Raw genomic sequence first — 144,179 nt, 5'->3', positions numbered from 1 at the left:
GGGGTGTAAAAAGGTGATGAAATAAGGAACATTTTAAAATATTTTCGAAAAAAATCAAAGGGGGCATAAAGTTAAAAATTCAAAAAAAAAAAATATTTTTTCATTTTTTGCTATGAAATATTAATTTTAAAAATTTTTACGATATATATATATATATTTTAAAATCTGTTCATTAGTTTTTTAGTTATGGCGGTTCGCAGACCTATGTATATGTTTTATTTTAGCAGCATATGTTTTATTTTAGGTTTTACATATACTATAAGATATATAATTGCCAAAGAAAATAAAGAACTTTTTTTTCAAGTGGCTTTTTTCCAGAGAATGCCTCATATACAATATAAAGCCCACAGGATATTTGAAAAACCTATAATTAGGTTAAGTTATGATCCGATTTTAACCAGATTTGCCACAGAGACAAACTATTACAGAATTACATTAAAATATCTGAGAGATGTACCGATGTTTTGGGTGAAAAACCTGTAGGAACTGAGTTATTCATATTCGATATCCGGAGCCTTGAAAAGTTATAGTCCAATTTTGACAAATTTTCTGTAATTGATGGCATACCTCAAATACAGTAATTGTGTAAAGTTCCATTCCGCATTTGCATTGTTTCTTGATTTATAATATATAATATTCTAAAGTGAACAAATTAGAGGGAATTCAAAATAGTATTATATGGGAAGTAGGTGTGGATGTGAAACGCTTTTGCCCATTTTCCATCGGTAATATAACGATTTCTGAAAAATATTATTAACCGAAATTCATTGAAATCGGTACAGTAGTTCCTGAGATAACTTCTGTAAAATTTAGTGTTAGGCGGAGCCATCCCACTTCACCACAAAAATAAAATAAGAGTGATACTCAGTACCAAATATAGCTTTCAATATTTTATTTATGGTTTAGTTAATTTACAGTTTTTTGGCATTTGGTGGGCGTGGCAATGGTCCGATTTCGCCCACCTCAGGGTGCCAGAGAATACGCGTACTAAGCATCATTAAGATATCTAAATTTTTACTCAATTTAAATTTAAATAAAGCTTAATAACTGAGAGTATCAAAATTCAGCATAACAGATATCCCTACAGGGTCACTTCATTTTATATTCATTTGTATTTGCATTTGCTGCTGCAGACCGCCTGTTGTTTTAATATGTTTAGCATTTGAGACACTTAAAACGCTTCTGCCACTGCAACAGATACACTGGTAGCGAATTATGCTCCGGCTGTCAGGCAGGTGCATACTTTACATGACGCCGGCTTAACTTCCGTCCGTACAGGGGGTCCGTTTCCAAATACTCCAAGTGGAACTTTTCGTTTTATTTATTTGTTTACTCGTTGGGTCACGCAAATCGCTTGTTGGGGTTTCAGTAAATCCCTTCAGAAGTTACATATTTACATACTTATAATACAAACTGTTTATTTGTATGCAAATGTTTGTTGCTTAGAGTGGTCAATGGAATAAGTGAGCTTATGATATATACAAGTATATATTATATATATGCTTATATATATTTCGTTGAAGCGCCGAGCGGCACTTAGCACGTTTTACAGCAATAATTTTCATTACAAATCAAAACTAGAGACCTTTTTGTGGTTAGTGCAGGTTAGTACTTAAAGCTCATAATTTTTTTAAGCGAACAATTATGTGTTTTCTTTTCATTTTTATAATTACATGAAAGGAATTAACCTATATAGCCTAAAATACTATCTCATTGTTCAATGTATTTACCACTAATGTAGGGATCTGAGAAGGCGGTTAATTGCTTCTGGAACTTTATGTATCTTTACTAAGTACCTGCCATTCCTAGATATCTTTACCTCTTCTAAAAAGAAAAAAAGGAAAATCTACGCTATCAGAGGCGAAACTCAAGCAGAAGTCATAAATCTTTATATCAGATAATGACAATATTCAGTTACTTTCCTGAGAAAAACTGACACTAAAAGAGTTTAGAACGCAGACAATTTCTAGAAATAATGCAAGAGAGAGATAGACATACACAGTTAGAGGACAGAGAGATACAAAGTTAGAGATAGTCAGGGTGAGAGTTCGAGAGACACAGAGAAATAGATATAAAGATAAAGAGAGACACATTTGTTTGAGCTTTCAGAGATTTCTTAATATTTTTTTCAAATCTTTCAGCTACACTAAATCATAACTATACTGAAGTAAGTTTTATTGTTCCCCGTCTTTAATACAATAATAGGTAATTTCAACTCACACTCTAAATCTCTGATATTTTTATCTCACCCAACAGCTTCCCCAACACAAATTTATTTACTTTTTATTCTTTAGCTTAAGTGTCCACTGATTTGATTTGTAATACTTCCTAATGCATGAAATATATTTCATTATTCAACAACAGAATCGGAATCCTTCGTCTTGCTGCAAAGTCATTTCATTTAATATTTAAAGCACACACTAATGTAATTTGCTATAAATAAATAAGAGCCACGAGGAAAAAGAAAATATCCGAGGATTTTGTGCACATACTGATGAGTGTGTGTGAAGAAGTTGGGTGTTTATCCCTACTTATAGCAACGAAGATACATTGTGACTCGCACACACGGCATTTCATTGGTGCGCTATAAATTGCAGTGTCGATTTTAAAAATTCAGTAAGGTAGCTAGTTGGAGTTAACACGAAATGTATGAGTTGTGATTTTGTTTTTTTTTTTTGCCGTAAAAAGGGACATGAGAAATGCAGACAAAGGTGTGTGGATGAAAATGATAAAAATGAAATTTCGAATATGCAATAAGTTATATTAAAGGTAGCACAGATTTGAGTTTTAACCCATATCCTGATTTAGTTGTAAATAAAATTTGTGTATTCTTATTGAGGTAATTGGGTTGTGATTTTATTGGTTAATTTTTTTTCCGTTACTTTAAATTTTATGTGTGTGAATAAGAAATTTGGAAAAAAATGGCTTCGTATAAGTAGAAAAGTTGATGAAGGAGGATCCAGACTGAATCCACTATGTTGGAAAGTTCGCATTTGTCAGTCTTCAATTTTTATGAGTCTTTAAAAGGATAGACCTAACTACTACAAGATATATGGATATATATCTTTCTTTGAACGAGAAAACAAGTTTTTTTTTTTTTAAAGAAAGTAGTGGATCGAATGTTTCGAAGTTTTTTTTGGATATAATAAGGTGTATTTTAAGATTTACTTTTTACAAAAATATTGAAAAATAACGGTGTTATGTGCTGTCTTCGGAGGGGCCAAAAAAAGTTTCCCAACTGCTGCAAAAAAATTAAAAAAGGTTTTAATGTTGATGGTATCTCTTATACAGTGACCTACCATTGAAATCGTAGAATTGGAATTGGAGTATTTCTAAAACAAGTGTCGTTTTTTTAATTCCAAATTGACAATTTTCAACCAACCATATATTCCAGAATACTCAGTCCTGAGACCCTATATAATGAATTTCAATTGACTAATTTTAGAAACAAAAAGGTAAAAGCGAGGAAAGGCAACCCATTATAACTAAGATAGTGATCCAGTGATATGGCCCATTTTACAAAAAAATTGTTCGTTTGCTATACTTCGGAGGCATCTTTCAAAGTCTTTCGTGAGATATTCTTTGAATATAGCCTTCCAATTCCAATATTCAGTTCAGTACCAAATAACTCAAAGTTTGATGGCGTCAATTTAAATACAGTCTGACAAATCAGTTACTGAACGCCTGGAATTGGAACTTAGAAGTATAGGTCTCTTACTTCGGACAACCAGAGCAACTATTATTATGTCTCAGCTACATTTCAAAAGAAAGGCGTTCACATCGTTCGAAATACATAGAAAGGTTAAATAGGATAGTCCTTAGGATAAACCAAAGCATCCCCAAATATGAGTTTTTTATCAAACAACATGGAATATCGTACGGTAACGGTAATTTTAAACATTTTTTAATTCGTCTCGTTTTTGTGATAGCTTTTGGCTCTTTCAGGGATTTTTGCTTGTGAAAGGACGGCCTTTTCTGGTTCCACGTCTGCCGAATATCTGGTAACAATGCACCAGCAGTACTGTTGTTGGCCAAGAATTCACGAACGATCAACGAAGCGTGATCTTTTAACTAACAAACAAATCTCCAAGCTAATAAAAATCTAAGTGGCTGCTACAGAGAAAACATGGGCATGCGGCAAACGGCTAACTGCAACGTATCTATATATTATCTGACCTATGACAAATAATTGAGCTTTAACACATTTTAGCAGTTCCAGTTATTAATATAATTGTATTCAGAATATTCTCCGCGACATAAAAATACTTTTAAATACTTTTTAAAAATCTTATATACTACTTATATTTACATATGTAATAGATTCAGCAATATTTGACTAACTTTTAATAATTGGCGCCATTTTTCGTGTAAAATTATGGATCATAATATATTACAAAAATAAACATATATAAAATTCTACTTTCTTGCTCTTCTCTATCTATATATGCTTATAGTTTCCATCAAAGAAAATTCTCACCAGGGCGTATACGTAACCTGAACTCTTGAAGTCACCATCAAATATCACTCATACGTATTGCACAACACTGCTATTGCAATAAACGCAAGAATGAATCGAGAATAGTAGCAAGAGTGAAATGTAAGTATTAAATAAAAATAAATATGAAGTTATATATAACTTTATATGTAATATACACAAGGGAAGCGCACCCTTGCTCGCTTATTATTTTAAACTGCATTCATCTCAAACAACAAATTAAAACAATTAACTGTAATGCCAACAACTGATGTGTGAAATGTGCAATGCAATTCCCCTCATTATAAATGTATGCTCACATGGGGTGAGGGTTGGAATTACTTGGCTGGTTTTATACCTCACTCAACAAGCGCGCTTACACTCCACTGCGTCGGTTGGGGGCCACAGCAGAAAAAAATAATAATAACGTTAAATGAAATTTGAAGCAGCAACAATCGTACAGCAAGTAATGAAGCTAATTGAAAGCAGTGAAATGATATGGCACGCGCGTAAATGCCGTGCAGAGATTCTTTGCTAACAAAAATGCTTGCAGTTTTCATTGCGATTTCCAAGTAGAAAATTTAATTAATAAAGTTTAGTTGCAATTAAAAAGTGATGAGCGGTGGAGAAAAGTTTGTGAGTGTAGAGATCTAATGAAAAATGATGGAATTTATGTATTTTTTTTATTTTTTAAATTTATTATTAAAAAATAATTGATTATATAATTTAATTATGTACTTCTATTTGATTTTTGCTTCAAATAGGCTTCAATATCGTCGATTATCTCCTCCTGTCTTTACATATCTTTCCAGTGCGCAATTTATTGAAGACTGAAGACATGAAATGGTCTCTTCCAAAAAAGTTTATGAATAAAAATAATATTTTAATTAGCTTCTTAAAAAGCTACATTACTATACGCGAACGATACTAGAAATATGATATTCTTTGTACTACCGCCCGAAACAATAAAAATAATAATTTTTGAACCTACTCAACTCTGTCCCCTTCTTACGAGATTTGTTGCATAAAATATCATAGAATTGCAAAAAATTGTGTAGTATTATACATTCGAAGTTATATCCACGTCTTTTATCTTTGTTCAATCGTTTAATTTCAAATGGCTTGCCGAAGTTCACTCTAATTTGAACTGACTTTTGTATAGTTTTCAGTGGAGAATGGATAAGAGAGGTTATAGAAAGGTTTCTAAGTGATAAAATCTTAATTTTTTCATAAATGTCTGCTACTTCCAGAACCCTTACAAGAACCAAAAATATCTTCAAATCGAACTATCAACTTCAACCACTTGCATCTTTCTATATTTTTTTTATATTGGTGACTCGAAGACCGAATAATATTAAAAGCTGTTGAAGAGGCAGATTGGAAACTGATTTGAAATCAAAACCGACAATAAATACTGCACGGATATTCGTTAAGTGTAATATCTGAAAAATATACCCTGAAAATTTGAAGTTGATCTGATAATTACTTTTCGATTTATTCGTCAAATAACAAAGAATATTCGGGCACTCCACTCGGTAGAAACTTTAAATGCGTGTTTCTCAAAACAATTTTTTTTAAATAGTAACAACTATAACTCGAAAACTTTTAGAACATAAAAAACTCAGGCCTGATCGAATGATTTTTTATTTTAAAAAATTTCGGATTTTTAAAATCAATTAATTTTTTCCCGAAATTCTAGAAAAAAAATCCTGAGGCCGCCATTTTCTTAATTTTTTAAAACAAAAAAAGCTTCGATCAGGCACAAGATTATCTATTTATAAACTAATTGTTCTTATCCGATTGATTTTAGATGAATCTCTAAGGACTTAGGTTAGTCACCGCAAGGATATTTTCTTGGAACTTTGGAAATTATATTTTTTTTTCAATTTTCGTGACTTCAAGTCAAAATATTGTCTACTAATGCCATGTTATTACTTTTGTAAAATAACATGATTTAATAGCAAACAAATTACTGAATTTTGTAAGTTTCTCGTGTCTCTGACTACCTCTCACCCCATAGTTGGCGTTTGTAAAGTCATGTTTTTCAAGGAACCTTGATAAAGAATCATATATTTGTTTTAAGTTCGGCAACTATGAACCTAAATAGGTTTTTAGTTGAACATTATTCTGCTTAAGATGAAAAAGTGATTGACCTATCTAATCCTTCGAATAAAAGCACCTATTCCCGTATATGTTTAAAATATTAATTCAGAAGACCAGGATATACGCTTGAAAAATAAAACATAGAAAACATAGAATATTGCTAATGCCATCTATATACATTAAACAAGTAATCATAGCTCAATTATAAGCATCAGTTAATTAGCTTAAAGTTTTTCTGCAAAGCAGCCTTCTTGAAAGCAGAGATATGGGTTCGGGCAATAAAACACAGAAATCGTAGAATACTATAATATTATTTCATACTCACACGCGAAATAGCTTCTTTATACCACTAGTAAAAGGTTTTGCATGAATGGAAGTAATTATACACTCCACAAAGTCAATGGAAAGGTGCGAGATAAGCACAAGACAGATAGCTCATTAACAATTCACTTAACGTACTAATGAGTACTACGCATACTACTCGAATGGTAAATATGTACTCGTAAGCTGAGTTAGCATACTTTTTTCTATGTAGTAAATATACAATTTTTTTGTTGACTAGCTAACGGAATATTATATATATATAGAAGTGCATAAGTAGATATTCATAGCAATTGCTTTATTCACATTATCTGGCAGACATTATTTAGTCCTATATAAATGTATGTATATGTAATTCATAGAAAATGAGAGAATTTGCGTCCCTTAGCCACTACTAACACAAAAAACAAACAAAAAAAAACTTTACTAGAACTGACACAGCGGACAATCACTTAAACACATGCTTTTTTACTTATTCACTTATGTATGTTCTTAGATTTATATTTACATATGTAAATGCAATGTTAGACGTTGTTGAATTAACAATCGAATGCTGGAAAAAGAGTAAGAAAATTGCTTTGTTAGGCATTCTTGTGGCGTGTGCTTGTGTCTTTTACTTTGACCAGCAAAAGCCTTCTTTGCTAACAGAACTTTGAACCACTGATTCATTGTGAAGTCAAGACATTCATTTGGGCTTATATTATAACAAATGAATGCCTTTCACTGCAAGTGGCAGTAGGACAAAAGTAATGCTACATATCTATTACAATAGTATCTTTTTGCTTTAATGGCACTTTGCATGGCATTTGAGCCTTTAGTTTCGTTTATGCATTATCAGTGGCATGGTGAAACTGGATGAATATATTACTGCTGTACCTGAACTAGGAAACTAGCTTAGAAGATTTGCTTCAGTAGTACATTAGTAGTTATAAATATTATTTGTTTTTAGGTTTTTGAATATATACAACAAATATAATTGTTCGTTCTTCATATGAGAAAATATTTTTGAAAGACTACATATCCACCAGACTTATACTGTTTATTTTCAGAAACTTGTAGCCATAAAATCTAACAGTTTTCTCAATAAGATAATATGTATTTAAAATTTTGTTGGTTATAGTCTCTAGATTCTTTGAATATCGTACGAAGTCGTTTAGCTGGCAGAAAACATTGGATCTAACGACCTAAACACTAGTTTCTATATAGACTTCTTCTGATTTTTTGAAATTTTTTGAATGAGAAATCGTTCGAAAAAGATACCAAAATTGGCCTCAAAGAATTAACAGAAGTTGGTTATAAAAAAGTACATTATCTGAATTCTTTCGCAATGCAGAGGCTAATTAAGGGGCTATTCCAGTGTAACCCATGAGAAATAAGGTTGGTACGTTCATCAAGATATCTCAAGTTTTTACTCTAGTTACAGCTTGCACGGACGGACGGACAGACAGACATCCGGATTTAGACTTTACTCGTCACCCTGATCACTTTGGTATATATAACCCTATATCTAGCTCGTTTAGTTTTAGGACTTACAACCAACCGTTATGTGAACAAAACTATAATACTCTCTTTAGCAACATTTGTTGCGAGAGTATAATAACGGAGTTATGTGCTGTTTTTTGACAGAAAATGTCAAAAAGGTTATTGAAGGTATTTTCTAAACAATGAACAACGATTTTTTCAAAAATATCAAAAATTAACAAAATGGCGTAGTTCTGCAAAAAATTTCGTTTTTTAGATCGGTTAATTTCTCATTGAGTTTTAATGTCAGGAAATTTTAAAAATGTTGAGAAAAACTCGTTTAAAGTTTCGACTTTAGTGGCTTATACCTGCGACCGGTCGCTCTTTAGAACGCTGTCATTCAAAAAAATTTGAAGATACGACCGTGCCGATTTTGCGGGATATTTTTGAAAGTATAAACTATAGAATAAGCAAAAACAAAAAAATTTTTTTTGAAAGTGTCATACCAGTGTGATAGCCCTTAAGAGATAAGAAATCCTATGCCGGACTCTTTTGTTGGAGTGGGAATCCATCAATTTAACCTTGATCAGGTTGAGTAGGTGCTGGCTTTTTTGCATCAGTTTCTGGTTCCGTGGCAGTCAGCAAGAACGTAGAAACATTCTCACTCAGGGAAAAATTAAACCACCTTGACTAGGTCGACAGAGTCTCGTTGGCTAAAACAACAGGGAATGCAAAGTTCTAAATGTCAGTGGACAGAATTTGTTGGCATCATTTGTTTCCTTTTTTAAAGTATCTGTCTTTATAAGAGATTTTTGACTGGATCAGGAGTCCGCTACTAATTTGTATTGAAGATCCACAAATCCTAGTGTGAAAGCTAGATGAGATCAGTGAGACTTTCCAAACCAAACATATGCTATAACCTAACTACTCAAAGATTTCCATTTCAATTTCATTTCCCCCACTTTACCTTAGTTTCTTATAAAACATGGTGGAATAAGTATTCTAGAACCAAATTTTGCTTCTCTGACTTTTCAGATTCTTTGAAATACAATTAAAGCACATTTTTATAATGGAAATGACAGACTAAGAGTTCTTCGAATTATTATTAAAGTCACGTTTTCACTTAATTTTATTAAAATATACTACAGCTTACAATCGGCCAAAAATTCTGCAGCAGTTGACTTTTAAGTGTAAATTAAGTATTTCCGAAAGGTATAAATTTAATAAACACGCCGAAGTGGCTAAGTTTGTAGTCAACTTTTAGCTGCTAATTCTATTAACTAACTTTTCTCTCCACGCTACTGATATTTAGTTGATACACAGCCAAATTCCAGGCGGAAATTTCCAAATTGAGTTAAATACTGGCGCCTGTTGTAATGAGAATGTGTCACATATTGTGCGTCCAAAAATTACTGCGCCTACCAACTTTTGTCCAAATTAAATTTTCCACGAAATTTTAAAGTGTTCCTTTTGGCAAATAAGTTTTGATACTTTCTCCTGCCATATGCCTTTAGGACATTTCAAATATTACGCTACATTTCATTGCAAATATCACCTCCAAGCTGCTAATGTTAGCTACACTTTGTTGAGTGAAATTGTAATACTCACTACCCTGGGGACATTTTCGCACTTTTGTGTGCCGTTATGTGTGTGTGTATATATTGTGTTCTACTGTTCTATTGTTGTATGAAAATATACAGAGATATGAGAGTAATTTTAGAATGGATACCCTGTAGGATACGTAATAGATCACTATTGGCTCTTCAGAAGAAGAAAAATGGATATACTGTTTAGAGGGTTATGCCAAATAGTTCTTCTATTTTATTTGAGAGCCATTGATCGAAACATGTAAAATTAGAGACATTGACCTATAATGAAGAATTAGTTAAAATAAAATATAAGCTTTAATCTTTGATTTTGAAGAGACTTTACCAAAATTATGCATGGATCGAGGTACTACTTCCCAGTCTTCTTCGTTGCACCACATATCGAACATGGATCCAGGTACTACTTCCAAGTTTTCTTCAAATTGGTAGGTTATATAAAATGAACATATTGAAATATCCAAAGATAACTGGACTCAAGAAGTTAGGACTTCAGAATTCAGATGCAAATTGTCATTACTGCTAAAATTTAGGAAGCCGAACTTATTCGGTTCTTTAAGATTTTTATACTCTCGCAACAAATGTTGCTAAAGAGAGTATTATAGTTTTGTTCACATAACGGTTGTTTGTAACACCCAAAACTAAACGAGCTAGATATAGGGTTATATATACCAAAGTGATCAGGGTGAAGAGTGGAGTTCAAATCCGAATGTCTGTCTGTCCGTCCGTCCGTCCGTCTGTAACTTAAGTAAAAATTAAGATATGATGAAACTTGGCACACTTATTTCTTGGCACCATAGGAAGGTTGCTTTCAAAAATGAGCAAAATCGAACAACTGCCACGCCCACAAAATGGCGAAAACCGAAAACACATAAAGTGCCATAACTAATCCATAAATAAAGCTATGGAAATAAAATTTGGTATGAAGGATTGTACTATGAAGGGGCATATTTGGATGAAATTTTTTTGGGGAAGTGGGCGTGGCCCCCTACTAAGTTTTTTGTACATATCTCGCAAACCAATAGAGCTATATAAACCAAACTTTCTGCAGTCGCTTTTTTTAGCCACTTCCTAATACAGTCCAAAAATTAAAGAAATCGGATTATAACCACGCCCACCCCCATACAAAAGTTAGGTTGAAAATTACTAAAAGTGGGTTAACTCACTAACGAAAAACGTCAGAAACACTAAATTTCACATAAGAAATGGCAGAAGGAAGCTGCACTCAGATTTTTTTACAAAATGGAAAATGGGCGTGGCGTCGCCCACTTATGGGTCAAAAACCATATCTCAGGAACTTCTCGACCGATTTCAATGAAACTTGGTTTGTAATAGTTTCCTTACATCCCAATGATATGTTGTGAAAATAGGCCAAATCGCTTCACAACCACACCTACCTCCTATATACCAGAACTTTGAAGACGATCTGAATCGTTTACTTTACAATATATAAAGTAAGCACTAGTAAAGATATCGGTGCAGAACTTTGCACAAATACTACCTTTATAGTGTGGCAGCTTTATAGTGTGGCAGCAAAATCGCCAAAATCGGACCATAGGTTTTCAAGGCCCCTTATATCGAACATGAGGACCTCGGTGCTTCTAACCTAATATTAGGGTTTCCAACTTTCAATGGACTTTATACAATATATATGACGAATATGTGGGTCAAGTTGTGTATAATATAATATTAATAAAGTTAAATAAATAAATTGCGAGAGTATATAAGGTTCGGTTACACCCGAACTTAGCCCTTCCTTACTTGTTTCATATTCTCTTTGTTCATTAGATTAGTCGTTGTCCGAGTAAACGGTTCATTTTACTAACTCTGTTTATCAGCTTTTGAAAATCTCTTTTTGCGATGCCTAGTGAATTAATAATTTTTCAACGCGTTTTAACCAGGAAATAGCTAATGCTTTCTTTTTTCCGTCCTTTCCGGTATTTACCATATAAAGCGATGTTAAACTCTCGTAGAATCGTTTTTTTTTTAAGAGTATTTTCTGCGCAGAAAGGATAATCTTATTTCAATAGAATTCGACTTGTATAACCATGGTGGTATTTGTTGAATATCGTCTCTTTGGAAAAACGCCAATTCTTATTTTTATTTTTGCTTTGGAGTAATTAAACTTTGAGTAAGATAAGGCCCGTGTTAAGAAAAATCAGGGTAATGAAGTTGAAAACAGTTCTGTTGAGTATAGGTTTTATAGCTAATCCCTAAAATTTGGATTCTTCTTAGGTTAGGTTAGTTCTTTCCGATGTCAGAAAGCTCCTGAATTAGATGTCCACTATTGACAAAGCGCCTTAAACCCTTATCAGACCTTATTGATGGCTAAAAGTGTTAGATATAAGGTATTTTTTTCTTAAGGTCCGGATGAAATGCTGAGATGAATCTGTGTACAAACAGCTTCGACAACAATCGTCCCACAAATAGGGTAGAACGAAACTGGATTAGGGCAAGGAGCTCAGCAGAGCTCTTCAGATTTACGTCGTCATAGAAGGACCTTAAGACGATGCAAGTGTAGACAGTGGACCAACAAAACGTTTGTACTCAATAAAATTTTCCCTACCGGGCCACACTAGCCAAATAGCAGTTTGAATATGGCAAACAAAACAAGAAACTTTTCACATCGAGAATACAATTTGTGCCACAGGGAATTAGGCATTTTCAGTGTCTACAGCGTATACAACAAACTGCGTCTCTCAAAAAACTTACGCACTCAACCAACTGCCAATAGAATTTTTTAGTTAAAACATTTCAAAGTACAACAAAATTTCGTAATAGAAGCGTACATTTCGTTCACAACAATACCCAAATGAAGCGGCTCAAGTTCAGTGTAAAGAGTCTGCACTCATTACAACAAGCCTGTTTTCAGCATTCTCCAACTACTTTTCCTGCAATTGCCACTTCAGCGAGTGCCTTAACCTGTTAACACTCAACTCGTCGACTCGTCGTTGCCATCGATGGCAAATCCCAGTTGTTCATTTTCACTTCACTCAACAACGGCATTTCTTATTTACATGCATTCATTGCATTGTTGTTGCTTTTGTTTTCTTTTTTTTCTATTCTTGTAAAGTTTTCTTCAAATTCAAATGAGTTGTAAATTATTTGCTTGCCAACAATAGAGTTCCTTACTTACAACTCTCTGGTGCTTTACTCATTGACTCCTTTTGTGTAACTATTGTCTGCTTATTGTTGTAGTTGTACTGCGTGTATTTGTTAGTTTGTGGCCGTCAGTGTGGTAATTATTGTTGCTGACTTGTTGGTGATTTGTTTTGTTATTACTATTTGTGTTGTTGTCTGCTGCTGCATTGTGTTGTCATCAACAAATTGGTATTTTGTTGTGGTGTAAGTGACATTTGTTGAGGCAAGTTCAGTTTGAGAGCGAAGGATAATAAGTGAAGATGTCTTTCATTTATTCCTTAGTAAGTGGATCGTCTGGTGAAGCCGACGGTATGGTTGTTACTGAATTTTTTTATTGAATTAAACTAATATCAAACATAAAAAACAAATATTTTTGAAGTTGTTCTCTTAAGGCTTCGTCCTTTCACATAATTAACATTTCAATAGTCATCTCATATACCGATTTTTCACAGGAGTACCCTATTAATAACGTAAACATTCCAACCCGATAACACTAAGTGGATTTGTGGAAAATTTGTGATGACAAAAATTGTATCTTCAGGTTGCCGTCGTTCATCTCATTTGCGGTAACTATTAGTTCTTGGTCACGCCTAACCCGCATATAACAAATAAATCTTACACTACCCTTGTTATCAAGAGTTTTTGACTAAAAGTTAAAACTAAGATTCATACATATATGTATATTTAAAGAAAGTTTCGTTCATCCATTTTACCATATACTTATTTTGAACAAGCATACAAATACTAATGAGATCAAATCAGTTTAGGCAATTAAAATCTTATTGGCACAATAATTAACTATGCAAATTCGCAATTAACTAATTGCCAATTAAAAATATTAATTGATTGCAGAATTCTTCATACACATTCCCAGCAAAACATGCGAATAAAAATTTGATAAAAAGAAACCACTATGGTTTCCTTGATAATATGGGTATAAGATTGACTGGTTATCAGCCTATCTATCCGATTCTGGTATTGAGTTATGCAGTCTCCAGACCTGCTGCCAATGTATTTGGCTAGGTTTTTGCATTTATTCAATGCGGAATTGTTTGGCTCAATTGACGAGGAATATATTAAAAATTGTATTTTAAAATATGTCTGAAATTATCTAAAACTTTATCAGAACTATACATTTATCTCTCTTTGTCTATCTCAATCGACACTTATTTCTTATACTGACTTGAGCATTTAGTGATTGAAAGAATTCCTGTTTGCCCATTCATTAAATGAATCACTTATATAGATAATGCCTAATTTATTATTAGATGACTTGAAAGGAAGTACTGGTATCTTAAACCATTTTATAGAAGATGTAAACTTATTTCTAATGAAAAGAATATTTATAGGTATATATCATATCCAATAACTCAATTTAAGGCCTAATTGTCTCAGTTAATTAATTTGTTTGAATAAGTTAAAACTACACAAATCTTGAGCTAATAAATAGGGTTTCGCTGTTTAATGTATAATCTCTTATTTTTTGAAATTTTTTTATTTTAATTGAGTAACAAATGCCTCAGGTAATTTAATTAACCATTTAGATTTGATGAGTAGAAGATATGTATATTGAATCTCTCACAATTTCAGAGTCAGTTAAGGACCGTTTCCTTGGCTCGGCGTGAAGTGTAGTAGTCTCAGTGTGCATAAGGGTTTTTATACTCTCGCAACATGTTGCACAAAGTATTATAGTTTTGTTCACATAACGGTTGTTTGTGTCACCCAGAAATAAAAGAGTTAGATATGGGGTTTATATATTTATATATATATATATAAATATCCGTCCGTGTGTCCGTGCAAGCGACAACTTGAGTAAAAATTAAGATATCTTAGTGAAACTTGGCACACATATTCCTTGGCACCCTGAAGAGGTTGCTTTCGAAAATGGGCAAAATCGGTCCACAGCCACGCCCACAAAATGGCGGAAACCGAAAACCTATACAGTGTCATAACCTTGCCATAAATAAAATTATGAAAATAAAATTTGGAACATAGGATCGCATTGGGGAGGAGCACCTTTGCATGCAATTTTTTTTTTGAAAAGTGGGCATGACCCTGCCCTGAAATAGGTTTTTTGTATATATCTTGCAAACCAAAAAAACTGTATAAACCAAACTTTCTGCAGTCGTTTCTTTTAGCCATTTCCTTATACAGTCCAAAAATGAAAGAAATCAGATAATAACCACGCCCACCTCCCATACAAAGGTTAGGTTGGAAATGACTAAAAGTGCGTTAACTCATTAAAGAAAAACGTCAGAAACACAAAATTTTGCAGAAGAAATATCAGAAAGAAACTGCACTGAGATTTTTTTTACAAAATATGGCGAGGCGTCGCCCACTTATGGGTCAAAAACCATATCTCAAGAACTAATCTAGTATTTACTACTTATTAATGTTATCTGGAGATAGCTTCGCAATGCCGACTGAGTTGTTTCTATAATCTCATATTGTTCCAGATACTCATTAGAACTGGATTAACCAAATATACATATCTAGTAGATTAGATCATATCCAATCTTATGTAAACTTTTGAATTTCAATAGAAAAAATGTTATATGGAGAATTTTGGAACGACATATTGAGTAAGTTCTTCGCGAAGTAAGAAAGAATGCACAATTATCTTTTAGCTATCGCTAGCAAATCATTAACATAAATAGATCGGAAATTAGAGAGTGAGAACACAAATATTTTCTTAAGGAGTCAAACAATATTTTGTACACCGATAAAATAAATAAATTTCGCGCTGAAAGTGCCATTTTAAGGCTTTTCTACGTAGACTTGTTCGCCTATCGAACTGTAAAACAGACGCTTACAACAATCAGGGCCAGTCACAGATATGAATTATTGTGTGTAACAGTGACATAGTAAACAAGCACCCACATACATATGTGTTAGTACGTGTCATCCATGCCTGGGGGCATTGCAAAAGAGTCAGTGGCGTATATTCAACCAACGCCTTTGTTTAAAGGCGTCGAATAAAAATGTGCGAAGAGTCAAACGGCAAACAGATAGGCATAGAGATAAGTAAATATCAATAAGTCAGTTACTTGTGAGGCGCTGTCTTCCGCTGCATAGAACTTTTTGAAACGGCTGAGCGGATATGGAAAAGCCATTTTTCTTCATTTTATTTGCGAAGCGTGATTTTGTGTTATTGTTCTTTGTCGAATATACATTTTTTATTTTATTTTATTTTTTGCTTTTCCTTGCCCAACTCATTGAGGAAGCATAAATTATTGGAAACAGCCTGAAGGTGGGTTGTTTGACACAATTCTTGGTTGCCAGTACAGATGTGTATACATTTGGGGTGGAATATTTGTGTGTTTTGGTATAAAAGCTACTTAGTGGAAAGTAGGCCAATATTTGCAAGAATGCTATAAATAAATTATGAGATTTTATTGATTATGATAAATAGTTAGGGTTTTCAGTTTATTGAATATTTTTGAGTTTAAGAGATACATTTTAAGTTATTAAGATTTAACTACTTCGAGCCAAATATAATCAGCATACCGAACACTATGCATGCTCGACACAGCGGGAAAACTGTATAAAAGATTACTTAAACCTAGACTCCAAGCGGCTATCAGGGATGCTGGCGGGCTTTCCTCTAGACAACACGGTTTTAGACCCGGTAGGTCAACTTTAGGAGCGATCAAAAGTGTCATCGAAAGCGTAGAAGCCGCACAGCGTAGATGCCATAAATATAAACGAATAGTTTTGCTGGCGACCTTAGATGTCCGAAACGCCTTTAACATTGCGAGATGGGTGGATATGATCGACGCTCTAGAGAAGAACTTTAGGATCCCCGAATACCTCAACACGGTTTTGCGGAGCTACCTCAGTAACAGGAAACTGTTATACCAGACAAGAGAGGGAACACGTCAAATAGCGGTCACGTCAGGCGTAGCACAAAGATCCATTCTAGGCCCAGACCTGTGGAATATTAGCTATGATGACATATTCAAACTAGAAATGCCAGACGAAACTTATCTTATTGGCTATGCAGATGATATCGCGGCAGTCATTACAGCGCGAGACACAGAAGAAGCCCGAAGAAAGCTGAATCAAGTCATGATTAGGACGTCATGCTTGCGTTGATTCACACAATCTCCAGCTCGCCACAGAAAAAACAGAGCTACTACTGCTAACAAACAAGCATATACCTCTAGAAGTTAGTATGCAAACGACTACGAATATTCTAAGGACACAAAAAACAGTGAACTACCTGGGTATAAGACTGGACCCCAGATTAACCTTCTGGACACAAATCCAGCACACCGCAGGAAAGGCAGCGAAAACCTTGGGAAGTGATTGCAGATTAATGGCGAATATTGGGGGGCCCACCAAAGAAAAGAGAAAGCTAATAATGTCAACCACTATTAGCGTTTTACTATACGGAGCAGAGATTTGGGCTGATGTGCTAAAAAGGGAGAATCGGCATAAAGTATTGGCCAGAGTGCACCGGACTGCAGCTCTAAGAGTCGCTAATTTTAATTTTAATTTTAATTTTAATTTTAATTTTTTAATTTTAATTTTAATTTTAATTTTAATTTTAATTTTAATTTTAATTTTAATTTTAATTTTAATTTTAATTTTAATTTTAATTTTAATTTTAATTTTAATTTTAATTTTAATTTTAATTTTAATTTTAATTTTAATTTTAATTTTAATTTTAATTTTAATTTTAATTTTAATTTTAATTTTAATTTTAATTTTAATTTTAATTTTAATTTTAATTTTAATTTTAATTTTAATTTTAATTTTAATTTTAATTTTAATTTTAATTTTAATTTTAATTTTAATTTTAATTTTAATTTTAATTTTAATTTTAATTTTAATTTTAATTTTAATTTTAATTTTAAATTTGCCAAATACTTTCCTACAGGCTTGCTTTAGCTTACCTACAACAACTACTACAGATTGTTACAACTTTACGCCACACTTCAACACTAGACGTTGAATATGCATATTTATCAAATTACCTTACAAATATATGCACATTCACGCTTAACAATTTACCCAGTATAAGTAAATATATATGTATAAGTGTATGCATGCGTCAAGGAAGATGTATGCATGTTGCACATTGTACCATCAAAATCACTTAGAATTGCAAATTCATCATTTCGTGGCGAGTGCGGCTACCGAAGTGCGACACCATCCAATATACTAGAATCCGGTTGCATATTAAACTAACGTTTATTGTCACTTTTGTTTGTGGCTGCATGCAAATATTGTCGCAGCTAATCAGAAAACAAAATGGAATTGTGCAACTTGCTGTCAAAATGTCCTGTTATGGCGAAGTGTGCAACTCAGACACAACTTTGCACTGGACTTTTGACATTTGCGCCAACACTGACACGACTCGACTTGACTGCGAGCAGACTGCGGGCAGTGCAGACATTGCTTGACACCACTGAAGATTACAAGTGAGCATAAAAAAGTTAGTTGCCGGCAAGTTGTGGTTGAGTTCAAAAAGGATAAGAATTTAATTCCTTTGTGGCTGCTTCATATTTGCATTATTTTGTGATGAACAAAAAGTTCTAAAAGTCTTTAAAGCTTATGCTTGAAAGCTTTAATGCTTTTTTTGCATAAAATAATTTATGATTTTCTGTGAACTTGATAAAAATCAGCTACGCCCACAGCCGAATTCACTGCACGCACGCATGCGGAAAATTCTACGCAGCTGCTGTCATAACTTGGCCTCTAATTAACTGTTAATCCAACATAATTAGCGTATTTTTAAATTAATTTAATTAGCACAATGAGAAACTCCACCCCACACACCACGCTCTCTGCTACCTACACCAACGCGCAATCGTGTAATCCCTCAATTCGCTTTATAGCACACCCTTCTTCGCCCACATCCACCTAATTAATTTCATGTTTGTCGAGCCATCACGTCATTGCGGCAACTTAGTGTTACGTATACGCCAGCGTGGCTGAAAAAATTCTATATTTTTTTTATTTGTGCAAGCGAAACCACACGGATTATGACGTAAATGCATGACTCCGCAAATCATAATTTTGTTATTATTTTTTATTTATTTATTTAATATTTTCATGACATTTATAATGCGATAAAGGTGCTGTGTTGTGCTGTGTTTATATTTGTATTTAATTTTTTGTTTAGAATCGCAAATAAACACTGTTATTGATATTGCAATTCCTGCAAATTAATTTCGAATAGGTGTTTAATTAATTTCTTTATATCATTTTAGTATAGAAAACGAAACAAAATAATAGCATGAAAGCTAAAATACAAATAATTAATCAAATTTAATAAATGGGTAGGTTGGTAGGTAAAGTGGATGTCGATCGACGCACCTAGGCCTTAGGAGGCCCACTGTGATACCACCGAGAGTGGGATGCTTTCTTACTACCAAGTGCTATTTCTGACATATCGTCGAGGAAACCGCGACCGATAGTTGCCATTCTTTTTCTATACAAAGCTTTGCATCCGCATAGAAGATGTTCAACAGTTTCTTCTTCTTCTTTTATTTCTTTACAGCTCCTGCAGTAATCATTGTACGGTATCCCCAATCTGCAGGCATGTATCCCAATCAAACAGTGTACGTTAGTACGTTAGATCTCCTATACCACTCCTTTTAAATTTCAACCATCGGCAAATTTATCCATATTCCAGTCAGGCCACGTTTGTCTGCTTGTTGAGCAAGTCAGGGATTCCTTCCACTAAGACTGAGCCAACTCTATTACATATTTGTCGATTAGGTGTTTACATGTGGTCAAAGGCATCCATCCTCCTTATCGAGTTCTAATTGTAACGTGGTGCCCAATCTGACAAGTTTATCTGCTTCACAGTTACCTGGAATATCGCAGTGTCCTAAAAATCATTGCAGATTTATCGTAAAATAGAAAGCTAGTTCTATTAACAGCACAAGGTATTCCTTCACTAACTTCGAAAAAACTTTAGAGACTTTAGTGATTTTAAAGCCGCTTAGCTGTCTGTGAATATAAATATGTTTTTTGTTGTAAGCACCTTTCTTGCAGAACAAGAATGATTTCTTTAATTGCAGCATCCTCTCTACATACATATATTTACTTTCTGATTTGTATACTTTCTATACTCCTTAATACGAATTTCTTTTCAATTATTGGCCACCAGACCAATATACCATATCATTTAACAACTGCCTTGTATAGTTAATATTAATAAACGTAAATCTGAAGGCGTTTTCTTTTCTAAAAAAAGAATATAATATTTGTTCTGCCCTGTACTCGGATTTTCAAATTATAAGTGAGAGTTGACTAGCATAATAGGAAAATATTTTTTGTTCTTTTATCATGTAAAACCATTTTTAACATTTTTATCGAGAAAAGAAAACGCCATAAGATTTACGTTTAAATTTTTTAATATCGGAGTGGAACCAAAAATTTTAGTATGAATAACAAGTCGTATGTCATATTTTTGTCATCATTTCATTTAAATTTCTTGGTATAAAATTGACATTTGACATATTTTTTTATTTTCAACTTTTTGGGTTTACCTCAAATATTGTTAAGTTCCTTTCAAAATGCGGTTTTCAATGTGTCAAACTTAATGACATTTATTATTGTCGAAATGAATGAATAATTTATATTTTCTGGAAATGTCATAAATTTAATTTATCTGTTAATTCGGCAGTCTAAATTGGATATACATATGTACATATATCATATATGTACTCTCTTTCTTCTATATATATATTTTCAAAATTGCAAACCATATTTCTCTCATAACACGCTCTTGTATCCTTCGGCAAGTATCATTTTTATTATGTCCTTATCATAATCGTTTCACCATTTTGAGTTGAAAGCAAATTCACTTAATCGTACCTTAAGTGAAAATCATTATGAGTATTTGTGTGGGTACATACATATATATTTCTAAGTGCGCGATTTAAGCTACTCCTACGAAGCAGGATAAATATGAAAACTTGCTGGTGCTGTGAGAGAACATGAGCAATGGAATAATTGAAAATCAAATTAAATTTTATTCTGTACAGTTATACCTTTGTAAGTAAGCTTAGGTGTACATATTGTGTTGGTGTTGTAATTTTGTTGGAGAAAAGTTTCAAAAAGCACTGAATGGGTAAAAATATGAAAGAGAAGTTGAAAGTGTAGCAAGGGAGGTAAATGTTGTTTAGCTCTTACTCTTATGTACAAATATCTGGAAGATGATTACAAATTTAATAAAAAGAGAGAAAAAGATGCTACACTGTTAAGGACATTTAAAAATAGTAACATAAATACCTAAGCTGTGCATAAAGTGGTCAATATTTCTGAAACCAAAATAGCGATATGCCTTTCAATTGCCTGTCGTGGGCAGATAAGGTTGAATTTTAGTTCCAGGGCTTCTTTAGTAAACGCTATATATATTACCATGTGAGAAGAAGAATAATGCAGTTTAGACGCTAGACGGAAACACCAAGTGAAGCCAGGTCACTTTGCACTTGGTCTTTCCACCGAAGTGGAGGTCGTCCTCTTCCGCGGCTTCCTCCAGCGGGTACTGCATCGAATACTTTCAGAGCTGGAGTGTTTTCTTCCATCCGTACAACATGACCTAGCCAGCGTAGCCGCTGACTTTTTATTCGCTGAACTATGTCAATGTCGTCGTATAAATCGTACAGCTCATCGTTCCATCGTCTGCGGTATTCGCCGTTGCCAATGTTTAGAGAACCATAAATCTTGCGCAAAACCTTTCTCTCGAAAACCTCAAGAGTCGTCTCATCGGATGTTGTCATCGTCCACGCTTCAGCGCCATACATCAGGACGGGAATAATGAGCGACTTATAGAGTTTGATTTTGGTTCGTCGAGAGAGGACTTTACTTTTCAATTGCCTACTCAGTCCAAAGTAGCACCTGTTGGCAAGAGTGATTCTGCGTTGGATTTCAAGGCTGACATTGTTGGTGTTGTTAATGCTGGTTCCCAGATAAACGAAATTATCTACAACTTCAAAGTTATGACTGTCAACAGTGACGTGGGAGCCAAGACGCGAGTGCGCTGACTGTTTGTTTGATGACAGGAGATATTTCGTCTTGTCCTCATTCACCACCAGACCCATACGCTTCGCTTCTTTATCTAGTCTGGAAAACGCAGAACAAACGGCGCGGTTGTTGCTTCCGATGATATCAATATCATCGGCGTACGCCAGGAGCTGTACACTCTTGTAGAAGATTGTACCTTCTCGGTTTAGCTCTGCAGCTCTTATAATTTTTTCCAGCATCAGGTTAAAGAAGTCGCACGATAGTGAGTCACCTTGTCTGAAACCTCGTTTGGTATCGAACGGCTCGGAGAGGTCCTTCCCAATCATGACGGAGCTTTTGGTGTTGCTCAACGTCAATTTACACAGCCGTATTAGTTTTGCGGGGATACCAAATTCAGACATCGCGGCGTAAAGGCAACTCCTTTTCGTGCTGTCGAAAGCAGCTTTAAAATCGACAAAAAGGTGGTGTGTGTCGATCCTCTTTTCTCGGGTCTTTTCCAAGATTTGGCGCATGGTGAATATCTGGTCAGTTGTCGATTTTCCAGGTCTAAAGCCACACTGATAAGGTCCAATCAGTTTGTTGACGGTGGGCTTTAGTCTTTCACACAATACGCTCGATAGAACCTTGTATGCGATATTTAGGAGGATGATCCCACGGTAATTGGCGCAGATTGTGGGATCTCCCTTTTTATGGATTGGGCAGAGCACACTGAGATTCCAATCGTCAGGCATGCTTTCTTCCGACCATATTCTACAAAGAAGCTGATGCATGCACCTTATCAGTTCTTCGCCGCCGTATTTGAATAGAACGGCCGGTAATCCATCGGCCCCCGCCGCTTTGTCGTTCTTCAAGCGGGTAATTGCTATTCGAATTTCTTCATGGTCGGGTAATGGAACATCTATTCCATCGTCATCGATTGGGGAATCGGGTTCGCCATCTCCTGGTGTTGTACTTTCACTGCCATTGAGCAGGTCGGAGAAGTGTTTCCTCCATAATCCCAGTGTGCTCTGGACATCCGTTACCAGATTACCTCCTCGGTCCCTACATGATAATGCTCCGGTCTTGAAACCTTCTGTCATCAAAAGGGGGGTTTCTCATCCGAGGCTCGGTGTTTGTTTTCATTGGGGAGATTTTTTTTACGTGGTGGGTCCCAAGCCCTACGCACAACCGCAGAAGCGGGCTTCGCCTTCTCACTTTAGCTCGCCTCCAAACGGATGTCTGTTAGCTACCCAGGGGATACTTGGTCTAAAACCGGAAGTCGTGAGCTGCTTGAGTCATATGCAAAAGAATCGTTCCTGGCCACTCCCAAGTGAATGGCAATCAGAAACTTTCCTCACTTGCGTGAACTTCTACATATGACCCCATCCATCAGATATAATCTGAATATATATAAATATACATATATGTGAATATTTTTCACTTCTTATGAGACATTCATTTTCCTTATAATGTACATATATGAGGAACCAAGGAATAAATTTCCAATCCACCTTTTTATTATCGGCCAATTGGTTGATAATATAGTCGACAGATACACCTATATTGGTGATCATGATAAACTATGTTTGCCTTTACTCTAACGAAACTGAAAACTGCTCGAAACCATCTCAGGTGCCACTTTTGATGTTTAGGAACTACTTTCAATACCAACGACCATGTTTTGTGAATAAAACACATTATCTAAGAGAATTCTTTCATAAAATAAACTTAAAAATTCTCGAAGCACCTGATCTAGACAAAAAATAAGTAATATCATTTCATGTGGTTTATCTTTACTGCTGTCGTCACTTACTTGATTACAATGATATTGGTAACAATACTCGTAAAAGCTTGTTAGATTTTTTATCTCCGTTTTTCATTTATGTTGAAATTTTCGAGGTCGAATTTGTTGATAAATAGATATAAAATTAGTGTAAGTAAAAAAAGTTACAAATTACAAAAATAAGGTGACGCTCCAATTTTTATGAAGTTGTTTGATTACAGATAAAGTTACTATGTTCAGAGAATTATTAGATTATAGATATTTTGATTGTGGGCTAGTTTAGCTGTATATTATAGATTTTTGATATTTTCGAACACAGATATAGTTATACTGTAAATACTGCTTCCTATAGTTAATACGATCTGTCGAATAATTGTTAAAATATAGTTTGGTAATTTTAACGGAGTTTGACCGCCAAATTATTCTGAAAATCCTAGCAATTCTTAGTGACGTTTACTCATCTGTCAAAAAACTGCTTCGGGTACTCTTTATTATAATTTCTTGTCACTAAAAAAACTAAACATAACGTGGTTAAATATCGATTAAATAATATTTCTTACGCTATTCTATAAACTTGATAAGAATAATGTAGAAATTCAGTTCTTCTCATTCTCGCAAAAGTTTATTTTTTACTAAAATCATAGCATTTTGTGGTTTAATTGGTTTAAATTCCGCTTAAGAGTTACTTTTTTTCAAAAATTAATATATGTGACCTGGTCTACGGAAAGGGGGCTTAGGTGTCAAAAAATCAATTTTCACTTTTTAGTTGATTCGGATGGAAGATGAGATGTTTTTTCACGTGATAGAATCCAAAAATTCATAACTTGTTTCGCACGTTAGCTCCCTTTTCGTAGACCAGGTCACATATAATAATATAGTATATTCAATAATAAATACCAGATGTACAATGAACCCACAGCAACTTATCGTCGAGTTTAATACGCGAAGGCGGACGAAAACGAAAACAATTTGTAAACTGTTTTTCGATGAAGTCCTTATTATAGTAAAAATTGGATATAGAGGTTTAAATATTTCACATATCGACATTGGTTTGATTTATCGTAAATAAAGTAAATAAATGTTTTTACGAAATTTTCGAGTATAATAATTCGGCCAAAGATCTTTTCAAGGTCTAGAGAGTGATACATCGGTAAGATAATTCGATACCAATAATTTCCCATGTCAAATCTCTAAATTTTATTTTATGTTAAATGTAGCTGAAAAAAGCAGTTTTAGAAGAAATTCTTCTATTCTTCATCAACGCTCGTAGTTACATCGAGAAAGGGGAAATTTCTGTATATGAATATCGCCACTAGAAAATGTTAGATTTCAGAGAATTCTCTTAACTCAATTATTATTAGTCATCCTCTATATAATGGTGTAGCGAAATAACAAGGGATTATCCCAGAGTAGAAACTTTCATTTAATGTAAGTATTGGGTAGCTGAGCGTTTCATTACGCATAATTGGAAGCTTAGTCTCAACAATAATTACAGTTTTTAGGCTATTCTAGAACTGTTCAAGCAGAATGATCTGTATTGTAATAAAACAGTTAATTTAATGTTTTGAAATCTTAAAAACAAATCGAAATAGTGAAAAGGTGTTATGAACTTAAGGTATCTCAAAATTACTTAATTTGGTCCCGCTTTATATTACAATAGTAAACATATATCATGATAAGAGCCATATGGGTGCTAAATGAATTGACGATCTACATGGACAGTTGAATCTGACGCAATCTCAGCAATCACTGAGACAATACTACTACTTGCTTGACTCTTCAAAATCAGAGTGCATCGTACGAGATCTACTATATAGGTATTTTTTTCGATAAAGTTCTCTGGATCAATGTGAGGTGGAATCATTTTCCAGCATTGTTTTTGACATGCCCACTTTTGTTATTCAAATGTCTCACTCTCTTTAGGTACCTAAGTGAATTATCTACTTTAATTAGTCATCCTATACCGTTTTCGAACATGAGTTACTTGATCAATTAACCGGCCTTTCCTCGATTAAAGCGCTGATTTAGATCGATATACCACAAAAAAAAGTATTGTACTACATTAATATTTAATTGAATACAAATTGAGTTGAAACTGAAATGCTGCACTACGGGTCCACGAAATTTGGTTGTAATTATTGATAAAATAGTAATCAGCTGATGAAGCTTACCAACATCTTATGAACAGAAAAAAAAACAAAATTGTATGACAGCTGATCGTTAATCGAGTAGCCGGCTGTGCGAAAGGGAAAAACTGTTTTTCTAAATTATAACCTCAATGTGTTAATTTGGCCTGTGCGAAAGGGCTATTAGATGTTTTGTGACCAACTCAATATATGAGAAATTATTGCAGCACAAAGTAGATACATATGTAGATTGTAGGTGTGATCTCTCAACTAGGAATTTGTCGTAATAACATTGTTTTATCCTAGTCTCTTGGGATGAACCTATAATAATATCATGAAATGGTAATTGAGAATATGTTTTGCATAACTTGGCGATTGGAAATGATAATCTTCTATTAGAACTCTGATAAAACTGATTCGAAGAACAATTTGATAGCATCATAACGGTATTTATATATGTATGTATGTATATATATATGTAAGATGAAGTCTCTTCAGCCTAACCTACCTATATTTTTTGTTGCTGCTGTCACGGGCCTTCATTTGTAGCTACTATATTTGTATGCTTATTAGGAAAAGATTTTAACAAAAACAAAAAATACAAATTAACAATTATTTATATTATAGCTTTATGAATTTATTAAATGTTAGTATGTTAGCAGCATCCAAAAGATTTTAAAAAGAGATGTGGGCGTTCAAATTGAGAGTAATTGCGATTGTCGCACACATACATACATATCTACACTATACTATATAATTATGCGGTATATATGTTTGTATGTATGTGTGTATGTATTTAAAGACATTTACGTCTGCATTCCCATAGCAACTCTTACATAAGAGCAGCGCTTCAACCAGTTATGCAGCTATGCTCTGCTCAGCACGGCTTTGCACTGTTATTTCCAATGCCGCCATGAAATTCGAGAATAAAAGTTAAATAACCTGATTTCGAAGCAAGGTTTGCCAAGCACAAGAAGGAATACCAAAACAAATGAAATGAAAAGCAACAACAACAAAAAACGATTATTTTTGAGCCAAGCGCATTTTGAGTGTGTATGTGTGTGCGTGTTTACCGGCTCGCATACATTGGCGTATGACCTAGGCGCAACAACACACTAATAAAATACCGGGAAATACTGGGAAATATTTAATAGCAAGCGAACATGTTCGCTCGCAACATGTTCACGCACTTTCGAACAGGTTCGTTGAATTATGTGCGTCGATTTGTAGAAATTCCGATGCATTCGCCAAAATACTGGGCTTCGTACAAATGTATACCGTAGATAGTATTTTGTATCTGTGCAGTACACTAACAAGCATACATACATACAGACAACAACAAACTCCGGTTGCGCGTTGTGTTGCGTCGCTGGCTCGACGCTGTTGGACCGATTTCACACAGGCAATTTTTGTTGCGGCAATTCTTAACTTTATAGGAGAGGGGGCGACGAAGAGAGGAGAATTTCTCTCTCTTTCGCTTCCCTTGGTCGCCCCCTCTCCTATAAAACTAAGAATTGCCGCAACAAAAATTGCCTGTGTGAAATCGGTCTTGGGGCTGCTCATGGCTCACTCGCTTGTCTGAGTCTGTCTGTCTGGCCGTCTGCTTCGCATGTAGGGGCTACAGCGCCGCCAAAGTAGTCAACAACGAACAGCACTCGTGGATAGTTGTTTGCTTGCGGTATTTTATAATAAATTTTTTTCGAAAATTTCTCGGCGTAAACTAAAGTAAACTGAGCAGAGATTTGATTTGTTGTTTATGAATACGGTTAGGAAATACGACAATAACGCGAGTGCGAAACGGCAAAAGTGAAAAGTGTATTTTGTTATTTTATTTAAATGGTAATTGAGAAATTAGAATTAGTAAAAACAACAACAAAAAAAAACAAAAAACAACGGTACAACTTGCCTTTTTAAGAAATTATTGCTCTAGAAGGCAAACTAACAGCAATTGATGTGTGTGTGTGTACGAGTATGTGTGTCCATTTGTTAATGGGAACGATTTGATTAAAAGGCTGATAGAAGTGATTGAATATTTGTGTGGCAAAAGTGTTGATTGCAGCGTAGTATCACTTGCATACTTGCTCTTTACATACGAACAAGAGCGTTGGCTGCAAGTGGTGCGTAAATGCAGAGTTGGAACTGTAATTGAGTGTTTGCATTAAGAATTAAGCTATGAACAGGCGATTAGTGAATGAGCAAGAAATTTATTAACAAAAAACTTCTATGGATTGAAAATATTACAAATGAAATAAGCGTGATTTGAACTCCTTTGAGTACATTTTTACATATATATATAGGTTAAAAAGACTCTATAAAATAAATAATAAAAAAAGTTATTAATTAAATGAACAAACATTCTAATTTAATCTGCAAATGTGAAATGAAAATATTATAATAAATGAGCATAATACAGTTGAACTTCCATAACTCGAACTTCAACAACTCGAAGTTCTCCATAATTCGAACTATTGAATTGGCAATAGAAGTCAAAATTCATACAAATTACCTTCTGTAACTCGGAGGTCTCTATAACTCGAAATTTTTTTTGTGGATTATGGTGATTCGAGTTAGAGAAGTTCCACTGTATTTTATTGGAATACTAGAATAGCTACTAAAATGCATGTATGACATACGAGAATTAATAATCTGATTGGAATTTTGTTTCTCAAAGACTTTGTGCCGTTTGTTGACACCAATTTACATAAGAGAAACAAACAAAATATTTATGCAATTTCTAGTTCTTTAGTTTGCAGCAAAAAATTCAACCAAAATCCCACCAGTCTAATTCTAATTTAAAATTGTTTACTGCATCAGAAACCTTACAAAATTGTACACTTTTGAGATAACGCTAAATTACAGTATTTGCTTTAGGGAAAAAATATTTTTTCTTAAAATTTTTTTGTTAAAAATCTACTACTATTTTATCGAATTTATATATAACATATTAAATAAAAGAAATGTCTGACTATATGTATGAATACCGCTTTTCAATGAAACATCAAGTTTTCTAGTTATTTTACAATAAAATTTAATTTTTCAATTTTCTTGATAAGCAAATCTCACTCAAAGCAAGGGGTGGCGAACTTCCTTTACTCGACTTTGGTGCGTAACTACTAAGCGTAACGGCTTTTCAAACTTACAACTTCAAATGAATGACATGGCTTTTATCAAGAATTTCCGATATATCATATTTATTTTTTTAAATCACCGTTATAACGCAAATATTTGAAGTTATAAAGTTAATTCACACATTTTCAATAAATACTCACTGTTGACTCTACGTTTATTCTAGTTATGATATATAGTATTCTAATTGGATTTCACTAATTCCCGATTTTGTTGGAAAAGGTGGTAAAATAAATTGAATGAGCTGTAAAAAATCGTAATTGGTAACTGAAAAATCATTATTTTCGATTTTTTATTAAATAATTCCTATGAAATTATTGTCCAACCTGTGAAAAAAAGACTTAGGTCTCAGCTTCATATCAAGCCTTAAACTTTGAATTATGATAAATTAAACATTAGTCAACAATAATATCTTAATTTTCACAAGATTTTTACAGATTTATTGTCTTCGTAGTCAATTTTATTCAATCTATGAATAATATATAATAGTATAAGCATGTTCTATGATTAATTAATTCTGATGTTGATTAATTTTCTGCACTCTTTTACATATTTATAGTCCTTAAGTTGATATCCAAATACAGTTGGACTTCCATAACTCGAACTTTAACAACTCGAAGTTCTCCATAAATCGAACTCTTGAATTGGCAATAGAAGTAAAATTTCATACAAATTCCTATCCGTAACTCGGAAGTCTCACTAACTCGATTTTTTTTTTAATTTATAATGAATCGAGTTAGAGAAGTTCAACTGTTGTTTGTGACATTCAGCATATGTATAGTTTCTCAGAATATTATTTACAGTTCCCAAGATCAGAAATATGTATATTTGAGTTCAAGTTGAGAACTATAGGTTTCTTAAATTGGGAAACTTTGTCTTAAATAAATGTGATCTTGGGTTGAAATGAAACGTTTCTTCATCTGATGACCTATTTGGAATAGGGTTCTACGATTTGAGAAACCGGAAGGTGTTCAATTTGAGCTTTAATTTGAATTTCTAAATGTGTAGTGAGATCAATTTATTTATCTATCAATATTCAAGAATATGGAAACTAAAAACAACTTAACATGATCCATGACAATATTCTCGATCGAATTTTTCATAAAACTTTTGAGCAATATATGTAAAACTTATAAATAAAGTTTGTATTACTCTCAACCTCGATATTTAACACTAATACACATGAGTAGGAGCGTAAATGGTTCTCCGGTTTGTTGAAAGTATGGAATATTTAAAGAAATATTTTCACAGGTTGGTGACTTTTTGGTTTTTTAAGATGCTGCTAGATACTAAGATATATGTAAAGTTCAAACGAATCCAGTGTAAATTGTCGAGTTACAAGTTTTAAAATATTTTAAAAATGTAATAGCCTGAAATGAAATTTTAATCTTTTTGCAGTTAAATTTTTTAACAAAATGTAAATATATATGATACCATTTCTTTTATTCAGTAACAAAATAACTATTTAATTTGCAATCAATCTTTCATATATTAAATTTTAAATTTTTTTTTTTTTTTAATTGTTGTGATAATTTCAATATTTTTCCTTTATAAAATTTCATTATATTTTAAATAACATGTTTTGTAGGTTATGTCTGTATTTCGATGTACAATAAAATTTCAAGTATTTTTTTTTAAGTTATTAAAATTGTGTTTTGACGAAATACAAAAAAAAAAAATAAATGTTTTTGTATATAAAGATAATTAATTTTCTCTAGGGTCAAGCACTGGTCGATTAAATCGATTTTTTAATATCGATCTTGGACATTTGTATCAACATTAACCCAACAAAATATTTTTAGAGAACTTATTCTCAACTGAAAATGTCACTTTTTGAGCCGAATTCTCGACATTTGCGGGAAATTTTGCTTTTCTTTTTTAATTCCAAGAAAAAGTGCGGCTGAGGCTCATCGTGAAGTGAAAGAAGCCTTAAATTTACAAAAAAAAAAAACGGCGGTAGCAAAGTTGTAGACCCATTATTTATAACTAAAATTTAATTTTATAAAGTTTTTTTTTTTTTTTGTTATTTATTTATTAAATTATTTTTTTCCACAAAACTTTATACATATTAATATACAATATATTTTTTTTAATTCGGTTATTATATTTTTGTGAATGTTTTACATATAGATAATGGATTCACAAATTTCTACTGTAGGTTATATAAGTACATAGCATTTATATATCAGAAATTATTTCATTTAAATCTTTTTAATAGTAAAACAACATAAAAACATGATTAACTTAAAAAATATGTTTCTGTAGTTTTACTATAAATTATTTAAAAGTTTAAATTCTTTTACTTTTTTGTTTTCATTAAATACTTTTGTGTGAATTTGAATTTTTGCAATTCAGAATCTTGGAAAAATATAAAAATTAAGATAAGGAAATTTAAATTATAAAATTTATTATTTTCCAGAATTTTATGAATATTTTGTAAGTTAATTATAATACAAAAATATATTAATATTATATGTACATATTTAGACAACTTTACAATGCCCCAAAACTTAACACCTTTTCAAACAGAATTTCATTGTTCACAGTTCTTCATAAGCTTTCCAATGAATCAGTTGGCTATTAGGCGGTTTTAAAGTGATTTTTATATTTTTTACAAATTGTTTGTTTCCCTTATAAAGAACGACGTTTGTGTTGAAGGAAGCGCGCCGTATGACATGTTTGGAATTGTAAGCGAAAAATATTGAAATTCCATATGTGTTGCCACCAACACGCAACAACAAATGCTTGAGTGGCATAGAATGCATATGCAAAGTGATAAACATACAGAAAATATATTTATAAATACATATTGTTTAACTTTATACACACATAATTACATATGTACATATGTGCATGCAGTTAAAGACAATTAATGGCGAAAAGTAGTAAAGAATTTCAATAATAAACACACATACAAGCATACACTTAGAAGGTAAGCCACATAAAAGAAAGAACAATTGTGCGAATCAGCAGGCAGAAGAATGCGTTTTGCAACAACAACAACAACAACAACACAACCACCCACAAACAGTCATATGAACATTTAAATATTAACATGCTTGCCATCATTTAACGCTCAACATACATACAGCCATAAGCTTATATGTATGTATATGTGAGTGTGTGTATGTATTTGTGCTGCGCGCATAAACACACTGAGCGTTGAATTATTGGACAGCCAGTAAACCTCCGAGAATGTTGCTCAATGTGCAGCGAACTGAAGCATGAACGGCTGACTGCATTTATGTTTGAGCGTATGTATGTATGTGTGCGCGTGTGTGCGCAAATCTCTGAAGGCGAAGCATGGGCTTGCATTGCGAAGATAGTTGGAAAAGCAGATAAGAAAAAATGTTGTGCAGAAAAAACAGCAATAATAACAAAAACAACACCAAAATTTAACAACAACAACAATAAAAAGTGAACAAACAACAACAACAAAATTGACAGCAACAACAAGAAACACCAAAAATTACAAAAACAACAGAAATTGTCAGAAAAAAAGTAAAAAAAACGCAGATTATGCAGCATGGAAATCATACATATATACATATGTACATATATACTTCTATGAATGCATACATATGTATAAGTACTTGCTGCCAACAATTTTGAAGACAGCTCAATATGAAGAAGAATATCGAAAATGATATACTACACACAAGTATAGCGCAATGGCTAAAGAAGCAGCAAACTCGCTTGTATGCGAAGAAGACTTGTTTTTTAGGCCTGTCTGTCTGCTGGTGGCACAGCACAGCACCATGCCCATATCAAGCAAGCACATATACTCATGAAACACACATACACACACACATGTACATATTAACCATATCAGTTCGCTTGTTTGTAAGCACATTGTAGCATTACTTGTTTCTTGAGACCGTTCCATGGTGTTGTAAAACCGGTTCTGCTAATCAATGGAGCTCTAATGATCGCTGCAATTGTCTGTGAAGCGATTTTTGTTTGAATGAAGAATAAGAAGAAGAAGAAAAAAGAGTTAATACGCCTTTTGTTGTTGTTGGCATTAAAGTAACAAGACAAACAAACAAACATAACAAGAATTCCTTAAGTTTAGGTAGTAAATGTGGCCATATAAGAATGCTAGGCATATGAAAGCAGTCATAAGCTATGACTTAAGCAATTGTCTGTATTACAATACATTATGTATATGAAAATTAATTTTTGGCACGTTTTCAAGCGTAAGTCGAAAGCTTCGTTTGATTTTCATAATACTTCTTTGACTTTAACCATTTGCGGTGGCCTAATATTGCTTAGTTGCTGTTAATATAGACAAAGCAGTGTCATTGTTTTAGTCATAACACATAAGTTGTTGTACAACAATGGTTTATTAGGCATAAATAATATTTTTTATAGATTTATTTGAAAAATGTCATAACGGTATTTTGTTAAACTTTCACATAAGATATATGACATTCCATATAAAGTGTATGATTTTTGATTGAAAGTTTGGTACAGTTATTTTGCGGACCATATTATTAGTAGGATTTTGTCTTTCCTTTTCCTTTTTATTTGTGCTAAGAGAAAATATGGGTGTAACCGAACATTTTATACTCTCGCAATTTATTTATTTAACTTTATTTATATTATATAATACACAATTTTACCCACATATTCGTCATATATATTGTATAAAGTCCATTGAAAGTTGGAAACCATAATATTAGGTTAGAAGCACCGAGGTCCTCGTGTTCGATATATGGGGCCTTAAAAACCTATGGCCCGATTGCGGCGATTTTTAGAATGGGGCTGCCACACTATAAACATAGTATTTGTGCAAAGTTCTGCGCCGATATCTTCACTAGTGCTTACTTTATATATTGTAAAGTAAACGATTCAGATTGTCTTCAAAGTTCTGGTATATAGGAAGTAGGCGTGGTTGTGAAGCGATTTGGCCTATGTAAGAAAACTATTACAAACCAAGTTTCATTGAAATCGGTCGAGTAGTTCCTGAGATATGGTTTTTGACCCAAAAGTGGGCGACGCCACGCCCATTTTCCATTTTGTGAAAAAATCTGAGTGCAGCTTCCGTCTGCTATTTCTTATGTGAAATTTAGTGTTTCTGACGTGTTTCGTTAGTGAGTTAATCCACTTTTAGTAATTTTCAACCTAACTTTTGTATAGGAGGTGGGAGTGGTTGTGATCCGATTTCTTTCATTTTTGGACTGTATTAGGAAGTTGCTAAAACAACGACTTCAGAAAGTTTGGTTTATATAGCTCTATTGGCTTGCGAGATATGTATAAAAAACTTAGTAGGGGGCGGGGCCACGCCCACTTCCCCAAAAAAATTACATCCAAATATGCCCCTTCATAGTGCGATCCTTCTTACCAAATTTTATTTCTATAGCTTAATTTATAGCTTAGTTATGGCACTTTATGTGTTTTCGGTTTTCGCCATTTTGTGGGCGTGGCAGTGGACCGATTTTGCTCATTTTCGAAAGCAACCTTCCTATGGTGCCAAGAAATAAGTGTGCCAAGTTTCATCAAGATATCTTAATTTTTACTCAAGTTACAGCTTGCACAGACGGACGGACGGACGGACGGACAGGCAGACATTCGGATTTGAACTCCACTCTTCACCCTGATCACTTTGGTATATATAACCCTATATTTAACTCGTTTAATTTTGGGTGTTACAAACAACCGTTATGTGAACAAAACTATAATACTCTCTTTAGCAACTTTAGTTGCGAGAGTATAAAAAGTACCTTTCAAAGCCCTTAATATGGTATCTAAATACTTTATTAACATTTAAAAAATTTTGTAAATAGAAATTAAAACTTTATTTAAAGATTTTAGATTTAAAGTTTTCTATATATGAAGAAGATATTCTATATCTATTCTGTAACATCTTTAAAACTAACAATGAACTTCATTACAAAAGCATAAGATAGATTATAAATGTTTAACAAATATATTACAGAAATAATATAAAATTGTATAATTGCTTTAGAATAGAATATAATAGAATAGAATTGTATGAATTTACGTGATTTAAATTTTAAATCGAAATTTCTTTTAAAAAATAATCAAATTCTGATTTACATATATTTTAGAAAATTTCATTAATATTCGTCTCAGACAGCACCCTTAATTGAGTCAATTAAATTAACCGGGCCTTGCTTAATTAAATCGTTTATTTAGATCGATTTACCATATAAATCTTATTTTACTACATTAATTCAAAATCGAATACAAATCGAGTTGAAACTGGAAACCAACTCAGCTGTGTTTATTTATAAATTAGCAATACCGATAGTTGTCCTCGCTGGAAATTTGGTAGTGATTACTGATAAAATTGCACTCTAAATGTATAAAAGCTGATCGTTAATCGAGTAGCCGGTTGTGCGAATGGTAAAAGCCTTCTCAATTATAATCTTAATGCATTAAATTATTTTGGCTGTGCGAAAATGCTATTAACCCAAAATTTGATAATTGACTACATTAAAGCGTAGTTTGCAATGTAAATCTCATTCTTATGCCATGAGACAGAAACATTTTCCAGAGGCAAATACCCTCTACAGGCTAACTATTAATTCGTCAAGCAGATCCTTGAAGCTTTCAAATTAATAAATATAATGTTTGTGTACACCATTATCTCTTAGTCGTCATCGAAAATCGATCGGAAAAATCTATTTTATTCGAAGTAATATCTCTCTATATCTTCATGTTATCGTCTAGAGTTAAAGAGAACTTTAATTGAGACACAAAGACTCGCTCTTACTACTGTTTAATTTCATATAATTAAAGAAATGTCGAATGTAATATTTCTTATACTAGAACAATATACATATATGTATATGACATGGAAAGTCATATTTTATACAATAAAGTCCATCATGTTGTGACCTCTAACTCGATTTATTATTTAAAATTTGTATAACTTTAGATCGATCGTGATTGAAGTCACAATTTATAATAAAATTTTTTTTAGTACTCTAGTATATAATATTTATATAATTTGTAATAAGTTCAAGGTAAAATATATTGCCTTCTCCTGTCTATATATTATGAGCCTAGCTTAATAATTTTTTTCAGTTTGAATATACAATATCTAAATTGTCGTTATTTTACAGACGGAATTCTTATAAATTTAACTTCGATTGATTTACAATGTTCGACAATCTCCAACGATTATTGAATTATGGCAACGTTGCAATATTTTTTTGTGATTTTTAAAAATAATTATTGTAAATCTTGTGCAAGTCTTGCTACAAAATATATGTTGACATTTGCATTTGAAAGTTTAGAGAGCTCTATATATACAATATTTTTTGAGTTTCAGACACAAATATTTCACACAAAGACATACATATTTTTTAACATAACCTTAATTGATTCTATAATGTTTTATAGATATATATTATTTTTAAATTAATTTTGAATTATTTTCTTTCTTTGCAGGAAAACAGTGAAAGTGATTTCAGAGGAATAGAAATTGTTTTTCACCTTAAATAAATAAGTAATAAAGAAATAAATATTATAAAATATAGTGAGAAGCGGTAAAACGTATTGATATTAAAGAGTATTATAAGTATTAATTAAAGTAATTAAATTAAATTAATCAACGAAACAAATTCTATTAGTAAATATAATTAAAATAATATTAAAAATAAATAATATTTGAAATCAGTTAGAAAATCAACGAAAAATCAATTAGCAACAAACCTTAAACATAATTAGTATACAAATAAATAAAAAATATATAAATTAACCAGCAAAAAATATTTCTTGACCCAAACATAAATTACAAAAAAAATATATCAATACAAACTGGTGTGAAAGCAAATACCCAGTAATCGCGCACAATTACCACAATACCGCGATTAAAACTTAAATACACTTGAATACGTTTTGTGAGATTCCAGTGAAAATTCCAACCGAAAATGCTCGTCACCTCCAACAACAACACTGCGAACAGCAACAGCTACAATCAGCACAGCAACAGCAGTCACAGCATGACTACAACCAATTCGACGTCCACATCCACACCCACACCGGGCTGCTCCTCCACGTCGTCCAATCATACATTATTGGAACCAACCGCCGCCTGGGCACAACTGCCCAATGCAGGCAACTCAGCGTCTTCTTTGGCCGTCGCAGCGGCTGCTGTTGGTGGGCCAGGTGGTTCGCGGCCACCATCACGTGCGCCCTCGATTTTGGATAGCCCCACCTTGGCGCGCGTCGAACGTGCACGCTTACGCCTTGAAGCGACGACGTTGCAACAGCAGCAACAACAACATCAGCAAATGTACTCGAATGGCAGTAGTAGCGGCAGCAATGCAACTACACTGAATAGGGAGGGCAGTTTGGAGCGGAGCATACTGGATCCGAAGGTAAGGGGGTGGCAGTTGTGTTAATTTGATTTGATTAATTTGATATTATTTATATTGAGATATTTATATTTTAATAAAACATTAAACTGTTTTTTTAATTCCTTTATACATATATTAGTCATAAGTGAGCTTGGCTCTCTTCAGATATATTTTTTGTATCTTAAGAACAGTGATTCACTTACATACAAAAATATAATATGCATGTAAATCTGATGTTGTCAGTTGGCTCCGCCAAGTATTAATTATCATAAAATATGTAGGCTCTTAAGCGATTTCTTATCTTCTTGGCAATATTTATGGAGATTAAGCTCATTTGTAGTGAGTGAGAAATGCGTGAAATTATTTTGACAGATGAATTCATAAAATGTAAAATATATTTTTGAAGATAAATGGAAAGAAATATTCAAATTCGGATAATTTTAGAAGAGTTGAACAAAATTAAAATTAAAATTAAAATTAAAATTAAAATTAAAATTAAAATTAAAATTAAAATTAAAATTAAAATTAAAATTAAAATTAAAATTAAAATTAAAATTAAAATTAAAATTAAAATTAAAATTAAAATTAAAATTAAAATTAAAATTAAAATTAAAATTTGTTCACATGACACAGCACCTTGTGACATCACCCGCACATCACATCACACACCACGCCATCAACACTCAGCACACACACAACACAGCGTAACAAACCACTCAGCACACACACAACCCAGCATAACAAACCACTCAGCATGCAACACAACAACCACACAATCACCAACGTTCATCTCATTTATTCAGCAAACAAGTTTACAAAAGGGATAGCCCACAACGGGATCGTCCTTCTTTTCGTTTTCGCCAGCGCCCTTAGTGGTTCGACCGATAAACCCGATCAACGTGAGAAATAGCCGTCCGCGACCGTGGTTTCGTGTGTGTGTGCAACGTCAAAGTGAATTTTTTAACCTTTTTCTTAACTGAATTAAACAAAATTATTATTGTGGGAAATAGAATTTAAAATTAAAATTAAAATTATAACGATATTGGAATCAGTGCGTTTTCTTTCCCCCTTTCACAGTGCGTTCAGTGTCCTCTACATTTACGTAAGTATCTAGTATATCTGGTGCATATACGTGAACAAATGGTCCTTCGAGCCTTTCGGAAAGGCACCTAAGGTAGAAAAAAAAAAAAAATACAAACCTCTAAAACAATAAAGTGACCAAATAAAGTGTAAAAGTCCAATCGAAATTGGACAAGTGATATAGTTGCAATAAGCAACCAACAAAATAAAAGTGAAATGAAAGTGTAAAACGACACAAAAAAAAAAAAAAGAAGTAATAGAACAAATAAAAGTGGGAAAAAGTGCATATGTTTATACAAACAAAAATATATATATATATCTACATATATTACAAGAAATTGCATACGTGACCAAATTTAACTAATTACAACAAACGGCAAGAAACAAACAAAAACAAAACTAACTATAAAGCACAAACTCGGGCGCGGGCGCGGTACAAAAAAAAAAACAACTTAACAAACACAAAACTAATACAAAAACAAAATAATACATAAGGAGAACACAGGAGTCTGCAAACAACGAGGGAGGAAAACACCATTTAACAAGGACAGCGCTGGACAAAAAACAAGAAAAGAGCATAAGCAACAATAACTATATGTATATACAAGCCCAAAAACCCTTGGCGGAAGAAAAGTGAGTCCGTTCCATTTTTTATATTACAAAAATTTTTGATTAAATTTCATGCACATATGTATGTAAATTACAGTTTGAGCGGTATTTCGGGACACCGTTATTTTATAACACGAGACTGTACTTAACAGCAAGTTCGGTTTATATATACGTAAAATAACTGATCAAAAAAGTACAGTCCTGCCGATTTGCTTAGTTTGTGTCTCTGAACACACCACTACATTATACAAAAAAAAAATAACCACAAAGCTTAAAAAGGTCAAGTATTACATGCTTGCAACTTTCTTGCGATACCCCTTGTGCTAAAAAATAGCAACAAGCAGGATCGTGCATAACAACCAAAGCAAAGGCAAAAAAAAAAAAAAAAAAAAGTCGTACTTACATACATATGAGCATATTCGCCGCGAAATCCATATATACATATTGCTAAATTTTTTACCCTTTAGAATATACATATATACCTATTTATATACACAACGTATGGTACATACATAAATGAACAAGTGAATTACATTACCTGCCTGGATGTTAAATTCGTGTCCCCAAACACACCAAAAAAAAAAAAAAACAATTTATAAGACAAGTATTCACTACTTGCAAATTCTCCTGCGATACCCCTTGAGCTTTAAAGCAACAAGCTGGATCGCTTACAATAATCCAACAAAGGCAGAAGAAAAGAATAAAAGAAAATAAAAATATTATAGCTCTAATTTCATTTATGTATGTACACATATGCCCTTAAACATATGACTCTCTCCCTTTGCTCATATATACATATTTACATACATACCTATACAAAGCTTATATACAGCTTCTCAGCGCTCTCATCAAAAGGTATTAATATAAATACCTTCCTACATACATATGTACATATATACTTGTCTTTCCTTACCCTTTATCTCATCATTTACATTGGATGATTATTAACTATCACCTATTACCAAATCTCTCATTTACTCTCTACAAAAAAAAAATTTTTTTTACATACATACCTACATTGTGTAAAACATACATACAAATACAAATTTATTTTTCCTGCGTTCGCGTCGAATGGTTGTCAATATATAAACACGTTTATACATAAATGCATTTCAGCACTTCTTCATATGTTATACATTACATATGTACATATATAATATAACAATTATACGAAGCTAAGTGATACGAACGAAACAAAAAAAAAAAACATACAAACATACATGCATAAAGCATATGCAAGCACATGCAAATAAAAAACATATAAACATTTTGCTTATTACGATTTTCCTTTCGTTCGCGTTCTCAACTTATTAGATACAAATATACAAATTAAGTGCGAGTGAACAAAGATAAAATAATTTGGTACACTGTAAAAAATTTTTTTTTTTCAGTCATATTTAATAAAAAAAAAAAAAAAAACACAATTTTGTTTTATTCTTATTATTATTTATGTGGTTTATGCGGAAATTATTATATATACTATAATTTAAAAGTCTAACATATAAAAATACAGCAAATAAAATCTGTAGTCAATGAATTATAAAAAAATTCTCAAATTTCAATAATCTTTAATTGTATTAAATTCAATTACTTATACGTTTTATTACAAGAAGAATTTTCAATTCATTTGGAATTTCAATAAATAATTCAATATTAAGCTAAAAGCTTCATATTCGAAACAAATCAAATGCAATCCGACAAATCAAAAGAGGTTAAACCAAGAACACCTATATCATTAGAAATTCCTAAAATGGCTGATGAAGATAAAACACAAGGCCCACCTGCAGAAGCTACACGCTCAAAGCAGAGTGTAAAACAAAAAAGATCAAAAGATCATTTATTATCAAAATTCATCAATGAAGGTGATACTTTTATAAGCTATTGCACAAGATTCAAAGCTTCCCCTATCGCTGACATCTCTGAATCAGTTTTAAAGGCAAAACTTGAAAGTGTCCACGAAATATGGGCACGCCTTCTGGCAGCGTACGATGCAGTAATTGAAGCTGACGACGCTGAACTCCCAGAAAACATAAAAGCTTCGGCGACAGCCAAATTAAATAATTGCCGTGATCAGAAAGAAATAATAAATGGAATGATAAGCGAACAATTAAATGTAATAAGGCCAAATAGCGCCACTACTCCCCCACCCAGAGTAGTCACAACAACAAAAGAAGACCTAGATAAAGGCATGTATCTAAATGTACCAACTTGTGATACTGAAGTTTTTACTGGATGTTATGAACAATGGCCGTCCTTCCGGGACATGTTCACAGCCCTTTACATAAACCATCCTAGACTTGCAGAAGCACAAAAGCTATTCCAACTAAGGTACAAGACACAAGGGGAAGCAGGCATTATCGTCAAGCAATTCGATATAAATGGCGACAACTTTAAGCTGGCTTGGGAAGCACTAGTTGAAAGATATGAAAATAAAAGGGTAATGATAGAAAATCCCATAAAAACTATATTACATTACCAAAAAATTAAACAAGAAACCAGCCAGGAATTTCAAAAATTTTACTCAACAGTGACTAATTGCCTGTCAGTGTTAAAAACACAAAATTCCCCCGTAGAATATTGGGACCATATGATAGTAACTATCTGTGCAGAAAAACTCCCTCAGGCTGCATTACTACGATGGGAACAATCACTTGACGATAGAAGAGCAATGCCCACATGGGACCAAATGAAAAAATTCCTCGCTGCTCAGTACGAGATAGCTGAGCGAATGGGCAGCCAAAATATGAATGTATCAAACCATCAAAATGAATCGAGTAAAAACTCGTTCAAACCTCAAGCCAGCAATAATATGCAATACAATAGACACGTTAATAAAAGCCATTCCTTCGTGTCAAATCAAAATAATCAACGGCAATCATTATGTGAAATTTGTAGGGGGGGTCATAAAATAAGATCTTGCGAGAGATTTAAAAAACTATCCGTTTCTGATAGGAACAATCTTGTCAGACAACACAAACTTTGTATCAACTGTCTGTCGAATGCTCATACGACTAAAGACTGTGAAAGCAAATTTAATTGTGTGTATTGTCAACGAAGACATCACTCATTGCTTCACATTACAAATTTTCAAACTATGAAGCAAAATCAGTTTCATAAAACCACAGGGTTAGTCGCTACGACTACATCAAACAATCCCGAAATTTCAAATCCCGAAAAAAGGGAAGAACAACCATGTTGCTCTAAAGCAGCAAAAATTCAAGCGCTTCATTCAGAAAATGAAAGCAAAATTCTGTTACCAACTGCGGTCATCACCATTGAACATAAGGGTGATTTATTCAAACTAAGAGCACTAATAGATCAAGGCTCTCAAAGATCTTTTATATCTTCAAAGGCTCAAAATCGGCTCAAACTGCCAATAAAACATTCAAATTTCCAAATTTCGGGAATGGGCGGAAGAATTATTCAAAATTCCAACAAAATATGCCCAATCACCATAGTATCTCCAAGTGCGGATATTAGAATAGATGCGCAAGCCATCGTTCTACCGCAACTAACAAATTTGCTTCCAAGCTATGAAATTAATAAAAAACACTGGGAAAAATGCTCACATCTCAAGTTAGCAGATCCCAACTGTCACACCCCATCACAAATCGACATATTATTAGGCAGTGACTTAATACCTCAAATAATTCTTGAAGGTATTGAGAAAATCTCCAATAAATTGTTAGCCCAAAATACAATCTTTGGGTGGATTATAAGTGGCCAAGTCACTGAAAAAATAAATTCTTTCACCACTCAAGTGGAAAATATCTCAAACGAGTATCTAAATAATGAACTTAAAAAATTCTGGGAAGTAGAAGAATTACCTCAGACTATCCAACCTTCAGAAGAAGACCAGGCATGCGAAGCCTACTACAAGTCCACAACAACAAGAAACGAACATGGTCGTTATGTTGTGCGACTACCATTCAAACCAACCTTTCCAGAAACCACAGCTTTAGGCCACTCTAGAATATCAGCCGTCCAGCAATTTCTAAGCCTGGAAAAAAGCCTGATAAAGAAAAGCGAGCTTAAATCAGCATATGACGATGTGATGTACGAATATCTTGATCTCAATCATATGGAAGAGACTGTACCATATGAAAAAGTATCTAAAGGTAGATATCTATCTTTTTATCTGCCACATCACGGGGTAATTAGACCAGATAAAATTACAACAAAAGTACGAGTAGTTTTCAATGCCTCGAAGAGTACTAGCTCAGGCAAATCACTCAATGATGTACTATACACAGGGCCAACGTTACAACCTGATCTCATGTTGCTAATTCTAAATTGGCGCATGTTTAAATACGTTTTCAATGGGGATGTAGAAAAAATGTATAGGCAAATTCTAGTACACGAAGATGACCAAGATTTTCAACGCATAGTCTTCCGCAAATCAAACAATAGTCCAATTAACGACTACAAACTCAAAACAGTAACCTTTGGCATAAATTGCGCACCCTACTTGGCCATTAGAACGTTACATGAAGTTGCAAAAACATGTGAACCAAACTTGCCTTTAGCATCTTCTGTGTTGCAAACACAAACATACGTGGACGACATACTATCAGGTAGCCACAGTATCCCATTAGCGTGCAAATCACTATCTCAAGTGATCAAAGCACTTAATTCAGCAGGTTTTCCCCTAAAGAAAATTACATCAAATCACCCCGAAATAATAAAAGATATAAAAAAGGAAGACTTATTAGATACAGATTTTCTTAAATTTGAAAAGGCTAGCACAACCAAAACTCTAGGGATTCAATGGAATGCGATAACAGATCAATTCTCATATACAATTGAGTCAATATCTGCAATGTCCGCCATTACAAAACGCCAAATACTTTCCTCGGTGGCAAAACTTTTCGACCCCGCAGGATGGCTTTCGCCAATAATGATTCAAGCAAAAATCCTCATTCAAGAATTGTGGCAAGATGGCACTGAATGGGATGAACAGGTAAAACCTGTACGTTTAACTAAATGGGTTCAATTTGCTAACAACTTACACACCATATCAGAAATTCGAATCCCTCGATGGGTTAACTTCACCCCTGACAGTAATGTAGAATTACACGGGTTCTGTGACGCCTCTGAAAAGGCATATTGCGCAACGGTCTACGTACGAACTCAGTACGATAGCAAAATATCTTCACATCTCTTGGTAGCCAAAGCCAAAGTTGCACCTTTGAAGACACTAAGCCTGCCACGGCTCGAACTGAATGGTGCTCTTCTGTTAGCAAAATTAATTTCAATAGTTCAAAACCATCTCAACTTAAATGATCACAAAATGTATCTTTGGTCAGACTCAGAAATAGTTTTAGCATGGTTAGAAAAACCACCATATACCTGGAAGACCTATGTATCTAATCGTATATCGCAAATCTTAGACTTAGTTGGCCCAGCCAAATGGCAACATGTTGCAAGTGCAGATAACCCCGCGGATCTTGGAACAAGAGGTTGTAAACCACTTCACCTCACCAGCACTACACTCTGGTGGAACGGTCCTACATGGCTAACAGAATCACAAGAGTTCTGGCCAAAGTCTCCTGCTCGGAATATAATACCGCCAGAAAGTCGGAAAATTGAAAATTTTCATATCACTCCCGAAGAGGATGATATTCTTCACCGATTTTCATCATTTCCTAGAGCACTAAGGGTAATCGCTTATATGCACAAATTTACCCAAAGACTTAAACAAAAAATAAAAGGAATACCAAATGACCCTTGCGTGCAACTAACGCATTCCGACTTGCAACATGCTAAAGTTAGTCTTATCACATACACTCAAACGCGCTATTTCAATCCAGAGAAGTCAAAGTTGCTTGAAAAACGACCTCTCGAACAGAGAAGCTCACTTCTCGTCTTAAACCCATTCTTGGACGCTAAGGGATTAATCAGGGCAAATGGAAGACTAGCGAACTCCAGCCTTAGTTACAACGAACGACATCCCATCATTATACCAGAGAAATCCCGTTTTACTCATCTATACCTAATATATCTCCACCAGCTTACAATGCATGGTGAGCATCGCTTGATGCAACAAATGGTCCGACAAGAATATTATATACCGCGACTAAAGCCACAAATAAAAAGAACGATCTTCACGTGTAAACAGTGTACTATGTACAAACACAAGATGCGTACTCAGATAATGGCAGCCTTACCACCTGAACGCTGCAATTATGCTCTCCCCTTTACCATCACTGGGGTTGATTTTGCTGGACCTTTCCAGATAAAGGCCTCAATGTTAAGGTCGTCCTCTTTTAGAAAAGGGTATGTGGCTGTCTTTGTATGTTTCACGACAAAGGCAGTACACCTGGAGCTATGTTCAGATCTGACTACTGCGGCTTTTCTTGCAGCATTTGCACGCTTTGTCGGACGACGCGGATTTCCTTCAAAGATAATGAGCGACAATGGAAAAAACTTTGTCGGAGCCCAAAGAGCCACAGAGAAGGAGTTTATAAACTTCATGAAAGAAGTCTCGCCTGAAATTGTCAATAAATATGCACCCCAAGGGATCGATTGGCAATTTATACCCCCATGTTCTCCACACATGGGCGGACTCTGGGAATCAGCAGTAAAAAGCTTTAAGTCCCATTTGAAGAAAACGGCAGGTAATCATAAATTCAATTATGAAGAGTTTACCACACTACTCGCTCGAATAGAAGCCGTACTCAATTCAAGACCCATATCACCCCTCTCGCAAGATCCCTCCGATTTCACCGCCCTCACGCCAGGCCATTTCCTCAGAGGAGCTCCTCTTCTCGCCATACCTGAGACAGAAGGAGACTCACTTAATTTAACAAATCGATGGGAAAGAATCAAGATTCTCCATCATGAATTCAGTCAAAGATGGAAGGAAGACTACCTCAAAGATCTTCATAAGAGACATCGTTGGAAGACCACCCAAAAGGAACCCAATGCGGGAGAATGTGTCATCATCCAGGACGAATGCCTACCTCCCACCGAATGGCGGCTAGGCCGCATCGAAAAGGTTCATCAAGGATCCGATGGTCACATAAGAGTTGTCGATGTACGAACGCAAACCGGCATATTAACTCGACCACTCGTTAAATTATGTTTTCTTCCAAACAACGAAGAACAACTTACACAAAAACCGCAAAATCAAACACAAATTTAATCAAAATTAATCAAAATCAATACCGCCAATTCACTCGCAAAATCCGAAAAACAATCGTTCACAATTCGTATACGCAAACAGAAATTCAAATAAGCGCGATTAGAATTAAGCAATATATATATACATACATACATGTATATATACACATACGCATCCACAATACTTTACACCAAACTATAAGTCAATTTTAATAAAATCTCATATTCCCATAGAAATGGATGTAGACGAGAGCCAGAACACCATCAAGACAGTGAGGTCCGAGATCGTGACACCCGTCCCAGCGCCGAGGACGCAAAGGGTTATGGGACCATCATCCGCCGCAGCAGCGAGGGATAGAGGTGAAGAACAGCCGATTGAGGATCAGGGGCCTCCACGCTGCAGTCTGTGCCATCGCCCACACGCTCTTAAGAGATGCCCCATTTTCCAGAGCATGAAGCCAGCACAACGCCGCCAGATCGCAAGAGCTCATGGGCATTGTATGACCTGCTTGGCAGACGACCATGCCACCAACGACTGCTGGGCCGACAGTATGTGCCAATACTGCCACCGACCACATCATACGATGTTCCACAGGTTTCCCAAACGAGCCGATACAGAAAATACAACTCGTATTCGTCGCAGACCACAACGCGATCTGGCCCAACGCAGAGGAGAGAATCACAACGAATACGTACAAACCACACGTTCGCGACCACGTTTGCGTCCACAGTTGCGAATCCCTCCGCCACGTCGAACTCATCAGTATAAGCAACGACGCTCAACGGGATTGAGGGCAGTAGTTAACACGTTACAACAGCTTCAGCGGCTTCTAGGCGATTAATCCGCCTAGGGGGGCCGGGATGTTCACATGACACAGCACCTTGTGACATCACCCGCACATCACATCACACACCACGCCATCAACACTCAGCACACACACAACACAGCGTAACAAACCACTCAGCACACACACAACCCAGCATAACAAACCACTCAGCATGCAACACAACAACCACACAATCACCAACGTTCATCTCATTTATTCAGCAAACAAGTTTACAAAAGGGATAGCCCACAACGGGATCGTCCTTCTTTTCGTTTTCGCCAGCGCCCTTAGTGGTTCGACCGATAAACCCGATCAACGTGAGAAATAGCCGTCCGCGACCGTGGTTTCGTGTGTGTGTGCAACGTCAAAGTGAATTTTTTAACCTTTTTCTTAACTGAATTAAACAAAATTATTATTGTGGGAAATAGAATTTAAAATTAAAATTAAAATTATAACGATATTGGAATCAGTGCGTTTTCTTTCCCCCTTTCACAGTGCGTTCAGTGTCCTCTACATTTACGTAAGTATCTAGTATATCTGGTGCATATACGTGAACAAAATTAAAATTAAAATTAAAATTAAAATTAAAATTAAAATTAAAATTAAAATTAAAATTAAAATTAAAATTAAAATTAAAATTAAAATTAAAATTAAAATTAAAATTAAAATTAAAATTAAAATTAAAATTAAAATTAAAATTAAAATTAAAATTAAAATTAAAATTAAAATTAAAATTAAAATTAAAATTAAAATTAAAATTAAAATTAAAATTAAAATTAAAATTAAAATTAAAATTAAAATTAAAATTAAAATTAAAATTAAAATTAAAATTAAAATTAAAATTAAAATTAAAATTAAAATTAAAATTAAAATTAAAATTAAAATTAAAATTAAAATTAAAATATTATAAATGTACAAAAATATAATGATAAAATAATATAAATATAAATGGAAACAATTTTGAACTGATATTAGTTAATTAGTTTTACGAAGCAATGCAGAGGGATAGTTGATTCCTAGAGGGATAGCTTTCAAAGCAACTGTCAAATTTAACAGCATTGTTTGACATTTATGTTCAGTTTACTTTGGCAAAACGAAAGTCAAAATCAAAAGTCTTAACAGAATAAAGCTTGAAAATCATATACATTTATGTTATGATGTGAGATTCCATTATTGTGGAATCTACAACAGGCATAACAGTGAATAAGTGAAATTGTCATATATTATTATATTTACAGGACTTGCTAGACCCAAAAAGTTACTGTCTGATGTGATTTGTAGTCCAAAGGCATAACTGGTCCATATTTCTGAAGATAGAGCCAATATTACCGCCAATAGTGAGAGCTTTCGACAAATAATTTGAGATTTTTTTGGCTGACTACTTCAATTGAATCTACTTTACTACTTTTTGTAAGGTTAAGTTAAGAAAATAGTCTATTCTATTAAACTAGGTAATACCAACCAGTTGGAAATGTAGTAGTATGATTAAAAATGTAGTGAAATATTGAACTGATTGGTTTCTTAGACGAGAATACGGAGGTTATATACCCGAATATCTATTCAAACTCTAAGGACAGAAAAGATCGTCGACTTCCATTTTTTGAAAGATAAAATAAAAGTTGTACATCCCTACAAAAATACATATTTTTCTTAAATTGCTAACAATGACAAAGTCTATGAAAAATCTTCCTATTTATAATATTCTCAACTGATATAAATTCTTAAAAACCCGAAAGTGATGCAAAAAAGGCTTATTCCGTTATAAGATAGGCGGCTTAACTCTGTTCTATAAATTAATATTAATATTTTTCGCATTTGCTTTGCGTTTAACCTTCTAGCCTCATTTAACTTTTGGCATTTTGCGATAATACGCTGACATTAAAAATAAATGCCAGGCACTATATTAATAATCGCATTATTTATAGCGAACCGGCTTAACTGGACTCGTAGGCTTTAGAATAACCTTCTAGATTTAACTGAAAGCTAGAGAATTATGTCAAAATAAATTGAAAAAAATTATGTCTAAAATTAATTTTTTTAATAGGTTAGCTTAATTTTGAATATTAAAAAGAAATATTAACTAAAATTCAATTCATTCATTAATACAGAATTGTTTTTAATTATTATAAATTAGATAATTCAAAATTAAGCTGAACTTTATAATTTTTATTGATTTTGAGAATAAATACAAGCGCTACATAAACCGGCATAAATGCTAATTCTAAAAAAAATTCTGAACGGATGCAAATTTTTCATTGTCAAATTTATTTACAATAACAACAGATAACATACATATATAAGAATACTACAAACATACAAATATATAAATTGCTTTAGTTCCGGTAGAAATATCACAAAAACTAAATAATCACGAAAAACTAACAAAATAAACGAAAAATATACAAAAATTGTTAGCAAACAGCTGTTCCACCGTTTGGCACTAAGCAAATGTTTAACAAAGCAAAAAAATCACACTAAAGCAAAGCAAATATCTTTGCATTAAAATCTAAATAAATATTTTATGTGCGTTGCTTTTATGTGTTTGTATGTTTATATGTCGCTTGGTGTTTTTATGCGTACATTTGTATATGATCACGATTTATACAAATACACAAGTGTACATGCAGTGTACAGAAAACTAGTCTGTTGCGTTGTTTTTATTGCGCTGGTAAACAATAATGCGAAGAATAACAAAATAAAAATTCTCGCGACCCGGCTTTACACTTTTGGCCAGCAATGTGAGTCAGTATGCCAAATGGTCACGCTCTGAACGCAGCATAAAATATAAACATACATAAATACATACAAACGTATATATGTACGTACATGTTACATATGAGAGTCAGTAGGGTAATTTAAATAATATTTATACATACATATGTATGTACCTTCATAACCTAGTAATAATAAATTATATTTATTAAATTTATTAATTAATATAAAATGCAGTAAATATTTAAAACTATGTTTATGACGAAACATCGCCAAACGGCCTGAGGCTGATCGACTTCGCTGGGGCCCGAAATATGGTCGTCTGTAGTACCAGATTCCAGCATAAGAAAATACATCAAGCTACTTGGCTGTCTCCTGATCGAAACACGCGGAACCAAATCGATCACGTTGTGATAGACGGAAGACATGTCTCCTGTGTTTTAGACGTGCGTACGCTCCGAGGACCAAATATAGACTCGGACCATTATCTGGTCGCAGCGAAGATACGCACCCGCCTCTGTGCAGCAAAGAATGCCCGTCAACAAACACAAGGAAGGTTCGACGTCGAAAAGCTGCAATCGCAACAGACAGCCACGAAATACTCTACTCGACTTGCACTCCTGCTCTCTGAGAGCACTCATCAGCATCTCGGTATAAGGGAACTGTGGAACGGCATCTCAAACTCACTGCGTACCGCTGCAGCCGAAACAATTGGTTTTCGGCAACGACAAAAAACAAGCTGGTACGATGAGGAGTGCCGTCTCGCAGCGGAGAGAAAACAGACTGCCTACCTCGCAACATTGCAAACGACCACAACACGTGCGGGATGGGATAGATACCGAGAGCTGAAGAGGGAAGCGAGACGCATTTGCAGACAAAAAAAGAAAGAGGCCGAAATGCGTGAGTACGAAGAGCTTGAGAAGCTGGCAGACAGAGGGAATGCTCGAAAATTTTATGAAAAAATGAAGCGACTTAACGAAGGTTTCAAGACCGGAGCATCCTCATGTAGAGACCAAGGTGGTAATCTGGTAACCGATGTCCAGGGCATACTGGGATTATGGAGGGAACACTTCTCCGACCTGCTGAATGGCAGTGAAAGTACAACACCAGGAGAAGGCGAACCCGATCCCCCAATCGATGACGATGGAACAGATGTTCCATTACCCGACCATGAAGAAATTCGAATAGCAATTACCCGCTTGAAGAACAACAAAGCAGCGGGGGCCGATAGATTACCGGCAGAACTATTCAAATACGGCGGCGAAGAACTGATAAGGTGCATGCATCAGCTTCTTTGCAGAATATGGTCGGAAGAAAGCATGCCTGACGATTGGAATCTCAGTGTGCTCTGCCCAATCCATAAAAAGGGAGATCCCACAATCTGCGCCAATTACCGAGGGATCAGCCTCCTAAATATCGCATACAAGGTTCTATCGAGCGTATTGTGTGAAAGACTAAAGCCCACCGTCAACAAACTGATTGGACCTTATCAGTGTGGCTTTAGACCTGGAAAATCGACAACTGACCAGATATTCACCATGCGCCAAATCTTGGAAAAGACCCGAGAAAAGAGGATCGACACACACCACCTTTTTGTCGATTTTAAAGCTGCTTTCGACAGCACGAAAAGGAGTTGCCTTTACGCCGCGATGTCTGAATTTGGTATCCCCGCAAAACTAATACGGCTGTGTAAATTGACGTTGAGCAACACCAAAAGCTCCGTCATGATTGGGAAGGACCTCTCCGAGCCGTTCGATACCAAACGAGGTTTCAGACAAGGTGACTCACTATCGTGCGACTTCTTTAACCTGATGCTGGAAAAAATTATAAGAGCTGCAGAGCTAAACCGAGAAGGTACAATCTTCTACAAGAGTGTACAGCTCCTGGCGTACGCCGATGATATTGATATCATCGGAAGCAACAACCGCGCCGTTTGTTCTGCTTTTTCCCGCATGGATAAGGAGGCGAAGCGAATGGGTCTGGAGGTGAATGAGGACAAGACGAAATATCTCCTGTCATCAAACAAACAGTCGGCGCATTCGCGTCTTGGCTCCCACGTCACTGTTGACAGTCATAACTTCGAGGTCGTAGATAATTTCGTATACCTGGGAACCAGCATCAACAACACGAACAATGTCAGCCTCGAAATCCAGCGCAGAATAACTCTTGCCAACAGGTGCTACTTTGGACTGAGTAGGCAATTGAACAGTAAAGTCCTCTCTCGACGAACCAAAATCAAGCTCTACAAGTCGCTTATCATTCCCGTCCTGCTTTACGGTGCAGAAGCTTGGACGATGTCAACATCAGATGAGACGACACTAGGAGTTTTCGAGAGGAAAATTTTGCGCAAGATTTATGGTCCTCAGAACATTGGCAACGGCGAATACCGCAGACGATGGAACGATGAGCTGTACGAGTTATACGACGACATTGACATAGTTCAGCGAATAAAAAGACAGCGGCTACGCTGGCTAGGTCATGTTGTCCGAATGGACGAAAACACTCCAGCCCTGAAAGTGTTCGATGCAGTACCCGCCGGAGGAAGCCGAGGAAGGGGAAGGCCTCCACTCCGTTGGAGGGACCAGGTGGAGAGCGACCTGGTTACACTTGGAATCTCCAACTGGCGCCGAACTGCGAAGGAGAGAGACAGGTGGCGCACTATCGTCGATTCGGCTATAACCGGCTAAACGGTTGCAACGCCAATCACATACATGTTTAAACTCAAATATATATATACATATATATATATAATTAACACCTATTATGGAAATTTTTATTAAAACTAATTAAATTTTTAACATTAATAAATTAATAATCTCTCCCGAACTTCTTTTTTTTTTAATTTTATTTGTGTAAAACTGAAAAAATATTTAAGTTTTTTAATTATAAATATATATATTTTTTAACTTAAACATCATGTTTTTTTATCGCTTTACTGATTTTAATATTTTAATAAATTTTTTTAATATTTAACATTTTTGTTATTTTTATTCACCAAATTTAATATTTTATTTAATATTTTTATAAATACATAATTGTAATTAAAGTAATTGATAATTTTTTTGGAACATTTTTAAAAACAACTCAGTTAGTCGACAGTCGCCGTTTTTGGTATATTTTCTGTATACTCAAGACCAGTTGCATACAGTATTTTAGGAGTTTTGAAGATTGACATTATTTTCCAACATAATCTTAATGTAAACTCAACCAGTTATGCGTTTTGCAGTATACTGAGTTAAGTAGCCAATCGTAAAATAAAATACTATTAGTTGCCATGGCAAGTGTAAAGTTTTTTTTTTCAAATGGGACGCTACAAAAGTAGACCATAGATATAAAGTAAGGTAAGGTTCGTCATTTCATCATAGAAAGGTATGTGATCCAACAACGAGTCGAAATTATTAAAATTTTCTACCGAAATACGGAGTAAGTGGCCTCATCTTTGAGGGGTTACATGGGTTTCATGCGTTCAAAAAATCTTTTGTTTTTGTTTTTGCTTATTACTTTCTACAACTCCTAAATTTTCAAGTCGATCCGGATAATAGTTTCGGAGATACAGCCTTTGGAAGGTATGCGCTCCAGGTCAGGTATTATTGTTACTGAAAACTTTAAACGGGTTCTCGGAAAAGTGTTTTCTAAGTCGGTTGTCAAATGTTCTCGAAAACTACTAAAACGACTATATTAAAATTTTGCACAGGTGTTCGAGATTCAATTTACTCGTGTTTGAAAGAAGGATATTTTCTTTTTTCAATTATTTTTTACATAAAAACAAAATTGAAAATAGACCTATTTTTACCCGACAAAACCCATGTAACACCTTAAGAGCGCTACATCCAATTTATGGTTGTCATAATCGTTCTGTCAGATCAACAATAGAGCGTCTAGTGGAAAACTTTGAAGCCACAAGTACACAGTACAAAATGTTCCCGTGTCAGTGAGACAAAGAAGTGCCCGTAGTGTCGAGAATATTACTGCCACAAGCGCATCAATTGAGGAAGACCTAAATCGGTCTCTCACACGTCGTTCTCAAGCGTTGGACATCTTTGTGGCGAATTTTGCCACAACATCAAGTTGACGCAAGAAGTGAAGCCGCTTGACCACCAGAATTGTCGTATGTTTTTGAATTGGGTTGAGCAACAACTTGAAAATGATACGGATTTTCATTGAAAAATCATCTTCAACGATGGGACTCATTTCTGGCTCATTGAATGTCACAATCGAATTATTGAAAACCAAGTTTGGTGAACGTGTTAGCTCATGCTCGGTCGTGCGATTTGACGCTCTTAGACTTTTTCCAAGCCAGCGACAATTGATGAACTCGAAAAACTCTTTTCTAGAGCTCTTGTTGAAAAACCCTTTACTAGCAACTATAATTATCGAAAATTATAAAATAATTACAGTTTCTTTCAAGTTATACTAATGACCAAGAAAAGAAATATATATTCTACTTGAAAATTAATTAATTTCATACAAATCTTGAAATATTTTTTAGTTATAGAAAAAAGTTTTAGAAGAAGTCTGCACAATAAAATCACCCGTGAATCACTGGTCTTTCAATAGTAATCGGTCGCAACTATGTACACTGGTTTTTCTACAAAGTTTTATCAGCATATTTATGTATGGATACCACACTAATAATTATGTAAAAAATATATACCATATTTATGTATGAATGCAGAGTGTTATCAATCAGTCACAACAATTTAAAAATTGTTTTCTTTTCAAATATGTGTATGTACATTTCTCATGTATTCAATCATATGGAAAAATGCCTGTGACTGCATTTATTTATAAATATTTTTCTTATATTTTGCATTCGTTTTTTGTGGTCACTCACCCTCACTAAACGACTGTTTGTATGAATTTATTTACAAACGTATTAGCATATGTTTTCACATTGCGCTTGAATCGATTAGATATTTTTATCAAATGTGTAGCAGATAGACTGACAAATATAGCAAAAACAACAACAATCATAAAAACAAAATAAATGAATAATATTAACACATTTTAATGCTTGAAAACCTAAATGGTTAAGATTTGATCAGATTTAAAAAAACAACATTGCGCAGAAATGCAAATCAGTGAACTTGTAGATAATTTCAAGGTTATGATTTCGAATATAAACATGAGATGCAGAGAAAATAATAACAAAATTGAGAAATGAGAATTTTGGTCGCTTTAAAATAAGTGAAAATTGTTTAAATTTGTGTAAAACTAATATATCTGGGCTTTACGTGTAATTAAATACATTAAGGAATATTTTTGCGTCAGTGGTTTGGTAGACAAATACGGTCGTGTCATTGGACCCAGTTAACATTTCGAAGTGCTGATGTAATTAGGAATATACGACAGCTTTAAGAAACTCAAATTTTTTATATATTCTAAAATCCCGTCACTTTTGTCGAGAAAAATTGTATAGTCCCCTGCAAATAGAGTCTCGGATAAACAAATCGATGTTATGTGTTTTCCTTAGTATTAAGTATGTGAAATAGTTATATATTCTATATATATTCTATTATATATTCGATTTGACAGTTTCAAAATACAACAAAAACTACTTTTAACCATCGGCCCTCCTCTGATCACCCATTTGTGACATCGTCTCGGAAAGTTCGATTAATTCTCCAGAATAAGAAGTAGTCCCACTGTCTAGCTCTTCCAAGAAGTACTCTAACTAATTACTATAAATTTTATTTTAAATCATCAGTTCTCCTCTGATTAGATGTTTCTGACAACCTCTTCAATATTCGGTTAACTGCCGGATTAATGTTAGTAGTTCTGCTGTCTAGTCTAGATAGTTTTAACCAATGCCCAAACTTATAAACCTTGTCATTTTTGAGTTAGATGTTTTATTATCAAAGAACGGACTGGGATATTTACTGCGATCACCAAAACCAGGTAGATATAACTGGTTGTTGTTTTCCAGATGAAAATTGGAATCATATCCAGTAATATGACTTTATACACTGTAAACTATAAAATGCTACTAAAAATGCCCTGAGAGAACGCTCTAATAATATATAAAGAACTTGAATTGAGTACTCTGGGGATAAGTCTGAGTAGAAGTCTGAATATAATGTATCTAAGTGGATGGTATTTTATAAAAGAGCTTAAATATTTTTGAAGATTAGAAAGTTTGAAGTTACAAACATTCTGACAGACGAAAGGGGAGTGGGGGGAGGTTCTCACGACTATCAATCGCAATCTTTCAAGATATCAGAGTATCCAGCCGATTCGAAATATAGTAAACTTTCGACTAGTTTGTGGGAGAGGTCATATCGGGGTTTGGAAAGTGGTTTAAAAATATTGGTTGGGGAAAAATTTTGAAGGTTAGTCATAAACTTCTTTTAATTAGTTATGGAGAGATGCAATAGATCTGATAGAAACACTTACACGAACTGAACTGACTGTATGCGACAAGTAAATCTTTTTTAAGACTCAGGTCCTAGACTAGGTCCCTTTTAGTTAATGACAACACGGCAATGTTAGGTTATGAGGACTTTAGATTAGGTCCGATTCGTCAGAATATTGATAATATAGTACTGTTGGTCCCACCCAAAACTAATAGGTTCCAAACAGACTGCATTATCTCGCAACATTCGCCAATTTGACGCCAAGAAAAATCAACAAAATGCAGAAATCAGCGAATTAACCAACGAGATTGCATTCCAAATAACTGTCATTTAGTGCAAAGTTGCCAAGCACACACACACGCGCAGATGCAAGCACAAAGTCACATGATTGCATTTAACAATAGTAATAAAAAGTAGCGAAGAAGAGAACAAAAAAACAATGCGATAATGCAAACGTGCAACAGCATTAATCGAGGCCAAAAGGGCAGTCAACTGGCACACAGCAAACTAGCGCAATTTATCATCGGACATTTCCTCTTAATTTCTTAATATCCGCCACACAGCGGCTGTGCGGCCACACCAACAATAATGCGAACGCGTGTAATTTGGTGGGCGGCATGCGAAGGGCCGGACAATGCTGTGCGCGGTTAAGCCATTAAATTGCCGCCATGGTTGGAAAATGAAATCTGTGGCAAGTGGAATTTGATGTGAGTGTGTGTGTGTGTGTATGTATGTGGGGCGACTCAGCGCATCACGTGTTGTTGTTATTGTTCTTTTTCTTTTTGTTTTTACATGAGCTTGAATTGAAATTAATTTTTTTTGCGTTACCTTCGACTGCTTGCCACTGCCCTCTATTCATATACTCGTATATATGCATGTAAAGCAGGTGCTCTAATTTTACTTTTTTACAAGTTTTAATATAAAAATTTTGCCGTAGTGATTTTAAACGCTTTTCCAATGCTATTTCTTTCACGTTTTTTATGCCAAAGTTTTTGTTTGGTTTTTATGCTTTTTTGAAAATTTTCTTCGTTTGGCTGTAACTTTCGCAGAAAATCTACTTTTAATATGTAGCGCATTATAGTTGTTTGTGATTTAGCCTACTTTGTTGGATTATTCAGCAACTTTTTTCAACTTTTTTTTTAAATTTTTTCACTTACATGGTTTTTTTTATTTGCCTGAAATTAGCTTTCTTCCAGCAAATACCAATTTTCTCGCTACTTTCTGTTCTGTTTCATATAAAAAATGTAATTTTTTCTCCAACTCTTCGTTTCTAAACTTTAACAAAACTTGCAGATTTTTAACATTTTTTTCTTCAATCAAACGCAGCCCAGAAAATCACCTAGCAAACGGCAAAAGTTGTATGCCACACACAAAGCGAGATTATCGATTTTCAACTTGGCTAAAAGCTAAATCTTTGTTAGTTATAAATTTTATGCAGTCGTGTCCTTGGTAGCATGGCATAAACTAGCAAAGTTAAGTGCAGTCTAGTAACGGGCATATAACATACATATTCATATAAAGATTTACATATGTGGACATATATTTAGGGATATACATACAATAGGGAGGCCCTTAAATAAGGAAGAAGAATATTGTAATTAAATAGTATTTTGAATACTGATTCGATAGAACTAAGGTGTGCCTTATGTTATGAAAATACTGTATTTACCTCCAATCAATAACCAAAATATATATATTTCCGATTTTTAGAACTACCCCAATATACATGCTCCTTTCAGCTATACTATTACATATATGTATATATGTATTTACAACCGCATATTGTAACCTTAAATACATATATTTTTATTCACATAGGAAATTGCCAACATTTATACCTAGAATAGCACCAGGCTTACTAAATCTATATGCTTAGCTTGGATATTGCAATGAAAAGCTACGCTTTGGCAGCAAAGTCAATTCACAAACTGAATTTATTAGTTGTATTTGGCTGGTAGCCTGTTTGCTCTTGATTGTGTAATCATGGTGTCCTAGTTGCCTTACACATTGAAATTTTACGGCGAACTATAGTGAAGTAAGTAATTGTATGTATGTATAACATACATATATATAACGAATCCACAAATGGCTTTTATGCACGCATTAGCGTGAAGCCAGCCTTTGGTAAAAGTTCGACGAAGGAGAAGTTGAAAGCAATATGTTGAGCCTTGTGTAAAAGAAATATAAGGTTAAATGATATGGTTCAAGAAGCAAGGTGACATACATATGTACAAGAGTACAAATATATATATTTTATATATTATAGTTATATAGTATAAGGATTTATAAATTATATTGATACATATATCAATTCATTCATAAAAGCATTGAATTCCATAACAAGTTCTTTCTCTGTATTGGCAAGTTAAGTCAGAACGAATATAACTTATAGCAATCTTCGAATAAAAAAATCATATGGATAACCGAACTCCAAAATAATAAGCTATTTGTAAATAAATTATAACCCAACAACACGAATCTTCAAAACTGACCAAGAATAAGTAATCGATATTTTCTACCTCTCAACAAAATACTCAGCTTTATTATGGAATCTAGACGTTAAATAACCATATTCATTCCAAACTTCCCCCCTTCATTAAACTATCTACTAAGCCTTTAATGATGACTGAAATGAGATAATAGTAAATTATAACTTGTACTTGTTTCCTTAGTGGAGTTTCGAGCTCCGGGCACACTTCGGAGTCTTCAACTTTTGAGCAAACAAGAAATTCAGAAAATTTAAATGGAATATTGTGATCGTTAAGGATAGTATTGAAATAGTAAAATGAATCCTGTGATTAATTGGTTGATTTAAATCTGCTTGTTTGGTCCTAACTGTCTGTCCTAAAATTGACAAAGCTTTATTTGTTTAATTCTGTTCTAAACACCGAAGGAAATGTAGATTGAGGTAGATTTATACTCCATATAGTGTCTAAATAATATGTTTCCTTCTCTTTATTTTCGTCTTTCGTCTTTGTATTCTTTGTATTATATATATTGCAGTAAATCAAATCTGTTAAGAATATCGTTGAAATAGTAAAATGAATCCTTTGATTAATTGGTTGATTTAAATCTGCTTGTTTGGTCCTAACTGTCTGTCCTAAAATTGACAAAGCTTTCTTTGTTTAATTCTGTTCTAAACACCGAAGGAAATGTAGATTGAGGTTAATTTATACTCCATATCGTGTCTAAATAATATGTTTCCCTCTCTTCATTTTCGTCTTTCGAACCAGTTGAATCCATGTATTATATATATTGCAGTAAATCAAATAGGGTTTCGAGAGGTCTACAATATAATGAGTTGCGAATCGAACAAACAACTGGTATAAATACTATATAGACTAGTATAACCAGAAAGAGAATGAATAGTATATTAATTGCTTTGATAGACAAATTTTGGGGGAGAGATCATAGCACAAATATATTTATCTGAAGTGTGACGATTAATTTAGCTATCAAAAATATATTTAAGGTTGAGTAGAGTCAAATCTATTTCGTTCTTTATCGAAATAAAATAACTTCCTTGTTATATCTTGCCCTACTGTGAAACTATTTCTAGTGATAATTAATATTATCAACATAATAAATGGAACTTATTAGGAGTTCTTAAAGATGTGAGAATACATAAAGCACAATTAAGGAAAGCTTTTAAGCATAATTTTGCTTTCTTTTCACCATGTGTTAATAAAGGAAAAATTATTTAATAAATAAAAATAATTTTAAATCTCATGTTCGGAAAATTAATAACTACACACATATGTATTCGTACATAGTTTCATGACCATGCGCCGAACACACTGCTCTCAGTTTATCGTAAAATTTGTAGAGTTCAGCTACCGAAGCATTACTTATTGTATTAAGCAATTAATGCCGCGCAATTCTGCTTCATTATAAGAAGAGAATACTAACAAAAAATGCATATTTTACTTACGATTTACGAATTTTATTGATTTAATTTCTGTGAACAAAAGATTTATTTTTCCTTTTTTAAGCTTAATCAATAAATGTCTGTATTTGCATAGCTTTTTAATAAAAAAGGCATTTACATCAAGTGGCGGTCTACTTCAAAGAGCGAACATTTCCTGATGATAACAATAACAAATAAAATTCAATTTAATATGCAAATGAAAATAATAATAAAGTTTTAGGCTTTACTACTAAGTGGCTACTAAAAGCTTATTGAGGAAGCATTCTTTTGTTTAACAAACAATGGATATAAATAAAATTAATATTAAGAGAGTCAACGATTGTTGCGCATTGGCTTAAAGCGTATTGTATATGGTTAATAGTGTTGACCGAAAATTCATTCATAAAAATTTTGGTAAGCAAATATGCTTTCCATATGTATTAGTATGTATGTCGGCATATTCATAGTTGTTTGTTGGTACATATGTGCATTACAAATTAGCATAACTATTGATAAATGCATTTTTATTGTTGTACTTGCATTTGTCTACATTGTTTAATATAACTGCATTTTGCAGGCTTATTTGTACTCTGTGTACTTATATATATGCCGACAGCCTGTTGCATTGTTAGATTACAAGAAAAACTGTGAATAATTTACCAAATGTGATTACCCATAAAAAGGGATGTGTTTATAATAAAAGAAGCAATAATAATAACAACAACAATAAAATCACACCGGAAGTCGATCGAGCCGCAGTGCATATGTATATATGTTTGCATATGTATTGAGTGAATATTGTATGTTGGCGCATGCAGTGCGTATGCATTTAATGATAAATAAAAGTAGTTAAGAACACAAAGCAAAGTGCGCGCACAAGCAGCACCGACTAGCATGCGACTAAAAGATAAAAACGCATAATAGCTGGGGCAAGAGCCAAGTACAATGCGTGAAATGTGATAAAATAATATAAGAGAGATGAAAAAAACGAAAAAATTCTTTTTGAAATATGAAAAACAAAATTGATGTGATTAAATAAGCACATGTTTAAATTATTTTTTTAATAGTGAAAACAATGCTTGAACTTATGATATAAAAAACTGCTCTGAAACTGCTGTGTTTTAATGGATTGCCATAAACATACATATGAAACATCAAAATACATAAACTATATTAAAAAAAATATCCTTTTTGGCTATTTCACTGCAAAAAATAATAAATACAATGAGCTGAATTCTAAAAAACAAAACAGTTAAAAAATTTATTTAAGTCTAATTTTTGTATAATAAAATATAATAAATAAAATACTATACGCTTATCGTATTAATAATTAATTTTTTGTGCTTTAATCAATTAATATTTACTTATTTTCTAAAATTCAACTTAATACAAATATTTTCCCTGGTATGAAATATGAAATGCATCAATATGTGAAACATATTTGATAATTTGTGTACTTTTAATTCCATATAAGTTTTTTATTTGCAGTTCAAAATGTTTTTTTTTTATTAAATTTTTAATTATAAAAAAATAAAAAAAATTATTAAAAATTTTTTTTTTTATTTTTCAAAATTTTATCATTTCTACCATCTTTTTTTTTTAATATTTATTTAAAAAATATTTAACTTAACTAATTTATTGTGATTCTATGTCTTATACTATGTTCCGACCGACATTGAAAACATGTTTTCATAGAAAAAATGGGTTTTCGTACGAAAACTTGTGGTTTCTTCCATGCAAAATCTGTCAAACGAAATCACAGTTTTCGCTGAAAACTTCTTGAAAACTTTCATTCTACTCATTATAATCGATGTCTGCTCTAGTTTAGTTGATATTATTGGAAGACATATTTTGCCAGCTCTAAATTGTCATTTGATATTGTAAACATATTCCACTTTTTTGTCAAAATAATGGAGAAACAGAAAGGAAGGGCTAAGTTCGCGTGTGACCGAACATTTTATACTCTCGCAATTTATTTGTTTAATGTTATTAAGCGCGGTTTCTTTTCTTTTCTCGAATGGTGACTTTTTGTATTTCAACATTATACATATGCTGCATTACCTTGTTGAATGTGCTCCATTTTTTACATGATTAAAGAACATGAAAAAAGAAAAATGTCACCCTATTATGCTGGCCATCTCTCTCCGACAATTTGATAACTAGAGTACAGGGCAGAATAAATTCAAAAATTTTTTGAGAAAAAATCATTATATGAAAGATGGTGTAAATCCTCAAGTTTCATAAATATATCAGAAGTTTTACTCAAGTAAACGCTTGTACACAGACGGTTTTCAACGTCTCGAAAACACAAAATGTCGGTCAGAACGACTTTGGTTCCACAATCCACAAATTGTGTTTTCAAGATGTTTTCAATGTCGGTCCGAACGTAGTATTATAATATATTTTCTTGTTTTCGTTTTGTGACAGTACCAGTTAAATCCAGTTTTAAATAGAAAACTTTGTTGCAGCTTTCATCGAATTTTTTTTTGGGCTTCATGGCGAATCGAACCCGGCTAGTAGAAGCTTTCTTGTTTCTTAACAATATAAATTTTTTGTTAATTCTTAATTTACTGTGACACGCTAGTGATCAGTGAATAAAACATTAACCTTAAAACATAAAACATGGCTCTTTCAAATATAAAATTTTTAAATATGGATCGAAATAAATGGGTACCAAAAATAGTGTAGAAGAGTAAATGCTTCAAGCAAAAGTTTTAAAACAGAGTTTTGAGCTGTTGCTAAAATTCCACATACCATAAGTTAAGGCTGTCATCTATACAAGTATGTCAAACTGAAAACTTGACTAGCTCTTCTTACTGCCTTCCCTCCATAAAAGCGGCAGCGGCAAATGACTGTCAAAAAATTCTCATGCCCATACAATTTGTATGGCGCATACCTAAATAACGCGACGGCGACGCTGTGAGGTTGAAATTTTCTATTTTGACAGAGCCTTCCGAAGTAAAGTTGGCTGCAAAAACGAAGTTCCTCTGTTCAATAAAATTTCACAACAACAATTCAAGTAAACATTTTGATATTTGACGTAAAGTTGCCGCTTTTATTTAGGGATGGCGCATCGACATGAACGCTAAGCATTAAAAACGTTCCGCCAACGCTTTTATTTAGGGAAGGCAGTTATAGATAATAGAAAATATTATAAAAATAAATTTTATTCTCTATTCCGTTTTCATTAATTGTTATTAATATATGTAGGTCATACTCATATATTTATTTTTTTAATTTTATTCATGTCTTTAGTTTTTTTTAGAATTTGGCATCAATAAAAAATCTTAACCCTTAAAAGCCTGTAACTCTAAATTTTGATATGTACTATATTGTTGGTTACAAACAACGTTTGTTCTACGATTTTTCTTAAAAAATATTATTTCAGATTTTACAGTATTTTATTGGGAGGTCCTTTGAGGAACCACTGGGGAAATGCATTTGTAATATATATATTTACAAAAATCCATATTTTATTGATATGTGGCTTGATTGTGCCCGACCTCCTAAAACCGCTTCATTCCTCAATATTGTTAGTCACTTGAAAGTACAAAATTGTCCTTGATGCACTCTTTCTCAAATCAAAATGTAAATTATTACAAACTCACACAAAAGTGGCGAATGAACTAAAAGTTAACGGATATATCAAACCAAAAGGTCACGTAATATAATATAATAATTAAAAATGCATGTTTATCTATAAAAATTTACAACAATATCGGTTGGTTCCTGGAGGAACCGCCAGGCGTATAAGAGTTAACACTTGCTATGCTATACCACCATGTCAATGATCCATATCATAAATTTGAGTACTACATTTTTGAAACAACTATCTATCTATCATTTTAATTGCGCCACAATTCTCACTCAATTCAAACATTTGCACAAATTTAGTAGTGTGCAATTCATTAAACGGAAATTATAATCAAATTCAATAAAAAACAAAATATGAGGCGGCAAAAAAATTCAAGTTGAACAAATTATTGAATAAATGGGTGGCGTGCAGACCGACTGTGTGGTGTTGAGTTAATCAAACGGCAAAAAATAAACAGTTTCCCCAGTTCGTCTGTCAGTCAGTCACCGCGTTGCATGACATTGCCAGCGTTGCAATGACCGGAAGCAAAACAGCTATGTAATTGCTTATGTACACAAATGCAAACATACACAAACACACTACATACATATATACATTTACATGATAGCGATTGCTTATTTACTTATATGCCGAGTGTCTGCATTAATTTCGCTCTGCAAATGGGAACGCTAATGCCATTGTTCGCCATTGAAAGCGTTGAAAACGCTTGACGGCGGTTGGCGGCTTGTCATCTGGTCGGCTTGCTGCTGCTGCAGTCTGCGGCGCTGAAATGTGTAGACAATTTTAATTGTTGACAATTTTACTCGTGATTAGTATACAAAATGTCATTGTATATCTTTACAGTTACATATATATAAACATACATACCAACAATAAATTAATATTGAAATCAAAAAGGAAATGAATGGGGAAAAATGTCCAGACAAGAGTTTACAAAATTGCATGATTCAAGCGTTACACAGCTGCATACATACACATACACACATATATATGTATATATATTTGTAGATATGTAGATATTTATTTATGTATTAATGCTATACAAATATTGTTTCATTGGCTCCGATGTGCGCACAAAATGAAAGAAATTAATGTTTCAAGTGATATCATAAGTGAATGCATTCGTTAGCAACAGTTAGTTTCCGATTTGTAGCGAGCGTTCTTTAATGCGCCAAATCAATCAGTGCTCAAGCTATTGATTGTGTCTTATTGTTCTTGAATTGGATATGGCACTGAGACGTATTGTTGTTGCTGAAGTTGTCTGATGCAAAGTAACTGTCATGCAAATGTTATAGTAGAGTAAAAGAGGAAATAACTATCTTCGTTTCGCCACTCTCTCTGCTCGCTTTGCTTCAGCTCTGTTCTCTAATGAAAATAAAAACTAGAATGTAGAAAGCACACAACTGAGAAACTTATTATACCAGTTTAGTACATTTATAGCATTTATTTGTTCGATTCAGCACTCTTGACTAATATCAATTTGAGGAATGAAGAAACTATTACTGTTATCATGAGTTTTTGCAACTAATTGCATCATGGAATTGCATTTTATGGAATTTCAAATTACATGAAGAGAATAGTTACGTAATACTGGGGCAGATTAGACAAGTTTTAAAAATGCTGCCCATAAGGTAAAAATTGCATCCTGTTTTAAGCTCTGAAATGAGTATTAAAGGAGCTTCGACAATGACCTGTAGACTTTTTATATATGTCTGAAGGTAGAGAGTAACAAGTAAAGGGTTTTCCAAAAATTTATTGCTGTGAAAGTACATTCGATGCCATTATGCATGGAACTCGATTTCTTTCGAAGTCCAGACGCTAAACCTCATTTTCCACGGTTTTCAAACAGAAATCGGCCGATACTGCTGCAATTTCACGTTCGATATTCGTACAAAGATCATCAATTGTCGCTGGCTTTTTGCCATACACCATAGACTTGACTTAGCTCTACAGGAAATAGTCCAACAGCGACAAATCGCACGACAATTGACTGAGCAATTTCGTGAGATAACACGTTCACCATACTTGGTTTTCAATAAATCGATTGTGACATTCGCTGTGTGGATTGTGGCGCCGTCCTGTTGGAACCACATATTGTCCAAATCCATATCATCCAATGCGGGCCAAAAATATTCGATTATCATAGAGCGGTAGCGATTCCCATTCACAGTAACATGGTGGTCTTGATCATCACGGAAGAAGTACGATCCAATGACTCCGCCGGCCCATAAACCGTACCAAACCGTAATTTGTTCGGGATGCATATTTTGCTTATTGACGAAGTTATTCTGCTAGAAATGATCCTCATTACTATATAGGACGTAGCACTCTTAAAGTTGAGGCCATTGGCTCCGTATTTCGGTAGTAAATTTTAATAATTTGGACTAATTGTTGGATTGCATATCTTTCCATGATGAAATGACAAACCTTACTGAAGAGAAATGTCAAACATGATGTCGTGTGCTGTCCCTATCGATCTACTATGTAGCTACCCTATTGCAAAAACCATTCATTAGGCTTTAAACTTTTTTAAACAATGGCGAGTACTGGCGTGAGGTGGTCAATGGTTGGGTTTTATGTCCGAAATCAGTAGATCGTCAAAACCTTCATACGATCGCATACAAATTCATTCATCAGTTCTTGACGTCCGTCATTGAAATAAAATAGTCACCGTATAAATGTAGCATCCAACCACTTTTTGATTTCACTCAGCGACTTCCTTGCCCAAACAAAAATCAAATTATCGATAAAATTCGATGATAGGCCTGTTACCAATCGCGGTTTATACAAGATTGGGAGTGCGATTCGGCAGTAGTACTCTTTTAGAATATTTCACATAAGAGCTCCTATGCACCACCGGTCTATAAAGCTAAGTATTGAATGGACCAATCATATATGTATTTTGAACAAATTTATTTTTGACAAGTAAGGAAGGGCTAAGTTCGGGTGTAACCGAACATTTTATACTCTCGCAATTTATTTATTTAACTTTATTAATATTATATAATACACAATTTGACCCACATATTCGTCATATATATTGTATAAAGTCCATTGAAAGTTGGAAATTCTAATATTAGGTTAGAAGCACCGAGGTCCTCATGTGCGATATATAGGGCCTTGAAAACCTATGGTCCGATTTCGGCGATTTTTAGAAATGGGCTGCCACACTATAAATACAGTATTTGTGCAAAGTTTTGCACCGATATCTATATATTGTAAATTAAACGATTCAGTTCATCTTCTAAGTTCTGCTATATAGGAAGTAGGCGCGGTTGCGAAGCGATTTGGCCAATTTTCACAACATATTATTGGGAGGTAAAGAAACTATTACAAACCAAGTTTCATTGAAATCGGTCGAGTAGTTCCTGAGATTTTGACCCATAAGTGGGCGACGCCACGCTCATTTTCCATTTTATAAAAAAATCTGAGTGCAGCTTTCATTGAAAGCGGTCGAGTAGTTCCTGAGATTTTGACCCATAAGTGGGCGACGCCACGCTCATTTTCCATTTTATAAAAAAATCTGAGTGCAGCCATTTCTTATGTGAAATTTAGTGTTTCTGAAGTTTTTCGTTAGTGAGTTAACCCACTTTTAGTAATTTTCAACCTAACTTTTGTATGGGAGGTGGGCGTGGTTATGATCCGATTTCTTTCATTTTTGGACTGTATTAGGAAGTGGCCAAAAAAAAACGGCTGCAGAAAGTTTGGTTTATATAGCTCTATTGGTTTGCGAGATATGTACAAAAAACTTAGTAGGGTGCCAAGAAATAAGTGTGCCAAGTTTCATCAAGATATCTTAATTTTTACTCAAGTTACAGCTTGCACAGACGGACGGACGGACAGACAGACATTCGGATTTGAACTGCACTCTTCACCCTGATCACTTTGGTATATATAACCCTATATCTAACTCGTTTAGTTTTGGGTGTTACAAACAACCGTTATGTGAACAAAACTATAATACTCTCTTTAGCAACATTTGTTGCGAGAGTATAAAAATTTCGAAGCAATAAGAGTTAAGGCCGTTTGCAATTTTTACAGAGATACTGCCATTAGCTCAAATATATATTTTAATTCCACTGTTTATTTTTTCGTAATTTTCAATTCTCTTTTTAGCTTTGCACGAATTTGTTTTCCCACGATTTTTTCTTCTTTTTTATTTATTTTGTTACTTTTGTAAATTCAACGCTCCTCAAATTAAAGCAAAAACTAACACATTAATTAGACACAGTTCGCAGATTCTTTACCACCGACATATCAAACTCAAATGCAAATAAAAGAAAAGCAACAACAGCAATAGCAACAACCGAGTCTGCAATCAATGATTGCATTTTTATGTGTTTTCGGTTGGCGAGTTGCAATTAACAGAATAAAAATCCATTTCCTGTTTGGCGCTTTTTGTTGCAAATAGTCGCGCTTATTTGTACAATTTTGATGCCATGCGAAAAGCTAAAAAAAAAGCACTTTACAGTTGCGTTACGGTGAAAGAGCTTAACTGCAATACACTTACATTACCACATACATACATATACATATATACATACAATTGTTTGCGCGCTAGTCTTTACGCGTCTCTTTTGGCGCAACTTTTTAAGACCCTAAATTGAATTTAGTACCAACACAATACTTCGGAGCATGATTTGCATGTCAGTTGTATCTTTTTACAACTTTTTCGCATTTTTTTGTACGTTTTAGACTTGAATACTTACATGCTGTTTACTTGCTCTTGTGAGTTATGTTTTACAATGTCTTACAATTGTTTAGATTTACATACATATGTACCTATATGTAAGTAGGTCTGTATTTACATATACTTGTATAGCATATAAATATATTCGGTGCTGTATCCGTCCAAATATTTCGTGGAATTTTATTTAGCCAAACAATGTGCGGACACGGTTCGTTAAACTTCCATTTCCTTTTCTGTTGGCTTTACAATTGGCAACTGTTGTTTTTGGTGGTAAGGGTTCGCTGTTGTTTCCTGCTGATTTTTAGTAAACCTATATTTTTGTAAGCGATTTGCGAAAGAATACATAACTCGGATAAACTTTCCCTGAAGGATTTTAAGAACAATGACAATCCCTCAGCTGCCAAATATTTAATCCATTGAGTTTGTTGTTACTATTTGGAGTATTTTAGTCGGAAGTTGGTTGAAACATTTCAATATTTGTTGGAAACTTCATTTTTGTTCCCTTATTGCTTTAATCAAACTAGTTAAACTCTTTAATTATTTGGTACTTAAAAATCCTTATCCTATTACTTACTATATTACTTCTGGTACCAAGCATGGAGCCAATAAAAATCAAATAAATTCTAAGGAATTTCAATGTCGTCCAACGAACCACCAGAAATGGGAGAAAAATATTGAATTAGTAAAGTAGTAATCCAATTGATTCAACCAATAATTCATCATTGGTCTTCTTTCGCTTTTGAGATACAGAGGTTGAAACACCTTTGGTCTTATAGATTTAACCACCCATGCGCACTTTTTGGAAGAGAAATACATTATATTTAACTGCTTGAGTGTGATATTAATATTGAGGACCACACTTAAAAGAAATAGTCTTTTCGTACAGCCAAATTAATTTAATACATTAAAATTATAATTGAGAAACAAGTTTTTGCCTTTCTCACAGCTGGCTACTCGATTAACGATCAGCTTTTATACAATTTTGTTTTTGCTGTTCAGAAGAAGTTGGTAAGTTTCATCATCCGATTGCAATTTTATCAATAACCACAGCCAAATTTACTTGCTGGAGAACAACTCGCCGAACTGCATTTTAGTTTCAACTCGATTTGTATTCGATTAAAAATTAATGTAGAATTTACTTTTGTTTGGTAAATCGATTTAAAGCAGCGCTTTAATCTTGCAAAGTCCGAAAAAGCTCTATTAACTCTTGTGCGAAATGGCTATTACCTAACCTATCTTAATTAGATATGTAATTAATTTTGTATGTTAAATTCCGATACAATTAGGGCTTGAATTGTATGACAAATCGGCTTACAATTAAATTTTGAATTGCTGAATGTTCTTGCTTGACTTGCTTGCCAGACTACAGTTTATCAAAGTTTTTTTAATAGTTAATAGTCAGATAGTTGCCAGCCATATAAGTAAATAATAGTAATGAAATGGGATGTGGCAGAGAAATATTTTTAGGAATACTAAATATAAACAGAGTAGCCACATTTTTCGAATTCTTAATAAGCAATATGCTACCTATATCATATTATTAATCACGATATTGGCAACATTCCGTCTTAAAGAGAAAGCTTTGGTCTGAAAAAATATGATGAACTTCCATCTATTTCAAATTATTAAAGTTAATTTTAAAGTATTTATTTAGTGTTTCCCAGCTATTTAAAATGAAAGTTAGATAATAGTGTCTGTAGCTGGCCATTAGATGATTTCACGCAGGATTGAATTTGATAGATTAACAAAATCGACTCGTCGAAATTTTACCTGAAATAATTCTATTGTATTAGCTACCCTTTTAGAAATCATATGATCACTGCAGAATTGTAGAAATTTAAAAAAAAAACTATATATTTTTTAGAGCTTGAAAGATAACCAAAGCAATAAGTCTCTTTTATGTTCACTGTCAAATATTTTAAGTATAATCATGCCATCATAAAAAAACATATTCTTCTGTATTTCAAGTAGGTAACTGATGTATGTAGGTAATACATACCTTATCAACATATGAATTGAAAAATTAAAATAAAAACACTCAACCTACTGCGTACAATTACAGCAATTTATATTTAAAAATAACAATTTGTAACTCATTAAGTCATACACATAGTTCAAATGTACAACGTTATCAGCTTAAATTGTACAAAAAAATGCACAGTCTTATCAGTAATATTTAGAAATATAATCGAAGTGAAACACTTTGTTGTGAGTTTTTCACTTAAACTAACCATAGGCCGCTCGTTTAAGTGATATCATCAGGTCTACACTATAGTTTACGAAGCGTTAAGCGCACGTTGTAAATATGGGCATACGTAATACAAATATTTTAGCAATTACGCGATTTTCTCAAAAATGTTATTTACTCATTTGTCGTCTTATAAGTACCGTTTGGATATTTGACAATGAAATAATCGCGTCTTTTAGTCATATTTGCGCTTAACAAATTCATAGCTAGCATAGCATAGATAAGCGGTGCTACGTGCGCACGCAATTCAATTATTCGCGGTATTCACGAGGCGTGGCAGTCGGGGAAATAAGGTAAACATGATATGATTAAGCGCCGCATTATTTATTGTATTGTATGAGTAGTCAAAATTTCAGCGAAATAAAAATGCAAAAAACCTTAAAATAATAAAATAAAATTGGCACAATAATCAATGCAATTTATGACGTTATATTAGCGCTTATAATGCAAAATGATGGTTTTTTAATTTACAAAATCGTCTCAAATGAAAACTTATGTAAAGAAAGTATATAGTTATGCAGTCCATATTGTGAATATGGACTGTAATTGATTCATTAAAATTTTGATTGAGAAACCAGTTTTTGTACTTTACACTGCCGGCTACTCGATAACCGATCAGCTGTTATAAATTTTTGTTTTTGCTTTTCATACATTGGGATTCATGATTGAATCTTCCCCCGTATGTTAGTCGTTTAAAACTTATAAATCTTCCCACACTCTCTAGTCGCAGAGAAATGCTAGGTATAATATTCCTAGTAAAACTTTTTAGTTCATTACTTTTGTCTGATATTAAGTTTAATGTCCCATTGCGTTCATCCATGCAGTTTAGACCATTATTTCTAAAATCTTCTAGAACAAATTTTGAGTTAAATGAACCATTCCACCGAATAAGTCATGATTTTAATTCACATTCCAGCACATTTAACCTGTCTGATTCGATTTTTAGCATTAAAAAAACTATTTTGTCTTCGCTTAATAAGTAACATTAAAAATTTTTAACCATTTGTATCTGTAAATTTTAGATCTTAGCTGTTGAAATTTGTCTTTCTGTAGCTGAGCAGTTTGAGATATCGACGCTTAAAAACTCTTGCCTTTCATGACTCGGCAAATTCCGCTCGTTTGCGGATTGCGCCTCACGCGTCGGTTGGGCGGGAGGAGGGTAGTCGTTTGGGTTAATAATAAGAAGCAAGTTTCATCAGCTGTTTACTATTTTTAGCAGTCGTGTAGCGTGAACAACATCCGCAGACAAAAAACGTAAAAATAATTACAAATACGGTCTTTGCCGCAGAGTTGCATTCCATTTTCAAGTCGTTTAAAATTCAATCAAAAATTAATGTAGATTTTTATTTTGTATTGTAAATCGATCTTAATCAGCGTTTTAATCGAGCAGAGGCCGGTTAATTGATCAATTAGCTCCTGTGTGAAAAGACATAAGGGTTATAATGCAAAATTCCAGAAAACTAAAGTTTGTTATCAGTGGAAGAACTAAGCAATTTTTACCTTAACTAATGTGAGTATAGATCTCTTGACGAAAGAATCCCCGAAATAAAGGTTTAACGAATATAGTCAATAAACTAGCACAATATTTTGTGTATTTTTTTGAAACGGCAATTTTATTCACAACCAATTTTCAAGAAATATACAATATTCAGAATTTTAAGAATTTGTTAAAATCTGTGTATGCTTGAAAATGTCGCTTTCTATTAAATACTATTTTTCTGCACCATACTGTACATTCCTTCCTCCATATCATCTTTGATTAAATTCAACAAAAAATATTTACGAGTACTATATTGACTCATATCGCCAGCGTCTTGCTATACGATTAAACCACTTACAGATTAAAATTAGATTTGTTCAACGAAAGGAAAAAAAGTGAAATAAAGCAATATGTAAAATATATATTCTATTGACTTCTCAGAATACTGGCATTAGGTAAACATTTTATCAGTCATTCAAACAATATGGTTTAAGCACTTTATCAGTCATTATTTTCCTAGCAATAACTATGAGTTCATTCGTGCTGGACGATGAGTATTAATAACTTATACTATTTATATTGAAAGTTGCCAAAGTCAAATATGTGGTGTTTCACGGGAATAGTATATTTTAGGAAGTAGCGCTTATTATCCAATTAACGTTGCAATAACAGACGTTAAAACTTATGGGTAGCCCTGTATTCTATAAATAGTAATATACAATTTTTTCTAACGAGAGATGCGAAACGAATACACTTCTTGGAAATAACCACAAAAACTGATTGTGGTATTTCTATATTTCTAGTGCTCTCAATGAATTATAATAACTTTCAGTTTTTAGAGATAGATTTTAGTGTTTATTTGATATATATTGCAGTTATACGTTTGTAGATTATAATGATTTTATTAATACATTTCATCTAATTATAAGAGATCACATCGATTTTTGAGTTTATCAACACATTGCTATTCCAACTATATTTCGTTATACTAGTTTATTGTATTCATAAAAGTTGTTCATTTGATTCGCCAACTAAATTTCTTATGTTTTATTTCTTATCATGCCATAATAAAAGCCCAAATTTATGAACTTACAAAGAGTATAATGTATTGTGATATTCCAGCTATATTTCATTATGCCAGTTTATACCAGTTGTTTGTTCGATTCGCCACTCAACTACAATTGGCGAATAGAAGACAACTTATAAATCATTTTATTTCAACCTTTATTTTTTGATAAGTTGATAAGAAGCTGCCCTTAGACAAGCTCTATTGCGAAATTGATTTCTGAAAACCCCCACTAAATTAATTCTCAAATTAAAAAGTGTACACTGTATTATACCATATTTTATTTATGCAAATATTAAAAAGAACTATTATTTTATTTCCATTTTATATATAAACTCAAAACCAAAAACCAACAACAACAATTGGCCCTACAAACGTACCTAAAACAAATGGAATTTTTTCACTACCAATTGGCTTCAATCATTATCAACAACAACAAATCACTTGAAACAATTTGCGCCGTCTGCGTACAGCGCGATGTAACAGCAACAGCAACAGCAACGGCGGCGGCGGCACCGCCAGCGCCATGGCAACAAATGTGGTCGCATATGAAACGTTTATCGCACAATTCGAAAGTGAACTCGACCAGCACATTGACATTTACACTGCCGAAGACTGATATTGGCGGCGGCGGCAGCAATGGCAAGTGCATGAACCTGAATGGCCTATATCCGGATAGGACGGCATCGTTGAAGCACACTATGCTGCATACGCATGCGCAACAACAAGTCCACTACAAACCTGATGTGGTATGCAAGAAGACACAATATAAACATTATTTTTTTCGAATTTGCTTGGTTCTTGGTTTTCACAATTTTTTCCCACCTTCAAATTGTTTGATTGGGTCACTTTGGCATTTGCTCGGTTGCTGATTGCCTATTTCAGTTGCTATACATACAAACATACAGTAGCTATTTATACACGAGGAATGGTATTTTTGCACATTTTCAAGTAAAAACGGAAATTTCTTGTAATTGGTTGTGGTTTCTTCAATTTATTGGTTGTAGTTTTTTTCTCCAAATGGTAAATTTTTATATAAAAAAAAATTTTTCGTATAAAAAATATTTATTTGAAACAAAAATAAAAAAAATATTTATTTGAAATCTTTTTTTTACAAATATTTTTGGATCGATGGTATTTTAATATAAATTAGATATTAGTCAAATAAATTTGGAATGTGGTTTTTAAATTTCAATATTTGCACCCAATTTTTATGCAAATATTTTTTTAATATTTTTTAAATTTTTATAAGAATTAGAAATTTTATAAAAATATAAAAATTTATATAATATTGGTAGTGTTCTTGAATTTAAATTTAATAGTAGTATAATTATTCGATTGGAATTGTAGTTAGTTGTGGTTTCTTATTACCATTTATAAAATTAGAAAAATTTTCTATTTTCATATAATTTTATTTTATTATAATGTAAATTTCATATTTCAGTTATTTTTTTTCATTGAAAGTGATTTTGCATAACGTTTTATTAGTAACTGCTTAGAAATAAGTCCAAACAGAGAAAACAATGACAATGCAAGCTTGCTCCTGTCAAATGTCAACGGTTTATATAGCATTAACGGATGTTTGACGAGTCACGCCAGTTACTTTTACTCGAAAGCTATTGAAAACTTACGGCTTGAAGAGAAATTTAACTTTACTTGTATTTGATACTGAGTAGTTGAATATCACTTTCATTGGTTAAGAAATCGATTATTTAACTCTATCCTATTACTCCTAACCTGAGAGTACTCCTCTCTCTAAATAGTTATACAACCAGTTTCAAAGAGAGCTCTGTAAGGAGCTTTACTCTCTGCTCTCAAATTTTTTTATTCGCAATTTCAATCTGAGACCTATAAAGGAGTTTTAATTCCGATCTCTAGTTTTTTTATACCAACCTGAGAGTACTCCTCTCTCTAAATAGTTATACAACCAGTTTCAAAGAGAGCTCTGTAAGGAGCTTTACTCTCTAACTAACGATTTTTATATGAGGTCCACCTTGTAACCCGCTTTTTGAACTACAATCTCATTTAAAAGATCCGATCACTCACTTGACAGTATATTTCATTAAAAGCTATCGGCGACGATTGTTACTGACTATTTGATCACACTAGATCATTTATGGAGCTCCAGCTAAACTTATCAGTTGGTAAACTCTATTTCAAACTTTTGGTTATTAAAAAAAAATAAATAATATTCGCAGTACTTTCCTCTTTTAACCAGACCAACTGCCTTTATAAGGAGTTACTAAAGTTTTCAAACTTTATAACCCCTAAAATATTAATGATCTCTATATCTTTTTGTTCTTCCAAGTAAAGGAACAATGATAAGTAGTGCACTCTGAGCTATGATCTGCATTATCATTGACTTGCAAACAGTATGGATATACATATGTAATTCAATATGCACCCGATTTCTAAAGTGTGTTTAGTGGTTAAACCTAGTAGATCGTGAATTCGATTCTCAATGGCATCCATATCCGGAAGTTGTTCTCAAAGACTTTCAGACAAAACTCGAAACTCGCTTAGTTGAAGGAGAAAAAAATGAATAAAAGCTTAGTATTTTCATTCTCAAAATATATATTTCAAGTCCATCTACGTATGATTGGAACAGAGTCACTAAAACTCTGACGAAGTGAAAAAGTTGTGTTCTACACTCATTCTACTATATTTAACTACATATGTATGTATGTGTAATGTAATGCATCTAGCATCTAGCTCGTACCGATTCTAGTTTTTCCCGAGAACTGAAAGTTGTGCTGCTTTAAGATTCATGTGATTTTCTTTATCTATTTACATATGTATATACTAAGGCATATCAGAGAATACGTATGTCTATCTATACACAAACGTTCATAATAGTCAGGCATACATACATATGTAAGATCATGTATCTTAGACGAGGTAATTGTGCTGAAAATGAGCTCATGGACAAGTAAACAATGTTGGTAAACAAACAGATTATAACTGTAAAATAAACATTAATTAAAATATCGCATGCACATAGAAACTTGCACTCTTCCTCAAAGCACAACGTCACATAAAACATACAATATAAAGTGTATTTATGTAAGTAAGTATATACTTATATGTATATATTCTTTTCACAAGCGACAGATTTATAGTGCACAATAATTACCTTGAAGAAATTAAAAAAAAGAACAAAACGTTTGTTATGAATAATACTAGTATCAAGCAAGAATTTCCACACGGTCGGTAGCGAACGAATTGGAGTTAGGATCTCAGTTTACGGCCGTAAAAGAAATCATGCATACGTCATTATATGTGTTTTGGTGTATGTATGTAAGTATGGATTCTAATATAGCACACGCTTCCCAGATGTTCTCAAGACTGTTGCCGGAACATTTTCCACGTGTTGAAAACTTACTTCCGTTGTTCCACGAATTACTGGATAAAATATTACGATACATGTATAGACAGGCTGAATAGTTCGATTAGTCAAAAAGATTTTTTTGCAAAACTTGATTCGATTATTTATATTCTATTCCATCTTCACTCTTTTGATACCACATTTGGGTATGACTGCTCTTTAGTTTACATATATGCTCCAATCTTAATCATTTCTTTGCGTCAAACAACCTACTGAGATGTAAGCTCTGGAAAAATTATCTAGTGGCCAGTTCAAGAGAATCTGGTTGATGTGTAAGAAAAGGGAAGCCCAAACTCATGTAATATTGATAATTTTTGATTGATTTGTTAGTTGGTGAATTGGTCCACTGAGAGTTCACACATTACTTGCTTCCTTGATATTCTTGCAGACTCTTGGAGCTATCTCGGTCAACTTCATGAAATCATTTTGATGTGTTCTGATGTCTATCGAGATTTCAGTAAAGAACATTCCTTTCAAAAGTTGTCAAAGAATATTTGTCTCCTTGTCGACACCCTCGAAAACAAACAAAATAATCTCTGCTGCTGCTTTTTGACTGTCCCGTCTTTGCTATATCGAGCATCGTGAGTATCCAGACTTCAGCAACGAGAACTAACTGGAATGGAAATAAGATGCAGATAAGCAGAAGTTTTCGGGCTTCTATAACCGTTCAAGTGTGATCCCCATCTCTTGGATAAGCAGTAGATCTTGATCAAATATTCTATCTAAAGAGAATAGGCTTACCAAGTTCCAGTTTGTACCTTGATGGAGACCATTCTATGTATGTACAATAATTGGTGTGGGATCATTTATGGATTGATCTGAATTCATTTGACAATGTTCTACATAAAAGACATTGAGACATATAACTGATTTCGCGTTGTCGGTGTCTTATATTCCTCATAAAGGAGTAATTGGCTGCCAGTCATTGTGTCTATTTGAGGGTTCGGCTTCGTCTTTTACCGTGAGTAACGTACTCTGTATCAAAGAGCATGAAATCCGTGATTTTATAAATATCTGACACCTGGAAGATATAAAATATATATAACAAATCTGGACAACTTTTGCTTTTTATATTAGTCATATAGGATTGAATAAGTTAAGGAAGTTGCATAAAAAATAATTATAATATCAGCTTATAATAAAATAGAAGGGAAGAAGTTCGCAATTATTAACCCTTTATTCTCCACACATGCTAGTAGACTCTATCAACACAAATCCTGCCAATTGCTGCCCTAAAAACTCCACCCCTAAAAAAAAACAACAACAATATACAAATCGGGAAAATTTATGAGACATGCCGTCAAAAATTGTCTTGTGCCAAAAACGACTGACAGCCCACTGCCTGTCAGCCACTACGATAATCGAATTCACCAAATGCCTTACAGAAACCAACACAAATTTCGCATAATCTTCGCAAATTCTTTTTAGCCGCCATTCAACTGTCAAAGACATGTCGTCTGCGCGCGGCTGCGTACTCCATAACTTCATGGCACCTGCTGTCAGCGACGCAAATGGCGAAAGCCTTAAAAAGAGTTTCACTGTGGCAACAGCGCTAACTACGCGACAGTTGAAATGCCAATATTTATGTTTATTTTATTACGCAAATATATTTGTATTTACATACATATGTACATATGTACAAGCAAGCTTTCCATTTCTCTTGAAAACACGCTTTTCCGTTAGCTTTTCTTGTACATATGCAAATTTAAAGTCATTATCGTTCTTTTTCCTACTCCACGCATTTGCTTTTCGCAATTTGCTGCAACATATTTGGCTGATGGTGGTTTCAAAAGGAGAAAAAAATACAAAAATATTTGCGCAGACACGTGTGGCATATTTCCTTTCCTGCCTCTTTTGGATAGTGATTGAATTATAAAATTGCCTAGTGCTTTCTTCATAGTCCGCGCTTATTGAGTTTGAGTGTCATGAGTTTTGTCCGGAAAAAACTGCCTATTTTCAATAATATTTTCTTTAGTATTAGGTCTACAACTTTGCTTCCGCCGTTTTCCAATATATGCCTCTAGGGTCCAGCACTGGTCGATTAAATCGTTTTATATCGATCTTAGACATTTGTGTCAACATTAACCCAACAAAATATTTGTAGAGTTCTGTTTGCATCCCAAACTTATTCTGAACTGAAAATGTCACAGCCGAATTCTCGAAATTTGCATGGAATTCGCATGCTGCCAGAAAGATGGTCAAACGTAGTAGCTAGCGACAGCCAATATTTTGAATGGTCCATCCGTTGAGTCAAATGTTTGATGACTGGCGAATGATACGCGTGTTGTTGTGCGCCAAGGCCTGAATCGTAGCGAGTTTGTCCTCACATATTTTAGACTTCACATACCCTCACAAGGAGAAGTCTAACGTTGTAATATAATATGATCTCAGTGGCTAATCGACCGGTCCAAAACGGCAGATGCTCACCGAAGTGTTCTCTCAATAAATCCATGAATTGATGCGAAGTGTAGGAAGTTCTTGTTGAAACCAAATGTCGCCGAGCTCACGAGCATACATTTCAGACATAAAATAGTCGGTTATCATGAACGATAACGGTCACCATTGAAGGTTACGTTCTTACCGGCATAATTTTTGAAGAAAAATGGTTCCATTGGACACCAAACCGTTGTTTTTTCTGGCTGAAATGTCAGCTCTTAGTTAATCTTCGTCTCTAATGCGGCAATTTTGCTTGTTTACATACCCATTGAGCCAGAAATGGGCCTCATCGCTGAACAGAATTTAAATTGAAAACGTCGGATGTTCTTGGAACTTTTCAAGAGCCCATAACGAAACGATGTCGCTTGGGAAGGCTTCAGTTCTTTCACAAGCTGTATTTTGTACGTTTATTTAAGATCTCGACGTAAAATGCATCAAGTTGTTCCATACGTCAGTCCGAGTTATATTAAAAATATTGTGGTAGGTTGAGGTAATTCTTAAAATTATATTGTTGAAGTTCTTTAAATTTTCCTTGGATGAGATGAAGACCAAAGACAATACAAAATAGCTGCCAGAACGATAAACCTGGCTCAAACATGTTGTCAGCTGGTCACATGAGGTACACTTCTAAATTGAAAGCAACAAGTACCCTTATTAGATAAATATAACTGTTGCATTGTCTTATTAGGTATGTGTGGCTTTTCTAGTTGATTCAACTTTCTTCGAGAATCTATATAACTCATAATTAACCGCTTATAATCACATATGTATGTATGTACTTAAGCGTATATGTAAGCACTTGCTTGCACTTTAGATGTCAGGGAAAAGTTTGCGCTGCTCAAGCCAGTTCTCTATCGTCTAGTCAGCTGTTGTGAAAGCAACAAGAAGCAATTTCATGGACACTGGGTCGATGTCTTCCATAAACAGCAAACAACTGCCGTATGTCTAGCTGCTGCACTAACTAGTTATTACATTTGTTGTTGTAATTATTGTTGTGCAAACCGCAGCACTTAAGAATTATTATTCAGAATCACAAACAACATGCAATGTTCGATGCCGTTGCGGCGAGTGCAATGCACTGCACGGACGACTGGACCGGTAATAATCTTATGAGCGAATGCACACACAGTTACACATAGACATATATATATGTATGTATGTATGTCTATATATGCATATAGGTGTGTGTGTGTGTGGTTGGTGACTGCGAATATGCGTTTTGCACTGATAATAAAATGCGTGCAAAAGAAATCAAGCGGTGAATGTGGAAAAAGTTGAAAGCGGTGTGAATTGGCAGCAAAGAAAGCAGATGGCGAAATCTTCAACTTTGATTGACACTGATTGATATTGAATGGATTTATTGTGTGCAAAGTCATGATGAGTGCCGCAAAAGCAATAAACAAGTGCACACTGGACTATCTGTTATTTATGGTGTTTTTTTAAGTAAATAATGAAATTAATTTTAATAAGAATGAAAAAATATTACAAATATCTAAATGATGAATGTTGCCATATTAAAAAAAAAAGTTTGTGCAATCAACTGAAAAATATTTACACCATTCCAGAGCGTCTACAAAATATGCAGTACTTGTTCAATAAATTTCGAACGAGAGAAAAAATGTAAAGTTTTTTAACAAAAGGCATAAATCGGCCGATACTGCTGCAAATTTGTACGAAGTTCATCAGTCGTCGATGGGTTGTTGGTATCTTCTTCTTCTTGACTGGCGTAGACACCGCTTACGCGGTTATAGCCGAGTCCAAAACAGCGCGCCACGTATCCCGCCTTCTGGCAGTTTGGCGCCAATTGGTTATTCTAAGCGAAGCCAGGTCCCTCTCCACCTGGTCCTTCCATCGGAGTGGAGGTCTCCCTCTTCCTCGGCTTCCACCAGCGGGTACTGCATCGAAAACTTTCAGAGCTGGAGCACTTTCATCCATTCGAACAACATGACCTAGCCAGCGTAGCCGCTGTTTTTTTATTCGCTGGACTATGTCTATGTCGTCGAATAACACATACAGCTCATCATTCCATCGTCTGCGGTATTCGCCGTTGCCAATTCATAAGGGACCATAAATCTTCCGCAAAACCTTTCTCTCGAAAACTCCTAGTGCCGTCTCATCGGATGTTGACATCGTCCACGCTTCTGCACCGTAAAGTAGGACGGGAATGATGAGAGACTTGTAGAGTTTGATTTTTGTTCGTCGAGAGAGGACTTTACTTTTCAATTGCCTACTTAGTCCATAGTAGCACCTGTTGGCAAGAGTGATTCTGCGTTGGATTTCCAGGCTGACATTGTTATTGCTGTTAATGCTGGTTGTTGGTATAGACCATAAAATTTACGTAGCCCCACAAGAAATAATCTAACGGCGTCAAATCGCACGACCAATTGATTGGGACATTTCGTGAGATAACACGTTCACCAAGCTTGGTTTGCAAGAAATCGATTGTGACATTCGCTGTGTGGCTTGCGGCGTCGTCCTGTTGGACCAAAAATATTTGGTTATCATAGAGCGGTAGCGATTTCGTTCACAGTAGCGTGCCGACTCGTTGTTGGGAATGGCAAACCTTACTGAAGAGGAATGTCAAAGAAAGAGAGGAAAAAATATGGCGTCGTTTGCTGTCACTATCGGTCTACTTTTGTAGCGTTGCTTTTGAAAACCCCCTTTTATACTACTCAAATTCATGCATTTTTAGTACACCAACTTCGGTATTCGATAGCTAGGCGTATTATAATGTTTTTTTATAATTTTCTTTTTTTCCAGTTAAATTCATTAGAACTCTCAAAACTATCAATTATTTAAGGCGTATTATTGAGTAGCTGAGATTTTATTTTCTTTTTTTTCAATAAACATTTTTTGGTGCTTGACTTCAATAATACTTAAATAGTGTGTGCCAAAATGTAGGCAATTTGAAATATGATATGACTGGTTCTATATCTATTTTGTAAGCCTAAAATTTGGCGACTACACTGCACTGCATAAAGGAGTTGGATACTAGAATTAATCTTGACTTTCGGCATAATATTGAAAAAAATTGCGAACATACTTTACTATTTAAAAAAAATTCCCTCACTTATTTAAATATTATTTAGGCATGGGTACTCATTTTATTATTGGTGGCTGCTAATATCTTATTATTAATACGAATATATATTAATATATTTTATTATCAAAAGAAATTGAAAATATTTAAAATATTTTTTAGAAAATATATGCCTTTATTATTGAAATTATTCACTAAAATTTCCTTTCCATCTTTTCATTACAGGTGAGTTCCACTGTTAAATGCTAATTACTGCTGGCTTACACAGTTAGACAGACATATGTCTACACTCACTTACAATTCCAGGTTTTTATATTTACATGCGTAGAAGACATAAATTATTTCCTCATATAAATTAAGCTCACTTGATCATAATTAGTAAATATACTTACTGCTATTTATATATAAATAGCCGTTAAGATAAACAAGGAAATATTTATATACCTGCTTGCCTTACTGTAGCCGCAATCATTTACATATGAGATATCTACTTCTACATATTTGCACAACCTTATTTCTTAACGCATGCGAATCAAATACATACATATATCATAGATAAAGCGCAGATAACGAATAAACGGTGACTACTACCGCGAGTTTTTATCGCTTTCAATTACGATCATGTACATACATATATGAATGTATGTATGCCTGTATAAATGCCAGTTTTATGTGCACAATAATTGTGTTATTATTTCTTTATCGTTTTCTTAATGTGTAATGTCATGTCTTTGCTTTTCGAAATGATAACCACATTTCTATGAATGAAAGTTTATTCATTAAATACCCGTTATAATTTTAGCTGTTAGTAAATAAGACATTTTGAAACGCATGAAAAGTAAAATTGTTGCATTTGTAAAATGTACTGCAGTTTTGGCTCAGCGCACAGTGGGCCTTAAGCTGGAAAAAGTGGAAAAATATATTTTTTCTAAATCAAAATAAATAACTTTCCACAGGAGTTAATCGGAGTTGTCTTCTGTTTTAAGTTATATCACATCTCTTTTACTGAACATCTTTGTTATTGCTTTCTTATATACATTTTTTGAAAAGAGAACAGAGCTCAAAATAACAAGCGAGTATCAATTAAAGCGTGTTCCATTTCAAGGTTTTTAAAGAAAAAAAAACACAGAAAATTCAAATTTAATGGGGAATGTTGATTATCATTCGAACGCACATTCCTTGGTATTTATTTTTTAAAGAATATCGGCCCAAAACGTGAAATTATTTGCTCACCGTAGTATTCTCTCAATAAATCTATTGCTTGATGCGATGTGGGAAGTGTCTCCGTCTTCAAACATGGACCGATGCTTCCACCGATCCACAAACCACACCAAACCGTTGATTTTTCTCGATGAAATGACAGCTCTTGAATCTCTTCAGGTTGCTCTTCGTCCCAATTTCGGTAATTTTGCTTGTTTACATAACCATTCAGCCAGAAATGCGCTTCTGGGCGCTAAACAGAATTTGGCTGGAAAACGTCGACTCTTCTTGTAACTTTTCAAGAGCCCATAGAGCGAAGCGATATCGCCTGGGAGGGTCAAGCGGCTTCAGTTCTTGCACAATCTGCATTTTGAATGCTTTAAATTTAAGATCTCGACCAAGTCGTTTCATACGTCAGTTCGAGTTACTGCAAACGGCGCGATGGGGACTCTCCACGTTCTTCGTATACACTCTCAGATGTGGCGCTATATTTTCTGTGTGCTGAACATGATCTATTCGGTCGAATATTATCTAATAATGAATACGGCGTCACAAGATGAGCGATGGTCTTGCGCATAGTAAGCTCAGTAGTCCGATTATGTTGCACAATCTTTGTAGAACGTCAAATTTCGTTATAGAGTTGACAATTTGTAAACGATGTTTAGACGTAAGTCTTTACATGATGAAATGGCAAGAAAATACTGAACAAAAATAACGTGAGAGCTTGACACGACTCTCGCATGATCTGTCAAAAAATGGCTATTAAAAAAGCATCTATACTTTTATCACCCGTTAGAAGGCTACTATTGGCTGAAATATTTTTGAAAATGTAAAGCTTAAAGAAGTTAAAGCTTCACGAAAGCCTGATCGATTTTTATGAGTTGGTAGAGTGAAAATTAAATCTTTTGTTTGGTTTGGAAAGGGAGTTAATTTTATATCAACGATTTATAATACCAATAAATACAACAATATAATCAGAAATGCCAATTATTTACTTTACTCAAATGAAAGTTAAAACTCTGCACTCTTAAACAGTTATTTTTCTCACTTTTTCATATTACTTATTACAAAAATTTGCTTTAGAAGAATCAAGGTAAATAACTACCAGCCAAACTAAACCAAACAAGTTCAATCACAAGCTTTTTGGAACACACACAAGTGAAAGCTCTAAAGAGCACAGTACTTTCGCTCGCGAAAATCTACCTTTTATGCTCTTTTGCAGTGCATTGATTAAATGTATGAAGCGGTGCCTCTACTGCATGCTAATGCTCTCGCCAATTATTTTTTTTTTCATCTAAACAACTTACTAGACTACATACAAGTACATATGCTTGTAAAAACAAGTAATCTAAGTAAATAAATACGCAAGCATACTAGTTTTCCTGATTGACATACATCTGATCTCTATCCGCTTCAAATAGCTGTTTGGCTAGATGTACTAAATTTCCATTACCATGTCTCCACTTTTAATCAAGTAAATAGTTGCTCTTAAGCACCACAGCTACACTACTACCATTTCAAAAATTTGCTGCGTACAAGCATTAGTATTTGCCATCTACCGGGTTGTACATAGTAAACGGGTTTCCAACTTAGTGGTATAGAAAATGCGTATGCCACATTTATGGAACAAAATTAAATAAATAAAAAATAGAGTAAATTACAAATAAAAATAATTAAAGAGAAGTTTTTTGGACACCCTGTGAAATAGCTAAATTGATTTTTCCCTGCAATTTCTCTATTTGATCCTCGACAAATATCATAGAAATCGTGAAACTGTCTGCTCATGGAATCCATTCCAGTATTAATGTGTGCTGTAAACAGGGTCTTCAAAAAATATTGCAGGTTATCATCATCTTCGGGGTCTATAGCTAAAATGTGCTTTAAGTTAAGTTTACTTTACGATTTATAATTTTTTAATTAAAAACTCCAATAAATTAATTTATTCGCAATTACATTTTTACAAAAATAAAGTTAAAACCCCTGCAATGAGCGTCGCAAGAAAAACGGACAGTTGCAGTTGACTTGCGCCACTAGTTTCTTGCGCAAAAAGTTCATCCCACAAAGCGTAACGTTTAGGGTTAGGTGCTGAACCCACACGCATTATATCGTTATTGTAGAATGTTCGAATATCATCAGGATCTACTTTGGGCCAGTTAACTGTGATGCTCGGTGAAAAATATCTAAATAAAAGTCAAAAATTTAGAACCATTCTATAAATTAGCAACTATATGTATCTACTATTTACCCCCATGTGGCAAAAGTTTCGAATATATGCACCATGCGCTCTACCATAAATATATTACGCGATTGTATGGGAAACTGTGTACCGTACCATGTGCTTGGCATAATGTATTTCAAGTCATCAGCATGCACGACGCCTGTAAGAGAAATAGTAAGTTATGTTAACACAACCTGAGTTAAGATTTCCAGATATTAAGCTTATATAAAACTGTTTAAGAATTATAAAACAACTACCAATGGGGTCTTTCATTAGAAAAATCTCACTCTCTCCCTCTCCCACACATTTTTTTCTTACCACCAGTACTTGCCATTTTCTCTCTACTTATTATATGTATATGCTAGAGCATGTTTTATAACCCTCTCTCAGTTGCACCATTTGCATGTTTTTTTGTAGCGTGAGTCACTTTTTCTTAAAATCGGTTGAGAATTCGAAACTCTACTAAATGAAAATCTTAATGAGTATAAGCGTATATTTTTCCAATTACCATAGGCGTTCCCATTGTGATCAGGTCTTAAGCTCGGGTTGCTTACATAATCGAAGCGGTAGTAGAAAACATCCATATTTCTACTAGCCAACCGTACCAAATTATATACACCATGACCAATAATAGCGTCCGAGAAGATACGTCCAAACCAAATTAGATTGCGCTGAGTTATGTTTGTGCTATTTCCGATATAAAACTCCTTCAGTTTTTCACCACGCCACACAGTCTCATCACTATCAATGCCAGCCGACCAATTTTTATACAAGAAAAGTTCTGGCGCATAGCTTGCAAAGTTTTGACTGATATCGTTTAACAAACCGGTATTGTTTTCCTGATCTGAAAGTGAAGAAAATTGAGTTTCATTACATTTTTACACGCTAATTTTTACAAAGAACTTACGAAAAACATGAAAGTCTAACTCATCAAGGGTGATGCCTGTCATTAGTGGCACATTATTGGTTCTGTTATGACGGAACGTTTCCGTTGGATGTTCCAACAAGAATTTGCCATCGATCTCATAATTCCACTTCATATTGATGAAACCATAATGTTCCCACGTGGCACACACATCGATAATCTTCTGCCAGCTCACGGCGCGCAAACAATCTAATAGATCTTGTGCATTGTATTTCGGACAACCGACCTCTTCGGCCAATTTGCGTGTCCAATGTTGATTGTCGATTATGTATTCATTGGTAGCGCTGCCGCTCATAGCGATGGCACGATGAAAGAGATTCGCTGATAATGGTGATGCCATATGTAATGTCACCGCCATAGAGCCGGCGCTCATGCCAAATATGGTCACTCTGTTGGGATTACCGCCAAAGTTACGTATGTGCGCCTGTACCCATTGTAGCGCTAACACCTGATCCAGATAGCCAAAATTACCCGGTACTTCTGCGCTGCGTGTACTTAAGAAACCCAAAGCGCCCAAACGATAGTTGAAAGTAACCAAAATCACTTTAGCGTCGAGTAGATATTGCGGCCCCGCCTCATAAACACTGTGTCCGCTACCAATCTTATTCGAACCGCCATGTATATATACCAGCACCGGCCAACCACCCACAATTTCACTGCTGGTGTAGACATTGAGTTTCAAACAATCCTCACTCATTGCTACCGATGCGACGGGTTGTGGACAGAGTGCACTATCCTCGGTGGCGTCCAGTATATCGTTCCACGCCTCTACGGGCACGGGCGCTGCAAAGCGACGTTCACCAGTCGGTGCCTGTGCATATCGTATGCCACGATAGGCGAATATATCACGACCATTTAAAGTTTTCAAGACACTACCACGTATACTACCCAAATCAGTTTTGACCAGCGGTTCCCGTCCAGTGGACTGCTGCACCACTAACAAGAGCAGCAGTGTGACGCTGATAAACCTTAACATTTCGATGGTTGTACGTCGACTGTTAGCTGCAGACCTTTTGTACCGTATTCTAATACCTATTTCGTCATTTATGGCAATAATATTGTTTACTAGATTAGATTGCTTAACATTTATTGCTCTCCGCGTGTGTTGGCCTATCAGTATTAAGTGGATAAGATTGCAAATATTAATATTTTTATGAACACCTGGAGGCAAAATACTGAAAGTAATACAAAATATATATTTCTATAGAATAATCGATGATCATAAAAGATATGAGTTTATCGATAGTCGATAGTCTTGTAATCCATTTTATCTAAAGCAGATTCTACTAAACTCGCTAACAGTTACAGACTTTTTGACCCTATAAAAAATAACAGTAAGACGAAATGTTTGTGATTATACTGCCTTCCTTGCTTTATATAAAATAAATTTAGCTATAGTTCATTAGGTCCACTAAATTAGAGATCGTCTATTTCCTAATTTATATCGTTCAGTTAGATTCCGTTGGATATTCCTCAACTAATACAGGTCAGATTCATTTACTGCTCTTCATGTGAAATACTTTTCGACTTCTCTCTCTTTTTCACTGCCGATATATCCACCAACTTAATTTAGTATTATTTTTTATGAGATATTTTCTTCCAACGAAAAACAAATATTTTTATTCGTTCTCATTTATATTTCACACAGTGTATTAAACCTCTCAGGTGCCACATAAAGTCATTAGAACGAAACCAAAAAAAAAATATTTTATGATAGTCAGCAGTTTATGTCTATATACAGTATTATCAGTAGCAATATATAATATTAAGAATGAATCAGTTGTTTGACTTTATGTAATAACAACGTTTTAGTAAATCCCCTTGTTAATCTGAACCTTGAACTTTTATGTGAACAAATTTAGAGTTGATTCTATTTATAATTTCACTAAATCAGGGTCAAGATTATTTAAGTCGAGAAAATCTTTTATGTGTGTTTGAAAAACCTTGTGATTGAAACTTATTTCTTCCAAGGTCTAAAAATAACTCAAATATACTATCTTCAGCTTAAAATAATACATTAAAAAATACACCTTCAGAGAGAGACCTTAGTGATTGTGCGTTAAAATCTATTGAAGGTTTGTTGCATTACAAAATGATTAGCAGAAGTCTTAGATAGTCATTAGATAAATCCATGGGAATCCATGGGACATCCATCCATAATCTCCATAATCTGAGATTTCTGGCATACTAATTTCTATGTCTGCAGAGCCACATAAAATGTAATCAGCGACACACTTTTTTCCTAGTAAAACAAGTAAAATGCTCAAGGGTTACATTAGTATTGGCTGAACCGTTTATTATTAACATCGAAATTTGGTAAAGGTGAATGATATAGCTTAAAAACTAGAAATGATCCGGAGATATTAGCTTCTCAAACAAGTTATGGATTTATCAGCACAGTCTGGAGACTCACTTTAGTTTATCAGGCACCGAAATCAGTCAGCTTTTACCAAGTCACTTTACAAACAATTTTGAAATGATGAAAGCTCATAAAAATCTACTCAACTATCATATGAAAGCACGGTTCATAAATAATAATAAAATAAATTAGTTCTGCAATGAGAACTCCTAGATTACTTTAGCTAATTTTAGATATCCAATGCTTGGTATAAATGAAAGTTAAGTACTCAGAGCTTTCACAAGCACCCAAAGCTCTTTGGCGTGATGTTAAAGCTTCATTATACTTTCAATTGTTTACATATTTTTTTGTTAGTAAAAATAAAAAACTCGTCAGATTTCAATAATCAAATTATATATAGGTATATATTTTTTTTGGCGAGACCAACCGACACCGGCGTAATTTATAAAAAGGTGATGCAACTTAATTTCTATAAAATGTGTGAAATCAAATTTTTTACATGCACTTCAATAACTAGATAGTCTATTATTACATTTTTTGGATGTAACACAAGTTCACCATTCGAAATGCTAACAGCTTTCTAATTATGCAATAGATCGCATGCCGACTGCCGGCGCATAACTGCAACTTTGTTGCGAATGCTTAATTTTATGCGTTGCTTTCAACATACTCCAAATGTTTATACATATGTACATATGTAAGTATGAATGTATGAGTATGTGTGTTTATCTACATAGATCAGCTGTCTACGAAAATAAAAGCATTGAAAGCAATGAGCTTAATTAAAAGTGCCGTAAGTGGCGCTCAACTAATGAGTAATAAAAATGTGGCTAAACAGCATTATTCACACACTTGATCCACAGCACCGCGCCACTGTTGTTGTAATAAAAAGAAAGAAATGTTGTTGGAAAAATGCAAAATAATAATTAAATAAAATAATGGACTTGTGCGGACTACAGCAAATATGCGCTTGAACATGCGACTTTAGGCATTAAATTAATCGTGCGTGCTAAGCTAAGCTGCTTTGTAGCATTTTTGTCATTTGAAAAAGCTGCGGAAAAGGAGCCAACATGCCGTTAATCCCAGGTCAAAACTTTTGCTTTAATTATGTAAAATTTAATGTATGCCTTGGAAAAGTTTTAATTGTAAGGAAATTGTGCAATGACGTAAGATTATGAAGTCTTACTGGGTTGAAGACCCGTTGAAGTGATGAGGGAAATGATTTCAAAGATATTTTGTAGACATAGTTTTATTGCTTTTATCTTTAAATGTTAATTCAATTCGCCAGTTTATGTTATCACAAATCTAAGATATGTATAACTGTTACAATTCTACGTGACCTTTGGCAGGGGAATAAGAGATAATTTACGACATCTGTTGTGTGAACTATTTCACTTTATCAAGACCACGGGGTTGTTCAAAGATGAATCAATAGTGTGAGGGATCACAGTCCCGGTGGTGTCACAATGGGCCTCCCAAAGGTCAAGGTGCGTCGACTAACAGCCACTTAACCAACCTACCTAACGACATCTATACGTCGCAAAATGAATTTAAGGGGTTATATACAGTTAGAATTTTCAAAAAATCGATTTTTTTTATTTCATTTTCTTAATGTACATATATTTAAGAATACACACAGAAAATTTCATATCGTTCCGGTGAATATTTTCAAAGTTACAAGCAAATGAAAAATTTGAAAAGGCGTTTCAGAGTGCTTGGAAGTACAAGGAGGCCCAAACTTTAAACGCGTTTTTCTCAAAATGGTGTTTTCAAAGTCGGTGACCAACATTACTCGAAAACGGCTAGACCGATTAGTCTCAAATTTTAACACGACCTTCTTAAATATATTTTTTAGTAATTAATCGAAGATTTTTTCTCTGCGATAAATATATTTTTTTTTTATAAACAATTTAAGGCCGAAATTTCGGTGGTTTTATTTTGGTTATTCCTTCGATTAATTACTAGATTTAACATTATTTTAACGAAATCTGTTTGGTTTTTTAATTTCGGATGATCCAGATCCGAGATATAGTGTTCACCGCAAAACGTCTTTTATGAGAGGAGCTCCTGGATATCAGCTGTAGCTCTTTTTCAAATAAATATTTTTACTAGTACTAAGTTTTAAAATACAGTTAAAAGATACCATAATATGTGTATAAATTTTTGGATCAATAAATTCAAAAGTTTTCTCAGAAAAAATTCTGGAAAATTCCCTTTTTTCGGCCGTCTAACTGTATATAACCCCTTAAAGCCGAGTGAACACTCTTGAAAAATAATAATAATGAGTGAAGCGGTTTGGAGACCAACCGAGTACTATATCCACAGTAGTAGTACCAAACAGAAAGCTCGGTGAGCTTTCCATAAAGCTTTGATTATGTAAATGTGGAAAAACTATTTAATATAGAAATAGTATAAATCCTTACACCCACATATATAAGTATAGCGTTTGAACCATTATTTAAAAGTTATAGACCCGTATACAATTTCTTTAACCTATATTACACGGTTAAGAGTCAAAAACAGAACAACTCGAAAAGCTTAGGGTAAAGAACAGACTCCTGTGCCACAGGAGATTCCACTTGGACAGCTAAAGTCGACAGTGCTTTATAATACCTCGCTCAAAATGGATGTCCAAGACCCTTAAGTGACGACAAAGCGTTTTGAGCCTTTTACGAATTTGTTGCGGTTACTAATTTGTATTCGGAACAGTTCCACTGGTTCTCTGAAGTTCGCCCTGTCATGATGTTTAAGTCACTGACTAGCGAAAGCTGGACAATGTAGAAGAAAGTATATCGATGTTCAATCTTACCTTCTTCCATGCAACTTTGATAGTTTACGTCCGACGGGATATTTATCCTCACGGCATGTAGCCACATCGGGTACCACAAATAAAGTAATTTTGTTGTGAATTTATAGCAGGCATTACATAAAATAATGGAAGTTAGGAAAACTACATTTTTTTCGGTCGAAAAGTTTTTTTTTGATGCTGGCTTACTTAAAATTACTTTAGATAGCGCTGTGGAGTATTGTTTTCATGATTTTCCGTCGATAGAAAATTAGAATTCCGGAAAATAACTTTTAATCAGTTTTTTTTTAAGAAAATGCTTCTTTTACATAAAATTTTCAGCTTTTTTCTAGTATTCTTAAAGCCTATTTCTTATGCAAGCAAACCATTTAAATATAAGCATTGACATAAACAGCCACTTCAAACTTTTGACAGCGTCACTAATGTTAATTAGCAGCAATTTGACAGCGAGCAGCTGTTCTTGTCTGTGCGGTGTCAAGTTGCTAAATTTATACAAGCACTCACTAAATGATTGTGTAAAGTGTAAGCGTCAAACAAACACTATGTCCAGCCAAAATGTGAAGTTGACAGTTGGCCGTTAGTTTTTGGGCTGTTGAAAGACGAGGCATTGAGAAATCACTTCTGACATATGTCAAATGTACAAATATATCTGTTGGGTTAATTCAAGTTCAGTTGTCTAAAATGTCGGCAAATTTGTTGTTTTGCAATGCTGACGAAAGCGACAAATTATTTGAGTGAAAAATATTAAGAAACTTATTACGACAAGTATTTTTCCAAAAGTTGCACACATGTATAAAACATAATTTCTCAACTACTGCCAACAACAATTTAATAATATCAGTAATTTGCTTTTGTGTCTTTTTGTTTTGTTTTTTTAATTTATTTTCTGAAGCCTCTTTGTACACCCGTCTTTGTGGGAGAAAGTGGGTGATGACTACACATCTTCTTCGTAGAAGTGCGCAAATTTATTCATTTCTTTATTTTTAACTTCAAGTGTAATTGAATACTACTCAGCATTCACTTTGTAACTCTTGCAGTGGCAACATAAATATTTGACTTATAGTTAAGCCCGCAAGCGCATACATTACTACTGCGCTCGAGTGTTTACTTTAGTACTTTCAGTCAACGCTTTGTTTTATGACTTTTTACGGTCTATTTATCATTTATACAAATATTTAGTGTATGGAGTTGGGTATGAAATAGAGAATGTCGAGATACTTATACGGGACGGTAGGTGAGTTGAGTTTCAGCGAAGGAGTGTGGAAACCTACATGTGAATGGTAGTTGACGTTTATGAGAGGCCTTTCATTATAGCTATATAATCATAGTCTTTAATGGCCGCTTTTAAAGAAATTTTATTTATTTAAGCAAAGGATTAATTTTTGGCTTCCAACGATACATTTCCAAGAATATTGATACAATATATGCGACTATAAGATCAACAAGATCCGATTATGAAAATTCTTTTTTTGCGGATTTTCCAGTACATGTAGACTCAATTTTGACAAGCACATTTTTATCGGATATATAAATTAGGAGTCAATAAATAAGTCTTGTAAACTTGTGATGCTGTATGACTTATCCTGCGTTTGCTATCGTTTGAATGATATATGAGGCGTGATAATTGAGGGTTAATTTCTTTAAAAATCATTCATGTTTTTATCTTGGAATAGCTTTATGAATAGTGATTCTTTAGTAAGATCAATCAGCCATAATATTTATGAGTTGTACTATATAGGACTAGATCGTTCAAAAGAACAGATCTTGTTAGAATTAGTAAAGTAATTTTGGTATTTGTAGAGATGTTCCTTTTCAGATTAGAGCTCTAACTATCTGGTTTATCTCAATCAGTTATTATAGAGAAACATAATATTCATTTCGTCTTTATAATTATCTTCGTTATTTGGATCTTCTACCATTTTTCATCGTGGAACTTACGGAGTTTTTTTTAAGGAACTATTTGTTGTTTCGAGTTTACTACTGTAGGTATAGGTCCATATGACTAACACTTTATTTTGTTTTCATTCTAATAATAACTTGTATTTAAAGTCTGGCATATATTTATTTCTCACAATCAATCAGGTGAATGATATTCGCTTTGAATAAAGACCTGAAATTTTCGAATTTTGAAATTATAAATGTTTTCAAATTTTCAAAGTTTTTGAAAAGAAAGTTATGAAATAAATTCAAGAATAAAAATATTTTTTGTAATATTACTAAGTACAGAAACAAAATAAAATTCTTTAAATTCAAAAATAAACTATAATTTTGATTGAAAATTATGAAAAAAAAAATCAAAAGCATATATGTATTTTTTGAACTTTTTAAAAATTTTAGAATTATTTAAATAACAAATCTATTTTTTTTTTTTAAATAAAAAAATAAAATATATATTTTCGAATAATTTTAAATGAATTTTGATTATCATAAAATAGTCTTTCATAAAAATTTGCTTTAATTGTTTATTTATAAGAATTTATAAATAAAAAATTAAGTTAAAATATTAAAAAAAAAATTATTATTTTGAATTTTTTGAAATTTCCTTTCTTCAAAATTATTATTTTTTTTTCTTATTGCGATTTGATGTCAATATCTGCCTAACTGACCTTTAAGTAGATGCGTATTTATAAAAAAAAAATATTTTTAATATAAAGCTTTTTCTCTCCACTAATAAGAAATGAATTTTCATCACGTTTTCGCTAATGAAATTAGCGCCCAGCTGAATGACAGATGTCACAAACTTATCGCTCCAACAAATAGGCATTTTAACGGGCTTTCGAACATACGTATGTGTGAGTTATCCACTACACACTAAAGTTGATCACAAATATATTGCATTCACAGCAATTCGCTAATTTGCTCAAACGGGTGTAAAAAATCTATTTAAAAATACAACAAAATTTACATAAAATATTTTAAGCGTCAATGACATACAAACAAACATATTTACATATACGCATACATATAAATATATAATATATATATATATATATATATATATATATATATATGTGTATGTACATATATTTAGCGGCATATGGTATCATAATAATGAGTGTATTAAAAAAAAAATAAAAATTTCAAACCATATTTTCCTTCACACACTTAGCACTAGTCTAACCATAAATAGTGCAAATAATGCATAGCATTCCCATGAGCTCATTAAAATTTTCACAACGCAAAATTTCGTTTCTATAATTTGGTTTGTTTGTGTGTATACAAATTGTAGTTTTTTTTTTTGCAGTTTTAAACAAATCCAGTTTTTTTTCGTTGCATAAATTGTGACAAAAATTAACTTGTTTAGCTCGATGCGCGTTCGTTTATTGGCGCATGTGATTTTATGTCAGTGAAGCCAATTAAATTTAAGTGATCCTTTTTGTTGTTTTGTGTTTTTATATTAACTTCCTCTGTATTTTGGAATACAAAAACAAGTTTTATGGTTATATTTAATAGACTGGAATATATTTGAAAGTAAAGACAACACTTTGCGCATCTTTATACAGCAGCTGGTTTTATTGCTATAGCAATAAAATTGTAAATTTATGGTGCAAAATTTAATTTTGAATCAGCTGTCTACTTTGTGCGAAAATTTGGCGGGATTAGAGTGATTAAAAATATATATTTTTTTAAATTGATGCGATTAAGTAATTTGAAGTTTTAATACTAAATATCATACTAGATAATACTAAAATACTATACTCTACTATACTAAAATATCAAAAATATATTAAAAGCAATTTAATAATAAAAAAATTATTAATACCATTGAATTATAAAAATATTTTTTTAATTTGAAAATTTAAAAAAAATTTAATTTAAAAATAAATAAAACTAAAATTAAAAAGAAAGAAAATTTAAATAAAAAACAATTAACAAAAAATTTAAAAAAATAATAATACTTTTTTTAAAATGGCTATTTAAAATATATTTTTTTTAGTTCGGACTTAAAAAGCTATAGATTTATCGGAAGGCTTAACGTTAATTTGTTCCAAATTTTATTTGTGAGTTTTTCCTTGTATATTATTGGTTATTAACAAACATTTTTTTGGGATTCATATCTTGTCCCTCCCCTTCTTCGGATTTGTCCAAGTTCTCTTGAGTACTTATGTTTTTTGGTGTCAATTGTGTTTTTCTGCGTAATTTTAGTCCTCCGTAATAGACCCTCACACGAAATAAATTTTATTTTAACTCAGAGGGTTATATCAAGTATCTAAAAGGCGTTATTTAAAATCTCACATTAATAATTTTGCATAAAAGGGTCAAACCAGTAAGCCAGTAGAGACTTCAAACAGATTCAACTCTTCATTACAGCTAATTCCAAATTTTTTGAAGTACAATCGAGAATAGGTTATCAAAAGGTGATCCAAAAAACATAGGCGAATACAACTCATGGTCTATATATTTAAATTTTTTAAAATAACATACATAATAATACAAATTTCTCAAAGGCTCCTGTAAACCTAATGATATATTAGGTTAGGTTGGTCTGGTAGGCCTGCAGGCCACGCATAGACCAGTTATAGTCCTTATCGAGACCAGATGAAGTGCCTTCTCATGAGTCATGCCTGCGCGTGAATTTTAAGAGATTATGAGGCCCACTGACGATATCTCCTCCAACTTCTCGTATTGTGGGACCCCTAAATATCTGAAGCGTTGTCTCGCCAACGCAGGACAAATGCAAAAGAGGTGCTCCAGTGTTCCCTTGGTGCCCAGCTCTTGACACTTCCTGCATTCCTCCCGATCTGACCACCCCATCTTATGCACGTGGCATGTGCCACTACTAGGCTGTGACCTTTCTATTGAGTGCCAGTAGGAACCTTGTATATTTCCGATCTACCGCTTTGCACATGACCTTTGCGGTTTTACAACTCGGTATATCCCTCTAGGCCGCTTGGATTTTTCCTATCATGCACCTCTCTATGTCTATGCATTGTACAGACAGCGCATAGGTTTACCGATGTCAATGTCACTCATATATTAATCTGTACTAATTTTAAAACCTATAACCTCAAAAAGTGTTTCTTAATTGCCGAACACCAGTCGTTATCGATTCACAATTACACTGAATGTTGAGTTTGAGTGTTAATTCTCTTGTTGAAACATGTAAAGGTACCAGCAACAACTAAATTATCTAGTTCAATGTATAAGAGAGAGAAGTGGTATAACCGCTTGTTACTTTATATATATATATGATTATGCCAGTCTAAGCGATTTATACCAAATATTTGTTCGATTCGCCACTCTCCAACTTCTTTTGAGTCAAAGACTTATACCATAAATGTCGTATCAATTCCATAAAGCACTTCTGACGAGCTAAGATGACTGCAAATATTATTTTGTTTAAATTAATTTTGTGAGCTTTGTTTTTTCCACATTTAAACCGTTTTTCTGTCACTTCGGGTTAGTGGCGCAAACAAATTCACAGTTTACCGTTCGCCTTAACTGTATTATTGTTTTTTTGCTATACTCTTGGCACGACAATTAACCGCATAATTGCGACAAGTAACAGTGACGCCTGATATTTTAATTTTTTTTTTTCATAAAACTGAAGTGCCACAAATACACTTTGAGTGAATGCTGCGCGGTGTAAGGTTACTGGAGGTGAACGATTGACCTTATGACACCCACGCTGAGCCGCAAACACACGCAGCTATTAAATTTCTATTGTTTTAAAAAAGGCTAAATAAATAAATGCTCGTGTCTCCACACATATAATATGTGCGTGTGTCTGTGTATTTAGCGCATTTAACTGTCACATTTGTAAGTGGCATAAATTTATGTCAGCGCCACAATTCCGGCATGAAATTAAAACGGCATTATAAAGGTCACATGGAGATCAGCCGCAGCTACAAGTGCTTCTGTGAGTCATTCAAAAGTGTGTAAATACACACACTTATGTATGCAACATTGAACCAGTGAAATGTCTATAAATTCTATCTATTTCTACAATTTTGAAATAAAAATTCAATTTATGCAAACACTTTAAGCTTTTAGCCAGCTGCCCGTTGTTGCTGTTATAAAACTAAAATGGCTCTGATACATTTGCATACACATTGTTAGTGCCATACAAATATTTACAGTTGAAACCTGTTTGCGATTAAGTCATTTTTCTCACTTTCATACGCAAATTCCATATGCGAATTTATTTTTTGTTGTTTGTTTCTGTTTTTGTAATTCAATGAATCATGTTTCGCTGGCGAATCAATTTGTTGCTAGTCATCTGGCCTGTCTGCGCATCATTTTATAAAATTTCCTTTTTTATAACTTTTAATGCGATGAGTAATTCACTCAATTGTGTGTGTGTTTATGTGGGTGAGAGATTTATTGAGTTACTGTTAGTGGCCATTTGTGGAAATGACGGAAGAGAGTTATGTAGTTTATGGGTATTTTTTCAATATTAGAGGCATGACTACAGTGAATGATTCGGATGAAAACAGCCTTGGATTATCAATGATGCTCAGACGGTAGTCTCTTTGGAGCTCAAAACTTGAACATCAGAAGAAAACATAAAAATCCCCCTTTTCAGCATATTTCACTCTGCCATTTACCGATCTTGTCTGCAAAGTGAAATTAGTTTACTCAGTTTGACCTTATGCCTTTGCAATTAATTCTCGAGATAAGAATTCCCGCAATAGCCTTTTCGCACAGACGATTTAATTGAGCAATTAAAATTTTAATTGTGAAACCAGTTTGCGCCCTTCGCTCTACCGGCTACTCGATAATCATTAGCTGTTATACATTTTTGTTTTTGCTTTTTATAAGAAGTGGATTAGTTTGATCAGCTGATTGCTATTTCATTATTTATATCCAGCGGCGACATCTATCGTCGAGCAGCATGAACGAAAACTCGACTTGATTAAAATTCTATTAAAAATTAATATAGAAAAATGAGCTTCTTATTTTTTATGGTAAATCGATCTATATAAGCGCATTAATCGAGCAAAGACCGTTAATTGAACAATTAGCTAATGCGCGAAAAAGCTATACGTTTTACTCAATTTGTTTCGAGAGAATATATTTATTTTTCTGGTAACTTTATTTTATCAACAAAAAAACTACAAAGATAGCTATGAGTCAACCGTTTAATTATTAATATCTAAGAATTCTTTTTGGGCTCGAGTATAAAAATAATCCCCTCTTGAGGAATGAATGGCGCGTTATTGTGGACTGGGCTATAACCGCGTAAGCTGTGTCTACGCCAGTCAAGAAGAGGAGAAGAATTATTTTTGGGCTCCTCTTAGAATATACTGAACAAAAACTAAATTCTTTAGATTTTGGATGTCATATTGCTTGCCACTTTGACATTTGTTAAAGAACTCTGAGAGCTTTATGTTCTCCATTGCGCTAAAGCTTTATCGTCCTCAGTGCTAAAAGTTCTCTGAGTAGGTATAGAATCAAATAAAGAAAGCAAAATAGTTGGAACATTAATTTTTAATAAATTCCATAAATAGGTTATAGACGAATATACTGATATAATAATGTTTCAAGCATCTCCATGATTCCTTAAAGGAACCTCTTAAGGCAACACATTCAAAATCAATATTTATAATTTATTCGTTGAACTTTAACTCTTATAAATCTCGTTGACAGATTCAGTATCAGATTTACTCATATCTAAATCTTAAAACAGCAACATATGAAGCTGCGTAACTTTAAAAATCATCCATAGAGTCATCACCTTTTTTGTCAATTTTTTCTGACACAAAATTGTGTAATCGTGATTCATATGGAGATGTGGGAATATTGTCAATCAATCAAATTACCGTTGACAGTTTTTGTCGGTTGGCAACAGCGCGCAGAAAAATGTTAAATTTTTAATTATGAGTGCTCTAACAGTCAATGAGAATTTGAGAAGATTACTCAATGAAGTGTAAATGCCATGCTAGTTAAATTTGTCAGACGTTGATGATCAATCAATTAGTGTCACCTAAAAATTACGTGGTAATTATGCATATTAGATTTCGGACTAAATGAAGAAGAAATGCAGTATTCTCTTGAATATATAATTGGAGATTTATTGTATTTATAAAAAACTGTTACGAATATCGTAGTAAGTTCTTTTGAACTAAGAAGCAGGGAAACTTAGAGAAATTCGAAATTGTTTGAATGTAAAACTTTTTCAACATATATACTTCCTCAATACTTCGTGTAAGAAATCAATGCAAATAAGAAGTTCTCTCTCGGAAAAAAAATTATTTAATTTATGGATCTCTAGTATTTGTCTTCCTTTTATGTATGTATGTGGTGTAAAATATTGAAAGGAGTAAATTAATGATGACAGTCTTGAGATATTTGAAGGACAAATTTGTTAAAGATTTGCAATTTCTTCCGTAGTTTGCGTAGGATAATACTGATCAATGATGGAGATGAATTGAATCTCTAAAATTATAGCTTCCACCTGTCGATTTCCATAGATGTGGAAAGTATTCACAACATCAAAACGACTAGATAGCATATGTATTTTAATGTTCTTTAAAGTTGACAGCCTCCCTAATAACAATTTCATAAAAGTTATTTTTTCAGGCTTATGATAAAGAGAACTTTACTGAGGCCAATATATAATCTTTAATTTCGAAAGTCCAAAGTTACTTCTATTCAAAAAGCACTAATTGCTCCATCTCCACCACTCTAGAAGAGAAATTATCATAATTTGTACTTCATGGACCATTAAATTTGTGGTGCTAAAGAAAGCTTTCTTACATTTCTTGTCCACATTAAGTTGAACAATTAAAAACAATTTGAGTTTTCTTTCATCATTATTACAACAAAATACTTCCATACAAACATATATATATATTTAACATAACAATATTTATGCTGGTATACCTCTAGGTGTTGACAATGTCATTAGCAAAATTGTTATGGAAAGTGTCTTCAGTGGTCAGTGGCAAATAATTGCTCTAGCGATTTTCCCTTTTTTGTACCACAACAAACAACAACACATCGCTTTTACCAACAGCAATTGTAATAAATTACAATTTGGTCAGAGCAGAAGACAAAATAAAAGACATAGTACAAAGGTATACGGGTAAATGAGGGTGGTTCGGTTCTTCTAATTAATTTTTTTTCTAGTCTCACAACTTAATCGACACTAGATATGTTAAAGGTTTCTTATAAGAATCTTTATACCGATAAGAGACGCTTCAGCGATATATTAAAGGGGTCAAAGGTTAGATCATTTAAGGAAGATTCAAAAAGTAAACCTTTTTCTCAACTTATAATTCAGTCAAATATTTTTTGTGGCTGTTATCTAGAGTAGTATCAATTAAGATACTGAGTTCTAGAAAATCATATTAAAATGTATATTCTTACATTTAAGAAACACCCTAATGTATATATTTTTTATTAAATAAAATACTGGTACATGGAAGCTACACAAGGACCGTCAGCTACAAAACAAGATGACACTTACTCGTGGTACTTATTGTATATATGTACAAATGTACATAATTGCCCACACAGGGTATTTTTTTGTTTTGCCAAACACGCTTTTCGACAGCTACAATCGCTAAGCGTCACCAAAAATAATAAGGCTACAAAACAAGTGTCATGGCCACAAGCAATTGTAAAACACAATAGCAACAGTAATAAATACCGTGGAATAAAAATAAACTTTGTTGCCGCTGCACACCCTGTGAGAATTTGTATGGGTAGGAAAAATAACTGTGAATTTAAATGTAATATAGTTAAAGAGTACTTCGGTTCAGAAATAAAATGTTTCTTATTTGATACTAACTACTGGCTTTTAATTTAATGTTTTCTCCCTTAGAATATAAAAAATCAGCAAAATATATTCATATAAGCTCAGAAACATGGGCTTTCCAAAAATTTTATATTTTGCGATCCCGGTTGCTGGAATCCAGAATCACGCCTAGAATCCTTGGTCTTCTTACCCACTGTTGATCCGTTTACAAGTCATTTCATTTTCATTTTCTGGTGACTTCGCAATCATCTAGAGAACAATCTATAGCATCGATTTGGATCGCTCTGTCGAGGAACGAGTAATAATCTTGTTATATACTTCTATGAAGCTTTAATGAACATTACCAAGGATTCCAACAGGGTTTTGTTTTGCCATATTTGTATCTGCAGCGTGGTTCGCACGTCTTCAATACCGTTTATTGCATACTCTAAGACGATTGTGTACTTATGGTAGTTAATGACTGTTGTGTCAGTTATATACCTACATATCTAAGTACTGCATAAATATATATGTATATGTATTACAAAAACAAAATTGCTTAAGAAGAAGTTTAAGAGATGATGTAGTGATTTCCTTGAAGACGATTGATGATTTGTGTTTTGTTTCGCGCTTGTCGTTGATGGGTCTATGATCTATGAAGTTTTGACTTATTGTCAACAAGTAATCAATCAAAGTGTTTAGCAACTGTTATTTGTAACGCTATTTTTATTAAGTTCAGGCCATTAGGCACGCGTATGAGGGATTTGCGATGTTATGTATGTATTTCAAGAGGTTTTAAATTTTTTTCATAATATTTATAACTTATTTTTTATTAAATAAAATATTTTGATTTTATTTACAATTGATAGAAATCCTAAAAATATTTAATTTTTTTTCGAAAAAAAAATTTCATGAGACATATATTCTGTGAAAAATATAGGGATATAAGACATTTACTATACAATTATTTTATTAATTTTATTAAATTAAATAGTTTTTAACTACCCATATATATATTTCTTGCTCAAAAATTATCTGAAAAACTTATTGTACATACATTGCTTAACATTAATTTGTCATCTCCATGGTGCTGTGCCCAAAAATGGTAGCAAAAATACGAAAAAAAAAAATTAAACACCAAATTTGTCAATGAGCATGCCATTTATGGTGAGACGTCACTGGTTTTTTATAACTTTTCTATTTTTGTTTACTGCTCTTTGTTGGCACATGGTGCCGTAAATTTCCTATAAAACTGGTTTATGTGATTCTTTGTGTCCTAAGGCAGCCGAATTTTTAACTATTGAAAACACATATAAATACATTTTAATGATGAAAAGTGAAAGTAAAATCTTCAGCAAGTGAAACCTTAAATAACCCAAAGCGTGGCAATGATTACAGGGACACATAAAATAGTAATTAACGTAATGTTTTCAACATTCATATTTTTAAGGTCATTAACTTTCAATTTGTACAAGTTTAACATTTATCTGCGTATGTCTGTTAGGCATAAAAATGTCATTAGGTAAATGCTTTACTACATAAGTTATATTGAATATTTGTAATATTATAAAAAAATGTGTAAAAATAAAAAAGTATGGTAACTCTGTTCTATACTTGTATTTATATACATTTTAATATAATAATTATTTTATAAGGTTTACATTTTTGTTTGGTTTTAAGTGTCATAGAAACCAATTTTATCGGTTTAACAATCAGAAACAAACTAGGACATCTTAGAGCAACTGATTCGAATACTGGTTTGCTTATATTCGAAAAGACAAAAGTCCAATCAGATTCTGTGTCAATAAAGAAAATCGGACTTGGTTTGCCATTCTGACATACAACAAAACTGTCTTGGATTTCACAACAGCCAGGATTTAAAAATAGTTTTAAATTCACGAAAATTGTATGCTTTTGAACATGATTCACAAATTTTAGTGTGGCAATGCTGACAGCAGGAATATACGATTCTAATTGGAATGTGTACTGATAGAACTGATAATGAAGTATACTTTGCGGCGTTCTAAACGGAATAAGATGATTTGCTTCAATAGGCGTGTTTTATTTGACCACCACAAGCTAATAGCTAAATCATGGACAAATAAAACGCATTTAGCTTATTTCATATCTTCGCTTAAAAATGAATTGTGTTGGCAATGCGGGCCCGAACTCTCAGCTGAAATGTAATTTATTTGAAAAAAAAAGTTGAATTTATAAATCAAATTTCCTTTTGTTTACCGCTTTTGTATAATATTCTGAGCTTTTAAGGAATCTACAATCATTATTAGATCCGGGATGGTCTAACTAAATATGGATAAAGTTCGATAGAATTTAAAATTTTGGTTTGTTTACATTTTTATCTGTCAAAATGGGGTTTCTCGCTATTGCCAACTACATTTTTTTTGGAAAAACCCCAACTATTGTGAATGAAAAAAAACGATGAACTGGCAATGCCTCTAGTTCAATATACAAGCTATGATAGCTTATGACAAGCCAACATAATTATGTTGGCTAAGTCTTCCATACAAAATAAGCTAATAGCTTAATTTGCTGGTCAAATAAAACACGCCTAATATTACTAGGTTGTCCACTTTAAAATAGCAACTCATTATAAGTTTTGATATTAGGAAATATTATGAGAAAATCATGACAGTTTTGTGCCTGTTTTCCTTTCGTTATTTTGCATATTTGTGCTTCCAAATTGTATCTCTTATTTACCCGTAATAGAATTCATCATCGTTATTGTACTTTTAAGAAATTTTTAATTTCTTGGAAAATTGCTGTAATGAAATAATTATTTGAATAGAGTTGCCAAATATATTTTGTGAAGCGCACAGCAGTTATAAGACATTTTAACAGATGATAAGTGTTTAGAAGATAGTGAAATAGTTTTATATATTATACATAACTAGTGGCCGGGCCACGCATCGCAGTGGATAATGTATATGTATGTTAAATTTTCTTCTAGTTAACTATTTGATAAAGTGAAATTATTTAGGGAGTAACTAAATATTTGAAAATATAGACAACATTTTGTAGCAATTGCTGTACCTTGAGTTAATCTTGTCAACATTTAAAGCTGTTGCTGCCAAAGTATAGGGATTACTAAATTAATAAATTTTGTATTTGGTTGCAGTTCTATTCCACCGTTTCGTTAATGATATTTGTGCTGGGCATCAATTTGAAGTTGTATTATGCGTTATTCTCATTATCAAAAGTACATAAGGTTGTCAAAATAATATGCATCCAATATGGATCAAAGTGGTCAAAGCGATAGTAGGAAGTGTAACCTATTTTGTAGTGAAGCATTTCCTTGCTATCTTGAGAAGACTACAACTTTCACTACTTTCCAAGTTTTAGTGGTTTGTGATAAATAAACCAAAACTCTCCCTTTGGTTTTCTCTCGCCAATTTACCAAACAATTAACCACATATGCCCTTCCGTACCTAGATCATGTGTTCCGAGTTTTATAGCTTTTGCCATATCACTTTTTGTTTAACTACTATTTTTTAGCCGTTGCAGAAGTCCGATTTTGGCCATCAAGATTACCAACCTTCTCATTGTATCAAGGTTTAAGTGTAGTTATATTAGGTTATCCAGATCAAATTTTTGTTTAACCAATTGTTTGACCGCACAGACAGATGTTGAGCTGTGACCACGTCTACTTACCTAAACATTTGTAAATCATAATGCCCTTCCGTGCTGTGAATATCTGTTGCAAAAGTCTTATTTTTATACTCTCGCAACAAAAGTTGCTAAGAGAGTATTATAGTTTTGTTCACATAACGGTTGTCTGTAAGTCATAAAACTAAACGAGTTAGATATAGGGTTATGTATATCAAAATGATCAGGATGACGAGACGAGTTGAAATCCGGATGTCTGTCCGTCCGTCAGTCCGTGCAAGCGATAACTTGAGTAAAAATTGAGATATCTTAATGAAACTTGGAACACATGTTCCTTAGGACCATGAGAGGGTTGCTTTCGAAAATGAGCAAAATCGGTCCACTGCTACGCCCACAAAATGGCGAAAACCAAAAACACATAAAGTGTCATAACTAAGCCATAAAAAAAGTTATAACATTAAAATATGGAATAAAGGATCGCACTATTTGGATGTAATTTTTTTGGGGAGGTGGGCGGGGCCCCGCCCCCAAATCGGTTATTTGTATATATCTCACAAACCAATGAAGCTATATAAACCAAACTTTCTGCAGTCGATTCTCTTACGTACCCCACCACACACCATGAAAATAGTTGAAATCGGATATTAACCACGCCCACCTCCCATACAAAGGTTAGGTTGAAAATTACTAAAAGTGGGTTAACTCACTAACGAAAAACGTCAGGAACACTCAATTTCACATAAGAAATGGCAGATGGAAGCTGCACTCAGATTTTTTTACAAAATGGAAAATGGGCGTGGCGTCGCCCACTTATGGGTCAAAAACCATATCTCAGGAACTACTCGACCGATTTCAATGAAACTTGGTTTGTAATAGTTTCCTTACATCCCAATGATATGTTGTGAAAATAGGCCAAATCGCTTCACAACCATGCCTACTTTCTATATACCAGAACTTTGAAGACGATCTGAATCGTTAACTTTACAATATATAAAGTAAGCACTAGTGAAGATATCGATGCAGAACTTTGCACAAATACTACGTTTATAGTGTGGCAGCCCCATTCTAAAAATCACCGAAATCGGACCATAGGTTGTCAAGACCCCATTTATCGAACATGAGGACCTCGGTGCTTCAAACCTAATTTATGGTTTCCAACTTTCAATGGACTTTATACAATATATATGACGAATATGTGGGTCAAATTGTGTATTATATAATATAAATAAAGTTAAATACATAAATAAATTGCGAGAGTATAAAATGTTCGGTTACACCCGAACTAAGCCCTTCCTTACTTGTTTTTATGTTAATAGTATATGGAATTTTTTAACAGATAACACATTTTATTACTCAAACATGATATTTTAATTTTTTGGTATGCACCTATTAAATTAAATAATGGACAGATTTTTATTAGTATTTTAATACACAAATTTCAGAAAAAATATTATTAACTAAATGAACAACATAAAAACTATAACACTTACATAATTGAATAAAAAATAGCGCCGATTCGTTACACTTTTCCACTTCATGCACAATCTGCTTTAAACTCGTGAAAACAAAAGCGAATTGCTAAATGCAACTTTTTGGCAATTATTTTCAAATTTCAAATGTATTTTAACAATGCAATCAATTTGCTATGGCTGCAAAGATTATATATATATACTATATAGTACTTTTTATATGGTATGTGTAAATATGTATGTATATGTGCAATCATCAAAGTGTCGGTCAAGAGTCAATGCCAACGGGCAGGCAATGCCAATGGATTTTGTAGCGATTTTCAGCGAATAATTTCGGAACTATTTATTTTTCCAATTCATTAGCACATATGTATGCGCAACAAACACACATTTATAGTGTTTACAAATGTATGTATGGCGTCTGCAACATTGTAGCGTGTGTGCGCCTGCTCGCAGCTAAAAGATCTTGTTAAATAATAATTATCGCTATTTTGACTTTGCCGATTTTCGCCAGCGGCAGCAGCCGTCTGTATGCCTAAGTAGGCGTTTTCCATTTAGCCACTAGCGTAGAAAGTTAATGAGCCGGCAATGACTATTTGGTGGCAAGCATAAGAGTACAGACATACATACGCACGATTATTTGCTCAAAGTATTTAAATTACATTTGGCTAACCATTCATCATTGCAGTTGCAGTCGAATATATTCTATGCATTAATTTGTAGTGTGTGTGTGTGCAAGTCAAGGCCTTGCCACATGTAATTGCAGGTACGCATGCAGTGCCGCTGCGTCCAAGGATGCCTCCAATAGGCAAAAAATGTTGCATTTAAAGTGTTTGCTTGTGTAGTTGTATCAGATACGTATGAATGTCTTCAATTTTTTTCAGCATTTTCCTTTCCACATTTTCTATGGCTTCACAATCTTCTTGCGCTCTTGTGTAAAAACATATGTTTGTGTGTGTTTGTAAGTGATTTGTTTGTCAAGGTCTTTCCCTTTGCTACATTTGTGGAAATGTTTTTTTTTTCGTGTGTACATATGTATGCAATCTTGTAGGTAGTCTTCTGAAATGTATTTACACATGCCGCATGCTCTCAAGGGCGTGGGAACTTCTTATAACAACACATAGCTTATGTTGCAATTCTTTGGCTGCCTTGGCGCTCCCAGTGCGGAAGTATTGAGCTGAGATAGTTACACCCTGTTACTCACTGTATATGGTTTTAGAATGTAATATGAATAAGTGCTTCGCTTGATTATCGATCTCTTGTATGATTTATTACTACTTTACATACATATGCACACATTTATTTAATACCTTTCAGTATAAAATGCGCCATTTACATATAAAGGTTTCTTGTTCACTTGTTATACATTTGTTCTCTGGCCTAACTGAGACGTTTTCTTTACTCATGCGACACTTGAAACTGTCAATTTTATGGTGTTAAATATTTTAATATGCCACCTGAACATGCGGACCTCCCACAAGATTTAAGTACACTCATTCAGTAATCATCTGCGTTCCGTTCGTCTCTTAGTAGACCGCAGTCTGTGTATTGAACTTGCCACTGTCGCCAAGAAAGCGCAACCTTGTTGGAATTATCTTTACTTTTTTCGGATCTTTCTTATTCGGGAAGCGACTCTACTATTCAATGAAACGTGGGTTGAAGATCCAAGACTTATATACAGTTGGATTTCAAAGAAAAAACTTCATATCATCAATCAAACAGCTATTCGAAAACGGCTTAAAGTTTGTAGAGTTCCAAATCCGTAAATTCGTTTAACTCTTGGCAGGCAATCCCAAACAATCGACTGAATTTTTAGGTTAGAAAAATTTAATCCGCTATTCGAATGCGATTTAAGATTTTGAGAACCTTTAACCTTTACAAGGAAACCTCCGTCAAGTAACTAGCAAATATAAAATTTCCAATAGTATGGACTTTCCGGCTTAAGTAACTCTTGTCGTTATCTCCATTAGCTATAACCCTTCAAAGCCTTTTTGTCTTCATAGAGTGAAATATATATACTCAAGGCTTCAAATTTGTCTATACCGGTACTGAAGTGTGAGTTTGAACTCCGAAAGCCATCCTTGTCTAAATATTTATTACCAGGTTAAGGTTGACAGTAAACAGTCCTTGGCCGGATGAACATCCGGAATCTTTCCGATTACGTAGATCTGTCTGTAGCTGGAACGGATTGAAATGAATAATTTGGGCGAGCGAACCTACTGGTTTTGAACGGCTGAAGGATTGCAAACTCGACCTCCAAGTTTGAACTTCTTCATACAAGTTTGTGTGGTTCAAAGTAATTCGAAATATTGAAGCTCGAGGATCTTAAGAATCTTTCGCTGAATCTATTTAGCGCATTCCTGATTCCTGATCAAAACAACAAAATGACAAACTCACCTAATTTCTAGAAGGACCTCGCAGTCTCGCAGAAAGTTCTTGTCTAAAGTCCACATTACTACGCCAAGCAACATCGATTCGGAAATTATTTTTGCTGTCATTGTCTACAAATTGTGAAGCAGAAGAGAGATTTCGATCCGATAGAGTAAAATCTTAGATTGGTAAAGAACCAACAGTTCTGGGAAACTCCTAATCTAACATTTTAATAGTTATATGGATTGCAGAAGTATTGAAGACACCGCCTTTCGATGTGAGGAAATATATTTTGTCGCGATTTACTATACTATTTATCAAACTATCAGGAAACCCCTTGATTTTTCTACAGTTGTCTCTAAGTTAGGTCCACTTTTAACCCCACTTGCGGTCGTGAATAGGAAAACTTATATATAATTACTTTCGTCACGCATAACTTCCTCCTTGACCGCCTAATATAATAATTTCCCCAAGCAAATTAACTGAATTGCATTCAAGAATGAAGCATGATTCATGCGTTGCATTCAAATTTAATTTTTGAAGAATTTTGCGCTACTGCAATTTTAGCGAATAATTACAGTTTGTCGCCAACTGCGTAATTCACATGCACTAAAGGCGTGAGTACCAACCAACTACCCGCTTAAATAATTAATGCAACATGAACTCCATTATGTACACGCCCTGATGAAGGAGCGTGTGCTAGAAAAGTATATAAATTTACTTACATACATTCATACATATATATCTGCTTGATACCACATGCAGTGCAAATGCTAAAAGCAAAAATAATAGAGTTGCCATATAAACAAGCAGCTGGCGGCCGACCAAGCGTAGTATAATATAAATATTTAATCACTTTCATGCATTTACGACGATTGTTGCTGACATTCTGTCACCGTTGTATGGGTAAAATGCAGTTATTTTGCATACACACACACATCCGCACGCATATTTGCATAAGAAAACATTTACATATGCATGTTTGCGTGTGTACATAATTGTAGCTCTTCTAGTAGTTGCCAGTAAAGTTAAATAATAATAAAATCAACAACAACACTTTTCTGCACATTCTGCAAAAACAACTGTTGTAAAAAAGTGCAATTTACTTGGGGGACACTAATTGCCAGCACTTAACAGTATATGTATGGGCTGTTCTTATACCAAGTAGTGTAACAGGTTCGAAGCTAGTCACTGCTAGCTAGTGTTGGACTAGTCGTTTTCGGTGTACTCTCAATTGTTTATGCTGGCTTCATAATAAATATTTTTATTTGAATTTAGTATTAGCAGTCTTTGATTCTTTCAAATGTGGATTGTGGTGAATCGAACAAACAACTGGTATAAATATATAAAACTGGTGTAAGGAAATACATATATGAAGAAGAGCAAGCGATTATGTCTATGCTATCTTATTTTGAAGTCAATCATTTCTCATGCAATTTTTTTTTTAAGAAAGAAGAGTTCTAACATGTTGTCAAAAGAAGGGAAGTGGCAAATCGAAGACGATTTTCTTACCTAGTTTGAAACGACATTAATTAGTATAGAATTAGACCATTTTCATTTAAGTAGAAAGAGATTTGAATGACATATGTATATTCCCTCTGAGTTTTCTTGGACTTGGATTAACCTCCTGAATCGACTTTCAACTTTTATTTCTTAAAAAAAATAAAAATCAGTTCGAGTGGAGTTTTAAAAGCCTTCAAAAATTGAAATGTTCAAATATCTAACAGGAGTACCAATAAGGTAAAATTGACTCCCACTTCAATCCAAATTTTGTGCAGGCTCCACCCTAAGTTAATAGCGTTCAACTGACTACCCCACGGAGTATTGCATATAAAGTATATATATATAGATTTGACCATTTACCTTGAACACAGGGATCATATTTCACAAATACTTCACAATTCCCTTCAAGTTGTTTTAGACCTCTAGAGATTTATCTGACAAGATCTATATTTTAGCATTCGAGACAAACTCACTTTGGGACTACGTGACGGTACTCCATCAGGCATCGCTAAGGACCATAACAGGTCTATTCATAGCCTACTGGCCTATCAGCCTAACCAAATCTAAACTATATTTTCGAACTATTGCCTATCAATGTTTAACTTATATCCAAATTTATTTTCCAAACAATAAGAAGAATGTTATGATGCGAGTTAAATTTTCGAAGATAATTCAATCGATTGATATACTACTATTTTTTATAATATATATAATATATATATAATATAATATATATATTAATTTAATATTAATAATATAATATTATATAATATATATATTCTATAGCTACTAGGACACTAAAAATACTAAGTTCTAAAAATACGAAACATTTGTTTAAAGTCAGTCTAAAACAATATTTATTGCGAACCTGTCTAAATAAGAAAGGTATTCATCCTATAAACCTAACCCTGCAAACCGATTTAAGCATAGTCACTAGAAACATTATTCTCTTTCCTCAATCTTTAACTGTTTGACCTCACTATGATATAGTACTTCGGTCTCGCAAGTTAGTGAGAAACATCTAAGGACAGTCACCAATATTCGCTACTGGGTAAACAAATCAAAAAGACTAGTGACGTCTTCGGAAACTCTTTAATATAAAAACTATGTGTGTATATGCAAATACTTGTCTCCCTGCCTAGGTACTCATGTACTTAATATAACTAGAATTTACGTATGTATATGTGTAGCCACACCCGCCAACCGCTTGGGAGTCACTTAGCAACTTGTTTCTTTGCGCTAAGTTTTGCGCTAAACGAGCAACATTCTTACAGCTGTGAATTCTGATTTCCTTTTTGTTGTTGTTGTGATATTTTTATGCCTTCACTCAAGTGCCCAGCTGTAACTGCTTGATTGTGAGAATTGTGTCAGGTGAATGTGCTTTGTAGAAATTTTATATTCATTTATTTTTTTTTCCATAGCCTGGAGCCAGAGTTCAATGCACCAACAGCTTGATTAGTGTAGCTTCTGCAAAAGTTTATTTATTTTATTTTTGGTGAGTTTGCATAGTTGGGTGTAGGGGGGTATAAACCGCAAGAGACCAAAGAAAGACTTAGAATTTTTGTTTTTTAATATTTAATTACAATTTTTAAAGTACTTTTCTAAATATTTTTAGTTTAAAAAATATAGAAAAAAATAATTATAATAATTATATTTTATATGAAGAAATTAGATAAATTTAAATTTTTGTAAACATAAATTTTTCTAAATTAATTTGTAATTAAAATTTTTATTTTTAATAGAAAAAAATATTTCTTTATTATTTAATTTATTTTGTTCTCATTTTTTATCATCCATTAACCCATTTCCAAGCACATTGCATTAGCTTTCGCTAGAATTTTCGCTTTTAATTACATTTTGTGTAACCAAAAGCCTTTAAGAGTTGCCACTTTGTAAGGGGAGAGGGCAACTTTACCAAATATGCAAACATACTCAGTGATGAACCGGTATTTTGCAAGTACCTTGCAAGAAGTTGAACGACTTGGCTGCTTGTGCTGTTGCAAATGTTGTAAATTAGAACTGAAGTTGGTGCAAGCGCAGTGTCATATTAATTGCCATATCGTAATTTGATGATGTACAGGAGTATTCGTGTGTGTGAATACTCTATTTTTGAGTATTGCTACTGAAATAGTTTATATTCATATTTTGTTGCCATGGCGCATAATTTATGATCGAGTTATTTTTGTTATACTTCCCAAAAGGGGCAATAAATGTGCCAATATGAATGAATTACATTATTTCCTAACAGTTCATGAATGGCCGTAAACTCTAGTGTTTAAATAACGCCCAACTAAATATACTAGCTGATAAATAAGTATTTATTGAATAACAACTCACGAATACCGTTTGAAGGCTTTGGTTATAATTACTTCATGATCAAAGAACAACTTTTTATTGGTTGTTGGTTTATTAAATTTCTGTGGACCAATACACAAATAGTAGTGGCGATAATCTATAAAAGTTTAAATATATATTGCTAAGAATGTGGTATAAACATTTTTCCGCAAAACTTGCAGAGAGAGAGTTCTCCGAGAAACTATATCTAATCCATCTATAACATAAAAATTCACTTTGGCTCAAGTCAGACGACAATATTTCAAGCAGATGGGCTAGTGGTTATGGCTCGGTTTTGAGTCCATGAGTTGATGAATTTGAAGAGACCGAAGCATAAAAAGTTTCAGAGCAGCAACCTTCTTCTTCTTGGATAGCTGTCAAAATACAACTTTAAGACATAATAAGTTTTATAGACATAGTTTGTATGTAATCAGAAACAGATGGAAACAATGAGAAACCCATGACAGCACTCTAGTGAACTAACCAAGTTCTACGAAAGCTTTTGATGTTGGTTTTGGTTTTATCAGCCCTATCCATAATGTAAAAATTGTTTTCTAGAGGTTATTGTCAATACAGCAAGAGAAAATAAATTTAGTAAAGTTGAATTTAGTAAAGTTACGTTTATAGGTTAAGTCTAAAAAATTCTATGAATATAGAAAAATTCGAATGAATGAATAACTTTTTGATATTCTCTAATCAATACTTCATCGATATTGTAGACCAAATTTCGTACTTAAAGTGTTCATATGTAAATTAAATTAATTACCAATATCATAATTCCAATGAACTCATTACAGTTCAATTCACTCTCTCATCATCCGTGAATTATGTCAATTACACGTGAATGACTTTGAATTTACTTATTGAAACTAAATCAGAAGTGAAAGCGTACAACTTTGATAGGCAGTGTGATGACTGTGATGTAAAATAACGATGAAATCTGAAATGTAAATTTAAAGTAATCAATAAGCTAATTTAAATTACACATGAGCACTTACATTAATCCGTAGACATCCAGCTGTTGGGCATTGTAAGTCTTTCGGCTCCAAGTAACTTTACAAATTATTTGTATTTGTAGGTGGTTTATATTTGAGTGAATGTAAATAAGTGCCCCTGTAGAAAAAGGTAAACGGATTACTAGTTAATGACTATAAGATTATTACTTAAATGCTATATGATAGTAATACAGTTCTTTGCTTGTCATTTAGCTGATTTTAACTTCATATTTGAGGTGTTTCTTGGCAGATTATCTAATACTGGGAACTGAATGTCGCTTAGATATTTATTAGATGTAATTATAATGCGAAAATTCACTCGAATATATGACGATTTTCTTACACACGACCTGTTCATCATAGAGAACTCGAACAACTCATATAAAAATTTTGTATCTAAAAGGCACTAAAATACATTTATTTAAACCAACTCGTTGATGGAACCGACTTTTTCACAGTCAGAGCGTGGAGTTGCTCAATTATAGCTGTGTGAGATTTAAAGAATTCTGGGTTCACCGAAAAATAGTCGACAAAAAGTTTATCCAAATTAATGCAGATCGGTATATTTATCCAAATCAACAGATACACAGGCCTTAGCTCTGTATTGTATAAAAGTGTTTGTTATCATTCGCTTTCCATTTTCGAGGGATTTTACGTTATTCCATTTATAGTTCTTTTAATATGGTTTCGCGAGAAAAAACTAAATAAATGAGACAGTCTTTGTTTACCAATATTTTTGCAAACTAGGCTTTTTCAATTGATCCCATTTCTACTCGATTTGTTTTAACTCTATTGTCCAAAAAGATGAGTGAGAAATTAGCAACAAACTGAACTAATTAAATTCAGTCTAAGGTAGTACGCGGATACCTTAAATACTTGCTATTGTATCTCTTTTCAATTATACCAGCTTAGTACATTTATACCATTTGCTTGTTCGATTCGCTACTCAGCAACGATTGGTGAATCGAAGACTGATTTTGAAACTTCCGAAGCATTTTCAATTTTCAATTAGCCATTTCGTTAAAACTGATCCTACAGGGTGCTCTACTAATAAATATATACAAAAACATACCTATGGTATTATACGAAATTTTCGTTTCACACCAAAAATGAAGGTCAAGTGCGTCATGTTGCTTGGCTTTTGTGTATTGTTTTCTGCAATCACACGTTCATACGTACAATTGTATATTTATACTTACATACATACTCGTATATATGAAAGTATATAGAAATGTAGTAGTTGTATATGGAGTGTTGTGCGCCCTTTGTCGGTACTTATTTGATTTGGGTGTGTATAGTGGCATTTTAGCATTGTGGCAGGTAGTCATATGTAGAATTGTATTTATGTCAGTACGTATGTTTGTATGGGGACTTGTGTATATGGTTAACGAATAAATTGGTTCACATTCTCTCTGAAATAAAGGACTTTTGTAGACACCAATTGGTTGCGGAACTAGCACTTATACAGTGATATCTACGCTTTGTTTTAATAGTAATATATGTGTCTGTATGTAAATATCTAAGAAATTGAAAGCGGATATAAAGTAAAGTAATTAAATGGAGTACTGTGAATATATCGAAAAGGTTGAAATATATTTGGCCAAGAGTTTAGGTCTTAAGTAGATACATACATATATATCTATATTATATATAAATGGTTGTAAAAATCAATAAACAGTCATTGCAAAAAATTTTAGTAATTTTATCATATGCCTTATCTGTGGCAACATATCAAAATAACTTAAATCGACTTGAGTGAATATTAACAATTTAAGTTATGTTGATAAAATTATTCGAGACTCGAAGTTGAGTTTTCATTCCAAGCATAATTCATTTATATTGCCTAAATATTGATAAAAAATATGCTCCAATTTGGACTAAAGAAAAATTATCTTTCCTAGTTTCAATCGACTTCATCTATTTTAAATTTTTTTCTCAGCGAAATATATGAATATGTATTTATTTATATATATGTATCTCTACAAATACTTTTTATCACATCAATTTTATCTCTTGCATATATACTTTGTATTGCAATAAGTGCTTATAAAATATTTATTTCTGAGGTGCAATACGACGACACTCAGTAATGATGTGAGTAAACAGGTCTCAAAAAAAGGCAGCCAAATATGGCAGCTTGTTAGACAGCAAAAACAAAAAATAAAAACCAAGCGTAAATGTTGTGGCAAAAATGTATAAAATACTTAAGTGAAATTGTTTTTGTTGGAAATAATTGCATTCGATTAATATGCGGTAAAGTGCTTGCTGCAATTGTCAATCGAACGACATAAATGGCTGGGCCGGCACTAATATGGTTAAAGATATTTCGAGATGTTGGGAGGCGGCCAGACAACGAGCGAGATTTATACATATTTTTGTGAAAAATTATTCAACAAAAAAGCAATTATTTAATACAACAATATATTAATTTTCGCAATTGGGAAGGGAAAATACTTTGTGTAATTGTCGTCGTAGTTTTGAGTATTAAAATTAAAATTAAAATTAAAATTAAAATTAAAATTAAAATTAAAATTAAAATTAAAATTAAAATTAAAATTAAAATTAAAATTAAAATTAAAATTAAAATTAAAATTAAAATTAAAATTAAAATTAAAATTAAAATTAAAATTAAAATTAAAATTGAAATTGAAATTGAAATTGAAATTGAAATTGAAATTAAAATTAAAATTAAAATTAAAATTAAAATTAAAATTAAAATTAAAATTAAAATTAAAATTAAAATTAAAATTAAAATTAAAATTAAAATTAAAATTAAAATTAAAATTAAAATTAAAATTAAAATTAAAATTAAAATTAAAATTAAAATTAAAATTAAAATTAAAATTAAAATTAAAATTAAAATTAAAATTAAAATTAAAATTAAAATTAAAATTAAAATTAAAATTAAAATTAAAATTAAAATTAAAATTAAAATTAAAATTAAAATTAAAATTAAAATTAAAATTAAAATTAAAATTAAAATTAAAATTAAAATTAAAATTAAAAATAAAATTAAAATTAAAATTAAAATTAAAACAAGAGAATATTTCTGATATGTTATATATTATACATCAAAACCAAGCATCTAAATATAGGAATTATAGTTTTTTTACAGTTTTTTATATTTTCGTTTTACTGTACAATAATAGGTTATTTAAAGACTGTTAAGGATTATAGCCTAAATTCATAAAATTTTCATTCAAGTACCATATCCTACAATTTCCTGGACAATTTTGTCTAACATGGCATATGTGTGTACGTATGTACATATATATTTATATAGAGAAACATTTGAAAATCATATTTCATATTTTTGCAACATTTGACTCACATATGTTTTTAACTAAAATATTGCTGATGCTATTTGGCATATGTGCTAGAACGTGGGTGTTCATTTGACACAACAACATGCGTATTGAAGATTTTTTATTATCCATAGATGTTGCCATAAAATTTTGGCGTAGTCAAGAAATGCCACTTTGTCTGGCGAAATACGTCAATATTGTTGTTTTTTTTAATACACAAATACATATGTGCATATGTGTTTTTATAGTTATTGTCGTATTGCCTTTTAAGTGATTACTACTTCCGGCAGACACATGTGCGCCACGCACGCACACTTAGCAACATATGTGCGTATATGTGAAGCACATACATTTAGGCAGCTGTAGAGCTGTTTACATGTGTTGCGGAGTGCCTTCAAGCTTGTTACCTGCAGCTCATCTTCACTAGTAAGGTTTCGAAGTGACCATATTGGAAGTAGAAGAATTTGACTTGAAGATACATTGAGTTTTATTTGTGATTTTACTTTCAAGGCGACTGGTTGTTGGCGTTTAAGCGGCAGCTGAAGTGAATTAGAAGGAATTCAATAAATGTTTGTGTAGTGAAATTGGAAGTGATTGGTATGAGAAGTTGAAGATGACTGAAATTTGAGTTAAAAAAATTAAGTGCAAGAGTGAGCAAGTTTTGAAATGCAAAAAATTATTAAAAAAATAAATAATATTATTAAAACATATAAAAATAAAAATAACAGTAAATTTAATATTATATTTAAATACGAAATAAAAAATTCCGAAATTGAAAATTTTAATTAAACTTTTTTATTAAAACAAAAATTTACGTCAATGACATTTAAAAAATATTTTTTTTGAAAAAAAAAATTCCAAAAATTAAAACTGATTTTGTTTATTTATAAAGTGCACAGTAAACAATAAATATTATTAAAAAATAAATAATTGAAAATTTTAAGAAAATTTGAAAAACATTTACATTATATTACAAAAACATAAATATTTATTTAAAATAAACACCAACACGAGCATCTTGTTCATTTCCAATTGTGTCTAATTTATTTGCACATGCAAAAAAAAATCAAGAACACCAACAAAAACTATACACCAATAAATTCAAACAATTAAAAATAATTACATTTACATAAACAAAAGTTTTACTCGCCGGCCGCGAATTTATCAAATCCCCGCATGCCACGCGCCAATTTGGTTTTTGTTTCACTTACTGTATTTATTTTTTGTGTCAGTTCAATGCCACTGACGTCAATTGCACGCTTGCCAAAAGCAAATTGCTGCTAAACAATTGCTCACTTGCGCCGTTGTTGGCGTGTTTCTGCGCGCTCGGCTTTTGTTTAAAATCGCCAAAATATTTAAATAAATAAATAAAAAGTGCTATGATTTGAAACACTTCCGTTATTTTGGCAAAAGTGTGTAGAAATTTGCAAACAATCAAAAATAATCGGTTGAGTGTCAGTGAAATTCCGAAAAAAGTCGTTAAAGCCGCGAGAAGCAAACGCAATTGCATGTGAATAAAAAGTCGGTGAAGACATTTTTTTGTTTTTGATGTTGTTGAAAACAACGCGCTCGCCGGCAAATAGCTATGGCGCCAAATACTTTTGTCAATCGCTTAGTATCGGTGAGTGTACATACATACATTTATATGTACTTACGAAGGCGAACTCAAAATTATATTATTATTAATATATAATTAATTAAAATATTGTTAATATATAATTTGAAACATGTTCAGGCAATTTCAAAAAAATACATTAGATACCTTAATTATTTCACATATTGACCCTTCTTTGGCTAAATATTTTTAAAAGAAAAAAAAATATATTTCGATCATGAACATTTTTATGATTTTTTTTTTTTATTTATAAATGTACTTATATACACAAAAAAAGTTGGAAAAGTTATTTATTTCCGTTAATATACCTAAAATTAATTTTATATACATATCTATTTTTTTATTTTTTTTTCTAGAAACTTATCAGTTTACTGATTTTATAAATTTGTAGAAATAAATAACTTTAAAAAAATAATTAATTTTTCAATTATTTAAATTAGAAAAAAATATAAATCTGAAGAAAGCCTGAAATTAATAATTTTGAAAATAATAAAAATTATTAGAAATTAGTTGGGTTTTTTTTAGAAATATTATGAGTTTACGTTTAATTATATTTTAAATTCAAAATTAATTATCATTAAATATGGAAAAAATGAAATTTATTCACCAACGAGCAAGCAATATATATTAGGCCAATTGCATCATCCATTTTTGTGATCTTGTTTTTATGTGACTGGTTTTAAAGCAAATAACAAGTTAGATACTGATATTGCTCAATTAGAGATAAGACAAACTCTCCAGAATACCAAAAAGTCACGAAATATATTTCACCACAGATTTGTCTCTATTAGAGACTTGAGACTGCTCGCAGAATACCGGCATTAGTCTTAACCGAATAGAGATGGTAGAACAAGTACTACTTTAATGCAGACCGCTCCGGCTTCACACGGTTTTAAACAAACATTTCAAAAGTTAACACTTATACACACTCTCCAACATATATGTTTGTACTTTTCCGTTTCTAGCGTGGGTGACTAGAATGACTTACAAGACGATTTCCAGTTTCAGATTAGGATTCTCCAACGCGGAGTCTTTTTTATACCCTCACCTGGGAACTATATCCAGAAAGTTGAGATTCTAGTTATAAATATAGTTTATGTTATGTTACTCGGGGTGTAGCTTTCCAATGGTGAAAGAATTTTTGAAATCGGCACAGTAGTATTTGAGTTTATTCATTACAAACATACATACAAAACTTTCCATTTTATAATAGTAGTATAAATAAAATTTAAAGAATTTAAAAATGACTTTAAATGTCTAAAAATATATCCATAATAAATTTTAAAATTTTTTTTATTTATTTCCCACACTTCCAAAATTTTGTTTGCCATTTTTTTATTTTTATCATTTTCAAGCTTTGAGTAAAAAAATTAAAAATAAAAGCGAATACTTTTCTCCTAAAATTTATTCAATTAATTTCGCTTTTATATCGCGAGAACTATAGCAGTTTTTTCTTGGTTTGCACTCTATTTTGCAAATTAAATTCATTTGCTCAAAGTCACGTTTTTTGATAATAAGAAATGGAAATACGCTTTGCACGATTTTTTTGCAAATTGATTGCACAAAAATGCCTTCGATTGTGTATTCAATCGAAAGAGGCGAGTCACTGCAGTTGAATAATTTGAATTCGCAGTAATTGCGGTGCAGCTTTAATCAGTGAAATGCGGAGTAATGAAGGCTGGTGTGAGTGAATTTAAAGAGAAATTTTATAAGAAGAGAAAAGATTAAAATGTTTTTTTTTTGTGAAAATATTATTTCTTTATTTTTGTATAAAAAAATAAAAATGAAAATATTTTTTTCCATATATAAATTTCAATTTTTTATTTTTAATAATTATTTTAATATTAAAAAAGAAATTCCACTTGTTTCACCAAATCAAAAAAAAAAAAATGTCATAAAGAAAATATTCCGTATATTGCATAATTATTTCCAACCCGACTTTTTTGGTATAAATGTGGTATAAGATTTTGTATATGAATACATCATTTTAAATACGTTGATACATTTATACAATATATTTGTATGTACGTGTACATTTGCATGTTGAAATATTCACTAAACGCTCTGTTATAATCACCTAAAAGCATTAAAAGTCATTCAGCTATTGGCAAAAATGCTTAATGATCAGTGAAATTGTCACTACACTACAACAAAAACAAACATAAATTACACTCATTATATATTTCGCTGGTTAATCATTGAGTTTTTGCTGTTGTTGTTTTTATTTCTCTTTGTTTTGTTTTGCAACTGGGGTTAATGCACGTCTAATTTTGGCACCTCTACAAAAAAGTAGAAAAAAAAATTAACAAGAATAAAAATAAATACGAAAGTACATTAGTTTAAATGATCGGTAGTCAACCTAAAATACTTAAAACTTTAATATGTAATAAATTTTTAAAATTTTTACAAAAATGAAAAAAAAAATTTTATATTTTACTTTTTTTACTGAAAATTATTTTTAATTTTTTTTTAAATCTTAAAAATTTTAAAATAATTTAATAATAGTTTATAAATATTTTCCAAATAGTATTTTTCAATTAAAGATTTTAAATTGTAATTAATTTTTTTTAATATTATTTAAAACATTATTTTTATAAATTATTTTATTTTCTATTTTAATATAAACTCATTTATAAGAAATATGGTTAATTAATTATCTTATAATTATAAATTTGTAATCGATTTCATTAATAATATTTTCACAAATATTTATATAATTAAATTTTTTTAGCAAAACTTAAATTAGTGTTTATAACGTTAATAGGTAATTTAGCAAATGAGCATATTTTTCGCATCAATTTCCGATTTGTTATAGCTGTTATTTTATCACAATTTTCAATTTATTAAGCCAATTAGCATATTTAATTTAGTCAATTAGCATTTAATTGAGTCAATTAAGTTTATATCTGAAAAAATAGCCGTTAAGCTTCTAGTTGTTTTGGGTAGTACCTTAATTGACTCAATTAGGAAATTTTTTCGATACTTATTAATGTTAAATGACTAAATTAAATATGCTAATTGACAGATTCCTATTCGCATAATTTGTAATGTACAAGTTATCGTTAATTAGTAAATTTTTCCTATAGTTATTAAATATAATTGACAAAATTAAATATGCTAATTGACCGATTTTTATTCTTTATATAAACTTATTTTCTTAGAGTCGAACGTGATTAATACTGATTCAAAATATACTAAAGGAAAAGAAGTAATGTCTAAGTTCAAAAATTGTCTACATTTAAGAAAATTTCAAGCTCCAAGGCTGTATTACACCATTTAACTCAATTGAGAACCTTTATATTTATATGCTATTGCAATCAAGCGCCTCCCCCAGCTTCCTAAAATAATATACATCGATATATCTACTCATATTTCACCAAAATTCCTATGCTATTAAACACTATAACTAATTTTGTTGAATTCCGAGCTCATTTTCAATCATGCATTGCAACATTGAAACACCTGGCACATATAGATTACATATACCACAAAACCTGTCTTTCTAAGGATAGTAATGCGAATACCTGTAGTCCCAAATATAACTACCTGAAACCTACCAACAATCACTTGTACACTTTTCCACACAAAACATCCAACAATTTATCAATGCGCACCACAAGTTGGAATGAGTAGCATATGTTCTCAACTCTGTTTAAAGGCAGTTGGAAAATAACAGCCAAACAATCGTAATATTTCCGAAAGCAGTGCATTCAAACAGCAAATCCTTCAGTTAATGCTGGCATAATCTCCTGTGGTAAATCATTTCACTCACATCACTTGACACAGCAACCCCCAGCGGGGTCACAGCTGCCACTGATTTTGAACGAACGAATTGCTCTTTTGAATGCCTCAATACCGTCTCATACAAATAATGTACATGCCATTCTTCGGGCACACTGTTGGCCTGCTCATTCATTGTTGTTTTGGTAATAAATGATGATGCTGCCAAATATTTGTTTATGTACTATATCCTACCAACAACAACAATGTGGCACAAATGAAGCGAAATGCGCATTGAATGTATGCGCTTTAGGTAAGTGCTTTTGAATAATGAGCGGACATAAATAAGCAATACTCTCATCAACATTGTTGCTGTGTGTTGCGAAATTGTGGAAATATATGAGTGATGGGGTTGTTGGGGTGAAAACCTAAATTTCACTGCAATTACGTACGAGTATTATTTGGGATTTAGGGGCTTGTATGTGAAGAGATATAAACATATGCCGTGCTTGAGTGGTTAAAGCGCATGTCATACTAAATATTGTTTAAAAACATTAAATTTGAATTATTTAAGAATCCATTAAAATACTTATTGTTTAAGTGGTCTATTGAGTCCATACTTCCCTCGTATTCAAAGTATTTGTATTTGAAGGGGCCGTGGCTTCTATATTAGATCTATCTCTTCTACCATATTATATATCCTCCTGAAAACCTTTTATGCTAAGCCATATTTATAATGACACATTTTACCATCCACAAACAGTGAACCTGCTTCAGTCTTCTCGAAAAATCGTATTTTTGAGATCTAGAAAAGCATACTTTTGTGGTATTGATTTTCTCCAATTTTCATTATAAGTGTGATGAGATTTAATCTCCTTTTAGCGCAAACTTGTCCACCGATTTTAGTTTACTTTCATGGTGGTGTGGTTAAGTTTTAAGTAGTCTTAGAATGGAACTTCTAACGAGACGATATCTCCCTCTAGCCTCTGCAGTGGCCGAACTCGTATTTAGAGAGAAATAGTCCACGAGTTCCAAACAATATATCGGTTACGGTTGACAGAATAAAGATTCCTAACTGATTCTTTTTCGAGACTTCTGTTCAAAAGAAGATCTAGAGTTCTGAACAAAACTTATTACTCCACTTTGTATAAAAAACATCTGACATGTACTTCTAAGGTTTTACGGTATAAGGATTGTAAGTAGAATGGTTTTGTAATTATAAGAAGAATGGTTTTGTTTTAGATTTTCAAAACTTGAGATTGCTCGAAAGTTGTTCTGTAGAGACTTTTGCTAAGCCTAAATGAATCAAGTCTAAGACAACGGTTTGTAACCCGGTTTCCATCATAATACTTCCTAGAAACTATTTTAAAAATTATTTTTTGAGATTTTAGAGATAAGGTAAAATATTTCTGCAAACACGATTTCCTTTTCCTTTTTATTTTAAATATTTGCTGCTAAAAAAATTTTAAATTAATATTTTTCATTCCATATAAAGTCCACACTTATTCCGAACTGCATATATTTTCATCTTACCATTTAAATACTTTTTTATACTCATTTCTTGTTATTAAAATTCGATTTACCCGTACACATTTATAAAATTAAATTGTTGCAATTTTTCCACATACAACACAACACTCACCTTCAATATTCTCTTTTTCATTGCAGCAAACTCTACTTGCCGGTCGCATACCAGTCGCCTCAATGACAGGTCCAATTAAAAGAGGACTGCTATGGCAACAACGTGACCGCCTCTTTTCGCGCTGGAAGGAAAGGTAAGTGTAGCAAAAACAAAAACAAAAAACCCAAATAATGGTGACATTCGTATGACTGCCGCCAAAAAAAGGAAAAACCAAAATGGCGGCGCTAGTAAAAAATGAAAACATCGGCAAAAAATGGCCATCCACAAAAACAAGTAAAACATTGGAACGTGAGATAAAGCGGCATAAAACGAATTGTCAAATAATTAAATTAAGTTCACTTTTTCCCGTTGATTGTGTGTTCCAATTGTTGATGGTGGATTATTAAAAAAAAAAAATAATGAATAAAGATAGCCATTGTTTTTGTGCAGATTTATCGATAATTACTGGTGCCCTGGAGGCAGCTTAATTGCTTTGTAGGATTTAGCGGTTTGGGTATACTTTGTGGTTTAATTATATGCAGCATTAGTAAACAGTAATCTCCAAACAGATTGTAATGTCCTACAAAGCCCGAAACTACACATGTGACGGACCTGAGATTATATCACAAGTCTATAATTTTATACGAATTAAAAAGTATTATCTTAGTATTATAAACACAATGGTTACAGTAGTTTCGGGACATATGAGATCATCAGTCTGTTCTTCTAAAAGTTCTTCTGGTCTCTCCATTCCTGTTTCGATGACAGGCTTTAAACTTACTTAAAATTACATTTATCGTACGGCGGCTAATGGCCAGACTGAGAAATATCCTCTTTTATGTTATTTCAGGATGTCGTGTTAAGGTTAAGGTTCCGGTTCTGATTATAGTTTTCCATTGTACTTCCGATATGCCTGTCGTAAGAGGCGACTAAACCTTTACCTTTTTGATATGGCATTTCTAAGGAACTGGTCATTCCTATCAAGAAGGGCAATTGTGTTCAAGCCACCAGTGCAGAGCTGTATGGAAAGGTTCAATTGGTAGTAGCTTCGGCTACAAAGTCTTACCAGAGACTATTACCTGGTGCAACGGGGAGCAGGAGCCCAGGGAGCTTCGCTTCTAACCTGCTCATTGGGTTGGGCCTTCGGAGAGTTTCGTGGTGGCTGTGTTGTTACTGAAGATGCATAGCAAACTCAGGGAGCTGATCAACGTATTGTATTGATCCGATGTGTTTTTGAGCACCGTGAGGTTAGGCCTTCATAGGCAGGTACTCACGTAAATCAAACTCACTAGTTGTACTTCCGACTGAAACTCTATTTAATTTCTTAACCCTCTTCTTCATATCATAGTTTTTAGACTCTATCTCTAAAGCGCGAGGATTATTAGGGTAAGGATATTATCGAAAGTGGGTAGCAGTAAAAGAGCCAATTCATTTCGTGATTATAACTTAGTTAGTCTTTATACAGACACCGAAATACATCACTACGGATGGTCTATGATAATTATTATTCACTTCTAACGGCAAATGTGATTCTTTTTCCAATCGTATTTTTTTCTTACTGTAATTATTCTCTTTTCTTTAATCTAATTTACAATATTCATTTCATTTCCGTTGTTACCTTTTCTTCAGGTACTTTGTGCTGACACGCGATTATCTGCATTGTTTCAAAAGAGCATCCGGTTCGGCTAATGAGCGTGCCTCCGACATGGGACAATTTATATTTAAGGTAAGTTTGAAAATTTCTAAATGTATCAATTTACTAAGAAATAGTTCATTAGAGTTTTTACAATTTACCTGGCTATGCACAAAAATCACCGAAGTGTTCATAATTCTTGAAATCAATCAAATACGTGGCTGTCAGATTCTAAATGTGCTTTGTTATTGAATTCAACAGATAAGAATAACTAAGGCAAACCAGTTTCAATTAAACGACAAATTTAAGTTCGGTATAATGGTGTTCGAAACTGGAAGTATTTGATATCAATTATTTGCTTTGGGGATTTTAAGATACGATGCTGTAATTATAAAATTTTTGGATATTAATTGCATTGATTATGCTGATCATCGTAGATACAGATTTTAAATTTTTTGGTGAAATATGCCTGAAATGATTTCGGGATTTACAAAACTAGCATTAAACTGAATTTAAATACTCTACTATTTTATCAAAAATATATTAAGATTTCGGAAAATTTTGGGATTAATAATTTATTCAAAAATAGATGTAATAAAGATGTCCAAAAAATTTATTTCAAAATTAATGGTTTTGACTTACTATTTTTGAACAAAAAAACTATATTTTCAATTCTTCAAATAATTATTGTTTCACAAATATTGCATATAAACATTTAGTGAGGACTCTCGCAAATAAAAAGATTCGGTGTCTCACACGATGCATTTGTCCAACGGCCAAAAGTCGTTAGACCCATCAAAATGCAGCCCTTACCACCTGGTGCCTCTTCAACTTTATTCAGCCAATGAAAATATTCTATCGGCTGATTAGCGGTCTCCCATATGAATTGTTCGGGATTATCTAAATTGTTGCCGGACGTCCAATAAGCAAATACTACCGTACTACTTGGATGAACTTTTTTACTTTGTAGAAAATCTGTTTTATGATTGGAGATGCAAGTTGAAACAATATTTTTCAGGCTATGCGTAAATAATAAAATATTAAGCAATAACTCACCTCTTTTATATAAATATATAAGAAATTTAACGGTTTTCTCTTGTGTCTCGAAAGAAACTAGCTGCATTTGCTTTTGTTCTTTACAATATTTAATGGCGTCTTGCCAAGTTTTCTGTAAATATGTGTAAGGAGACAAAAGTAAATTAAAGTTTAAAAATTTTTAAATGAAAAATTAGGTCTGTGTGGTAATTATTTTCGGAACGGCATATTTTTAGCTTTTCAATTAAATAAATATTCATGTCCACTTATTCATAAAAAATTTACATACCATTTCGTTAACAATTATGTAGTCAGCATCTTTAGTGGAAAATTTATATTCGCCTAAAAATAAAGAAAATAAATAGTAATTCTTTAAATTATTTTATAGTTATTAATTTCGTTTTCGGTTCTGTTTAAAGTTCAAATATTTTACTATAAGGCAACCCCAAAAGTCAGCTTAATTTCATTATTAGTACTGTTCAATATATCACTCTCTCTCTCAATTTTCTCGATTTCTGAATGCACTCGATAGTTCAAAGTGATCGCAGATGTCACAATGCCAGAACTTTATTACATCTAAAACTTGTTAGGACGATTCCTAACAGTATTTTATCATTTATTTTTTGAATCTTACCATACGGTATGATCTAAATACTTTACCGTAAAGTTGAGTCTTACAAGTAACCATATATAATATATTTTGAACCATATAACATATATTTTGAAACTGAATATTCACCTTGCTGCGCTAAAAGGCTGGCAAAATATAATATCGAGATAAGCACTTGAAATAAAACAATTTTCCACGACATTTCTATTTTATTTTTTATACTAGATCGAGTAGTGTTTTAGTCAAATAATCGAAAAGCACTGAGATACTTCGTTCCAGATAGAGCAACGTAGTATTTATAATTTCTCGAGATGCTGCAACGAATTTCATTAATTAGCGTTCAATATCAATTTTTATAGAAAATTATAAACTTCAAGGTGCATGTAATGAAATATTATCGAAATATATAGCTACAAATAGCTACACTCGGGTAAGAGTGTTATGTGAAAATATAAAAAAAGTTATACAGAAAACTTTTGAAGGATCTAGTGAGGTAACCTCAAAGCATATGTTGAGCGCTTTTTCATATGTAAGAACTGAAAATAGTCTGGAGAGTATTTCGTAAGTAAAGAATCGTTCTGGATCTTTTATGTTAGTCAAAAAGCCTTTTAAGTCACTAAGTCCAAAGAAATTAAAATGTAATGGCAGATTTTAGGTCTGGAGCGTATTTCGTAAAGGAAGGATCGTTTTGGGTTTTTATATATTAGTCAAAAAAACTACTGTGTTCCAAATGAAGGTTTTGAAATGTGAATATACCATCCAAGACTCTGTTCATTATAACTACAAGAAAACTATTTCAAATACGACTCAAACGGATTCTCTCTCTCTGTCCCATAATCATTTATACTCTCTTTCTTTCAAGTTCTTGTTAGTTTATTGCGATATTTAAAAATGAAATGCAATGAATAATATTTTGGGTGAGAAAAATATGACGTTTTAAGAATTATCTAATCTAAATCGTTCTATCATTAAATCAGACAAATCAGACGGTTTGATTTGGGAATTCATACCTTCCATTAAGCATCGGTCAAATTAGAAAATTCTTTTGATAGTATTTTTTCCTAATAAGAAAACACTCAGCAAATTGTTTACCAAACTTTATTAATTCTTTACACATCAAAAAAATATTTAAACAGTTTTGCACTTAAAATGAAACCCAAATCAATCAATCAATAAAATGTATGAGAAAACAAAGCAATTATACTGCAAATAAAAAGTAAAAAATAAATACATAGACAGTACGAGTATAAATAAATATCAATATATTTCCGAAAGTAACAAAAAACAACAAATTGGTGGCAATAACCAGCTTGTTAACAAGGCACTGCTCTGCTGTCTATTTCCACAACCAGCAGACAGACATTGTACTCTAGAAGCGATTTGCCCTAAAGCGCTCATTCAGGCAATGGACCAAGTGAGTAATGCCTTTCTACTTCTACTAACTTTTTTTTTCGTTGTTTCATAATCGTTATATTTTACGAACATAATTTGTGGCATCCACTTAATTCCTCTTTTATTAGGAAACAATATTTTGGTATTAAAATAATTTATTTGCGTGCAACCAACCGTTTGCTGTTGCTGAATTAAATCGCTATGAATAAGAAAAATAATTAATCATTTAATGAATTGGGCTTGTGTTTTTGTTGTGGCACAGATGTGCTCACTTTTTTTTAAAGATATCGGTATACATTTAATGTAAGATAGTAAGCCGCGGCATTAAATTGTTTTATTACTTGGCATGGTAATTAAAAATATCGTTGGTACCTTTCAGATATACGAGACTGGTTCGATAAGTGTTTTTTTGATGGAAGCATTTTCTCTCACAAAAAGTGTTTTATTTCTCAGTATAGTATTCAACGAAATTGATACAATTACTTCAAAAGAATAGTCATATTTTGGTATGCCGAAAATCTTCAAAAATCTCAGGAACCATCATTATGTTTTAGTTGACTACCTCCAAATTTGATCAAATTCCATAATTATTTGGTCTTAAAAATTAGAGACTCATAAATGTATTATATTGAATCTGGATCGTAGGTCTGGTCAGTGTGAAATTATTTTAATTTCAGATCCATAAATGAAAGATATATTTAGCCGCAGCGGCTAACTTTAAATGAAGCTTTGAACTTCTAACATTTCTCCTGCTTTGTCATGAATGACATAATATATACTATCAATTTTGACTATAGCGCCACCTATCGCTTAGCTGATGGTTAAAATACCCACATTCTATTATACATATGTATAGTAAATAAATAGAAATTCTATAAAAAAAGGCTGTTGTGAATTTAAATTAAAAAGAAAGCTATAAAATTAGCAGACTATAGATCCTAGTGAGACCCCTAATGAATATTATATATGGATATAAAAAGGTTAACATTAAAAATTATCGACTTTTTTATGGGTATTGAACTTTTTAGTAGTTATATCCTGGAATTAATAATAATATTTTTAAAAAGTACTTTTTTCGAACTTTGAATTCGAATATTTCGTTTTTGGAGACTAATTTCGAAAATTGGAGAATAAAATTTTTTTTCATAGGCTTAATCTCCTGGAAAAAAATTGTTTGGTCCAATACCCAGCCGAGAGTTGTACAGTGTAGTCATTCAATAAAAATAAAATTGATAAAAATTAATTTACGAATTTTGTAAACCAAATTTAGTTGGTTAGAAAGATGATTTCTGGAAATAATCTGACTTCAGCGACACCTATGGGAACAGATTTCGTGAGTAGAAAGTTTAAATGTGTCAAAGCAGAAAAAGGGGGCATAATTTGAAAGGTGACTATATTGAAATACATGAACATGTATTCTGTAATTTTGTATGTTTCAATTTGCTATTGTTTGACTCTTGACGTCTGTATCCCATGATTTTGTTTCATGATTTATGAAATCCATTCGAAAAATATCATATTGTTTGTTCGCCTCCATACGAATATGGGGACTCCTTTAAATTGTTTCTTGATAGTAAAATTTTAAATTTTGTATTATGCCCTGGTCAAAAAGTTCGATTTATGAAAGAAAATTTTAATGAAATTTGACTTCTATTGTCAATTTAACCCTAGACGGTCATCCTTCGTCAAAATGACTACGAACTATTTTATTTTCACTGTAAATATGTTTTTAATTGTTCGTGTTGATCGTGTTTTAAGTTAAAAGAATATAAGTTTTCCTTTTTATTTTTGACTTGTATTTATTAATAATGAAATAAATAAATAAAAAAAATAAAACGCGTTCATTATTTCAACTCACACCCTATTCAAAATGGATTTGAAATAAGTCGTCGTCATATTGACGAAGGATGACGTTAATGTACAAAAAAAAGGATGACCGTCCAGGGTTAAGAGTTCGAATTATAGAAAAATTCGAGTTATTGAAATACGAGTTATGAAATCAAATTTGTATGAAATTTGATTTCTAAACGCTGTTGCCAAATTATAAGTTCGGGATATGGAGATCTTCGACTTATATAAGTTCGAGTTATGGAAGTTCCGCCGTATATGTATATATAGCATATTTTCGGCGAAACCGGGAGTAGTTTATAATAATGGGAGCATTTATTCAAACAAAATTTTTTTTCTAAGAAAGAAAAAAACTTACTTATCAACCTTGTTGGAAAATGTACCGTGTGCATTTTTTCACGCACACTGAATAAGTTATTACTAAAGTTTTCGTAATTTTGTAATACGCCTGGAAATTTTTTTTTAAATATAGTCATTTACATATCTCAACAGTGAAATTGCGCTTTTCCATGGCCTAATGACTGGTCGGCGACTTTCCATCGTGACTTTTGACCGCAAGCGCGTGGCTGAGCTAAACTTGGCCTCGCAGCAGCTCGCACAAAATGATGCGCACATAACTAAAATAGAAATAGATGTAGCAATGTACATATGTATGTACGCATGTGTAATTGTAGAGATAAAATGTTGACTGGCTTCTCCTTCAAATTTCTCTATTACTTCGGCTGTCTATAACTCGAATTGTTCGCTTATCTTGCGTTCGACGTGAATGTGCGCAGCTTCGTAATACAATGTTTAGAAAGTCGAAAAAATAGCAACAACAAAAATAAATACGCATGCGAAAAACAAAGTAATAACCAAAGTGTGAAGTGAAGCAAATGTTTGTGTTCACAAATACTTATACAGAAATATATACGCAATTGTTTGTGTCGATGCCCACAGTTCAAGCTTAAAGTTATTATCACACAAATTACTTTAGTTCGCAATAAAAATGACCTCTACGAAAAAGTTGAGTTAACGCCTTCGGGCCATTCGCATGCGTATGCTTTATTATCTGTGCATGCCTCTGTGTGTGTGAATTGTTATGTGAAGAAATGCGCTGAGTTTTTCGAAAGTTTCTCTAATTTAGTCGTAATTATGGTAAATATTTTCTGCAATTTGTGGTTTGTGTTTCATTCTCACTCCAACTTCCTTTCTTCCTCGCGCTCTAACACTCCCTTTCTATCGCTCTAATGTTGCTTATGTCATTAAGAACGATTATCAGATTTTGTTAGTCTAACTTATACTTATGTGTACCAAATATCTCATGAGGTGTACAAAAATGCCTGAATTCTTGGAATTCTTTGTGGACTAGAAGTCATGTAATCGAATACGAATGATTTAATTTTTGGCTATCACTCTTATACCAAATTCGTCATAAATAATAATTATATAAAAACATAAACCACATGGGCCACTTAAGCCAGTTGTAGCATCGCCCTCAAATCTGTAATTATTAAATTTTATTCTCCATTGATTATATAATTCCAAACAAAGCAGCGGTTTTTTAATTAACCCTTATGGTATTACGTCAGTTTAATAATTCAAAACAAGCGATTAAATTAACGAAAGTTTCTTCAAAAAACGTATTTATGTTAGAATTTTTCATAACATGAAGTCAAATTTATGAAGCCCTCTCTAGAATCTCAAAAATTGCGACCGAGGAAAATTTAGAGAAACTTAATTTATTAAGAGAGCGGAAGAAGCCTTTTAGAGGTTAATTTATTGAAAGAGTGAGAGAGGACTTCGTCGAAACACAAAACAAATTTCTCCATATCAATCCATTTTTCTGAATAAATATCGAAACAGTATCGGCTGACAGAATCATAATTTCGGCCATCTCCGGTGCTGTTGTGAGAAGTCTCTCCTCAGATCTCATATTATTTGCTGGCAAATAATCGTAGATTTTCAATAAAAGTGCTTGAATAATGTGTCTCTGTGAAAAAGGACTTTTGAGCTGAATTCGAAATGAGATCTCTCATAAACGTCATCCAATTTTGAGTTTATGTTTTTTAATAAAAAATACCTATGCAGATTCTCTTGTTGCCAATATTCTTGAGTGTTAATCATTTCTAAAACTCTTTGATACTCTAACATAGTCTTCTTATTATAGTTCAATGATTTATTGAAAAAGTTTGCTCGATTCAAACGCTGATACAGATCGATTTACTTTACAAAATAAAAATTTAATTTTCTACATTAATTTGTAATCGTATACAAATCGAGTTGAAGCTACAGTTCAACACTGCGAGTTGTTGTTCACACTGTATATTTATTGATAAAATAGCAGTAATGCAACGCGTCGATAGATGCCACTGCTGGAAACATTATTGATAAAATAGCAATCAGCAGATGAAACTTACCAACTTCTTATGACAGCAAAACCAAATAAATAATAGTTTATCGAGTAGTCGGCAGTGCGAAAGGCAAAAAGTGGTTTCTCAATTATAACCTTAATGTTTCAAATTAAATTGGCTGTACGATGAGGCTTTAAGCTTCAATGGCCTTACCGAATTTATGGCAAAATTCATGATTACATATTTTTATAGAATTTTTAACACTACTCTGCGCTTATTTTTGGAAAAATTTTGCATTTCTGAAACACATTAATTCAGCCGCTCTAATTGCCACCAAATTATATACAAATTAAGTAATTGTTTTATCATTGAAAACTGAAAAAATTTAAAGTAAACATACAATATTTCCCACGCAAAATAACAAAAAATGTATTTTCAAGAATTAATTACACAGTTTGCAAAATTAGATCAAATAAACGTCGAATTTTACTGCGAAAGATATATATGTATATACATACATTAGCAGATAAGTACATAAAGTATATGCATATAGTATGCATGTGTTTAATTATCAAACAGTTTGGCGTTATTCCAAGTATAATTTTTTATTGCATATCGACACGATACTAATTTCCATGCATATTCATTTAATTAGTCATAAAGATATATATATTATTATGATAGCAAAACTTTGGGACTCTATGGGGGTCTGCTGTTCATTCATAACATTTTACAAGTAGTGTGCAATGAGGAAAGTGCATATTTTTAGAAAGGTGATTTTCAAATGTTTGGCAAATTTTGGACTTCTCAAGCATAGGAAAAATACTTTATGAAAAAATATTATTTTTGGAGTTTTGTTTTTTATTAAAAGAAACTTTTTAAATGAAAAACTATGTTTCAAAGAAATTATTTCTATCTTTCAGTCTCTTAATTTCAATTAAGAGTCGCAATCAATCAAAAGCTACAAATAATCAGTAGTCCCGCAGCAATTTAATTCTCACACCACACCATTTATCGGAATAACGACACTTTGACATGATGCCAACTGCATTTTATGCGTTATATAACTTACAACCATACTCACATAAAATAAAAACCATAATGACAGCGCCTAAACTGCAATTCTCAATCAGCAACTCAACCACTCAGTCAAAACATACGCTGATTGACAGTCTGTCATGCGGACTGGCGTAATGGTTAAAGTTGCTGTTGTTGTCGCTATTGATTTGTTAGTGCTGCTAATGCGGTCACAGGGGAAATCAGCAATTAGTCAAATACACAAATGAGGCTGCGTGCTCTTATTACACTGCTATGTTTCGATGTAAATCGGATGTCTGTTGGTGGGAAAATTACGAAAAAAAGAATAAAAATTGAAATTCGCGTCATTTTGAAAATTATGCCGTAGGAAATTGCATCACATGGATAGTTGTTGTACATATGGGAACTTAACATGTTACTGAATTTATACTATGTGGGAACTCAGTTGATAATTATAGAATAGTCTGGGTATTTTTGAGGTTACATTGATCTTCAAATGATCGTAAATAAAGTTTTATTTCGCAGTAAGAACTCAACTTTATAAACATCCTTACTTCTGAGAGAGAAGTTGTCAATTTAATTTCTCTCAGCGCGATGTATTTTAAATCGTTTGACCAAATTTTAACCGAGATCAATCTCAATAACAAATAGGAAATGCTACCACTTTTTGTGCTACTAATTCTTCCCGATATGTTTTGAGGAGTGTTTACTTCCATATAATAGAAATTCCCATAGTAATTTTCCATCCAACATAAATGTGTATCTATCAGAGAAAATCCTTCTTTTCAAAAAGCCGTACTGAAATGACTTATATAACGTACAATCGACTAAACTCTTCAAATACACAAGCCTGGAACACTTGTTTGGGAACAAACCCCGGTTTCAAGACTCTGTTTTGAAACAGTCGCAGCAAGAGAGATAAGAAACAAATATAGTGAATTATTCGAAAAGAGACAGAGAGAGAGAAATTATCGATTTATAACTATTTTTATCTCAAAGTCTATAACTCTGTAAATTTGAGGCATTTATAAAAGGTCCGAAAGGATTCGAAAGGAGTTCGTACCATTAATAATACTACACTCTATTTGATGAATGAGAATATTTCGAAAACTGTCTTATTGGCTTCAACCAATTTATCTCTTTATTTGAATATATCTGAAATCCTACCAAAATGTAAGCCTGTATATATAAGTATTTAACCGTACTTTTTAAAATTCATAACATTTGTTGTCTCAAGATATCGTTCACAAACTTGTAAAAACTTCGATATTTAATTCCAACATCAATATTACAACATGTGAAATAACTGCAACACAATGTTCTCCCATGTATGTTTATGTTAATAGAAGTATTTAATCATATTCATAATTATGAATAATTCTACAAGGCCTAAAAAAGCGCCCATAATACTACATTATCATAACAGCACCACGACCAACAACTGTGCGCCCGGCAATAATTGTACAACTTGGCCCGCTAATTTTCCCAACTTACAACTGTCTTTCCAGGAAATAAATATGCATTAAAAATTTCTTAAGCATACGTGTAATTTTTCCCATCCCCTCAACAAAGCCAAGCCAAACAACTAAATCATTGTATTGTTGTCTTTTGCGCGCTTTTCCCAAGACATTACCCAATCATTAGCTGAGCGCAGCAAAACAAAAAGAAAAAGTTAAGAAAAACAATAACAAAAAACATTACGAACTGCGTAACTTCATCAGCAATTCCAATTAGGAGGCCGAAACGGCAAAGCAATAAACGCCAGGTACGAGAGGCGCGTTGAAAAACATATATAATGGGTGGTCCATGCAGTGGTTTGCTTTTAGAAAGATCAAGTGGTTTATTATTGTGGTATTATTACTTATTCTTATTGAAAGAGCTTTTTAATCTTGGAAAACTAAATCATTTACGTGGCTTAATCGGATGCTTTTGTAATAACGTTATCCATTCACTAAGTTTTCAAAATCCTTCTGGCAGCTTTTGTTTTTTCAAGAACGACTCCTTGGAAGTCTTAAAGAACTGACTAATTGACTAAGTAGTTCACTTCTAAAGAAAAATCTAAAATCCAGAATTCAAGATTTAGAATTGGTGCGCTGGAGACTTGGTGCAAAGAGATTAGTTCAAACACATATCTTGGATATCCGGTTATGTCAGCGATTTAACTCACTTCGGCATGGGTATTAAATGCTGAGATTTTCAGCTCGTTCTAGAGTGATTCTCATACTCGAGACTAGTATATAATTTAGTTCATCGTCCTACCAGCTGACTAGCACTTCTTCAAACATCGATATGGTGAAAACCTTCGGCTAAAACTTGGATTTTTCGAAACATTTTCCAAAGTTATTGAGCCATGAGAGGACTCATTTCATTATACAAAGAGCTGGATCGTGCTCTTGCTATCAAAAATGTGTAGTTATAAGAAAAAATACATATGAACCACCCTATAAAAACTTTGTTTTCACATATGCACAGGCTTGCAATGCTCACAGTGGGTTGGGAAAACTTCAGTTTGCGCATGCGCAAAGCAATAAATCAAAATTGCAAAAATACAGTTGATGGTACAACAAAAAGCAACAAGTTTGTTGAAAGAACGGCACCAAAGTGGCAAGTAGTAACCGGTGAATTGCAAACGGCAAACTTGCGAATTAGCGAACTGTGTAGACTATGGCGCGGCGGCGACGCTAATGAAGATGAACGCGTTTGTAATGGCCAACGCAGCTATTAAATGGCTGTAAATATGAGCACATAAATGAATGAATGAATGAGCCCTCGCTGAATGAAATAATGAAAGGCCAGTCATAATTCAACTCCCACAATTATCCAAAGCACAGCACAGCGGTTGGTGGCAATGCGTGTGCGAAAGTGCAACTTGCAACATAAATGCTGGCCAAGTTGATTGCGTGCGCGCATTTCATTTCTTCTTTAAACTTTAATGATGATAATAATAATAATAATGAATAGGCGGTGAATTTTATTGAACTCATTTTATCTTTCTCTCTGTTTACAGGTGAAGCTGGTCGATGTGGAGAAGGTTGAATGGCTCAATAGGCGTTCGTATAGCGCTATCGGTTTGCTGTTGGGACGTGAGGGACGTATTTTATTGCGTTGCGATAATGGTTTGGAAGATTGGTTCGAGTTGCTGGAGGTGAGTGCATATTTATTCTTAAATTAAGCTTCGACATTCAGCGAAATCATTCAGATATCGAGGCTTAGCTTACGTACTCGTCAATCTATTTCTTATAATCGGTTCCCAGCTTTGGTGTCCCGAAGCTTTGTCTCTGCTATAAAATAATGGACCCATGCTTCGAAATTAGTTCAGAATAGTTCTGAAAACTCAGCTATTTATCCTCCAAGGTTACCTAACCCAACCTAACCATAAAGTATAGCCGAAAACTTGAAGGGAATATCCCCACAACTTTCTAAGGTCCAGTTTGAGTAAGCTCGACAGCAGTATCTACTTCTTTGACCTCAACCAGATCTTTGGAGACTACTGAGAGTTAGACTTAGACAACTGAGACTTGTACTTAACATGACTGCTACTCTCTCACACATCTCTTCGCAATTTATTAAACCAAAATCTTTTTTTCTATACATAGGAATGCACTCTCTTCTCGAAGCAGCGACGTCATGCACTCAAAATCGCACAGGGTCCACGTTCGCGCGCCTCACTCGCCGCACCGGTCTCACATGCCGCTTTGGAATCGCAACATTTCGGTTTGGGCAGCAGCTACTCAAGCGCTTTGGAGGACTGGCTCATGACAAATGGCAGCGGCATCGGTGGGCGTAATAAAATTGCTACTGGTTGTGGTTTTGGTAATAGTGGCACCAATCCGTTCCTCTTCTCCGATTCGGTGCCAGATTTGAGCGCCTTGAACAATGAACATCATCAACGCATCTCGGGTTATTCAACCAATCACTCTACACCACAAAAAATACCGTACTCACGTCAAAACGAGAATGGCAATCATAGTCGTTATTCGAATGGTTATGCCTCGCAAAATAATTCATTCACCAATTGTCCAGGCATTGGTGGACCGTTCGACTCGCCACGTCGCATATTCATCAATAAAGATTTCTCATCAAATCAAGTTGTTGATGAGGAGGCTGATGATGATGAGAAAGTCGAATTGCGTCGCCCACATGCCTACGGTCACGGTGGCAAGGCTAATAATGACAATGATTTGGAGAATGGCAATGTTGTGGATGGTGAATGGTTGTACCGCAAGCCGAGAGCACCAACCGATATGCGTCACTCTGGTATGTATGAAGCATGAACGGCATGTAGTGGAGGGAGTTTTATTAATTTCTTTTTTTTTCTTTCTTGTGCTCTCTCTCTCTTTTGCACTCTTACAGTTCAACCAATGCTGCCTACCAACAACAATTGCAACAATGCAAATAATTCTACTACGAAAATTCCCGTTACCGATTTGGATCATTCAGCACATGATAGCGGTCTCGATACACCACCGTCCACAAATCAACGTCCATCCAGTTATCGTGAGATCATCAGTCGTACACCCGTACGCGATGCAAACGAGAGCGTCGTCCGTTCATCACACGGTAATTTGCTTAATGGCAGTTTTCGCTCTAAGCAAATAACTCATCTAACAAATAATCTGAATCAAGTAAATGCTCTCCATAGCTCACATCTGAGCGTACAGGAACGCATTTTACAGATGCGCAACGAGGAGAATCGTTGGGGTTCATTGAAATCGGAAGCTAATCGTTATAGTCACAATGCACTGTATGATCAAAATAAGAATCCCTATCCGGAGAGCGCTAATCAATCGCCACAGCGTACACCATTTAAGAAACATTCACTCATCGGTTACGGTCGTTCAATTAGTCACGATACTAACGGCACAATGAACGGTAATTCACAGATGAAGGGCTCGTCCATATTGCGTGAACGTTTTCAGCATCCCGCTTTGGCGGCAATTAAAGCTTTTTACTGATAAATCAAATATTATGACGTACTATTATCGATTATTTTGTTTTTCTTATTACAATAACAACAATAATAATATTAATAATAATTACATCAATTATTACTGTGTATGTATGTAGTAGTTAGTAGGTATGCGTTCGTTGTAAAAATAGCTAAATACTCGTAGTGAAAGCTTAAATCTAATCTAATATTATATAATTATAAATGAATAAATATGAAATCGCACAGGGTGTTTATAATTTGCGTTTAGTAGAATTGCTGATTTAATATACGAGAAGTATTTTTCTGTGATAGTTGTCAGCGATATTGAAACGAAAATAACTTTTTTTAATTTTTACTTTTCTTTAAATGATAGAATGCCAAAAATTTAAAATAATTACAAACGCATCAACTTACGAATAAACTTGATATTAGAAATGAATAAAAATCAATCGAAGTATATTAGTTGTATAAAATAATAAAAATGTGACTTTTCATTTAAATTGGGAATTCTGTGGTGAGTATTAAAGGAACTGAATTTTATTAATAAACAAGTCGGGTGTAATCGAATATCTTTTAATCTCGTAATTTGTCGATGTAATTTTATTAAGTTAATACAATTTGACCCATATATTCGCCAAAAAGTCAAATAGAATAACGAAAATCCGCATATATAGTATATAGGCCGAGGTAATTTCTGAACTCATTTTCATCACCCAGGTACATTATATCTAAGACTATACGCACACTTAATTTGGCTAAGATATTTCACATATTAACCGATATAAGCGGAATAAAGCCGACCGTATTTTTTTTTAATCATATAATTAGGGGAATGGGAGGTAGGGGAAGTTATGACCCCGAAGAATAATATTCCCTATGAGTTACATTAAAATGTCTTACAGATTTACCGATATTTCCAAAATTCTTGGTAAAAAATTACCCTTAGGCACTGAGTTTTTCATATTCGATATATGAGGCCTTGAAATGAATTATAGTCCGAAATGAATAAAAATCAATCGAAGTATATTAGTTGTATAAAATAATAAAAATGTGACTTTTCATTTAAATTGGGAATTCTGTGGTGAGTATTAAAGGAACTGAATTTTATTAATAAACAAGTCGGGTGTAATCGAATATCTTTTAATCTCGTAATTTGTCGATGTAATTTTATTAAGTTAATACAATTTGACCCATATATTCGCCAAAAAGTCAAATAGAATAACGAAAATCCGCATATATAGTATATAGGCCGAGGTAATTTCTGAACTCATTTTCATCACCCAGGTACATTATATCTAAGACTATACGCACACTTAATTTGGCTAAGATATTTCACATATTAACCGATATAAGCGGAATAAAGCCGACCGTATTTTTTTTTAATCATATAATTAGGGGAATGGGAGGTAGGGGAAGTTATGACCCCGAAGAATAATATTCCCTATGAGTTACATTAAAATGTCTTACAGATTTACCGATATTTCCAAAATTCTTGGTAAAAAATTACCCTTAGGCACTGAGTTTTTCATATTCGATATATGAGGCCTTGAAATGAATTATAGTCCGATTTCGGAAATTTGTTCACAAGTGACCCCACAGCTCAAATACAGTACTTGTGTACAGTTTTATTCTGCTATCCTAATGTATATATTCGGTCCGTGTCATTAGGATGTCAATTAAATATTATCTTCCGAATTTCCGATCAATCGAGTAGTTTCTGAGTTTATACCGATTATCGAAATTATTATTTATAAATTCCGAAATTATGGAATTGCAAATGTGGTTAGAAATTGAATATTCCATTAAATATATAATAGTTTACTGCTAATATTTATTTGTATGAAATACGCATGAAAACATCGACAGTCTTTTCTGCAGAAAACTAATGATCCCAACCAATGGTTTTCAGTAGAGAAAGTTTTAAAGTCTCCCAACAAAAAACTTTTAGAATCATGAGATTCTAAATCCTTGTTGAAGAACACTTAACTTGTTCTGAAGATATATATTTTTGAGTATTATTAAGGAATATGTAGATAGTACACACATCTTGACATCATCTAGCAGAGTTGGTATTTTCTAGATTCTTCCTTTTCGAGCCTTTGGATTTTAGGAATGCTGGTTTTAACGAAGTAACTCCAAATAAACTGGAATAGGGTAAACACAAAATATCCCAATCTGCCATTAAAAATTCCGGAAAGTAGCCTTACCTATACAGCTTAGCAATGTTCCAAACATAAAAGGACCTCAGAGTATATATTTGATAACACAGCCAAACAAAAGAAATGTTTGTAATGACCTGGAGGTCTTACTAGGTGTGTCTTATGATTTTGGCGATTTCGAAAATTCATGGAATTCAATTGAAACTCGCTACTTTGGAGTTTTAGGGGTCGCTGATTACGAATCTGATGTTGATTAGGAACAAGTCAACATTTTATGTGCGTTCCGATTTTTACTTTGGATAAAAACATTGAACAAAGAGTTTGTGTGAGAAGTAGAAGTGAACAATTTGCCACGTTCAGGACGGCCTCTTCAACTGAAGAAAACGTCGACAAAATAAAAGAAATGGTGCTCGAAAATCGTCATTATAATTTGCGAGAGATAGACCAAATAATGGACATGTCTCATGAAAACGCTCGTCATATTTTGGTTGATGTTTTGCGTATGCGGAAAGTCGCAGCGCGATTGGTGCCAAAAAATCAATTTTCTTCAAAAAGTGAATCGCAGTAAGGTGGCTGAAGATATACTTGAACACGTAAATTCCGACCCAACGTTTATCGAAAGCATCATAACTGGTGACGAGACATGGGTTTTCGAGTACGACATGCAAACAAACTCTTTGTTCAATATTTTTTTCCATCAAATTTAAAATGAGATTTTCCGAGTACTTATTTGACAGAATATATATTAGGTATAATTAATAATTCCATGCTTCAAGTCAGGCAGACTTTAAAGTGCGGTTTCTCCAGTTTTCATTTTCACAAGCAAATGAATAGCAAAAAGTATATATGTCCGATCGAAAAAAACCAAAGTGATCTAGCTTCAGTATTAAATTATCTTCTATCTGAACTAAAAAAGTTGTATTAGTAAAATACAAAGTATTATTTAAACTACTTGTTTTGCAACTTAAAGTCAATTTTTTTTCTTAAAAAAGTGAATTTTTTTTTCCAACTTCGAAAAGTTTGGAATTTTATGACTTCTTCGGTATTTTTTTAGTTCATAAAGAAAAGAAACTTATAAAAATTAAAAAAAAAAATTGGTTCGACTGTTTCAGATGCATCGCACGGGATCCATCACCGGCACCGATTTACAAGTGCAGACTCCAGGCGCTCCAGAAAAATACTTACAACTTTGAAAAAATTTCAACATTATTTAATAATATGTGATGTGATTGGCGTTGCAACCGTTTAGCCGGTTATAGCCGAATCGACGACAGTGCGCCACCTCTCTCTCTCCTTCGCAGTTCGGCGCCAGTTGGAGATCCCAAGTTTAACCAGGTCGCTCTCCACCTGGTCCGTCCAACGGAGTGGAGGCCTTCCCCTTCCTCGGCTTCCTCCGGCGGGTACTGCATCGAACACTTTCAGGGCTGGAGTGTTTTCGTCCATTCGGACAACATGACCTAGCCAGCGTAGCCGCTGTCTTTTTATTCGCTGAACTATGTCAATGTCGTCGTATAACTCGTACAGCTCATCGTTCCATCGTCTGCGGTATTCGCCGTTGCCAATGTTCTGAGGACCATAAATCTTGCGCAAAATTTTCCTCTCGAAAACTCCTAGTGTCGTCTCATCTGATGTTGACATCGTCCAAGCTTCTGCACCGTAAAGCAGGACGGGAATGATAAGCGACTTGTAGAGCTTGATTTTGGTTCGTCGAGAGAGGACTTTACTGTTCCATTGCCTACTCAGTCCAAAGTAGCACCTGTTGGCAAGAGTTATTCTGCGCTGGATTTCGAGGCTGACATTGTTCGTGTTGTTGATGCTGGTTCCCAGGTATACGAAATTATCTACGACCTCGAAGTTATGACTGTCAACAGTGACGTGGGAGCCAAGACGCGAATGCGCCGACTGTTTGTTTGATGACAGGAGATATTTCGTCTTGTCCTCATTCACCTCCAGACCCATTCGCTTCGCCTCCTTATCCATGCGGGAAAAAGCAGAACAAACGGCGCGGTTGTTGCTTCCGATGATATCAATATCATCGGCGTACGCCAGGAGCTGTACACTCTTGTAGAAGATTGTACCTTCTCGGTTTAGCTCTGCAGCTCTTATAATTTTTTCCAGCATCAGGTTAAAGAAGTCGCTCGATAGTGAGTCACCTTGTCTGAAACCTCGTTTGGTATCGAACGGCTCGGAGAGGTCCTTCCCAATCATGACGGAGCTTTTGGTGTTGCTCAGCGTCAATTTACACAGCCGTATTAGTTTTGCGGGGATACCAAATTCAGACATCGCGGCGTAAAGGCAGCTCCTTTTCGTGCTGTCGAAAGCAGCTTTAAAATCGACAAAAAGGTGGTGTGTGTCGATCCTCTTTTCACGGGTCTTCTCCAAAATTTGGCGCATGGTGAATATCTGGTCAGTTGTCGATTTTCCAGGTCTAAAGCCACACTGATAAGGTCCAATCAGTTTGTTGACGGTGGGCTTTAGTCTTTCACACAGTACGCTCGATAGAACCTTGTATGCGATATTTAGGAGGCTGATCCCACGGTAATTGGCGCAGATTGTGGGATCTCCCTTTTTATGGATTGGGCAGAGCACACTGAGATTCCAATCGTCAGGCATGCTTTCTTCCGACCATATTCTGCAAAGAAGCTGGTGCATGCACCTTATCAGTTCTTCGCCGCCGTATTTGAATAGTTCTGCCGGTAATCTATCGGCCCCCGCTGCTTTGTTGTTCTTCAAGCGGGTAATTGTTATTCGAATTTCTTCATGGTCGGGTAATGGAACATCTGTTCCATCGTCATCGATTGGGGGATCGGGTTCGCCATCTCCTGGTGTTGTACTCTCACTGCCATTCAACAGGTCGGAGAAGTGTTCCCTCCATAATCCCAGTATGCCCTGGACATCGGTTACCAGATTACCACCTTGGTCTCTACATGAGGATGCTCCGGTCTTGAAACCTTCGTTAAGTCGCTTCATTTTTTCATAAAATTTTCGAGCATTCCCTCTGTCTGCCAGCTTCTCAAGCTCTTCGTACTCACGCATTTTTTAACCTTAAATATAGTACACTATCGTCTTAAAATTCCGTTTACCGAAATCATTTCATTCTCTTAAAAAAAAAAAATTGCTAAAAACGTTTTTTTTCTGCTTCTCAAGCAGACTACTGCCTTAATGAGGAACGCTTCTGGCAACAAATCGTTAAATTGAAGGGAGCGATTGCCAATATCCCGGTATCAAAAGTTGACTTGATTCATCCTTGGCAGCCAAACAGGGAGATTATTTCGAGTATTACTATTGTACATGTTTTTTTAAACGAAAGAAAAACGGTTGAAAAATCCGCACTAATTTATTCATAGCTTTTCTAAAACATTCATTCTTTTACAAAAAAAAAAAAAAAAAATAAAACCAAAAGTTCATATGTTTCTCAAACCCCAAAAGCAATTCTCTTATTTAAAACTAAATATTTTCTAGTATTTAAAAT

General features: G+C 33.3%; 4 protein-coding genes across 8 annotated transcripts; 2 read left to right on the top strand and 2 right to left on the bottom strand.

The window, feature by feature from the left end:
• The first annotated feature begins 27,570 nt into the window (after window positions 1-27,570).
• On the top strand, window positions 27,571-139,030 carry LOC105217323 (uncharacterized). Of its 3 annotated transcripts, XM_054228280.1 has the most exons (8): window positions 27,571-27,816; window positions 36,523-37,454; window positions 73,596-73,871; window positions 123,777-123,883; window positions 125,359-125,455; window positions 136,626-136,763; window positions 137,215-137,875; window positions 137,972-139,030. In XM_054228280.1, exons 2-8 carry the CDS (start codon window positions 37,005-37,007, stop codon window positions 138,571-138,573), a joined length of 2,331 nt encoding a protein of 776 aa, XP_054084255.1. In that variant the 5' UTR covers window positions 27,571-27,816; window positions 36,523-37,004; the 3' UTR covers window positions 138,574-139,030. The 3 variants fall into 3 exon arrangements, with proteins under 3 accessions (XP_054084255.1, XP_054084256.1, XP_028899344.2); XM_054228281.1 differs by lacking the exon at window positions 73,596-73,871 and having other exon boundaries at window positions 27,574-27,816; XM_029043511.2 differs by lacking the exons at window positions 27,571-27,816; window positions 36,523-37,454; window positions 73,596-73,871 and adding an exon at window positions 118,344-118,394.
• LOC128920568 (uncharacterized) lies at window positions 38,045-47,537 on the top strand. 3 transcript variants are annotated; one of them, XM_054228282.1, is made up of 2 exons: window positions 38,045-38,535; window positions 46,479-47,537. In XM_054228282.1, the coding sequence occupies exon 2, from the start codon at window positions 46,481-46,483 to the stop codon at window positions 47,084-47,086; it is 606 nt and encodes a 201-aa protein (XP_054084257.1). In that variant the 5' UTR covers window positions 38,045-38,535; window positions 46,479-46,480; the 3' UTR covers window positions 47,087-47,537. The 3 variants fall into 3 exon arrangements, with proteins under 3 accessions (XP_054084257.1, XP_054084259.1, XP_054084258.1); XM_054228284.1 differs by having other exon boundaries at window positions 38,045-39,146; XM_054228283.1 differs by having other exon boundaries at window positions 38,045-39,150.
• LOC105217322 (juvenile hormone esterase) lies at window positions 85,086-87,335 on the bottom strand. The gene is made up of 4 exons (XM_011192261.3): window positions 86,309-87,335; window positions 85,910-86,245; window positions 85,429-85,561; window positions 85,086-85,363 (listed from the first exon to the last, which is right to left on the bottom strand). The coding sequence occupies exons 1-4, from the start codon at window positions 87,300-87,302 to the stop codon at window positions 85,141-85,143; spliced, it is 1,686 nt and encodes a 561-aa protein (XP_011190563.1). The 5' UTR covers window positions 87,303-87,335; the 3' UTR covers window positions 85,086-85,140.
• LOC105217321 (snaclec coagulation factor IX/factor X-binding protein subunit A) lies at window positions 125,912-127,276 on the bottom strand. The gene is made up of 4 exons (XM_011192260.3): window positions 127,137-127,276; window positions 126,687-126,739; window positions 126,419-126,530; window positions 125,912-126,337 (listed from the first exon to the last, which is right to left on the bottom strand). Exons 1-4 carry the CDS (start codon window positions 127,207-127,209, stop codon window positions 126,078-126,080), a joined length of 498 nt encoding a protein of 165 aa, XP_011190562.1. The 5' UTR covers window positions 127,210-127,276; the 3' UTR covers window positions 125,912-126,077.
• Window positions 139,031-144,179: the final 5,149 nt, after the last annotated feature.

Source organism: Zeugodacus cucurbitae, chromosome 3 (genome assembly GCF_028554725.1).
Source record: "Zeugodacus cucurbitae isolate PBARC_wt_2022May chromosome 3, idZeuCucr1.2, whole genome shotgun sequence".
Taxonomy (NCBI): Eukaryota; Metazoa; Arthropoda; class Insecta; order Diptera; family Tephritidae; genus Zeugodacus; species Zeugodacus cucurbitae.
Note: the sequence above shows the minus strand (reverse complement) of the source record. Positions and strands in the feature narration are given on the sequence as shown.

Bases quoted from the DNA above. Each gene is read 5' to 3' on its own strand.
- LOC105217323 (XM_054228280.1), top strand. From the start codon at position 37,005: ATGCTCGTCACCTCCAACAACAACACTGCGAACAGCAACAGCTACAAT. The intron at 37,455-73,595 runs GTAAGGGGGTGG...GTCTGCGTACAG, and splicing joins GGAGCATACTGGATCCGAAG to CGCGATGTAACAGCAACAGC. The intron at 125,456-136,625 runs GTAAGTTTGAAA...CTCTGTTTACAG, and splicing joins TGGGACAATTTATATTTAAG to GTGAAGCTGGTCGATGTGGA.
- LOC128920568 (XM_054228282.1), top strand. From the start codon at position 46,481: ATGGATGTAGACGAGAGCCAGAACACCATCAAGACAGTGAGGTCCGAG.
- LOC105217322 (XM_011192261.3), bottom strand. From the start codon at position 87,302: ATGTTAAGGTTTATCAGCGTCACACTGCTGCTCTTGTTAGTGGTGCAG. The intron at 86,246-86,308 runs GTAAGTTCTTTG...CTTCACTTTCAG, and splicing joins GTTAGACTTTCATGTTTTTC to ATCAGGAAAACAATACCGGT. The intron at 85,562-85,909 runs GTAATTGGAAAA...TTTCTCTTACAG, and splicing joins TCACAATGGGAACGCCTATG to GCGTCGTGCATGCTGATGAC.
- LOC105217321 (XM_011192260.3), bottom strand. From the start codon at position 127,209: ATGTCGTGGAAAATTGTTTTATTTCAAGTGCTTATCTCGATATTATAT. The intron at 126,740-127,136 runs GTGAATATTCAG...CTTTATTTTTAG, and splicing joins CAGCCTTTTAGCGCAGCAAG to GCGAATATAAATTTTCCACT. The intron at 126,338-126,418 runs GTGAGTTATTGC...ATCATAAAACAG, and splicing joins TATATATTTATATAAAAGAG to ATTTTCTACAAAGTAAAAAA.